Here is a 138,098-nt window from a genome sequence, read left to right on the forward strand (position 1 = left end):
TATTTCGGCTTAACCTATAGCCTTCTTCGGTTGTCAATGGTTTAAACAATGTTAAATATATATAAAGGTGCGATTGTAGAAAACAATATGTTGCATACTACTTATTTAATCTGTTTTATATGCTCATGCTTCATCAAGAGCGAGAAAGGGATATCGCTTGATATCAGCTCGAGTTATCTAATTTCAATATAATAATAAACGAGCAGTCGGTGAGTTACGCTCAGAGCAAAAAAAGGTATTAAGCCAAACAAGTATAAAGATGAAGAGCATTGAGGACCAAATTATTCAAAAAGTTGTGCTATATGCAGCTTCGGTAATTTATGCCTGGGATAAGAAAATACTTATTATGTCGAATAATTCATACTTTTGCAACCAGTTAAATAATAGAAATGACCATATAATTGATATTCATGTTAACACAGAAGTGCTGACTACTGGGCTGGTTAAACATATTTATCTGATGGTCTATTCTCACTAAAAAAAATCCGCTTATCCTTGATCTACTCTTGCACATTCAGTTATGACGACATGAATGTTTCTGATGTAAAAAGTAAAATCACAAAAATACTTAACTACGAGGAGAATTCAAAAAGGAAAGACACCAATCAAATGGCAAAATCAAAAGCTAAAACAAATCAAACGAATAAATAACAACTGTCAAATTCCTGACTTTGGACATGCATTTTCTTGTATAGAACATGTTGGATTAATACGGGGTTTGAAACTGGCTAGACCATCCAGTCGCATCAAATTCCAACTTCTCCTACCATATCAGAATTTGTTGTTTTTATATATAAATCAGAAACAAACAATGTAAAAATACATATTTTAGAAAACAGACCCAAAATGTAATGAGAGGAAATTACTCCAAATTTTGGTTTTATCTCCCAAATATCTCCCAATTGATATGATTTTCCCGGGCTTGTATTTCCTATCATGTTTTCCTTGATAGAGGATTGCTGCTCACAAGGAAGCTATTAATCTAAGAGTTCCAAATGGTCAAGTTGAAATCATCCCTTCATAAATTTTACGGACGCCATCACGAGTTGGTTGACCGTTACGAAATAACCTTTTTACAGGTGATATCGGATATGTTCCCTATGTCGTAACTACATTACCCTTCCTTTTTTATGAATATGACCTACCGAATAAGACAATTTACCGGATTTGTAATAACATAAGCAACACGAATGGTGCCACATGTGGAGCAGAATCTGCTTATCCTTCCAGAGCATCTGATATCACCCCCAGGTTTTGGTGGGGTTCGTGTTGCTTAGTCTTTAGTTTTCTATGTTATGTCTTCTGTACTTTTATTTGTAAGATTGTGTTTTTTATTTTTAGCCATTGGATTGTCAGTTAATTTTCAATCTATAAGTTTGACTGTACCTCTGGTATCTTTTCTATGGTAGGTCCCAAATCTATAGCAGATTCGTAATCTATGGCAAATTTGACGTCATGCCATCTCAAATCTATGACAAGTTTCGTAATTTTCTAATCTATGGCGGATTTGTGTTGTTTCCGAATCTAAAGTGAATGTTGTGCCACTGGAATACAATGTAGACATACGACAAATGAATTGTCTTAAACAAGACTAGTGGACATGTACAACCACTGGAGCATGTCTATAAACATTTGTTAATAAACATTCCATAATGTTCAACCAAAAAAAAATGGTAAATGATCAATTCATATATCTTAATCCACCATTTTCTACATTTGAAAATGCCTGTACCAAGTCAGGAATATGACAGTTCTTGTCCATTCGTTTTTGATGCGTTTTGTTTTTTTGATTTTGCCATGTGATTATGGACTTTCCAAATTGATTTTCCTCTGAGTTCAGTATTTTTGTGATTTTACTTTTTAATACAGACTTTAAGATTGAATTAAAGTGCCCAATGAAAACAAACATTTTCTTATCTGTGCATGATGCCTGTTCAACCCATTCATTACACCAAAGTGCAAGTTAAATGGTTTAACACTAGTAATTTCTTAGATTTAGGCCAATTATAGCTTGCTGTTCGGAATGAACTAACGCTCCATGTTGAAGACCGTAGTGGCTTTTACTTATATGGCGAGTTTACTCATTGGCACTCATACCACATCTTCTTATATCAAGGAAGGTAGGTTTTTTTTATAGAACAAAAATGATAAATTAAAATCAACAATTTGAATTTTCATATAATACGTATTGCATCATCAATAAATCTTTTTTATTTGATGACGATTTTGTATCCGTTAATTTTATCTTTCACTTTATCGCACCGCGGGTAAATTATCACGGTGTGATTGGTTTAATGCCGTCACGTGGTGACCCCCTTTGAGACCGTAAGGGGTTATCAACTTGCATAGGGGGTTGATGACGCGTTAATGGTGACGTGATCTATTTTTGTTGTTGTGTTTCATTGTTTTTCCAACAAAACGCAGAAAAAAAAGTGCTTGCGATAACTTCATTATACGGTTAATAGAGGGTTAATAAAATCCATGGGGTATTTTACTAACCTGCTATGGATCGGTAGGGGGTCAGTTAGCTATTCATATAACTTATAATATACACTTTACCAGTCGTAGACAGTAAAATATTTTAACTATAACTCTTTTCTAAAATACCCGGTACTGAAAATAGTTATCAGTACCAGGATTATAAAATAAAAGTGGTGCCCTTGTTCATCGCGGACTTCGGCCGGTGCAGTATATTTTATCACTTATCCGGATAATAGGTTTCATCTTCAATTAAATTATCCGCAAATTTTTAGCAAGGTAAATTTCTTCGTCTTGAATGGTGTTCAAATATATGGGTTCCGCCATCGTTTGCGGCAGTGAATATGTTATTCTTTCCCCCGCAAATTCAAGATATGCCATAGATTTGGAGAAAACAAAAATCAGTCATAGATTTGATGTGTTTGACGTTTGCAACGTCACATAAGTCGCAAATTAGGAATTTTGAAACCCGCAATAGAATTGAGTCCTACATATATACAGAATATTTTATTTACCTTTGAAATATCAGCCTGCGTTTTTACCTGACTCCAATACCACTTTTATATCATATAACAAATGTTCTGTGAAGCGAAACCTTGACATTCCTAGGTTTTATATTTTTTTCGGCGGAAAAATAAACAAAAACAGGTTAAATCAAAGTTATTTTCTTTGACAAGTCTACCTCCTAATAGTTTTTTATGCGGATTAATGAACAATTTTGTTTTGTTTCTGTATTTATTTTTTGTTATGACATTTTAAAGAATTATACATATTTAATGTAGCAAATATACAATGGTTATGCTTTTTATTAAAATTAAAAATAACGAATAGGTAACAAATAAGGAATAAGGAATAAGTAACGAATACGGAATAAGTAACCAACTTGCCGACCCTGGCGAATTAGTAATTTCTTTCGTGCACTCAATTCCTACTTAAAGTTGAACGGTAATGGGACGTATTGGCTTTTGTTGAATATTGATTTATTTGGCTTTAGTATGAAAAATGCTTTTACATTTTACAATGTTCAAGTTCCAACAAATCAGTGATACAAATAACAACTGATTGGCTTTCGTACTATTCATAATGTCAGAGTGCAACGACAAGATAAAAAGATATCAATGATATCATTAAAAACCAATTCTTCAGAGAACAATTGAAGGTCTTTCCACCTCGATAATTAGAATGAAATTTTGAAAAAAGATGTTAGAAAGGGTCACTCCTTGTTGATGTAATTTGGTACCTCAACTGTTATAAAAAAATAAGATTAATTGGTATATGCAGAAGACTTAATTATTTTATAATGAACAAAAACAAATAAAGCAAAGGTCAAAATCTAGAACGTCAATTTGACCTGTGACCTTGACCGCAATTTCAAGGTCATAGGTCAGTGATCTCAAATCAAAAGACCCCAGGTCAATCACTTGTATGGTTGTAGAGAAATATCGATTTCAAATACAAGAGGGGAGAAAACTCCTAAAAGAATTGACCAAAACACTTCGACTTAAAAGGGTTAAAGTTGCCTCTTGTTGTAAACAGTAATTTGGCAAACACATCGTATCATTAACTGTTACAGTTTCTTTTGAATATAGATTACAAGCAAGTTCCAAAAATTTAGAATATGACCTTGACCTTCAACCTTGACATCAAATTCAAGGTCATGGGTCAGTGAACTTAAATGGAAGGTCTGAGGTCAATCACTTGTATAGTTGTTGAGAAATGATGATTTCAAATACAAAAGGGGAGAAAACTCCTATAAGGGTTAACCAAAACACTTCGACTGAATAAGTTGAAGTTGCGCCTTATTGTAAACAGTGATTTTGCAAACATATCATATCATTAACTGTTACAGTTTCTTTTGAATAACGATAACAAGCAAAATTCAAAATTTATAACATGACCTTGACCTTTGACCTTGACTTGACCTCAATTTCCTTTATATGGACCAAGGACTTCATATCAAAAGACTGTAGGCCTCTACAACTTATATTGTATGAATTAACCCAACATATCGTTTATTTTCAAAGGGAAATAACTCCCATAAGATGTCTTCTGATCACCCCAGGCAAAGTAAAACAAATCATTCTTAAGAGTAGACGAACAATTTGGTGAAAACAGTTTGTAAAAATCTTATACGGTTTTTGAGATATAGCGATAACAAGAAACAGGGGACGCGGGGAGATAACTCCTATAAGAATAAGTGTTCGGTCACACAGGGTGAGTTTTGAAACCTCCATTACTGAACAACATCATTGGCCAAACATCCATTCGATATGTTGTAAAACAAAAAAGCATCTCAGACGGCAGAAGAAAAAAAAAATTAATAATAATCAGAAGAAAAACAAAAGGTCTTTCCACGAAAAGTGGAAAGACCTAATAAACTTAAAAGAGAACAATGAACATGTAAAAAGTGAAATCACGAAAAACTGAACTCCCGAGAAAATTCAAAACTGAAAGTCCCTTATCAAATATCAAAATCAAAATCTCAAACACTTCTAACGAATGGATAACAACTAAGTCTTCTAAGCATATGGCTAATGGGTTGAGACAAAAACACATCGTAGTAGTTAACAAATTCGTAATAGTAACATTTTTTTTTTCAAATTCCTGTCAGATATTTTACTGGGTATACATTTAAACAATCTAAACAAACGAACGTCTCATCATCAATTATTTTAAGAACTCTTTGATCCCCATAAAACCTGCACACGCCCGCACTTATTTTACAGTCTTTACTCAAAAGCAGACAAAACGTGGCTATGTACATGTGCCTATATTTATACATCATAAATGTCGAAAACATGTCATATTTCAAGAACCGTTATTTCTATTTATTAACAACCACAAGTAGGGTAAACAAGAAAAGTGGTGGCATACAATAATCATTCAAGATTTTGAAAACTAAATCAAACTGTGATTGACCACGTTTCGAAATGTTTTATTTTAGATGTGTGATGGACCACTGATGTCGGTATTCAAGCACTCTTATTGTTCAAGCGATTACTGCATGTAGATATTAATAGAGTTGAGACACAAACACATCGTAGTTCATGATAGAATTTTCTTTTTCTGATTCCTATCCTATATATAACTTTTTATTCATTCAAACAGTCCAAATAAACGACCATCTCATCATCAGTTATTTACAGAAATCTTCCAAACCCATAAAACCTTCGCACTTTTGCACTAATCTTACATTTTTACTCAAAATGAGACAAAACGTGACTATGTACATTTATTTATACATTATAATGTATGCATATCAGAAACTTGTATTTTGTCAAGAACCTACGACAACCACAGGTAGAGTACACAAGAATAGTGATGGCATGTTTGAATCTACAATAATAGGCCTAGGCGAGTGACATACTTTTAATGCACGTATCTAACACACAGCTATATTATATATCATTCGAAAGGAAAAAATGTGTAGATTCCATTTTTCCCGGTCGTAAAATTGAAATATGGTGCATTATTTTTTTAAATTGGGTCAAAGGTCATTCATACAGAATTGAAAGAATAACACTTTTGTAGTATTATTGTCTCATTTGAAGCAGCTGGTAATATTGCTAATTCTAATTTTACTTTACACTATACTATGATAACTTCTCTCTGATTCTAAGTCTCATATCCGTTTTCACTCTGCTTTAGGTAAAACGGTACTTTCTACAAAAGCGACGTATAATAACAAATATTTTTGACTATAATTGATGGTATGCCATGCAAAATAAAAAAACCATCATGAATTTTTGGAAGTTGGACGAGTGAAAGGGAGAGAAAACAACGCAATAATTAGAGTAAAAGAAGACGTCTTTGTCACATCACCAGTGACAATAGTCTTCTATTCGTTTACAGCCTACAAACCGTGTCAAGATCGGAAATCACTATCTTACATGTTTAATACAACCGCAAGTAAGGTTAAAGAGGATATTTGAATCACATTTTAAGTCTGTCCGTCCGTCAGTCCTTACTTGTTTGCTTATAACTTATACATGTATACATTTATACAGGTCATACAAAAACCAATGATTTGAAATATAAAATGCATTGCCTTGAACTATAGAACGGATGTTAAACATACTTAGTTCAGAGATGTATTATGGGATGACACGTGGTTCTTCATAAATTAAATCAGTTCATTTTGACATTGGCATTGACATTTGAGCCGTCAAATTTTCAAACATGTTTGATTTGATCTTGTCTGGTTTGTGTCCGGTCCATATGTTTTGAACCGTTGAACCTGTTTTTTTTTCAAACTAAATATGCATATACATCATATAATAGGGGATTGTCATAAACTAAAATCAGGTCACTATGATATGGATCTAATCCTAATGGAATCCTGTCCGCGACATATATAGCTGCAAAACTAAGGTTTACTAAAATTTAAGATACAGAAGTCGGTTTCACAAAAAAAAACTTATGACAAAAGTAATCGTAAGTAAACTTATCTATTCATAACTTACGAATAGCTTTAGTCGTAAGGATTTGTTGTGAAACTGACCCCAGATGCAAAATTTGAATGCAGTGATTTACAAACTAAAGTTAGGTCCCACAGTGACCTTTATTTTGACACTTGGGATTATATACTTTACAAACACTGTAATTTCTTAACGTGTTTTTTTATTACGACTGCATTTATTTTCACTCACGTTTGTGCAGTCAAAAGGTTTGCAGTTAAAAATGCAAGCATTTATTTCTTACCAGTATTCAAAACTTAGATATATATAGACATTTATCAACTAATATGGATTTGCGGGATATAGTTCGGCTAGTAAACCTGTATATAGATTTTTTGTCATTCTTGAGGAGTTTCAATGAATGATCTATTTCTTTAAAAGAAACGAAATAAATCTATAATAATGCAATTTTCTATTTTGTGATTTTTAACAATATAAGACAGTCGAAATTCATATTTTAAAACTGAGCCTGTGAGGCTTTTGCTTTACTGGAACAATTCCTGATGTGTATAGATGCTTACAATGATTTCAGTACATGTACAAGTTCCCTAATGCATATATTTTTCCTTCACAAGAACAAATTTATCAAATCCTGAAGAAAGTATGACGTATTAAGACCACTTTTGTCATCCGTACTCATACTTAGGTAAACCTTCTGCCGTATTTGTTTGTTATGACGCCATGTCTTTGTTTGCCAGTTTGCCAGCTGTCAGAATATTTAGTTTGAATGATGATGCACTTGGTGGTAGGCGTGCCACGATGGCAATATTTTTGGTAGGAAGTCTGATATTATGTAGCTCGCTCAAATCATCTTGATTATACTTATAAAATTGAGAATGGAAATGGGGAATGTGTCAAAGAGACAACAACCCGACCAAATAAAAAACAACAGCAGAAGGTCACCAACAGGTCTTCAATGTAGCGAGAAGTTCCCGCACCCAGAGGCGTCCTTCGGCTGGCCTTATACATACTTATTTTTGGTTTCGAACACTTTAGAGTTTTCTTGCAACGACGACCTGCGTGTCAATATGAATTTTGTTTAATTTGTGATAGACCCGCCATCTATTGATGATATCGAAAGCGTTAAAAGAGAGCTTTCTTAGGAACAAAGATGCATTTAGATGATGAGCTACAGAACCTGTTAGAGCATGGACTGCTGGTAAAGGTACATATATTTAATAAAAGAAACTATACATGCACAATAAACGTGGTGCATCGCCAACCATAATTCCCACTAGTTATAGAACTCGTAAACAGCATACAGGCATGTTCCATGTCTAGAATAAAACGAAGTGTCATGTCTGACATTACTCCTCTTAAATTGTTAATCGGTATTTAGAATAAGAAGCCTGATGATATCACATTATAAGCCCGGTACCTTTGATAAGTATGATTAAAAGTATATTATGATCTCTGTATACCAGAGACTAAATGCTTTGAGTTAAACAACTATAGCTTATCGTATGGCCTAAAACAAGAAGCAAGAGCCAACACTGTATAATAACCTATAAAGGTTCTAAAACAATTTTAACTAGATACCAAAAAGCTGGATTCTTGCTCAAAACTACAAACAAAAGCAAAATTCAGAAAAGCAACTAACGGCAACAATAATGAATTACAAATCAATTTAGGGATATCGGGCATAAGATCGATTGTTTACGTTTGACACGCGTTTCGTCGACATAAGACTCCGAGGCGACGCTCGAACCAAATAAAACTTCGAAGAATATTTAAAAACAAGTCATAATATCAAAAATTCGGCTTAGGTAATAAATACCCCCTGAGGTAGAACATTTTATTGTTTTTCAAATATCTACGAAGAATTCAACATTGTCAACTGAATGAATAGATATTCCCATATATAAAAGTATTTATAGCATGTCAACATACAGACTCATGACGTGGCCCTAGCACATACGCTATGCTTCTTCTAAAATACTGACCAAATTGGCACCATTAATAAGTCTACTGTATGCGATATTTAAAACAGTAGGAAATTTTAAAGGTGGACATATCACACATTCAAGTTCATGGGGGAAAATATTAGATTTGACACATTTTTGCGTACTTTTAGTTGCAAAACTAAAATGTGCGTTGATCCAGTTACGAAAGAAGTATTTTTCAATAGTAATTCATAATCTCTGCTTTTTGTAAGTGCAAATTGACTAAGAACAATTAAATATTGATTTTCTACCAAGATAAAAACGTTGACATCTCAGTTTCTATGGTCCTTTTATTTTTTTTTATACTTTGCGTAATTTTTGTTATATAAAATTCCAAAATTGTTACAAAGATTTTTTTTTCTCGCAAAAATTACTTCTTTTAGTTTTCAAAAGTATTTTTTTATACATTGACATGTTAAACGTACAAGAGTTTTGCATTGTGACAACATAAAATGAAGCTACTTGTTCATTTTCACGCTTCAACACTGTTGGTCATTTTTCAATTTGGAATTATTTCTCGATTTTAATTAAATTTTTACAAAATTGCACTGTGCGATTTTTTTACGACCACCCAAAAAAGGAAGTTCAGATATCATACTATAACATATAAAAAATTCCGCTGTGTGTTAGGTGGGTGCATTAAAGTCACTAACTAAGCGTCTTTTCTGAAAATTTCACTCGCCTATAATGATTCAGGATTTCGAAAATTAAATCAAACTTTGAGTGACTTCGTTTCGAAATGTTATATTTTAGGTGTGCGATTGACCACTGATGTCGGTATTCAAACACTCTTGTTGTTCAAGCGATTACTGCAATGCATACAATCTTGACGATACAACCACATCAAAACAAATAGCAACATCCACTGTTCAAAATATTATAACAAATGGAGAAACAGCACCAAATTCTACCACAGAACATATTTGGACAGAAGTAACAACTATTGGAACAGAAACAACAACTGTTGGGACAGAAATAACAACTTTTGGGACAGAAACGACAACTTTAAGGACAGATGCAACAACTATTAGGACAGAAGCAAACACAAATCTAAACCATATTACTAATTAAACTTCACGTAAGCAGTGATTCCATAATCATTTGTATAGAAATGTATTATATCGACTACTTTTGATCTCTACACGCCATATATCGTGTTTCTATTGCATTGTCGGTCGTTTAGCCCATTAAAGAAACGTTGAATATAACGTTGGCATCACTTTTAGTACATTTCTTTACTGTAAATGTTGAATAATGTTTTTATCAAACTCAATTCTGTTTCTGTCATAGTAAAACTCAGTTTTGTTTTCAAATTACGTATACAGATGTGCATTCGTTGTCAGAATTTTCTTTTAAGCCAATAAAGAAAGTATAATAAAAGTTTCGAACTCAATTGAAAATCCAAAAAATGTGAATGGAACTAACACCTGTTGAATTTCCGGATATGTGATAATAACTATCCCATACCTGACATGGCACTGGCATTTTCGATGAAAATTGTGTTTTAATTTTTTTTTTTTATAGATTTACACATATGAAAACTTTGTCCCACAATGAGCTTAAAATAAATTTGTTGAACCGATATAATAAACGACTTCAAACGCAGAGCACTATATATTTTCATTTCAAAGACGACATATAGATTTTGAATCTAAAGATAGCTTAATAATTGCAATTTATGTATCATATATTATAACCAAAACTATTTTGCAAGCGATTCGTGTCTTCGATTTTTAGCGTAAAAGGGAAAAAAACGAGAAACAAGAATATTTTGTTTCATGGATACATCAACAAATGGTTTAAAGAAAACCAATATTTCAAAAATACAAAGACATTCAGTAATATATGAACAACTAATTAGATGCTTTAATTTAGTAATGTCCTTGAAATTTCTCATCCTTCTTTAGTATTTTCACTACACTTTGTTTGTAATACATTATTGCTGCAATTCATTAATTTATTTGCTTTTTTTTCCAGATGCTTTTAATTGTAGTGGACATTCATTCTACCAGTGGCACGGGCACTGTTATTACATAACGACTCATAGTACACCCTGGGGAGTAAACAGGAATGGTCACCATAAGGTATATTCTATATATGCTCATGTATCTTTATCGTTTAAGTCCTATGATTCAATTCTATTTTGAAACAAAATACTTATTAAATAAATTTACGTGCGGTATGCGTATGAATTTTCGGATCTATTTTAGTCTATTGTTTAACAATAGAATAAACTAGTTATGCAAATTAGTAAGGTATATAATAGATAGAAAACGGGTTTTTAAGTTTATCGAAGGCTGGGCAGTGACCACTCGACTTTTTTTCAAGATGTCCGATTCAGAGCTAGACTTCGACGATAGAGAATTAACCAAGTCTCCTGACAAGTCAATTGAAGCTCTATGTTCTGCTGCTGAACCAACGAAGAGAAAAGGGAATTCAAAGCAAGATAGGGCACCTGAAGTTTCAAACGCAGATTTGTTTTCTTTGATGACAACTTATTTCAATAATAAACTTTCCGGTATAGAGAAGAATTTCTCAGATACTACAGAGACGTTAGTAAAGAGAGCAAAGAAGGCAGACAATACCTTTAAATTTAAAGGGAATCAGTTACAATTTGAGCTTAACTCTGACATTCAAGACAGTATAAGCACGGCAATTGGTTACATTGAGAAGAATCGACCTAAAAAGGCAGTTAGGGTTTTAGAAGATTCGTCTGTCCAGCTCAAGAAGAGAAATACATTAATTATAATCGCGGATAAGTCCGAGGGCGGTTGGAGAACGGTGAATGAATATCTTTCAGATGAAGTGGCCAGTGACTCGGAAGACGAGAAAAGAATACGCGCCGCAGATAACAGGGCAGTTAAAAAGATCAAAGCAGAGAAAACAGATAAACGCAGCAGTAGAAAGCGTCCGGCAGAAGCATCTGGTTCAACAGCTCAATGGCACATAATGGTACAGGTGGTTCTGATGCTACATTTTGCCTACAGCCCTTTCGAGGGGGCTTGGCCGCCAGCGGCCAAAGTTTCGGCAACCAAAATAGCTTCAGGACCTTAGACGTCTGTTACAACTGTGGCATGCAAGGGCACTGGGCAAGAGACTGCAGGAAGAGAAAGGCAAGGACAGGACCTTCCAGAGGATCTTCTCCTTAAAGATCATAACAGTGACATTTTCAAGGTACAAGATTATGATATTGTTGAAACATTTTATGAATATGAAAATTGTAATTCTGATATTTATGTTAAAGGTCGTTTGAAAAAACTTTTGGAAACAAATTAATGCTTCAGATTTCATTTTGAATGTTATTACAGATGGTTACAAAATTCTTTTGCTTAACGAGCCTGAAGAAATATTTTTAAGAAATAACAAATCAGCATTTGATAACAGTGAATTTGTCTCAAAAGCTATTTTAGATTTAATGAAAGGGGGCTTGATACGAGAGGTATCGAGTAGACCGCACGTGGTTAATCCTTTGACCGTCTCGACTGCGAAAAATAAACACAGGTTAATTTTAGATTTACGACACGTAAACAAACAGGTAGTCGATAGCAAGATTAAATTTGAAGATTGGAAAGTAGTTAAACAGTATTTATCTTCTAATTGTTTCGGATTCGTTTTTGATAAGAAATCAGGATATCATCATATTGATATTTTTAACGAACATCAGAAATAATTAGGTTTCTCCTGGAAACTAGGAGGTGTAACAAAGTTTTTTGTTTTTACTGTACTTCCTTTTGGTTTGAAATCTAGTGGATATATCTTTACTAAAGTAGTTAGACCTTTAGTAAAACATTGGCGAAAGAAAGGAATCAAAGTTGTTGTTTATTTAGATGACGGGTTCGGTTTAGCCGATAATGAAAACACATGTAAAATGCATTCTGATATAGTAAAGTCAGATCTTATATCATCGGGGTTCGTACCAAACAGAGATAAATGTCACTGGACACCAACGCAAACATTAGAGTGGTTAGGTTTTATATGGAATTTAGACATATGTAAACTAGATATTCCAGATAGAAAAAAAGAATGATTTAATTGACTTAGTTAATGTTATACTTAACAGTTCCTGCAAAGTGAAAGTAAGATTGTTAGCAAAAGCAGCTGGTAAAATCATTTCTTTTACGCCTGCTTTAGGTCACACTACACAGATCATGTCGAGAGGTTTGTTTGAAGTTATAAATTTAAGGCAAGATTGGAACCAATGTATTAATATAAATCATTGTAACGCTTGTATCAGAGATCGGATATTTTGGAGAGATAGCATTTGTAAGTTAGAACCAGTTTCTTTGTTAGGATTGGATTCTGAATTTTACATATTTACAGATGCAAGCAATACATGTGCTGCTGGATATATTGATAATCTAAAACAGATTATGCATAAATCTTGGTCTGACGATGAGAAATTGAAGAGCTCCACTTGAAGGGAAGTCAAAGCAATAGAGTTGTCTATATTAAGTTTTGCACGTTTGCTTAAACATTGCACGGTATCGTTTTATACAGATAATCAAAACGCTGTAACACTAGTTCACAAGGGTAGTAAAGTACCAGAATTACAGTCTTTAGCTTTATCAATATACGATTGTTGTCGTAAAAATTATATTACTATTTTTGTTAACTGGATTCCAAGGGAACAGAATGAACAAGCAGACATGCAAAGCAGAATTGTCTATATTGACGACTGGCGTATTTCAGATGAATTTTTCACATTCTTGAATGATTTATGGGGTCCATTTTCAGTGGATAGGTTTGCTAGCTTTGAAAATACGAAATTACAAAAGTTTTATTCTTTGTATTTGAACCCAGGTTCTTTATGCGTCGACGCTTTGACGTGCGGCTGGTCCGATGGGAACAACTGGCTAGTACCTCCAGTAACTGAGGTTAGCAGGGTTATAAATCATTTAGTAAAATGCAAAGCTAAAGGAACTTTGATAGTTCCGAATTGGCCTTCATCGCCATTTTGGCCGTTGATTTTTGACACTGGTCTAAAATATAGAAAGTACATAATTGATGTGCTTAAGTTCAACGAACCAGAGAGAATTTTCGAATCTGGAACTAATTTGAACTCTGTTTTTGTGAGAGGAGATTTCAAAGAATCTGTATTAGCCGTTTTGTTAGACGCTTCATATTGTTAATATTAAGTCTTTTTATTTACAGAATTGTTTTTACTATATGAATATATTGATGTTATATGTGTGTGTTGGAAGTCACTGGACGTTATACTCTTTGATCACTGGACTAAATCTTTTAGTAATACTGTATGGTCACTGGACCTGATTGATATGCTTTGATTCAGGTAAATATGTTATGTAATAGAATTTTTATCTTTTTACAAAAAGATTGTAATTACTGTATATCTATTTTTAGAACAGTTTTTTCGACTGGATTCTGGTCACAGTTAAGTTCGGTTAAGCACACAGAACTCAGATTACTTTACTCAAATCTAAATGCAACTGTCTTTGATTCGAGGACCAAGACGACTGTTACAAAATATATTGGAGGTTTCAAACGTTTTCTAAAGTGGACACAAAAATACAAAGAGATAACTTCAGTACTTCCGTGAAATAAACTTTATGTGGGTTTATACTTGCAACATTTGATAGAGTCATCCGAAGGTTTTAGTTCAGTAGATACAGCATTTTATAGCATAAAATGGGCTCATCGTATTGCTGGCGTAACTGATCCATGCGAATCTGAACTAGTCAAGAGTATACTAGAAGGTGCTAAGAGAATACTATCTCGTCCGAAAAAGAAAAAAGAACCAGTTGACTCGAATTCAATGATTAAACCGTTTGATAAATATCAAGATCGTAATTCACTAAAAGAAGTGCGTTTATTGTTAATGTGTTCGTTAACGTATACAGGATTTTTGCGTTTCAATGAGTTATGCAACATCACAGCTAAAGACATAGTTTTTCATACTTCGCATGTCAACATTTTTATTCGTAAGAGCAAAACAGATTGTTATAGACATGGTAATAATGTTGTCATTTCTATATTAGATAGGGTCTACTGTCCTGTAAAGCTTTTACAAAGTTATCTAGTTTTAGCTAAGATTGAGAAGAATTCAGAATTCTTTGTATTTCGTGCATTGTCTTTTTTAAAGAAAACTAATTCTTTTATATTGAGAAGTAAAAATGTAAAAATTTCGTATACTCGAGCAAGAGAGTTAGTCAAAGAGGCCTTATCACAAATTGGTTTAAATGTAAACAAATTTGGTTTACACAGTTTCAGAGCAGGCGGTGCCACAGCGGCCGCTAAATATGATATACCAGATAGACTTTTCAAAATACATGGAAGATGGAAATCTGATTTAGCTAAAGATGGTTACGTATCAGATAGTTTAGAAAAACGATTATCATTTTCTAAGAATTTAGGTTTATAGCATTTTCACTTGCTGCTTTCTTTGTACGTCGAAATGGTCACCGTGCCTGTTAGTATCAGAACTATTCTTGTCCTATTTATATACATATATACAATATGAGTCAGTTTAGACTAGAAATTAGGGGCAGAGTTGTACAAGAAAAATAGAGTTATTTAGCACATAAATATGTAATGTTCGTTTGAACATCGTGAATTAAGAACATAAATAAATTTATGTGCGGTATGCGTATGAATTTTCGGATCTATTTTAGTGTATTGTTAAACAATAGAATAAACTAGTTATGCAAATTAGTAAGGTATATAATAGATAGAAAACGGGTTTTTAAGTTTATCGAAGGCTGGGCGGTGACCACTCGACTTGCAGACACTTTTTTGTGTATTGTTAAATGCGTATATATAGTTTACTGATTTGTAATGTTTATTTTATAGATTTGATATGATGAAGTGTTTACGCAGAGATGTTTAGGACATTATTGTTTGATGAAATGAAATGAAAAGACATTTATAGAAAATTGATTACTAGTTGATTGTGAATTATGATGAATAAATAGAAATGGTCACCGTGCCTGTTAGTATCAGAACTATTCTTGTCCTATTTATATACATATATACAATATGAGTCAGTTTAGACTAGAAATTAGGGGCAGAGTTGTACAAGAAAAATAGAGCTATTTAGCACATACATATGTTATGTTCGTTTGAACATCGTGAATTAAGAACATAATTACATATTTTAGACGGTGAAGCATATTTCATACAGATTATACTAAATGTAATAAACAAAAATATAGAAATATTGGATTCATATTGTAATAATCATAAAAAAATTATAGACACACTTTATGAATTTGAATTTTTGGGGGTGCTCTTCTTGATATACACTCAAAGCCAAATAGGTTCAAGCAAAGCATGTATATACGTATTGAAACACATAAAAAGCTTAATGATATTCAAGAGTAAGTAGTTTTGATTAGTATGACAGCTATAATATTTACCACAACAAAGAAAACAGCCTTCTTGTTTTTGTCGTTGACTGAACATTTTAATTTACGTCTACCAAAGTCTTCTCTAATTCAAATTTATCGTAAAGACAATAGCGAAAGATGAAGTAAGTATATAATACATCTGAGCAGACAAACAAAGATAAAAAAATCAATAAAAGTTACCCATAGGTTGCTTCAATAACATTAATAAGATCAAACTTCTAACATTAAGTTCTTAATTTAGAGATATTATGTAAAGGTGTGTTAAATATCTTTTGAGGTAAGGTCTTTAATCTCTTTTTTTTAAACTACGTAGTTTTTAGATAAATATCAATAGATCCATGTTTTTGAACTACCTTCCTCATAACCTCTTTTATCTATTTTTAGAATTTGTCTATGGACGTTTCTTTGATATAACATATTATGTTTTTATGAAAAATATAGTATCCAGATCAATTTGACTTGTACATAAATAAATTATTACAGATAACTCTGACAGGGTTCAATAGCTATATTTGTTTTGGTTCCTTCTCATTTTTACTTTAAACCAAAAATATTTATAATATTAAACTGTCAATTATTCTTGAACAATTGAGAGGTCTTTCCTTTTTTAATGTAAAATACACGTTCCAACAGACGTAGAATGTATTGAAAAGGTCAGGGTCAACCTTAAAAAGCTCCAAAACACACTAAAAATGCTTTAAATAAGGTTAAAAACACTAAATTCGCTATCTGGGACATGACCTTGACCTTTGACCTTTTGACCTTTGTCAAGGTCATCAGTCCCCAATGCCATTACTGAAGACCCCAAGGGTCTAGGACCTTTGGTTATATAGTAAAAGCTGATTTTGTCTTTTCAGAAACCTAAAACAGGGGTTATGCCCCTCAAAAAAAGGTCAAATCTTTTTGGTCAAAATGTAACAAAGTTGCGCCATAATGACCCAAACATTTTCCACTATTTAAAACTTCTGTAAGTTTTATGGTTTCTGAGATTATCCCATAACAAGATGTTAGGTCAAAGGTCAAGGTCAACATACAAATTTGACCTTGAGGTATTTTTCAAAGATACATGAATTGATGATGATTGGTGAAGATCCTAGGTGTCTACGACTAACTGTTTCTGAGTTTTGGTGGCCAACCGACACCGGTTAATTTTCAAAGGGGCATAACCCTACTAATGAGTCGTTGAATCTTTGCAATCCAAATGTAACGAAGAACCGGTGTCTGGTCCTGAACAAATTTCACCCTTTGTTTTTTTTCTACCTATTACGGTTACGGTGTTGGAACGATAACAAGGTTTTTTGGTTTCGGAGGGATAACTCCGAACCGACAAAATATTTCGACTCACAGGGTGAGTTCTTGATAGGTATTCATGACACCGATACAAATTGTGAATATGAAAGCGACACGTCTTACGGTTAACGCGGCTAAATTTGTCAAAATTTAACGGAAGAATAATAATAATAAACAGAAGAAATACAGTAAGGTCTTTCCCTTTAGTAAAAGGAAAGACCTTAATTACAGGATCCTTGCATTGGACACAATATGCATATGGTAGTCATTGACAGCGACAAGGAGCATAATGCAATAGTTAACTTCGTCCAGCGTAAATTGCATTGTAAGATTATCTATAATAGAAACACAAAGGTTATGGGGTATCTTTCTATGCTACAAAATCAGTACAAGTATTACATTGGGCCAAGTTAAAAAGAACATACTGAAAAGTAGTACATACTTAATTCAAAAAGAAGAATATTTCTGGAAAGTTATGTTTCAAATGAAACTTCGTCCTCAGTCAATATACTTCTTTCATTTCAATATATCCTTGTATCGACCCCATATAAATGCTATATTTGTATAATATGGAAGAGAGTGAAATGGATTTCACGCATGCATATATAATTGACATTTATTTCAATGGTTGGCAATACATACGATTATTTATTTTATAAAAATCAATCCCTAATGTTTCTGTATTTTCGATTTAAATGTAGGTTTGTATATCTAGAAAAGATTTACTGGTTTTGAAAATCGGTATTAACTGAGTATTAAATGACTCTCACATTATAAAGAAAAAAATGCATTCTTTAATGAAATCAAAGTATTAAGATTAAAAACAGAGACATAATGGAAATTTCGTATACAAGTTTACATGGAAGCAGGACAAATCGCCCCACTGGCAAAACGCCCAAAATCAAATCGCCCTACTTTTTCACAAACACGCCCCCTATAAAAAAAAATCGGCTCACTTGTGAAAAGGGTTAAATCCAGTTTATTTTTCCCCTGTCAACTCGCCCCACTTGTTGAAAAAAGGAAAAATCTACATCTATATACAATTTTCAGGTCTACCAACTAGCCGCACTTAAATGAAAACTTATTTTGATTTTTGTAATCTACACATCATACAATAGATGCGTGAATAACATTTATATATAACGTTATTGCAAAAACAGAGTTTTTAACAGGAATTTGATTTTATAGCACTTCACTTAGGTTTTCAAAGGTATGTATTGACGTGGGCAAGGACAAAGATATACAACGCGATTGCATCTTTTTTATGAGTGGTTTATCTTTTTGTCATGAGTGGAGCCATTTTGATAGACCGTATTTCAGCGGGATTTTAACCCTTTTCATAAGGGGGGCATGTTATCATACCTATTTGCAATGGGAGTTTACCCTTTTCATAAGTGGGGCGAGTTGGTAAACAAGAGTGGGGCGTTTCTTAGAAAGTGGGATGAGTTTGTGAAAAAGTTGGGCGATTAGGTGTGGGGTGATTTGCCAGTGGGACGATTTGTCATGGACTCGTTTGCATTATATACAAAAAATTACAAAACGCGACTCCAGTGTACAGAACTAAAAGCCTGGTATCTTCGATCAGTTTTGTGTAAATAGACACCTTGAATTAAAAACAAAACAAACACTTAATTATGCAGTACAATATAATGTCTTCCGAAACCATATATCAGTGTTTTAGTAATTATATATTTTACATATATCGAAATATGAATTAAGACACAAAAACATACGAGACATGAGTATACGATAAGTGTATATATATTAATGTTGTTTTTCATTTAGATACAGGGCAGGTATGGTTAGGAGCGTCATTTAGTTGGGATCACAATAGACGATGGCACTGGACGAATGGTGTAGGGATAAGTGCACATGACAGCCATTGGCAATCCCAGAGTGAAGAACGTCAGCATCAATGCTTGGCTCTGAGTGGTAGCAAATGGGCCAGCACTAGTTGCTCACATCACAAAAAACACTTGTGCGAATATTAATTGGCATCATCAATTTTTTTTTAAATATTTAAAAAAAAAATATTCCTAAATAACCTAAATAAACTGGAATGAGAAAATTAAAAAATAATCAACTACTAATTTGTTGAAAACGACAAAAGATACGTAAAAGATAGCGAAATGCTATTTTTAAAGCAGATTATTCTATTTTTATGATAAAGAATAATATAAACACAGATTGGATTTTACTGATATCTGAAAATTGGTTCTTCTTTTTATCGTTGATCTATTATCTCATATATATGCTCAAGGTTTGAATCTCCAGCAAATCTGATAATAATTGTTTCATCAAAAAGTCCATAGCCAGGAAACCTTTCATATTTTTTAAAATGATAAATTGTGTGGTTAATTTTCAGCTGAAAGATTAACTAATTGTACAAAAATAAGGTTAAAACTTGGACCGGATTGTATTTACGTATGTATCCCGTCATTGTGTTATTGTGCTATGGTTAGTTCTTGTATTCCTGTCTTTTAATTTTACTAATGTGCTTTGTATGCCTTTTTGAGTTTCTTTGTAACCTGTTTCTTTGTTGTTTCTATTTGATTAACATTATAACGCAATGCTGACGGTTGTGTTCAAAATTTTGATATTTTACCAATTTTGTCTGATAGATTTGTTCACACATCGTTTTCAATATAATGGAACTCTATTGCACTGTCATACAGGTGGGAGGTTTTGCTAGCTATAACACCAGGTAAAATATACCGTTTTCTACATAAGAAAATGCCTGTATGTATGTATGCATGTTCCGTATCTACCTCCTTTAGTAGGAGCACCACCATGGGTTATGGTGTAAAAAGGAAGACATTTAACACACTGTATCGGTACAGATTTAATGTGACCATTTGCCTATCCAGTCTCCCAGTCTGGCCGTGACGGGTCTTACTACCAGAAAGTTAACCTTCCTCAAAACAATAAGTACAATGTAATAAAGCATACGAACACACCCACTCACCTGACTCGCTCATCCTCAAAAATATAAAAAATGCATAATTTAAAAAAACATTATATACAAAATATAGGATAAGGTCAGCCCGGATGCCGCACAAATGCCTAGACAACGAACGGGAAACTTGAGAGGACATACTTGGAATCTAAACCGATACCGCTAAATGCCCAGCTGTATTCCTGGTAGAGGAAAGCCGAAAATCCTATGATAAAAGATCTCGGAAAGAAACTACCGATCCATTAGGGAACAGCTAAAACCCTCAGACATCAAATAGATTGGTCTCATAGTTTTCCACATGGAAACTACTAATGGATCCCATCTGACTACATGTCTCAAACAAACCTGAAAATTTCTCAACAAACAATAATTCCAAATCATAAAATATACGATGTAAGGATAATAATATTTGGTAAACGGACAGAAAGTGTCAGGACAAAAAGTCACAGGACATAAAGTCACAAATTTGGTAGGACAAAAAGTCACAAATAATTTGTTAACAATTGTTTGAATATATAAGAGAAATATCTTGAAATAGTTACTTTTTATACATATATTCAAATTAAAGTTTAGGAAATGTGTCATTATACTTGAAAAATCAAGATTTATTTAATTTTAATCATGCAAAAGATATATTTCTTGGCACCATGAAGCCATTTAAGTGCCAAGCCACTTTGACATTTTGTTTTTTTAACAATAATTTGATTATCTTAGCTGTTTTTCTTTAAAGAAAATAATCAGAAAAAATTAATTGTGACTTTTTGTCCTGTGACTTTTTGTCCGTGACTTTTTGTCTGTGACTTTTTGTCCTACATTCTAAGATTTATCCATGAAATCAATTTGAAACCATAAAGTCCCTTTTGGAAGTTGTAAAGTCCTGATACTGTAGATTCATTTTTTTATTCGTGAATACCAATGTCCGTGGTGTCAGGAAACTTGCATACCAGCGATATTTACATGGTTCCCCTTTGTTTCAATATCACTCATCAAATAAAACCTGAATCTCTGAGTTAGTAGATTTTTTTAAAATGCAGACATTGAAAAAAGTCCTCACTCTTATTCAATTTTTCAGTGGACTTTCTTTTCAATTAATAGAACACGCCCGCGGGTCTGTGACTGAATTAAAGTACCTTCGTCTTATTTTTAGTAGGCCATATGCTGATTATATCAAGATACCCTGTTTTCCCTGCTTTCAAAATCTCTGTTACAACCAGTCTATGTATTCTTACTTCAAAATCTACTTCTCAGTTTCCCGTTCGTTGTCATGACATGAATGGACCATATCCCTTATTTAATTGTTTGGCTTTATAGCTTTTTTTTTTATCAGAGCGTCAATGATGAGTCTTATGTAGACGAAACGCGCATCTGGCGTAACGAATCATACCACTTCGATAACTATTTATACCACTAGGTCGATGCCACTGCTGATGGACGTTACATCCCCGAGGGTATCACCAGCTCAGTAGTCAGCACTTTGGTGTTGACATGAATATCAACTTTATGGTTATTTTTTTTAATTTATTGTTTGCATCAGTATAAATTATTCTAAAAACTTTTTTTTTATCCAAACCACAGATAACCTTCGGCGTATTTAGCACCATTTTTGTTTGAATTTTGGGTCCTGAAAGCTTGTACTTTTTACTTGTTAAGCTTTCTAACGGTTGTGATCTAATCATCATTGATTAAGAGTGATGAGTCTTGAAGATGTGGTGTGAGTGCCAATGAGACAACTCTCCATCCAAATAACAATTTAAAAAAGTAAAACATTAAAGGTCAATGTACGGCCTTCGCTATAAAGGGCCCCCAAATTACTAGTGTAAAACCATTCAAACGGTCTTATGAAGGCCGTACTTTAACCTATAATGGTTTAATTTTTAAATTGTTATTTGGATGGAGAGTTGTCTCATTGGCACTCACACCACATCTTCCTATATCTAACCTATATAAAAAATAAGTCTGTTTTTATGCATATATGTATAGGTGTCAGGAGATTAAAACAATTAATACTCAACTATGAAGGGCAATTATTTTAATCCAACTATTTCACAAAAACAACTTGTAAAACATTATGTAAACATCAACAATTAAACCACTCACTACTGTATATTGCACATATGTTACAAAATAAAACAATAAAGGCATAGACTGATGAAGATCAAAAGATCATAAACTTTTAAATATATCTTACATAATATATAACATGTATGTTAAACTAGTTAAACATTCAAATAGAGTTATTCCCCTTTTGCCATGTAACGTAAAGCTTGTCTAATCCAACTCATGTGCAATACTATATGTGAAATATGTACTAAAGTGATCTATTTTAATAGGATGAAAAATGGCTAGTGTGAACAACATCTGCAGTGCTCTTAACGTGTTAGGCTTAGAGAGTTTTCCCTTTAATAACTAAGAACAATATATAAACATAGATTAGTACCAGTAGTTACATAGAATATTGCAAAATATTCCTTGTAACACAACATAAATTGAAGAAGATACTGACATTTTTCTTTATCAATTATGTCTAGTATCAATTATGTCTGTACCAGAATATCTCCTTTTTTCAACATTAAACATATACATGCAGCATTTATCAAATGCAAACAAAGGAGTAAGTTCGGTAAGGGCTATATTTGGCCCCAATTTTAAAGTTCATAGTTACAAGACAATAAATGTCTTAAGTTGCCTTAAAGGCATGCTAGAAAGTTAAACAGAACTGTTTTTGTCAAAGTTTAATTCTAACACGTGGATTATTACATCCAAAAAAGGTCAAGATTAGGGATTTTGGTGAAATCTGACAAAATCAGCTAGATTTCAACTAAATAAAGGACCAGGAAACATAAAGCGCAGGCGTCGACAAGCATAAGATTCAAATAAGACATGTGAAATGTCTTCACAAACATTATTTTAAACTATCTTTGTTGTCGACATATGCGCTCTATGTTTCCTGTCCAATATTCTAGGGAAATTTACCCATTTTCATGGATTTTTTTGTGAAAAATCAATATGAGTTCAACTTGTGACGTCATAATGAAACGCAGAAACGTAAAATTATTAACAAAATGGTTTATATCCTAGCTAGACAATGTATTAGCTACAATTTATCGTGATATTGGGCTATAAATCCGAATTTGAAACTTACGCTAAAAAAGGAGGCCATTTTAGTACCTAATCGAACATACTCCTTTCACTTGTTGCTCATTCCTGAAGGACATTCATTTCTGAAGAAAAACATTACTGTAAATTCAGAACTTATTGCTAAGATTTGCAACAATTTAAACTCACATTTTTATTTTTTATATGAATTAAACAGGATTTTTCTCAATATCACAAAAAATTAAAATCGCATTCTTGTCCAAAATGACAAATTCACAACAATATATGCACACAATTACTTCTGAATTTACAGTTTTTTAAATACCAGAAAAAAAGGATACCTGAAATGATTATTAATGACTTATTATGACAAAAATATCCAAAATAGTCCAGATTGCACATTTTAAGCAATACAAAAAAAATTGTACACTATAAAACTCTAGTAAAATGGATATAAACGGCAGAAGAAAATATCTTGTTATTGAATATGAACACTTGTTTAACAAAAACATAAAAAAAAAGATTTCTGGCTAAAAAAAATCTTTAAATATGGTTTATTTCATTTGAAAAATCTAACATGAGATCTATTTATACTTAGCCATTAGAATCATAAATTATTTTAGTTCAAGCTCCCTATATCTATATATTTATATATTTATCACATATTTGTGACAAAAACATCAGATTTTGCATTCTCAATAAACACAGATTTGCACTATTCATATTTTAGCCTTGAGCAAGTAACATGAGTAACCGGATATTGTGCCTTGTTATGATACATATGCTTTTAAAACAAATGACAGTAGAATAAAACAAATAAAGGACACTAAATATTAAATGAAAATCTGACATTAACATTTTAATATTAAAGGTCTGTACTTGTGAACTGTTGGGAAGCTTTGTAATAATGTACAAAGTTATTTCAGTATTGAACAATACATGTATCCCATGCCAGATTGCCTTCTGCAATCTACAAACATATCTATTTATCATTATGAACACACATGCTAATCCCTTTCAAATGTCATTTATTTTTCACTTAAATTATTTAGTTCAATGCATACTAAAGAGGATGAAAAAAATCTTATTTGATTTATATAATTAGTTATCAAAGGTACAAGGATTATAATTTAATACGACAGACCTGTGTTTCGTCTACTTAACAAGACTCATCACTGACGCTCAAATCAAAACAGTTAACAGCCAAACAAGTACGAAGTTAAAGGGCATTGAGGACCCAAAATTCCTAAAAGTTGTGCCAATTATGGCTAAGGTAATTTACTCCTGGAATGAGAAAATCCTGAGTTTAAAAAAAAAGTCAAAGTTTTGTGAACAGGAAGTTTATAAAAATGATCACATAATTGATATTCATGTCAACACCGAAATGCTGACTACTATGGTGATACCCTCAGGGACAAAACGTCCACCAGCAGTCATACCATTTTCTAATATCAAACTCACAGAAGTTTCTAATCAACTTTTATTTGTATGAATAAGTCTAATATCAAGAGATATGGAGTATTTGTCATTGTCACACAAAATGAAAAGACATATATAGGAAATAACATAGACCAGTGTCTTTGAAACACTGCAAGCTGCAAGTCCCCATGAAAAGAAAAAAATAATTGTGAAAAAGTTTACCGAGATTCTCAAAGATCTTAATTCCACGGCACACTACATTTCCTTCAGACAGACATCAACTGACGAGTTAACTGAATTGACACAACACACCCTTTCCCTGACTTGGCACCACATCCTTGCTTGTGATTTCACAATTATTACAAACATTTTAAAAACTACAAGAAAAAAAATTAGGTCATTCAAAATTCAAATTTAGAAAATACAAATGACATACATTCATAGTTTCAGTGGTGAGACTTATATTAATAAAGGGAGACAAATCAATTTTAAAATATTAAAAGCTTCTGCAGTTGTCTCCCTTTCCTAACAATGTTTTGACAGCAACAAGATGAATATAAATACAAACATTTGGCCCTGAATGTATAATCTATTGCACTTGACCCAATAATCTGACATAATGAATATAAAATAACATACTGTTTCAACATATGATTTACAGCTAATTACAATCTAGTTCATTCTGTTTGTACATGTATATAATATATTATACAAACATCGAATAATTAAAACTTTAATGTTTTTGCAACATCATTTATAAAAAAGAAGATGTGGTATGATTGCCAATGAGACAACTATCCACAAAAGACCAAAATGACACAAACATTAACAACTATAGGTCACCGTACGGCCTTCAACAATGAGCAAAGCCCATACCGTATCATTTAGTAAAGTCATACACATCAATAAGAATTTAACATCTAATCTTCATAAGTTGTCCAAAATTCAATTTGACTGATTGATTGGTGGTTGATTAACGTTCAAATATTCAATTTTAATCAATGGTAGTATATATATCAATTGAGTAAGGGAACAGGAGGGAAAAAAATGCATTTCATGAAGAGATGAGGGAACTTCTAAGTTCTAGGTTACACTGTGTAAATACAGCTCTTTCACAAACCATGCCTCTTTTGCGGAGATATATAATATTCAGATATTTTGTTTTATTAACCAACTAGTTCTGAGATATGATCTTTATGTTTCATCTTATAAAGACACAACTTAGTAGTTTTACCAGGTTATGCACATGAATAGCTGCCAAATAGAAATTGAGGGAGGGGTAGAACAGAATTTTAGTACAAGTTTAATATCTTAGAAGTTCCTTACATAAAGATGTTTAAAATATGTCAAAGTCTTATGTTTCGACCTTTGAAAATACATGAAGTGCATATGAACATTTCATTTTAGGATATGATTTTTTTTGTAAACTCATAATAAAAGTGGCACAGTTTTAGACATATAAGAGTTCCTATGGGAAATTATATTGTCTAGTTTAAAGAAGTTCAACCTATAGATATCAGTCTAAGCTACTGTAACACCAATGTTATTTATTGCTTGTTGATGTCACTAGATAATTTTTTTTTTAATTGAAAGCATTTTGGATGAGTTTCCTTTTATGTAATTTTGAATATTGTTTTTAATTTCTTATTCTTTCTAAAAAAAATATCTTCTATATAAATCAAAAAGTACAATACATGTTTTATTTAATGTTTGTAGGTTAGAATGAAATACAAATCCACCAGTCATCAAAAACAGAAAAACAATTATCTTTACTAGATTTTAATCTTGCAAGGAAAAAGAATCAGATTTGTTGATGCATTAAATTTCATGAAAGAGTTGAATTTAATCCTGAAATTTAATGGAAATCTGCATTACAATTAAATCTTAATACCATCATCAATTTTCTGTTTAATTATAAAGATTTGTTTCTAGAACATTTTCTCTTTTGATTTTCAAAGAACAAAAATATTCAATTTCCATTTCAATTAAGATACAAATTGAATATTGAAATGTATACTGAACCACAAAAGAAATCTTCTGAATATGTATAATTTATAAACCAAATGTTTAAACATGTATCTTCAAAAATTCATTATACAATAGGTAAAATTTTTGACATACTAGTTTTGCCCGCAAGTAATAATATTTTGTAAATTTCAAAGAATTTTTTCTTTTCAACTTTAATTTTTGCTAAAACTGCATTTTATTCTATTGGAGAAAATGTAAGCATACCCCCCCCACCCCCCCGAAAAAAAAAATAAAATCTAAAAATGATTGTTTTCTGTCATCTTACTGTATTTCTGTCCATCACATATTTAAACTTAATTGATCCAAAAGCATCTTCATGTAGTGAATATATTGCATATAATGTTCTGAATTTTCTTTCATTAAGTGGCCTGAAAATTCATCCATAAAACCAGTAGAAGGCATATATTTTGATTTAGCCAAAATGTTTGAATTTTTTTTTTTATGAAAACAGTAGGATTCTAACAGAATGCATATATTACGATTTAGCCTAAAATGGCCTGAAAATTTATTCTTGTTTTGACAAATTTTTTTGTAAACATGGATGGATGATAACAGGATGCACATATTATAATTGTAGCAAAAAATATTCAATAGGTTCCTAAAAAAATAGCTGAATACAACAAAATGACAATGATATTATTTAGCCTAAAATATTCTGAACATCCTTTCAAGAACCTATTGGGATACTTGCAGACAGACTTTGCCTATAATTGTTTGAATCTACACTCAATAAATGGGCAGGATGCATATAAATCTAATTTGCCTAAAATGTTCTAAATCTTCTTTCTGCAAGTGGCGACGATGCATATTCTAGTATTTGCATTTGATCTCTCATGTCTGATGACTGCTGTCTTCTGTATATAGGACGATTGATGTGGGATGTACCGTCAGTTCTAAAAGAATCCTGGAAAATATCAAATAAAATGTTATGCACATATAAAATAAACAGCTGCGCCATGAGCGCATGATACGCCCGACGTCTTGTGTGGAAGTTTCTGCAATAATCATAAGTAGTTTCTGAGAAAGTTTTAAGCAATAACCATATATTGTTTTTGAGACACGGCGGGACATGTAAAACCCCCAACCCTGTTTTTCATTTCCAAAAAACTAAATATCACTAAAATAAAATTTTGAATCAAAACCAAAAAGTATACAGATCTTTAGATTAATATAGCAAAGAAGTGTGTAAAGTTTTAAGCAATAATCATAAATTATTTTTGAGATACGGCGCGACATGTAAAAAAAACCTCCCCTGTTTAACAAAATACTCAATAACTCCAAAATAAATTTTGAATCATCACCAAAAAGTATACAGATCTTTAGAATAATATAAAAAAGAAGTGTGTAAAGTTTTAGGCAATAATCATAAATAGTTTTTGAGATACGGCACAACATGTAAAATCAAAGCGCGAAAGCGCTGTAAAGGCAGTTAATTACAGGTTGTGTGTATTTCTAGTCCAGTTATATCATTATCTTCCATAGAACAGAGGTGGTTTGTAGAATTTAAGATTTAGAGTTCTTTTGTACCTAGTTCACCTATATCTAGTCTACTGTTTACAGTATATTTTCTGTGCCTCCCATGAAATGCATTTTAGTCATGGCCTTGTCAGTTTGCTTTAAATTTATGAGTTTGACTGTCCCTTTGGTGTCTTTCGTCCCTCTTCTTTAGACATAAGAACTTTTCCTTTTCAATATAAATAGACTATTTTTAATTATTGATTGTATACACATATTTTATGACTCCCATAAAAAATAGTTCACAAAGATTGACTAGTCTCTGTACTGTGTGTATAGCAAGGACATCAAGTAACATAATGGTAAATGTACATAGTAACATGTCAACTTTTTTGATGACCATACCTGTCAACTGTCAGTATTTGCAGAGTATTTCCCCCATCGAGCTCAAGGCTCCCAAATGGAAATTTTGTGAGAGCAATTTTGTCGACTATTTTAAGGAAAACAATTAATTCAACAATGGCTATGAGCTTGTTAATGCACGAAGAAGCCAAAAACCACATTAGAATATATTTGAAGGGAATCCATGACAAATCGCCCCACTTTTTCACTAACTCGCCTCACTTTAAAAACAAGAGTGCACACACTGAAATGTCTCGCCTTCTTTACTAATCATTGATATTCTGTTGATAGTCCTAATAATAAAGCGTTATTACAACTGTCACATAATCTTAACATAAACCAAGAAAACTAAACATTGACCTTTGAACCATGAAAATGAGGTCAAGGTCAGATAAACCATGCCAGGTAGGCATGTACAGCTTACAATTCTTCCATACAACAAATAATATTAACTAATTGCTTATAGTTTAAGAAAAACAGACCAAAACACAAAAGCTTAACACTGAGCAATGAACCGTAAAAAATGAGATCAAGGTCAAATAAAACCTGTGCGACTGACATGTAAATCATGAAATATTTCCATACACCAAATATAGTTGACCTATTGCATAAAGTATTAGAAAAAAAGGCCAAAACTCAAGAACTTAACTTAAACCACTGAACCATGAAAATGAGGTCAAGGTCATATGACACCTACCAGGTAGACCTGTACGCCTTACAACCATGCCATACACAAAATATAGGAGACCTATTGCAAACAGTATAAGAAAAACAGACCAAAACACAAAACTTAACTATAACCACTAAACCATGAAAATGAGGTCAAGGTCAGATGACACCTGCCAGTTGGACATGTACACCTTACAGTGCTTCCATACACCGAATATACTAGACCTATTGCTTATAGTATCTCAGATATGGACTTGACCACCAAAACTTAACCTTGTTCGCTGATCCATGAAATGAGGTCGAGGTCAAGTGAAAACTGTCTGACAGGCAAGAGGACCTTGCAAGGTACGCACATACCAAATATAGTTATCCAATTACTTACATGTATAATAAGAGAGAATTTAACATTACAAAAAATTTTAACTTTTTTTTCAAGTAGTCACTGAACCATGAAAATGAGGTCAAGGACATTGGACATGTGACTGACGGAATCTTCATAACATGAGGCAACCATATACAAAGTATGAAGCATCCAGGTCTCCCACCTTCTAAAATATAAAGCTTTTAAGAACTGAGCTAACATCGCCGCAGCCGTATCACTATCCCTGTCGAGCTTTCTGCGACAAAAGACTCGACAAAAAAACTGCCCCAACCTGGATTACCAAATCACCCCACTTGTGAACTGTGTTAAATCCCTTTAATATTACTCCTGCCAACTGGTCCCATCTAATGGAAATGGGTGAAATCTAGATAAATATATTATTAACCAGGATGAATTAAGTAATGCCAACTCGACCCACTTATGGAAAAAGATGTTATTCCATTGAATATAAGTTAAATTCCTTATATTGCATTTTGATACATTTAACTGGTTACTTTTCAATTGTTATGCAAATAACTAAGCTTCAAAACTTAGTTATTCTTCAACAATCAGTTTTTTTTTAGAATTATAATCTCAGTATATATCAATAATAGTAATTAAATTAATTTTCGGTTTTTTTGTATTCTGTGTAGATTAGTTTTCATTAAAGTGGTGCGAGTTTTTATGTTTAATTGTATATATATTAATCTAAATATTACTGTTTTTTTTATAAGTAGGGCGAGTTGGCAGGAGTAATATTAAACATGATTTAACCAATTTCACATGTGGGGCGATTTGATAAATCAGTTTGTGGCGGTTTTTTAAAAAGTGGGGCGATTAGCCAGTGGGGCAACTTGTCCTGCTTCCATTTGAAGGTCCCCTTGAAGGTTTTGTATGACTATATGGACCATCTTTCACGTAAAACCCCCATGTGCATTTTGAAAAGTTGGCAGATATGTTTCTAACTCCAGGCAAAATCTACCGGTATGAATGAAAAAGAAAATTTCAATTAAGGCTATGTGGCCATAACAGCTGTCTCATTAGCATTTTAACCACTTCCCATATTTGCAATTAAAACAATAGAAGAAAATTATTTAACGCAAAAACAAAACTTGCTTGTAAATATGAAATTCTCTTTACGGTATGAGTTTTTCTCATTGTTTGAGATTGTACAGTAGTACCTGTAACTGCTTATACCTATTTCTTATTCACTTTTGCTTGATAAACTCACTAAATATCAAATACATTGTACCACATCTCCTTATTTTTATAAGCATTCCAATAACATGAACAATTGTAATTCAATTCTATATACCAAAGCAAAATGAACTGCACCACTTTCATTCACTAGTATGCATCTTTTGGCAAAATACAAGTTCTTAAATGACACAATATATATTTATTGATAAAAAAATAAAATTTAGTATACAACTCTTTAACAAGTATAAAAAAAGCTCAGCTGTGTCATAACTTGTGAAATCTGTGCTGAAAACATAGACATTGGTTTTTGAGTAATTCCATATGTGAAGCTCAACATTAGCTCGTCAGCTGGTGGTGGACAGTTAAATATATAGTTCCTTTCTGTAGGCTAGGATGAATGACTTTTCAGGAAAACCAATTTCACAAATCAAAACTTTCCTCTAGATTTCTCCTACAATATTCATCCAGTTTAGTTCTTCTGTTTTAATTGGACACCGTCCTGATTTTTAATTTTGCAAACCATTCAGTCTCTTGCTTGCAAATGGTGCATGAAAATAGGATGGGTATGGCAGTAGACAAGTCTCTTTAAAGTGGGTTTGTGCCCTGAAAAAAAAGTTTTATAACCCAGGGGTGTGGAAATGCTATGCCCGACTCGTACATTTGAACAACCGGACAAGTAATTATTTTTGTCTTGGTTGCCCGTGGACAAGTAAAAAAATACACAAGACAAAGTTGAAATCCAACAAAAACATAAAATTAATTTCAAAACGTATAGAGATGTTTAATTTATGTAAGAGAAACAAATGTTCAGCAAGTAAAAACATCAATGTTCATGACGATAAATATTACATAATACCGGAAATAGATCGATTACCAAAATAAATAAAATAAGTATGCGAACCCGAGTCGCGTAACATTGCATTGGCTTTGTCCATTGACCCGGGATCGTCGATTAGGTTTTATCCGTCATTTACCGGAAGTGTCATTTTGGCGGGAAATCATGTACACACACACACACACGTAGATTGGCTGGTACCCGATCGTAATGTTACACATCACATATATCAAATAGCTAATACCCGGAACGTAGTACCGGGAACCAGGATAAAACGTGGACAACATACATAACTAGAACCGAAATTGAAAACGCTTTACGGTTTCTCGTTCATAAACCGAATTCCGCTTTGAATTATAGAAGATGCAATATTAATCATGTTCAGTCGACTTTTCATTGTTATATCAACGTCTGAACTAATTAAAGAAACTTTAGATGTCAGATAACACTCGAAATTGACCCGACCTCTTTCCACACGGAATACACATAATGATAGTTTGTAGTCAGGTTGACTGCTTATAATGCAAAATACACACTAATAACAAGTTCTAAAAAACGAACAATACACACTGATCGTTTCTTTAGTCCCCAATGTAAATGAAAGAAACAAAAACCATATTATACCATAAAAAGAAGAGGAGAAATTCGAACATTTCCGGATCTATTTCTGGCCAAAAGACCCCCTGCAAAGATTGCGTATGAAAAGATGAACCTCATGACTTAAAAGTCAGGCCTTAAAGCACTGCCTTTAAAAAACCTCCCCCTTTTTTACAAAATATTCAATTACTCAAAAATTAAATTTTGAATCATCACCAAAAAGTATACAGATCTTTAGATTAATATAACAAAGACGTGTGTAAAGCTTTAAGCAATAATCATAAATCGTTTTTGAGGTCTGGTGCGACATGTAAAAAAACCCTCCCCTTTTTTACAAAATACTCAATAACTCAAAAACAAAATTTTGAATCATCACCAAAAAGTATACAGATATTAAGATTAATATAACTAAGAAGTGTTTAGAGTTTTAAGCCATAATCATGAATTGTTTTTGAGATACGGTGTGACATGTGAGAAAAACACACCCCTGTTTCAGTTACAAAGTGCCGTAACTCAAAAAGTTTTAATCTTATTTTCACCAAAAATTATACAGATCATTTGACCTTCATAAGAAGCAAAAATTTCATGAAATTTGGATAAGTCGTTCTCAAGTTACGGTGCGGAGATAGACAGATGGATGGACACTGGACATTTATATACCATAATACGTCCCGTCAAAATTTAGACGGGCGTATAAAAAGAAGACAAATCTTTATTATCAAACTTTTTCATTTCAAAGGTACTAAGTAATTTCTATCCTGTATTTAAACTTATATTTGTTTGACCAGAGTAACTGCATGTAAAGGAGATGGGCCAGGGAAACCATAATTCAGCCCTGAAAAATTAAGTATGTCATATACTTTCTGTTAATTGATTTTCAAATGATAATTGATAATTTGAACTTTAATTTCATAAAATTCAGAACTGAAAATTATCCTTGTTGAACCAACTCCTTTTATTTATTCACCAAATTATCTCCCATATCCAACTTTATTGTATATGAGGGTACCCTTTGCATAAATTAAGCATCAAATTTGTGATATTGGTTTACTCATTGTTGAAGGTAATACGGTGTCCTATAGTTGTTAATTTCTGTGTCATTTTGGTCTCTTTTGGAGAGTTGTGTCATTGGCAATCATACCACATCTTCTACTTATATTATTAGGCTTAAAATTAACTTTACCTGAGAAATGTCATCTGGGAAATCTATTGGTGTGGTAGGTGTTGTAGCTGCTAGTGGCCGTGCTGTTGATGAAACTGAGGCAGTAGACAGACGTGAAACACGAGAACTGATAGATAATGTTCTCCTACGGAATGGTCTCTTAACTTCTCCATCTTCTCTGTCATCATCAATATCCTGTCAAAAAACAAAGGAAAATGCTGAACTTTTATCTATGATCATCTATTATCAAATAAAAGATGAAAATATTAAACCTAAAATCAAACAAGTCCCATATTATGTCTGAACCTTTAAAGCTTTTAAAACAAGACAAAAGTCGAACTGAAGCCACTAACCTAGGTGCTAGGGATCAGAAAGCAGTTCATATGTACTCTCTTGCTGAAATATATAATAAAGTGACTATAAAACATGGCAAAATCTGTATCACATGCCGTATCACCCTCCACCAATATTATACCTCAGGACTAAAGGCCCTCTGGCTGATATTGGTATCTCAGGATGATACGGCACATGATAAGAATTTTGCCATATATTATTCTCTATATATATACTGTGAATTTGTTTAAGGAACTAATTTGATAAACTGTGAATTTGTTTATCTTCTTGGGTATTTATTGTTTTTGATAGAGGAATCATTGTAGTTTCATTGATACATGTATTATGACAGAAAACATTTGCAGTGGCGGATCCAGAATTTTTCATAAGTGGGGGCCCACTGACTGACCTAAAAGGGTCTAAAAGAGCTCTAGTCACTCTTCAGTGATTTCCTATATAAGCAACAAATTTTTTTCCCAAAAAGGGGGGCACGGGCCCCCTGGTCCCTCCCCCTAAATCAGCCTCTGATTTGAACTTTGATGGTCATGGCCATCGATACTTACAAAATCCATGAAATATGGTCAACAAAAATAATAATGAGCTCATAGTAATTAATAACCATACAACAGTTCAGTGCGACAGAGCTCCATATTTTTCCTATCCCTTAGCCTCTTTATCATTTTTATTTCAAGTCAATACCCTATCAATATCCTATATATGGTAGACAGTAAGGTCCAAGTCACTTACAGCTTTATCTTGAGGCCATAAAATTTATTGCTGAATTATTGTGTGGGTGTGTCATTGTGCTTGTCATTTGCCATAATATGACACAAAGGCTTTTTACAATTACTTTTGCACTACCTTATTTGCTTCTGACATTTAAAGAATTATTCATGAAAAACAGGACAGAGGTGACAATGAGGTGCTAATTTTCTGAATCTTGCTTTAATCGTAGTTTTTTTCCTACTTCCCACCTATTTTAAACCTAATACATTTCACATCTGCAGTTGTGTAATCAGTATATCTCACATCCCTAAAGCCTGAAACTCCCCTTATTCTTGTAACTGAAATAATTTGAAACTTCTTATTCATTGATTTTGGGAATTTATTTTTGGGGTAGGGATGGAACTTGTGGTATTAACGAATCATAATGCATTCATTTTTCTTTAACTCTTTGCTACCTTTCTTTTTATGAATATTTTAATAAAATAAAAACTATCTATGATTCCTTTGGCAAATCATAAATGTTTCTAAAACTGAACTCATCAAGTATGCTAGACACCAATAGTATAAAAGCCAAAAGAAAAAGAACACCTACAGTATAATCATTTCATGTAGAATTTATAATTAATAATGAAAACTCAAAACAATATCTTTATTTTTGTCTCATTTTGATAGCTGAATTGTTGTCTTTAAACATTGTTAAATCTATAATGAAAATTCCTACCCGTCTTTTTCAATCAGATTTGTCACTATCTGTACCGGTATATACCTAAAGCTTTAATTTTGTTGTATTCTTTCCAAGCTGTAGTTTAAGTAAGCAGGCATTTTTCCAACCACTAAACTAACTTGATAAATGCAAAATTTGATTTGTGCCTTCAAGCCAGGAATGCTGTATTATTTCATTTCTTTTTATAATTTGGAAACAAAATTGTATTTAATGTGCAGACTTTGACTTTTTCTATATATTTTTTTCACAACTGGAATAAAATTCAGAATGATTTAAGAGCTGAAAATATTGTGAAGACAACTGTCTATTGTTGAAGACTGTATTTTGCCCTCTTGCTGTCCTTTGGTAATTTTTGTAACTGGGTTGCTGTCTTATAGACAGATAGCATATTTGTAAGATAGCAAGATATTTTGACCCATTATATAACTAAAGGGAGTTCATTTCTCTGAGTTTCAAAATAATTAACTTTTCAAAACACTAGTTTAAATTGATAGGGGATACATAAGCATTTTTGTAAAGTAATCAAAAGAGCAAAAACAAGAATGTGTCCATAGTACACGGATGCCCCACTCGCACTATAACTTTCCATGTTCAGTGGACCGTGAAATTGGGGTCAAAACTTTGATATGGAATTAAAAGTAGAAAGATCATATCATAGGGAACATGTGTACTAAGTTTCAAGTTGATGTGACTTAAACTTCATCAAAAACTACCTTGACCAAAAACTTTAACCTGAACTTCGCACTATCATTTTCTATGTTCAGTGGACCATGAAATTGTGGTCAAAACTATAATTTGGCATTAAAATTAGAAAGATCATATCATGGGGAACATGTGTAATAAGTTTCAAGTTGATTGGACTTCAACTTCATCAAAAACTACCTTGACCAAAAACTTTAACCTGAACTTTTGCACTATTATTTTCTATGTTCAGTGGACCATGAAATTGGGGTCAAAACTATAATTTGGCATTAAAATTAGAAAGATCATATCATGGGGAACATGTGTAATAAGTTTCAAGTTGATTGGACTTCAACTTCATCAAAAACTACCTTGACCAAAAACTTTAATCTGAAGCAGGACGAATGAACGGACGAACGAACGAACGGAAGAACGGAGGCACAGACCAGAAAACATAATGCCCCTCTACTATCGTAGGTGGGGCATAAAAATATATAGGTCAATGAGCTTGTTTTAAAGATACTATATTAGCCATTGAAATTTTGACGGGAAAATATTCTCTTGACTTTTGATAGCTTTATCATTGACAAGTTTAAGTTCTCAAAAACTATTAAAAAAATAATTTAAATTTTATAAGACTTTCACAGATGGCTTATCATTATACATGTAAAAGATTTTTAAAAAGAAAAATGGGTGTCAATGGGCAAAATTTATTAAGGCATTCAAATGCATAAAACCAAACGATTCTGAAAATCTGACAAATATTCCAAAACATGAAAAGCAAACCTCCTTAAAGGGCACAGAACAAATTTCAGGGAGAAGGTTTTCTATGTTGTTGCTATCTATTTTTTTTTTTCTAATAAGAAATGTTTCCTAAAGTCGAAATGGCTTATAAGTCTAACTTTTCATTTATCCATACACAAAATGACAACAACAAAAAAAGTTGATGTAAAAATAGCTATTTTGAAAGACCTATGAGTATTAGAGAAAATAAAGGAAAAACAAAATGTCTACAAGAATAAATATCTTTGACATTTGAACGTCCTCCTGAGTATTGAAATTAACCTACAAATGTTATTCATGTTGTCACAATAAAAAACAACAGATTTATTTTCAGTAACATTGACCATTCCTTTTTATTCATTCATTAGTGTACAAATCTATCAGTAATTGTTTACAGAACAACTATAGCTAAACATGGAGACATGAGTTTTGGAGGACTTAAATAGGTTGTGTCCAAGAGTTTAATTCAGGAATCACATAAGCTTGCACAAAATACTTTGAATGATGTTGTTCATAGATGTTACTCCTTTCTTGTTTTTATGTCCCTGACCTTTCACAGAAGAAGGGCATATATTTTCTGGTCTGTGCGTCTGTACCTCCCTCTGTCCAGCTTTAGGTTAAAGTTTTTGGTCAAGGTAGTTTTTGATGATCTTGAAGACCAATCAACTTGAAACTATGGACAAATTTTTGTTTTTTTTATAGATTGGACTGTTGATTTCATGTTTGAATTGTTTTATATTCATTATTTGGCCTTAAAATCATAATTAAAAAAGATGTATGATTTCCAAAGAGACAATTCTCCACAAGTGACCAAATGATATGTGCATCTTCTGATTTATTAAAAGAAGGGCAAAACAAATTTCATTATTTTTAGAAAAAAATCATGCATGTGCTTGTGTAACAAACTTCAGTTAATTATTTATATGATTTATTTTACACCTAGGACTATATTTTATGTTATCTCTTATTTTCACTAACACCGGTAATCTAGTCAAGCAGACCTTGTTTATCACGTGATTACGCACCTATTGAAATTTAACAGGTGAGTCTCAAATGAGTCGGCACATGATCATTGAGAGTAGCACACGTTTGTGCAGTTGGGTTTGTGGTTTAGATAGCAATTTGGACATTATAATTGTCAGGACAGGACATGGATGTCCAAAGGCTAATTGAAACAACACTCAGGGGTTTTTAGGCCCGGTTTTAGTGTGCGTTGGCACGTTGCTAATTGTCGACTGGTCGGAGATAATGGTGTCGATGAATTAATGGTGTCGGGGTTAAAAAATGGTAACAACTCGGTGATATATTGGTTGGAGTTACAACGCATGGAGGCGGTGATAAATTTATAGTCCGTTTCTATTTATTTTGGAGCAAAAAGTCCGTAAAATTATATACATTTTTAGTTGAGAAATCGAGAAGTCCGTGCAGTATTTATGCAGTTTAAAGCAGTTATAGTTTGTTATTCAGCATTATATTTATTCATACAAATTTAGTGTTCTCTTCAATCAATTTAGAAGCAACCAAATATATGTGAAAATTAGTTAATTCGTCCGTTTAATTATAAAGAGAAATTTAAAGGGGAACAACCCAGTTCATCATTTACATCTACAGTACGTACAACGAGGAACGTATCCGGGCAGTGTGCGGAAAGTGTGCAGGCCGAAATTTGTTTGATTTATGTTTATTTCATGACATTTTGTTTTGTTCCGTGTGTGTTTATTTAGTTACATTTGTGTTCTCATTTCATATTACATTTTTTGTTGAATTTACTTTATTTTGTTTTGTTAATTAAATTTATATTTTAATTTGGTTTTGTATGACATTGGCCACCTGACAATTCCCAAAGAACTTACTTCGTTACAATGGTGGCAGCGGTGGGATTGTCACTGTGCCAATTGTTATATTAGAAAATATTGTCAGATAGACAACAGGGATTTTTTTTCTGTTATATATTTTGTTTGAACTTTTATGTTTTATTATTTGTTTACATTATCATTTTATTATTATTTGTATTGTACAGTATGGCAGGAAGTGTATTACCCGCTTGGGTTCCGGAGATGTTAGAGAAGGGTGAAACTTTGGAGACATGTTTAGAAATGTTGAAAAACATGCAGTCTACTGAGAGAGAAGCTAGGATGGAAGAGAGAGAGATGAGAAAGATAGAGATGGAAAAAGAGGTACGTTTAAAAGAGTTAGAGCTTAGAGAGAAAGAAATGGCTCAAGGTGTTGCACCACCACAGACACATTCAAGTTTGAAGTCGAAACTTCCTAAATTTAAGGAAGGTGAAGACCCAGATGTATTTTTAAGGTCCTTTGAGAAATTGGTGGTTTTGCATAAAATACCCAAGTCTGAGTGGGCCCTTAGATTAGTACCTTTACTTTGTGGGAAAGCTTTAGAGGCATTTTCTAGATTGTCTGAAGAGGACAGTAAAAATTATGATAAAATTAAATCTGCTATTTTATGTAGATACGAGCTTACTGCCGAGGCATACAGGGAGAAGTTCAGAAGTGAACGCCAGTCTTCGGATGAGTCATTTAAGGAATTTTCAGTCAGACTAGTAGGTTTTCTTAGACATTGGTTGGAGCGTGAGTTGATAGGCACTGATTTTGATAGATTTGTTGATTTAGTTACTAGAGAACAGTTAATGGTAAGTTGTAATAAAGAGCTCAAACTTTGGATCAAGGAACAGAAACCGAAAACAATTGATGAGTTGGTAGACAAAGCTGAGGCTTTTCAGCAAGCACATAAAGATGAACAGGTAAGTTCTAAATCAGTTGGGAGAATTGACACCGACCAATCTAAACAACAAGGTAGATATAACCAATCAAAAGGAAGACAACCTGACACTAGGACTTGTTTTATTTGTAAGAACATTGGTCATATAGCTACGCACTGTCCTACAAGGACGAACCGGTCAAAGGAGGATAATTTTAAGCCAGGTAAGTTTGGTTTGTGCATACAGAGTAGACAGGAGTATAGAGTAGATGATTATATTAGTGGTGTGACTGTTAAGTTGCCTGGTGTTTCATGTAATGGCGACAAGGTACAGGTACATGGACTTGATATAGTAGAAGGTAAGATCGATAGTGATAAAATCTCAGTTTTGAGAGATACAGGTTGTTCTACTGTATTTGTTCATAGTAGGTTTACTAACCCAGATTGTCTTACAGGTCAGACTAGAGACATATGTTTAGCAGATGGTTCAGTGAAGCAGTGTCCAGAAGTATGTATTAATATTTCTACTCCTTATATTTCAGGTGATATTATTGCATTGATCTTAGATACACCGTTTGCAGATCTGATTGTTGGAAACTATGTGAACACATCAGTACCACATAATGTCGATGGTTTATCAGTGACTAGTGGAGAAGATATTTTTGTTTCAGGTGACTCAGTCCCATGTCATGCAGTTGAGACTCGATCTCGAAAGAAGAAGCAGGATGAAGCAGATATTATGATTGATCAGACGAATGTTCAGCGTAGTAGCGATATACCTATATCTCATTCTATAGATTTTTCAGACGTATGCCATGATTTTAAGATTTGTGATAGGAAGCAGTTGATTGAGTTACAGAAGACAGATGAGACTTTGGATAAGGTAAAATCTTATGTAAGTGATGTGCATGATAACCCAGCATCTTATTTTATATATAATTCAGATTTACTATATAGAGTGTATACTAAGCCAAGTGGTGAAGTTATTCAGCAAATTGTATTACCAAGCAAGTTGAGAGGAACAGTTCTTTCGTTGGGACATGATATTCCGTTGGCAGGTCACCTTGGGAATAAGAAAACAAGAGACAGAATCATGCAGCACTTTTTCTGGCCAGGTATATTTAATGATATTGCCGAATACTGTAGGTCTTGTCCAGATTGTCAGATAGGTACATCGAAGGGTAGAGTACCACGTGCTCCATTGATTAGCATACCACCTATGGATGAGCCATTTCAGCGCATTGCTATTGATTTTGTTGGCCCTTTGCCTATGACTGATGACAAAAACCGTTATGTACTTGTTTGCGTCGATTATTCCACTAAATATCCAGAAGCAATTCCTTTAAAAGACCAAGAAGCTTCTACAGTCGCTAATGCTCTTATAAGTTTATTTTCTAGAGTTGGAATACCCAGGGAGCTGTTGACAGACCAAGGCAGTAACTTTATGTCAGAGCTGATGGTTGAGGTATGTAGACTATTAAAGATAAGTAAGTTACGCACTAGTCCTTATCATGCTATGTGTAATGGACTCTGTGAAAAGTTTAACGGTGTACTGAAGAAAATGTTGAAGGCATATGCACGACAGACACCAAAAACATGGGATGCATATATCCCCTACTTATTATTTGCATATCGGGAGGTACCAAATGAGAGTACTGGTTTCTCACCGTTTGAATTGTTATATGGCAGGCACATTAGAGGACCTCTAGCAGTACTTAAAGAAGAGTGGGAAGAGCCTAGTACATGTCAAAACTCTGTGTTGAGTTATTTATTAGACACTAGAGAAAAGTTGAGAACAATGGCTGAGTACGCCATTGAAAATGAAACAAAAGCGAAACAAAGACAGAAGTTTTATTATGATAGAAAAGCTAGAGACAGAAAGATTGAAGTTGGTCAAAAGGTGCTTATATTATTGCCTACACATACATCAAAGCTGTTAGCGAGTTGGAAAGGACCATTTATAGTGACTGATAAAGTTAGTCCTGTTGACTATAAGGTCAAGGTTAGAGGAAAAGACAAAGTATTTCATGTAAATATGTTGAAGTTATGGCATGAGCGGGTAGATAATGATCTTGATAATAATGTCACAACAGATATTGCTGCGTGCTTAAATGTAATTTCAGGTCTTAACACAGATGAAGGCACAGATGATAGTGAGATGACTACAGATATAACTCCAGTGTTGAAAAGCAAAGAAAATGTAGATGACGTTACGATCTCACCAGAATTGACAACTGTCGAAAAACAGCAGCTTAAAGAATTATTATCAGAATATGAAGACATCTTTAGTGACGTACCCAAGGTAACAAATATTATAGAACATAGAGTAGTTACAAAAACAGATGAACCGATTTACCAACGTCCGTACCCACTACCATACGCACTTAGAGATAAGGTCAGAGAAGAGATTGACAATATGTTAGCTGCAGGTATAGTTGAGCCGTCTGACAGTCCGTATGCAGCTCCGATAGTACTGATCAAGAAAAAAGACAACACACTTAGATTTTGTGCCGATTATCGTTCCTTGAACAAACAGACTATATTTGACCCGATTTTTATGCCACGCATGGATGAGGTACTGAATAAAGTCAGCAGAGCACGATATATCAGTAAACTTGATTTAACTAAGGGCTATTGGCAGGTACCACTTGATAAAGATAGCCGACAGAAGAGCGCATTTATAACGCCGTTCGGACATTATCAGTTTACTGTTACTCCATTTGGTATGATGAACTCAGGTGCTACTTTTGTTCGTATGATGGATAAAGTTCTGGCAGGATACGAGGAATTTGCTGACTCGTTCATTGATGATATTGGTATATTTAGCGATACATGGGAGTACCATATTGAGCATTTAAGGGCAGTATTCAATTCACTGAGACAGGCAAACCTCGTTGCAAAACCGAGTAAGTGTTTATTTGGCTACGATGAGCTTGAGTTTTTAGGACATATTGCCGGCGGTGGCAAGATTAAGCCTGTTCAGGACAAGGTATCTGCTATACATGAATTTCCAGTGCCTGTCACGAAGAAACAGGTGAGATCATTTCTCGGTCTGATAGGTTTCTACAGGAAGTTTATACCACAGTTCTCCGACATATCCGTACCTTTGACTGACCTTACAAAGAAAAACGAACCAAATAAAGTTGAATGGTCAGACACAACACAAAAATCTTTTGACAAGCTTAAAGAATGTATTTGTAGTGACTCTGTATTACGGAGTCCAGATTTTTCTAAAAAGTTTATTTTGCAGACTGATGCGTCCGGTAAGGGTCTAGGTGCTGTACTAGAGCAAGAATTTGATGACGGAAGGCGTCCAATTATGTTTATCAGCAAGAAACTCTCTGGAGCGGAATGCAACTACGCAGTGGTAGAAAAGGAGTGCTTTGCCATAGTGTGGGCGGTTAAAACTTTGAGAAACTATCTAGAGGGTAAAGAGTTTGCTATTAATACTGATCATGCTCCTTTACAGTGGTTACAGAGGATGAAAACCAGTAACCAACGGTTACTCCGTTGGAGTTTGATACTTCAGGAATTTAATTATACAGTTTTTTACATTGCAGGCAAGACAAACATTGTTGCAGATGTTTTGTCTAGATGTGGCGATATTTAGATAACCCCTGAGTGTGACGTTATTACAGCGTTATTGTGTTAATTTTGGTTTTATTTTAGTGTTACAGGACTGAATTTTTTATGTTTGATGTGTACATATTTTTTTTTTTTTTACTGATATAGCTTAATTTCAGATTAGATTTTGAAGTTTGTTGTTTCTGGTCGGACTAAATGTTCTTTAGTCTCCTGGAAAGGGACGTTTGTAACAAACTTCAGTTAATTATTTATATGATTTATTTTACACCTAGGACTATATTTTATGTTATCTCTTATTTTCACTAACACCGGTAATCTAGTCAAGCAGACCTTGTTTATCACGTGATTACGCACCTATTGAAATTTAACAGGTGAGTCTCAAATGAGTCGGCACATGATCATTGAGAGTAGCACACGTTTGTGCAGTTGGGTTTGTGGTTTAGATAGCAATTTGGACATTATAATTGTCAGGACAGGACATGGATGTCCAAAGGCTAATTGAAACAACACTCAGGGGTTTTTAGGCCCGGTTTTAGTGTGCGTTGGCACGTTGCTAATTGTCGACTGGTCGGAGATAATGGTGTCGATGAATTAATGGTGTCGGGGTTAAAAATGGTAACAACTCGGTGATATATTGGTTGGAGTTACAACGCATGGAGGCGGTGATAAATTTATAGTCCGTTTCTATTTATTTTGGAGCAAAAAGTCCGTAAAATTATATACATTTTTAGTTGAGAAATCGAGAAGTCCGTGCAGTATTTATGCAGTTTAAAGCAGTTATAGTTTGTTATTCAGCATTATATTTATTCATACAAATTTAGTGTTCTCTTCAATCAATTTAGAAGCAACCAAATATATGTGAAAATTAGTTAATTCGTCCGTTTAATTATAAAGAGAAATTTAAAGGGGAACAACCCAGTTCATCATTTACATCTACAGTACGTACAACGAGGAACGTATCCGGGCAGTGTGCGGAAAGTGTGCAGGCCGAAATTTGTTTGATTTATGTTTATTTCATGACATTTTGTTTTGTTCCGTGTGTGTTTATTTAGTTACATTTGTGTTCTCATTTCATATTACATTTTTTGTTGAATTTACTTTATTTTGTTTTGTTAATTAAATTTATATTTTAATTTGGTTTTGTATGACATTGGCCACCTGACAATTCCCAAAGAACTTACTTCGTTACAGCTTGACCTTTTATGTATGTGCCTGACCTTTTGTTACATCTGTTTAATCAATCCCTGCATAAATGAGCAGATGGAACACAGTTTTTCTTGTCAACACATTTATATAAATGTAATAATAAATGAAGAATTTTACAATGGTACTAACATGACTAACAAGCTTTTCTCACATCATTTAAACAAATAACAAATTCTCGACAAACAGAATCCAAAACATTCTGCATCTCATGAAAAAGAAAATAAAGGTGCAGAAGTACCATTGGGACAATCAATGACGAAAGTAGAAGAGAGAAAACTAGAGGCTCTAAAGAGCCTGTGTCGCTCACCTTGGTACATTTGTATATGTGAATATTCAACAAAGGACAATGATGGATTCGTGACAAAATTGTGTTTTGGTGATGGTGATATGTTTGTAGATCTAACTTTACTGAACATTCTTGCTGCGTACATATATCCCCATCTATAATGATTGGCCCAGTAGTTTCAGTTAAAAGTGTTAGTAAAAATTTACAAATTTTATGAAAATTGTTAAAAATTGACTATCGATTCGTCCGAAATTTTCAGGGCAGATAGATCTTGACCTGATAAACAATTTAACCCATGCCAGTTTTGCTCTTAATGCTTTTGTTTTTGAGTTATAAGCCAAAAACTGCATTTTATCCCATGTTCTATTTTTAGCCATGGCAGCCATCTTGGTAGGTTGACCAGGTCAACGGACACAATTTTTAAACTAGATACCCCAATGATGATTGTGGCCAAGTTTGGTTTAATATGGCGCAGTAGTTTCAGACGAGAAGATTTTTGTAAAAGATAACTAAGATTTACGAAAAATGGTTAAAAATTGACTATAAAGGGCAATAACTCCTAAAGGGGTCATTTGACCATTTCGGTAATGTTGACTTATTTGTAAATCTTATTTTGCTGAACATTATTGCTGTTTACAGTTTATCTCTATCTATAATATTTTTCAAGATAATAACCAAAAACAGCAAAATTTCCTTAAAATTACCAATTTAGGGGTAGCAACCCAATAACAGGTTGTTCGATTCATCTGAAATTTTCAGGGCAGATAGATCTTGACCTGATAAACAATTTTACCCCATATGTCAGAATTGCTCTAAATGCTTTGGTTTTTGAGTTATAAGCCAAAAACTGCATTTTACCCCTATGATCTATTTTTAGCCATGGTGGCCATCTTGGTTGGTTGACCGGGTCACCGGACACAATTTTTAAACTAGATACCCCAATGATGATTGTGGCCAAGTTTGGTTTAATTTGGCCTAGTAGTTTCAGAGGAGAAGATTTTTGTAAAAGTTAACGCCGACGACGACGGACGACGACAGACGCCGGACGCAAAGTGATGAGAAAGCTCACTTGGCCCTTTGGGCCAGGTGAGCTAAAAAGGGATAACATCATAACCAAAAATTAACAAACAAAAATTAGAAATTATTTTCAGTGTGCCATATTTTTGTTTTCATTTTTTCATAGACAAAAAAAAATATAACCGTCAGTCCTTAATTCAATAAACAAATTCTATTATGTGAACAGCCAGATCTTATCTTATATCAAGAATCATGCTACCTTATAAATATTGAAATGTCATGAATGTGTAATGTAAACAAAAAAAGAATGTTTTTATAGAAAAAGACAGAGAGTGTTTTTATTTCAAATATATTGCATTTATCATTTGTGTTTATCATTTTATTCTAAAACCCTTTATTTTTGTCAGTTTAATCCATTGACATTTTAACGTTCTAAAAGACTTGCTTCCTTATTTTATTATTCCACTTCTAGAAAACAACGGAAAAGCAATTTACACTTTTTACAAATATTTGTATAAAAATGACAAAATAATTGTCGGTTGACCTTGTTTGCCCTCAAATTATAGACTTTCTATCACTATTTCACAATTAGACAAATAAAACCCTAGGAACATCCCAGGAGACAAAACAAGTAGAACAGCAATATTTCTAAAGTCACTTGTGATGCATGCTGAACTAAATGATGTTAAGGCAAACTGCTCAATGATAAAACCAATTATTTATTAAGTGCAACTATTGAAATTTTTCAGGATATCCATGCAATCAGTTAATTCAACTAGTGTAGCTACTGAACAGGCGCCTGTCACTATCAATAAATCGTTTAATTCAGTTATGTCAATCAAAAACAGGGATAACAAAAGGTCACAGTATTTGTTTTTATGATGTTTTTTATTCATAGAACTGATGTTATAGAGCAAAACAACAACCTTTAAATACCACAATATAAATTTCAGTAAATTTGATTCAATATACTTATAGACATGATTGAATATAAAATTGAGAATGGAAAAGGGGAATGTGTCAAAGAGACAACAACCTGACCATAGAAAAAACAACAGCAGAAGGGCACCAACAAGTCTTCAATGTAGCGAGAAATTCCCGCATCCGGAGGCGTCCTTCAGCTGGCCCCTAAACAAATATATACTAGTTCAGTGATAATGAACCCCGTACTAATTTCCAACTTGTACACAAGAAACTAAAATTAAAATAATACAAGACTAACAATGGCCAGAGGCTCCTGACTTGGGACAGGTGCAAAAATGTGGCGGGGTTAAACATGTTTATGAGATCTCAACCCATGTTTTTTAACTTCAACTTTTCCTTTTTTGATGGTCATATTAAAGAACATAATTGTGAACAAAAGGAAATTTTGGGTAAACACAATGAAACAGCAGCCCTATATATATATGAGACAAAACAATCAAAAACATCTATAGTCTTTAAAAAAAATATAAAAATGTCAAGGTCTAAAAACACTCTCTAAGTTTAGGAAAGCAGACAACCTTTACCTGAACTCTGGGATTGTCCACTTTTTAAGGTCAGGATTTCAGGAACAAGCAATAATATCATTTTTAAAGTTCTAATCTGTTTATAGCTTAATTACTATACTGCATGAATTACTCAGTGTATAAGTCCATATATAGTAACTTGAAGTTGTTTACCTCCTAATGGCATTCGGTATTAGTATGATTAGGGTTTGATGGATAATTATCTCTGTGGTAATAATACCATGTTCCCTTTTAATATCTTTATACAGACAAATGAATAAATAACCCTATAATCATTCTCTCATCCTGGAAGGCCTTTGCTAGACTTGTTTTTTTTTAATGTTAATTCATTGAATTTATATGTTTTGTAGTCTAGTGTGATGCCCATTTTCACTGAACTAGTACAATTTTTTAATTAGGGGCCAGCTGAGGACAACCTCTGGGTGGTGGATTTTTTTGCAGCTTTGAAGACCCACTGGTGGCCTTTGGCTGTTGTCTGCATAATATTCAAGTTGTTGTCTCTTTGACATTTATATTTCCATTCTCAATTTTTTAAATATAACAAACAGAAATGCTTACATTATCATCTTCAGTAAGAATCATTGCATTTTCACTCTCAGCAGCCTTCCTCTGTCTACATTCAACCAAAAGTTCCCTAAAATGCTCTTTTAAGTTCTCTATTTTCTTGACTATTTTCTGGTCTTTAGAGAAATGCCTCTGACGACTATCAGTATCCAGCTGTCCCTTCAGATCTTGAATTTCTTGTTGTATAACTGCCATCTTCATCTGTAGCTGTAGAAAGATGCATCAAAATATATGTTATATATATCTATAATTTAATTTTGGATGTCACACGTCTTCTGATTCATTGGCTGACGTTATTTGTTATGAACCCATAGACATATATTTTAGTCATGTGACCGTGACGTCATCAACGTTTTTTCATGGTTATCTATGGTTTAAAAATGGAATTTAGAATTAAATTATAAGAAATGACTGTAATATTTTTTCTGTTTATTCGAAATAACATAAAAATGTGTTGCACACTGTTCAATAACCCGCTACATGTGTGCACAAAATTTTTTATGTTATTTCTTCATAGACAGAAAAAATATTACAGTCATTCCTCAAGTAAATATATCATACCCTTGAAAAGCTTGAAAATTTCATCATATGGAATATTAGTGTACTACATGTACTAAGAGAGATTCTATTTTTTTTTATTTTGATCTTGTTGTATTTTCTTTTTGTCTTTTGTAATTTAGTCTCATGCCTATTAATGTGTTCATCTTTCATTAATATGATATTTTGATCTAGGTAGATTTATTATCATATTATCATCAACTTGTGATCTCAAGCATTGAACTGCCTTTTTTGCCAATGGAAATCTAAGCATGAGAACATGCATGACTTATGTCATTTGAGTAGGCTCCTACGCCTTCAAATTAATATATAGGGTCTAAGAGAGAATTGGACTTGAATAACCTAGATTTAGTTTGATTTTGATCAGATTTTTTTCAGTTGCAATATTCATTTTGAGAACACCAAATGGTTCATTAAATCAGCACAGCCATTTCAAAGAAAAGAGGTAATGAGAACCTTAATTAATTACAATAACCATCAACAAGTCTCTGGTCTTTTTGAACTTTTACATAATTTGTACTACTGCTATCTATATGTTTTTCCTTTTACAATCTACAGCCTTCTAATGAAGACAAATAGTTGTGTACCATAAATATTATGGTTGGAGCTTTAAGAATAAATGATCTTTGTAGGAGGCATTCATGTTGTGATGATTAACTTGGAAACAAAAATATCATAATGACATTGTGCTTCTGTCTGCCAAGTAAACATGATGACTTAATTGTTCTACTCAGAGTAAGTGTGTCTGCTGCACATTCAGGGGCAGGGGTCCTAACCCAGGACAAAGAGGGGTTCCAACTATATGTCCCCATTCAAATAAATGCATTGATCGGCCAAAAAAAGGGGGCTCCAACCCCCTGGAACCCCCCCCCCCCTGAATCCGCCAATGACATTTCTCTACATAAGATTCATTTCTATATAACACTGTGCAAATATATATCTCTTTTTTTTAAATTCACTGATATATTGTTGAAAATATGGACCAAACAACTTGAAGTTGTCCTCTGTTGTTGTTCGAGTATCATGTAGTAATTATGATATATTACTTGTAGTCTCAATATTAATAATAATTCCACTTTATTCTAGAAGATTGCAATAACATATGCATAAATTGTAATGCATTTTGTTGTTAAAAACTTGTAGTGTAGTTCTGTCACGAAATAGAAGTTCCTTCATAATCATGATAAGATAGGTTCCAAATGGAATGAATATTCTGGAATAAATATAACAGTTTATATGTTCCTAGCAGAATAAATGGTATGAGCCATGAAAATGAGGAAAAGCGTTCTATCTATGACAGTCAGAAACTTTTGTTTCATAAAACATTTATCTGCAGACAATTAAGGCCTTCAACACTCAGAATTTAAATATAAAGCTTTATAAAAATAGTGTAAATGCCGTCTTAATTTACTGCTATCCTTCATTTTGCATGCAATGATGCAACTTTCATTGCAGGCAGCAAGACAAAAATGTCACCTAAGCAAGCAACCACAAAAACCTGCAAATCTAAAAAAAAAGCAAAAAAAAAAAAAAAACACAACCTTGATATGTTTTAAATCTACAAGCATGACAAGTAAGTGCAAACAAACAAAAAAAATATTTCTCAATAATTTCTCAATGAAATTCTCAACTTCCTATCCATTATTTCCCCTGACACATATCAACATCTGATAACCCGCCTGATGTTATAACAGAGCTTCAGTACATTTTGTAGTTAATTGAATTTTCTCAATGCATAATTCTTATTTCATATTACAACAAGAGCAATAAATCAAATGATTTTGATGAAAGTATAGATATAATATAATCATCAATTTTCTTTTTTAAACTGAAACATTCCTGGCAAGGCTATAAAGTATTATCCCCCCATAATCAAACAATGGAAGCCTATTGAATTATCAGGAGCCATTAATTCTGAAGAATAATATATTTTATTAAGTCACTTCGGATATAATACTGTTATTATATTTCCCGAAAGACTTTGTTTTCCCTGTAAATGATGGTTACGAAAGGTCTTTTGCATCAATAAATTTGAAATTTTGAATACCAAAGCATTAATTAATTTAACATTAACTTATTTATGACTTAATATAAATATTCTAGCATATCCTATAATGTATAATAGAGGAAATGCAAGAAAACTCACACAATGATTTCATAGCGCCCTCATTAAGCAACTAAAAAAACAATTCTGAGAAGAAAAAAAACACCAGGCTAACATATGATTACCATTTATCTGGCAGATTTTAATCAAATTTCATTCAATTCTCATAAAAACAAGGAATAATTTGAAACTCTACCAATAGAACTCTACTTTAGTTTGCTTAGTCTATCAACCTGAAGTTAAACTAATATTTCTATTTTTCAAAATTATTCAGTTTAATCAATTTCTTTTTTGAATGATAACTAACCGGCATAATATGGTATAATATATATATATCCCACTGCCTTTTACCAAAAAGGGCATTTAAAATAAAAAAAATCTCATAATAGTGTACATTAATGATATCATAAATGTAATCATAAGGGTTCTAATGCATGTTCAGAACTTGTTGAATTTGTACTTGCCATCTATTTAAAAATATTTCATGTACATAGAAATTTACTTATAATAGGGTCAACATTGACACTATTAACCAACTCCTTTGCCCAACTTAATAAAATTTAAGCAAAAATAGTGAAAGGGGAGACAACTTCAGGAATCTTATAAGACATAAAAAGACATTAATACTACTTAAGAAAAGTTGGCCAAATGTTAATAGTTTTACATATTTTCTAAAAAGCAATCATTGTTTTAGATGCATTTTTACATTTCTTTGAATGTTGGCAAGAATTCCACCAGTTTCATTGATGAATAAACATGTGTGCGAAACGATTGGCAGCAGATACAAACCATTGTGGTATTTGTTTGATAATTATTTATAAGAATTACCAAACATTGTAATGATCTTTACTCTTCTAGTGTCGATAACTTGAAATAATTTAACACTGATCAACTGCCATTTTCATTACTATGGCGACAAATCAAATAATAACAAAGTAGACTTATGTCAGGTTTTGTAATGACGCCATGCAGACATACTGTAAACCACAATAATTATTTATATCACATTTTCAATAAAAAAAAAAGATCTCCAACTTGTTGTGGCGTGGGTGTTTTATATACATATGATTTCTTATACAAATAAACATTCTATGCTCATTAACAGTCATCACCGTAATAAATCAGACACTTCATGTTATCAAATCTCCTAGGATTACCTCTAAGAAGGATTTGAAAAATACATTAAAAAAAATTATACCATTTCAGACAGAATTAATTTTTCCTGTATTGACAATTTTAAATCCAACAAGAGGCTGTCACAACGACAGCAAACCGGATTTATTAACATTTATTTGTGTCCTGGCAATATCACAAGAACCATTACTGATGAATGGTGAAAGTGAAAATCGTCAATATCAAATTTGACCTCCATTTTGTAGTCAGTATCAACATATTAAAATTGGAAAAGCTTAGATTGAATGGTTCATGAGTAAATGCAACAACATGAATGGAAACGTAAAAATCGTCATTATTGAACTTGATCTCCATTTTGTCATCAGTAACAATATATTAAAATTAAGGAAGCTTTGGTTGAACAGTTCAAGTGTAATGAACGGACACGACTGGAAACTCCATTTTTCAATCTTTCAAGAACCATAACTCCTAAATGGTAAAAGTCAAGATTGTCATTATTGAACTTGACCTCCATTTATTCATCCGTCACAACATATTAAAATTTGGGAAGCTTTGGTAGAACAGTTCATGCATAAATGCACGGACACGACTGGAAACTCAATTTTTCAATCTTTCAAGAACCATAACTCCTGAACAATAAAAGTCAAAATCTTCATTATTGAACTTGACCTTCATTTAGTCATCAGTAACAACATATTAAAATTTTAATAGCTTTGGTTGAACGGTTCATGAGTTAATGCACCGACACGACTGGAAACTCCCATTTTTCAATCTTTGAAGAACCATAACTCCTGAATGGTAAAAGTCAAAATCGCCATTATTGAACTTGACCCTCATTTTGTTGTCAGTAACAACATATTAAAATTTTAAAAGCTTTGGTTGAATGGTTCATGATATATGCACGGACAACATTTAATTGCCGCCTGCCCGACCACCGTACATCCCCAATTCAATAACAGACATTTTTGTCACAAAAATCCAGTTAATAAAATTTAACTTGAACTATTCTTTTATTAATGAATTCACAAAAAAATAAATGAGAATGTAGCTGATGTCCCCCTTGCATATATATATATAATGTTATAAAAGGACATAACTGACGAACAGACCAGACAATATGCTACCCAAGTTTGTTACTGATCTGAGTTTTGCGTTGATTATATTAGTGTTGTGTATAAGTTTTATAATATTTGGTTGAGTCTAACTTAAGTTAGAAAAAACAAAAACTTCAGCATTTTTTTCATTTGTAACTCAAGCCTTAACTTGGCTTAAGGGCATAACTCTAGATACTGTGGATTCATTTATTTTCATGGCTATCAAGTTTTGTGGATTGAGGAAATCTTGCGCTTTCGTTGATAGTTGATTTCGTGGTTTCATCCAGGTCTGTATGCAACCCAATAGCAAATTTGTGATTCGTTGAACATTTGGTTCTCCAGAACCAACAAAAACCACGAAAATTGGCATACCACGAAAAATAATGAATCCACAGTACAGCAGTTAAAGTGACACCACCAAAATTCAAACTTAATCTGTGTTTTGTGGCAAGAAGCATCATGTTGGGTTTCATACCATTTGGTTGATGTAAAATTATAAAAGTTAGAGAACTGAAATGAAAACTTCTGCAGTTTTTCCATTTATAAAGCTTAAAGGGCATTTAACTCTAGAACCACCAAAATTCAAACCTGATCTGTGTTGTGTTTTGTGGTAATAAGCATTGTGAAAAATCTTCATAAGTTTAGGGTGAGGCAAACTTCAGTTATATAGAAAATGGAAACTGACTTTTGAATTACAGACAATTCCAAGGAAGGGATAAAGCTTTATGTTCCCTCCTCTATGGTGGGGGAAGGGGGGGGGGGGGGGCAGGATAAATGAACAGCAGATCATGTCCCAATATATCAATTCTGGAATACAATTATGAGTTTAAAAGTATCAGTAAATATAAATGTATAACCAGTAGATATTACACTAGAACCTAACTGAAAACAATTAGTCTTTAAACTAGATCAAGACTATTGCAGTTAACATTCCTGATGATATACTTTGATACAATATACAATACCCATTACAATAACTTTGAATATAAGTGTACACTATTTTGAGATTGGATCAAAATAAACAGTCTCCCATATAATTGTGTAATATTTTCTGCTACATCTGTATAAAATTGATGTTAGTAATTTCTTCTGTTGCCAAGTGTTTAATACCACAACTATGTACATTGATTAAAATAAGAAAAGGTGTTAATACATTACCATTCTTATGTTTGTAATGATAGATGGTATTAGAACAAAATGGAAAACAAATGCGTTGACTTTTAACAAGTCTTTCTTTAATTCTGCCCAGCATTTATAATTTTTCGTCAGTATTTGAACTACAATTCTGATCAGCATTTACAATTTTTCGTCAGTATATTTCTGCAATTCTGACCAGCATTTACAATTTTTAGCTGTTTTAATAGTTTTCTAATGATGTAACCTCAGATGATCATTAATCTATCTTAGAAAGATTACATTGCTAATACTTTATCATTTTTCAGTAATCAAAATAATTGATAATTGAAGGATTGTGCCAAAGTTGAAGCAATTTCAACTGAGATTTTCCATTAAATTTAAATTATCATCTAATGTTAATAATATACTGTAAAAAATCCAAAAAAATCTACCTTTTTTCCTATTTGTAAGTTTTATTTGGAAATGCCTTCAACATGATATAAGGTCACTTGAACTTATCAATAAACGCCTCAAATAATCAATTATAATCAACAAGTTAAAACAATTATGGTCCTACTTCCTCAGTATATTCATATTTTGGGCTTGAAAATTATTATGCTGTCAGAATTCTTAGGCTTTATATACTGTCTATACAATAAATTGAATGGAGGTATACTGATTGATATTTTAGTCTGGGACAACATGGTTTCTATTTAGTTGAAGCTGGGCTTTGAAGTACCTTTGTCAGTCAATAACTGTAAGTGCTCTTTTATATTTGGTACATCTTCTTCTTTCATCTTTTTGTAAGATTGATTATTGGTTGCTTAATGTCCAGTGGCAAATATTTCATGCATGTTCAGGACACAGGACATGATCTTTTTGTTCTACTGAGTAACACTGATCGGCTGAGTTATTAACTGATATTTAGTTAACCATAAATTGATATTAATGTGTAAAGGGAGGGTGGAACATTCTCAAACATTGTTAATTTTTACACAAATTATGACTTGGATGGAGAGTTCTCTCATACCACATCTTTTTATATCTAATAGCCCAAACACATTCTTTAAGCTCTATAAAATTAGTGGGAACACATTATTGGAGTCATTCACAGAGCTTAATTTTTCACAGATTTAAACATTGTCCAATAAATGGAAGACTTCCAATACACAATTAATCACTAGATGACAGTGAATAACTCTGACTTAATGTTACTACACAAGTGCATTTTGGTAATATACATCCTTAATAGAAATTAACGATTTCATAAATTCCAATTGAGGAAAGATTTAAAGGACGTACTCAGCAAAAACAATGAATGAATTGCATGCTTAGATATATGTTTTCTGATTTGCTGCAATACACATCAGAAATTCTGGTATAATCATGATAAAGAAAACGCATATTTGTTTCTAAAAGTTTGAATAAAAAGCTCTTTTCTGACAATGATAAATTGGATATTGACGATCATGTTCTTGCAATGACTATGCTGACGTTTGTTTGATTATACGGGGAAACCTCTTACCGCTGTGATAAGTAGAATCAATACAATTCTTAATAAGTGAATTATGTATAATAAACAAACTGGTAAGAGACCTGAAAGTTCTGCCAATCCAAATAGAATTAGGCTTCAATTAATGAAAGATGTCTAATATTTAGTTCTGATATCATGACTATAGGATTTGATTGCCAAGCTTTGGTGGGGTTCGTGTTGTTTATTCTTTAGTTTTCTATGTTGTGTCATGTGTACTATTGTTTGTCTTTTTGTCTTTTCATTTTTAGCCATGGCGTTGTCAGTTTGTTTTAGATTTATGAGTTTGACTGTCCCTTTGGTATCTTTCGTCCCTCTTTTTCAACAATTGTATAACTTGTATTGATAGTAGGGGTCAAAGACAAATCTTTCTGTCCTTTCTGTTTGCTTTAAAATTTTCATCTTTTAGTGATGCTAGGTCAATCAAAATGGAAACTATATGAAGAATGTGTCTCCATGAAAATTAATGATGCCCCCCTCGCATACAACTTTATAAAAGGCATGACTCATGAATGATAAAAGTGACGCGACCCAAATTTGTACTTAATCTGAGTTTTGTAGTAATTATTATTGTGTATAGGTTTCATAATGGTTGGTTGGGACGTTACTTAAGTTACAGAACTGAAACTAACCATTTATGCATATTTTTCCATTTTTAAAGGAGCATACATGTATAACTCGTGAATGGTTAAAATGACCCCACCAAAATTCAAACTTGATCTTTATTTTGTAGTAATAAGCATTGTGTATAAGTTTCATAACATTTGGTTGAGGCAAACTTAAGTTAGAGAACAGAAACTAAAAAAATAACAATTTTCTCATCTATAAAGGGGCATAACTCTTTGATGGTTAAAGTTACACCAATAAAATTCAAGATAGAAAAACGGAATCAAATTTTTGGACAGACAGATGTACGTACAGACAGTTAAGGGTAAGAATTTAAAGTTCCAACTTCTAGGGCGGGGGCATAAAAAGCAATTAACGTTTAATAATTCAATCATACTGAAGGTGATGCAAAATACTAACTACTCAGGACAATCAACCACAAAGCCTCCTATAATGTGAAATCTAACTGATGTGATATCTTCACACAACATGTTTCCATTTATACGTTTCTGACTATATATAGATACAGTGTTCCTCAATATAATACTATGTACCTGATGGACTGAAGGCTCTGAATGTATTTCATCATCAAGCTGTTGTAAAGTCTCTATTTTCTTTGTCAGATATTCTCCTGGTATTCTTCTATGAGCAAGTAATTCTGATAATTTATCCATCTGTAAACACATTAATGAGTGAACAAATATTTGAAATGAACATGATAAAATATAAATAAGCCCTGTTTTTTACTTTTTCAAGAAAAAAACATTTCAAATTTCAAGCATACATAAAATAGAAAAAATGATCATCAACAAAAATAAGCTGATGTTTTTTTATAGCTGAAAATAATAAAGCTATGCAGTATTGGTTTTGCTTATTGTTGAAGGTTGTACAGTGAACTCTAGTTGTTAATTTTTGTATTATTTGGTCTTTTGTGAGTTGTCTCATTGGCAATCATACGGTTTACCACATCTTCTTTTTTATATCCAAATCATATGAATTAACATGATTTATATCCATGATAATGAAGACACAAAATAACTGTCAATAATTTTTCCCAAAAAATCTATATGCAAGTTTGTGAGATAATGAAAATGGTAAATATAGATGGTAAACATGGCAATCAGAAATGCTTTATATAATTTAATATATATACCTATAAACTTTACATTGAAAAAAAGATAGCTGTAAAAATGTATAACTTTATTAAAGTCAGATTGGTTGTAATAATATTATTAGTTACATAGTGTGCTAGTGACCTAATACGGTATATATATGTGGTCAGTAAATTCCATATTGGGTGAGAGCAAAGCTCAAATCCCCATATGGAATTCACTGACCACATGTATACCGTATTAGGTCACTACCACACTATGTAACAAATTTATTTACCAACTATCTTATCGTGTAAAATTTAGACTACAAAGTGACCTATCAAAATGAGCAGGTGTTCAATACTGTTACAAATAGCATTAAAAAAATACTTCCATTGATCCTACAAAAAAAGATACCAACATTATAACAACTTTTTAGATTTAAATGTCATGAATGTGTTTTATGATTTTTTCTCAATCTTAATCATCAATTTCTTCGTCTGTTGAAACGATTACAATATTTTCTCAGTACCATTTTGTTTTTATAAAGGGATGTAACACCAGTACTAACAGTGTATGAAATAGGCCCGCCTCCCTACTAGTGGGTACCTTATATGGAATATAAAGGGACGTAATGCCACTACTAACCGTGTATGAGACAAGCCCCGCCTCCCTACTAACCTAATATCAAATATACACGGTCTCCAGGAGGGCACTTTTAACAAATCACATTCTTAGAAATGTATAGGAGGTAAGATAATGTGACAGTGTTATATCAGTATCAAAAAAGTTTATCAACTTGGAGGTCCTGAAAAAATGCGTTTTCATGGTTTTTGCATTGCTCAAATCACTTTCAGACTTAATTGCCTCAGGCCTTCATTAGTCTTTCAGATATCTCTCTTGACTATTTGTTACTGACAAGCACCTGCCAGAATAAACTCAATTTGTTTTCCAATATCTTGAACACTATTTTTACAGGACCAAGGTTGGACTTAAGATTTAGTTTGACGACACATGTGTTTTAGCTTATACACAAACATGAAATTATTAAATAAGATAATTTTATGTCCTCCTGTATGTTTAGCTAAAAAACAGGTTTCACAATATTATACAAGCATTATTTACATGATATTTTATCACAAAACAAGAATGTGTCCGCAGTACACGGATGCCCCATCTGCACTATCATTTTCTATGTTCAGTGGACTGTGAAAAAGGGGGAAAATCTCTAATTTGGCATTAAAATTTTAAAATTAGAAAGTAAATATCACAGGGAACATGTGTACTAAGTTTCAAATTGATCTGACTTCAACTTCATCAAAAACTACCTCGACCAAAAACTTTACCCTAAAACAGGACAGACGGACAAACAAACAGACATACAGATCAGAAAACATAATGCCCATAAATGAGGCATGAAAACTCAAATAACTTAATTTGAATAAATGAATGTAAATAATTTGCATCAATATGAAAAGTTTGGCACTTTCTTCATTGTTTTCATATAGTGGGAATGTGAATAAGAAACAGTTATGGAACTTTTCTTGAGATCTCAACTTTTTATCTCCTGCAAACCTTTTTTCCAGTGGATCAAGGAAAATATAATTTCTTGGATGTTTAATTTCATGGTTTTTACAAATTTTGCATACCAGTCTACAACTTTAAATTATGCTAAAAACCTATAATTTCTGGCTCACCAATATCCATGAATCCTGAAAAGAATAGTACCAGGGGAAAAGAAGTGAAATATTTGATTATGTTACCATCATGACCATGCCTTAATTAAAACAATTCATTATTAAGACTAACCTGCACAATGAAGTCCCTCGTGAGCACCTCAGGATTTGGAAGCACCGATCTTTCTGCAACAACAGCCATCCGAATGGACTGTCCATAACTAAGGAATGAAATCCCGACAGCCATATTATGTAACTGTGGAACCCAATAAATCACAGACTTAATTTGCTTTGATGCAAACGTCAGAGTTCCTTCTGGTCCAGGAATATTTGAAATGACACAAGTAAATTTACCATGAATATGATTCCAAAATTTCTGAAATATACTAACGGAAAAAAGACATGACGTGACCCAAACTGCTCCTCGAGTCACTGAAAATAATGCACTAGAACTTAATTTATCCATTATATGTTTAACTTTCCATAAACGAGGAATAGCTCCCTCGGTATTTGTTGGTATAGGTACACTCATGTGTATATAATTGTTATTCTCAGTTGTGTAATATGAACAACCAGAATTGTAATGAACGGCTATCATACTTTTGATATCATAAGGATTTAAAACACCATTTTGATTAAAATACGTCCGTAAGCAACCTGCTGTAACAGACAACAGAATATCATTCATTGTACTTCTGGTAATTTGTTTGATACGAGTGGCCTGTTCAAGGTCATAGGGTTCAGACCACGTCATCACTTGTTTCCCTGATATATGAACATGATCCCCATGAAACATATTAAAATCTCTCTTCATAAATAAATATTTTTGCATAAAAACTAAAGGTCCTACAAATAGTGACTTCAAACTATTGAGAAATATATTTTGGCGGGAAAATTTAAGTTTGGGAGCAGTCAAGTAACCAGAATCGGATAATGATTTCTGTAATACATACATAAGTGACATGCCATCCATTATACAAGAACTAATTCTGAGGTATAGTATAGTATCACGGTGTTCACCAAATCCTTGTAAAACTTGTACTTCCCATGGAGAGTGACCAGAGGTCAAAGTTCGAGAACTTCTATTTGAAATGTATTCTTGTACATCCTCTAAATTTTCTAACGAGGAAGGCATAGGAAAAACATGATTTTTCATGAGAAAGTTGGTATCTTGGACCCAAGCAAGACCAGAACATGTTTGAACTATTTTTTTGGTTAGTTTTGGATATAACTTTATGCCTTCTTCATCCTCAGCACAAACTATTCTTGCATTGATAAGATCTTGAATTCGATGTATATCCAAACCAGCTTCGACAATGAGTAAAGCTTGGTAGATGTCAGTTTTACCTTGACATTGGCGTAATGCTAGCATTTCCTTTTTAGTCAACAGTTCACCTGCTTGACATTTGTTTCCATAGCAACAACAACATGAACACAACTTTTTTATGAAATATATTATTGGCAATAGAACACTCAAAAGCACACACGTAGGACAAAACACTATCAATGAGCAAAATAAAAAAATAATGCTGTAGAAAAACTTGCATTTCCCTTTTGGCACATCAACCGGAATAATTTGTGTGAATGGTGAACTCGGAAAACTATGACGTAGTCCATGATGAGTATATCCACTTAATGTAGCTATACTTAAATCTTCTTCACTCTTCTGATGTTTTAACCTTTCCATATCAATTGAAAGATACTGTCGACTCTGATCTGGTATGCCTGACATACTCCCATTACTGTATAAATCGTTACTAGTCCCAGATTCATTTGACAGACTTATTGTATGATCGCTATTCAGAAGTTTTTGTCTTCCTCGATCAGAATTCACACCATAAAACATTGGCATACTAAAATCATTTTTATTAAATTGATTGGGAATGGAGCTTTCGATCGTTTTTGACCTTTTGACATCTGATGATGTTTTTGAGTTATGTCTTCCAGAATTGCTATTACTGATTGTATGGGCTGAGGCATTGTCATCAGATTTGCTTTTAACCATTCGTACATGCTGATGGTCAGTAGGAGGGTTATTTGACATATCAGACATAGGATACTCATTAGAGATTTCATATTTTGATGCTGAATCATTATCACTGATTTTTGGCAATTTTTGGAAAGAAATACGACTGCCTCCACTGCTATGTCTACTTTTTTTGTCCTCATCACCTCCTGATGGTTTGGAACTTCTTTTCCTGTCTTCAGACTGTGAATTTCTTCTTCTGTCTTCTGAATGTTGCTTTTTTGTTTTAGTTTGCATGTATTCCTGACCCTGCAGTAGTTTTTCTGTAGACCCATACCTTGATGCAGGTCTACCCTGTGACTGACTGAGTCTACGATTTTCATCTTTTGTTTCATTATTATAATATTCTGAAGTTGAATCAGAGTCCTTATGAGCATGAACTTCTTCAGACCTTCTAGTAGATTTTTTCCGTCTATCGAGAGAGGAACTTCTGTTTCTTGATGTTGATCGGTCACTAGAATCTCGAGTTTTCTCATTAGCAGATTTTGAAATGGACGATTTTCGACTACTATTTCTGTCATTGATTGTTGATGGTCGCTCTTTGTCCATTTATTTCTTTACCTATTTTCCATCAGACTGCCCTGAAAAAGAAATTAAACAACCATTTATTTTAAATGTTTGCATGATATTTAACTATATAATTGTACTATTTCATATGGAGCAAGCTGTTACTATTGACTTTTATGCTGCCAAACATGCATAATGTCTGATTGTAATCAGTAATCCATCCAGTGCTTTATAAAATTCACTCATATATTGGCAGATTTTCTTGCAACTGAGCAATCATTTTTATTCCTGAAGCCATGTTTTTTTCAGGTTAGTGTAAAGATGAGGTGAAAAAGCAGATACAGATGACATTATGTCATTCTAAAGCTTTTATAACTTACAACATACTATGGGTTTTGCTCATTGTTGAAGGTCATGCAGTAAACTATAGTTGATTACAGTAGCCTAGTCTTTTGGTGTAAACTTAGGAGTAGTTGACCATTAGGCTATTACTTGAAATTTTATTGTTTAACTGTCGTCTTTTAAAAAGGCTTCTGTCATAACCAAAATTAGTATGATGCAGCTTGCAAGTAAATATTTATACAAATGAATAACCTTTTAGATTAATAAAATATGAGTAATTTGATAGGTAACTTAAAGCTCTTGTCTGCTATGATGACGTCTGATTGTTTTTAAAAAACAATTTTTAGATGAAATACAACTTTTTATTTATCCATAGTAACATGGATTAAATTTGTTCTGCCAAATCTATATTTATTTCATACATGCACTGCATTATTTCAATGGTCAACAAAATTGCCCTCCCCTTAACTTGTGTATACCCATAGCCCATAAATAATTTAAAAGGTTTGTTCATATTTCATTAACATTTCAGTAAAAATCTAAATCTGAAATATTATCCTGCTATACTAATAATTCTTGATTCCTTAACTGCACAGAAAAGGCAATACCAAAACCAATTTATTCTATATAAGAAATTAGTTTATTTGAGATTATTCAGATCCCTGTCTACAGCGCATTATCTGAAACAAATTAAGGTTTAAGAAATCAGTTTTTCTGACAATGATAAATTTAATGCCATTGACAAGGCCAATACTATTTGGTAACTTGATGCAGTTTTCAGAGTCCATTAGTTCTGAGGTTTTCCGGATACAAATCAAATAATAAAAGATATTGATCATAAAGTGTCATGCAAGCAGCTAAATGTCAAATAAACAAGTAAACAAACGGAAATTGTGTTTTCCGTAAATATTACACCAAGGACCTTATCATCGATACAAAAAAGATGAGAACATCTTCTTCTCATATTTCAATCCTTTAAAAATCTGGTTAAAATATTCAAAACTGCAAATAAGGCAATGAAAAAAATAGTTTGTGTTTCCAAGTTGTAACCTCAACATAAAGTAATTTGGCTATAAAAATTTAAATAACTTTGTAAAAAAATTGGTCAAGATTACTAATGACTTAAACAAAAGGACTCTTAATCATTTGTGCAATAATAACCTTAGAGTATAAAAAGAAAATTGAATTAACACTAATCTAAGAGGGTGGTAAAGGGTTATTTTCATGCAACGTTTTCGGCCTTTTTATTTCCTGTATTTTCGTGTTTTGACGTTTTATTTCTCGTTTTCTCGTGTTTGGCTTGATTTGCATGCTTCGTGTTTCCTCTTATTTATTTTCCGTGTTTCGTGTCTATGCTCTTAATTTCTCGTGCATGTCCCCCATTTGATTAAAAAGTCAGTGTGCTATAATACCTTCTGAAATTTGTCTAATAGTAACTGATGTATGTTGTTACCATTCTACCTTTGCAATATGTATGGTATCAATGAAGTCCATGAAATTAGGCCGTAGTTTTTTTAGTTTTAGTTTTACAAACCCTCCTACCCTAATTTTTGCCAAATAGGAAAAAAAATAAAATTAAAAATGTTGATTTTTAATTTTTTTTCTCCTCCGACCCAGTGTTTTTCATGCAAAAAAAAATAAATTTGTAGTTCATAACTGCATGAAAGAATCTAAATTTATGCTCTTGGTGATTTAGTAAGTTGTTGCACATTGATTTTCAATTCAAACCTTGTCAAGAAAAATAAAATAGTTGTTACACTAGTAGAAAATCTCATGGTGAAATAAAAAAAAAAAAAAAATGATATTGACTGTTGGTATTAAAAAAAAAATCAGCAGCAGCAGTTTTTTTTTTTTTTTTTTTTTTCTTCCTCCTACCCATTGGTTTTGTCAAAAAATTTCGTAAAACTAAAAATATAATAACTATGGCCTTACTATGAATAATATTTTTTTCTTCAAAAAAGTTGCAAGTAGACTAAAAGTTGACCGCAAGGTCTCCATGTCCGTTAATTAAGGATGCATGATATCCAAGAATGAGTGAGTAATAACTTCTTTTTCCTTCATAATTACGATTTTATTTCTCATGCTTCGTTTTTCCAGATTTTTATTTTTTTTGTGAAACGTTTTTGCAATTTTTATTTCATGTGTTTCCATGTTCAGTACCCCCTTTACCACCCTCATCTAAAAGATCCTTGAAAATTATCAGAGTTGAAAGTTTTCTCTGTTCGGGCAGCAAGCTTGCAAGCAGCTAAATGTCAAATAAACAAGTAAACAAACGGAAATTGTGTTTTCTGTAAATATTACACCAAGGACCTTATCGTCGATACAAAAAAGATGAGAATATCTTTTTCTCATATTTCAATCCTTTAAAGATCTGGTTAAAATATTCAAAACTGCAAATAAGGCAATGAAAAAAAATAGTTTGTGTTTCCAAGTTGTAACCTCAACAAAAAGTATATTGGCTATAAAAATTTAAATAACTTTGTAAAAAAATTGGTCAAGATTACTAATGACTTAAACAAAAGGACTCTTAATCATTTGTGCAATAATAACCTTAGAGTATAAAAAGGAAATTGAATTAACACTAATCTAAGAGGGTGGTAAAGGGTTATTTTCATGCAACGTTTTCGGCCTTTTTATTTCCTGTATTTTCTTGTTTTGACGTTTTATGTCTCATTTTCTCGTGTTTGGCTTGATTTGCATGCTTCGTGTTTCCTCTTATTTATTTTCCGTGTTTCGTGTCTATGCTCTTACTTTCTCGTGCATGTCCCCCATTTGATTAAAAAGTCAGTGTGCTATAATACCTTCTGAAATTTGTCTAATAGTAACTGATGTATGTTGTTACCATTCTACCTTTGCAATATGTATGGTATCAATGAAGTCCATGAAATTACTATGAATAATATTTTTTTCTTCAAAAAAGTTGCAAGTAGACTAAAAGTTGACCGCAAGGTCTCCATGTCCGTTAATTAAGGATGCATGATCTGCAAGAATGACTGAGTAATAACTTCTTTTTCCTTCATAATTACGATTTTATTTCTCATGCTTCGTTTTTCTAGATTTTTATTTTTCGTGAAACGTTTTTGCGATTTTTATTTCACGTGTTTCCGTGTTCAGTACCCCCTTTACCACCCTCATCTAAAAGATCCTTGAAAAGTATCAGAGTTGAAAGTTTTCCCTGTTCGTGCAGCCCCTAAACACTATTGTCCTCCAGGCTGTACTTGAATAAATACTCTTCTAAAATTGCTTTGGTTTCAATAAAATACTGTGATTTCCAGTCAAACTTAAACCAATATCTTTCAAGTAAAACAAATAGTTATTTATTATAATATAATTAAATTATTGGGGTAACATCATACAACTTGAATTAAGGTGTTGTCAAAATGCTGTCAAATATACTGGATTCAAAACAAATGTGATGCAAAAGAAACTACAGGCTCTAAAGAGCCTGTGTCGCTCACCTTGGTCTATGTGAATATTAAACAAAGGATGCAGATGGATTCATGACAAAATTGTGTTTTGGTGATAATGATGTGTTTGTACATCTTAATTTACTGAACATTCTAGCTGCTTACAATTATCTCTATCTATAATCAACTTTGCCTAGTAGTTTCAGATGAGAAGAATTTTTTGTAAAAGATAATACTAAGATTAACGAAAAAATGGTTAAAACTTGACTATAAAGGGCAATAACTCCTAAAGGGGTCAACTGACAATTTCCGTCATGTTGACTTATTTATAGATCTTACTTTGCCAACATTTATTGTTTTTTAAAGTTTATCTCTATCTAAAATAATATTCAAGATAATAACAAAAACAGCCTTATAATTACCAGTTCAGGGGCAGCAACACAACTTCAAGGGTTGTCCGATTCATCTGAAAATTTCAGGGCAGATAGATTTTGACCTGATAAACAATTACTTCCATGTCAGATTTGCTATAAATGCTTTGGTTTTTGAGAAAAGCCAAAAACTGAATTTTACCCCTATGTACTATTTTTAGCCGTGGCGGCCATCTTGGTTGGTTGACCAGGTCACGCCACACATTTTTTAAACTAGATACCCAAATGGTGATTGTGGCCATGTTTGGTTTAATTTGGCCTTCTAGTATCAGAGGAGAAGATTTTTGTAAAAGATAACTAAGATTTACGAAAAATTGTTAAAAATTGACTATAAAGGGCAATAACTCCTAAAGGGGTCAACTGACCATTTCAGTCATGTTGACTTATTTGTAAATCTTACTTTGCTGAACATTATTGCTGTTTAAAGTTTATCTCTATCTATAAAAATATTCAAGATGATAACCAAAAACAGCAAAATTTCCTTAAAATTACCAATTCAGGGGCAGCAACCCAACAACAAATTGTCCGATTCATCTGAAAATTTCAGAGCAGATAGATCTTGACCTGAAGAACAATTTAACCCCATGTCAGATTGCTCTAAATGCTTTGGTTTTTGGGTTACAAGCCAAAAACTGCATTTTACCCCTATGTACTATTTTTAGCTGTGGCGGCCATCTTGGTTGGTTGGGCGGGTCACGCCACACATTTTTTAAACTAAATACCCCAATGATAGTTGTGGCCAAGTTTGGTTTAATTTGGCCCAGTTGTTTCAGAGGAGAAGATTTTTGTAAAAGATAACTTAGATTTATAAACCAGATGCTCCGCAGGGCGTAGCTTTATACGACCGCAGAGGTTGAACCCTGAACGGTTGGGGCAAGTATGGACACAACATTCAAGCTGGATTCCGCTCTAAATTTGGATTGTGATTAAATAGTTGACACAGCATAGGTTTCTGACACAGAATGAATGTATTCAAATGAACTTAAAATTTTTGTTTTCTCTTAGAGCAATTCACTATGCTGTTGAATATTAATCCTCTCAAAAAAATGTTTGAAGAAATTTTCTTTTTATTTATGAATTTTCAAATGAGAAAAATTGAACCCAATTTTTTAATCACATCCCCCTTTCCCTTATTCCAAAACTAATTTCAATTAAAATATTCTAATGGAGTTTGCAACAATTACTACTCATTTAAATACATTATAAAATATTAAGATGTAAAAAAACTGCTTGTTATCACTGAATGGTAAAGATTATTTAAATTTATCAGTTGGTAGTAAAAAGTGAATATACATTGTATATTGTATATAACAAAGATTTAAGTTGATTCTGGACAAAGAAAGATAACTCCAATTAAAAAAAATTCTTGCAGATATTTCTTGCTGACTATACTGGACAAAGAAAGATAACTCTTAATTAAAAAAAAATTAGCTATTTCACAATATTGTGAAATAAGATATTTCTTGCCATTGCACAATACTGTGCAATTGAAAAGACTTGCTATTGCACAATACTTAATATAATAATTTTAGATCCTGATTTGGACCAACTTGAAAACTGGGCCCATAATCAAAAATCTAAGTACATGTTTAGATTCAGCATATCAAAGAGGCCCAAGAATTTAATTTTTGTTAAAATCAAACTAAGTTTAATTTTGAACCCTTTGCACTTTAATTTAGACCAATTTTAAAACTGGACCAAAAATTAAGAATCTACATACACAGTTAGATTTGGCATATCAAAGAAACCCAATTATTCAATTTTTGATGAAATCAAACAATGTTTAATTTTGGACCTCGATTTGGACCAACTTGAAAACTGGGCCAATAATCAAAAATCTAAGTACATTTTTAGATTCAGCATATCAAAGAACCCAAAGGTTTCAATTTTTGTTAAAATCAAACTAAGTTTAATTTTGGACCCTTTGGACCTTAATGTAGACCAATTTGAAAACGGGACCAAAAATTAAGAATCTACATACGCAGTTAGATTCGGCATATTACAGAACCCCAATTATTCAATTTTGATGAAATCAAACAAAATTTAATTTTGGACCCTTTGGGCCCCTTTTTCCTTAACTGTTGGGACTAAAACTCCCAAAATCAATACCAACCTTCCTTTAATAGTCATAAACCTTGTGTTTAAATTTCATAGATTTCTATTTACTTATACTAACGCTATGGTGCGAAAACCAAGAAAAATGCTTATTTGGGTCCCTTTTTGGCCCCTAATTCCTAAACTGTTGGGACCGAAACTCCCAAAATCAATACCAACCTTCCTTTTGTGGTCATAAACATTGTGTTTAAATTTCATTGATTTCTATTTACTTTAACTAAAGTTATTGTGCGAAAACCAAGAATAATGCTTATTTGGGCCCTTTTTAGGCCCCTAATTCCTAAACTGTTGAAACCAAAACTCCCAAAATCAATCCCAACCTTTCTTTTGTGGTCATAAACCTTGTGTCAAAATTTCATAGATTTCTATTAACTTAAACTAAAGTTATAGTGCGAAAACCAAGAAAATGCTTATTTGGGCCCTTTTTGGCCCCTAATTCCTAAAATGTTGGGACCAAAACTCCCAAAATCAATACCAGCCTTCCTTTTATGGTCATAAACCTTGTGTTAAAATTTCATAGATTTCTATTCACTTTTACTAAAGTTAGAGTGCGAAAACTAAAAGTATTCGGACGACGACGACGACGACGACGACTGACGACGACGACGACGACGACGACGACGACGCCAACGTGATAGCAATATACGACGAAAATTTTTTCAAAATTTGCGGTCGTATAAAAATGGTTAAAAATTGACTATAAAGGGCAATAACTCCTAAAGGGGTCAACTGACCATTTCGGTCATGTTGACTTATTTGTAAATCTAACTTTGCTGAACATAATTACTGTTTACAGTTTATCTCTATCTATAATAATATTCAAGATAATAACCAAAAACAGCAAAATTTCCTCAAAATTACCAATTCAGGGGCAGCAACCCAACAACAGGTTAACTGATTCATCTGAAAATTTCAGGGCAGATAGATCTTGACCTGATAAACATTTTTACCCCATGTCAGATTTCCTCTAAATGCTTTGGTTTTTGAGTTATAAGCCAAAAACTGCATTTTACCCCATTGTTCTATTTTTAGCTGTGGCGGCCATCTTGGTTGGATGACCGGGTCACGCCACACATTTTTTAAACTAGATACCCCAATGATGATTGTGGCCAAGTTTGGTTTGATTTGGCCCAGTAGTTTCAGAGGAGAAGATTTTTGTAAAAGCTAACGCCGGACGACGCCGGACGCCGGATGCCAAGTGATGAGAAAAGCTCACTTGGCCCTTTGGGCCAGGTGAGCTAATAATATTCAAGATAATAACCAAAAACAGCAAAATTTCCTTAAAATTACCAATTCAGGGGCAGCAACCCAACAACGGAATGTCTGATTCATCTGAAAATTTCAGGTCAGATAGATCTTGACCTGATGAACAATTTTATCCGATGTCAGATTTGCTCTATATGCTTTGGTTTTTGAGTTATAAGCCAAAAACTGCATTTTACCCCTATGTTCTTTTTTTAGCCATGGTGGCCATCTTGGTTGGTTGGGCGGGTCACCGGACACAATTTAGAAACTAGATACCTAATAATGATTTTGGCAATGTTTGGTTAAATTTTGCCCTACGGGCCAGGTGAGCTAAAAAGATATAGTTCTTTGTATCTTTTAAAAAGCCAGTTGATGTCATTTAACTAATACTAATCCAAGAAAAAACAAATATCACATAAACTACATCTTTCAACTGTTCATTCACAGACTATAGATATTAGAATTATTCCCTTTCATGATTAAAAGCCAAAAGAACTCTGATGAAAACTATCCTTAGAAAAAAGAGTGTTGTATAATTTCACTATTATAATCAGCAAATAAGAAGTGGCTTATATGGCAGCTGTAAAAATTGCTTACTCTCTTTATTATTACTCAACATTATCAAAAGCTGCAGACAAAATATAAAATATTTCCTTTTTAGTATAGAGGCCTAGACAAAAGTTTTCTTGTGACGGGCAGACAGACAGACTCACTCACTCAGATGAGCAGTTACTAGACCTGCACAAACTAAAGGTCATAACTGTGAGTCAGATCAATACACTGATGCATAATCTAATTAAAGTATCCATTTTCTTTTACAATTTGGAAATCTCATTCAATCTAAAATTTAACCTTTATATATTTAAGGATATAGACTTTTTAAAACCAACTACAAATGTATTTGAAAATCTGAAAATCTTTATTAGTGATCTATTTTTTTTTTAAATTTGATACATGTACTCCAAATTTACTTAGTACACTCACTGTCTCAGCTACAGTAATTATTTTTAACATTATATGTTTATTTTTAAAAAGCATTGCAATTCTAATGTTGACCACAGTGTCTTTAATTTTGTTCATGCAATTCCCTACAGAAATTTCAGACAAAGACTTACGATCCATAATAATCAGACATAATTCTGAAAAAATCAGAAATACTTGATTCTATCAGCTAATCTTTGGTTCTTAGATATATATTTCTCTAAATTGCCATTTACTAATATATTAGTACAACAACCACAATCAGGATGGTCTTATACTTAAAAGGAAATCTCCATCTGATAAAACCAATCGTAAATGACTGTGAAAATATATATATTCTACTTAAGCCCAGGCTATAGGTATAACGGCTATTGACACAATGAGAAATTACCAACTGATATATAAGCTATTTGCTGTTCAATAGTCAAACCAGAAAACAAAACAGATAAAACAAATCATAAATGAAATTGAAGTTTTTTTATTTCAAATACAATTACAATTTATCTTGATTGTAGTACTATGCATATTTTAGGCCATCTAAGTTTCTCATTTGAATTGTTTTACACTTGTCATTTTGGGGCTGACTTTGTAGTCTTCGTTTTGCTCATTGTTGAAGGTCATATATCATGAACTACAGTTGCTTATTGTGTCATTTGGTCTATCTCTTGTGGTGAATTGTCTCATTTGTAATCATACCACATCTTCATATTTTCTTAGGAGCTTTTAAACATTGTAGATAGTTATGGTTATAAGAATTGTGTTCCATAAAGTTTTCTAAAGGCAAACAAAAGATCATGCAAGAACAGAAACGTCATAACATTTGGTTAAGGCACACTAAAGTTGGAGAACAGAAAACAAATTTTGGGAGGTAGGGACATAAACATGTATGTACAGACAGACAAGGGTAAAACTTTAATGCACCCTTCACTACAGGGAGTACGTGGCATAAAAACGAGATGAAAAAAAGTAACAAATATTTAAAATTGAGTCTATGCTTATATATAATTATTATGGTGCAAAATATGGATAAAGCCCAAAATAATGAGGGGACTAATTAAAACTGTTAAAGGGTTCAAACCATTTCTTTAATTAGCTTTTAAAAGATGTCATCGATACAAGAGAAACACTCAGTAAAATAAACCAATACAAATTAGATATTGTAGACTGGAAGTCCAACCTCCTGTGTGTGCATTGTCCTCACTCAGGACAATCGGTCCTCACTCAGGACAATCGCATAGTAGATTCTTAAAGGTCCAAATTCTTTTTTCTATGGGAGATATAGTTGCCTCATTATAGTTATTATATAAAATTTTCTAATATTTTCATATTGATCTACATCTGTCAACAATCAACAAATTGGGTTTAAGTTTTACAATCAGAAGTCCACTAAGATGACTCATTAAGAAAAGACAGAAGACAAATCACAGATATATATACCTTTGTGATCAAACAAAACCACAATAAACAATATAATAATATTTGATTTCAAAGAGAACCTAAATAGAAATACCAGCAAAGCAAAATTTTTGATGGATACACAATTTTCATGATCAGAAGAAAAGTTGAAAGAGTGCTATAACTTGTATAATTATTGCTTATCAGACTTTATCAAAGCCTTAAGTCTTTGTGCTTTTCCCTGATGACACAATCTCAGTGTTTTCAAGTAAAAAGATGTGGTATGAATGTCAATGTGACAAAACTATTCATCATAGAACAAAAAACAAGGATGTAAATACCTATAGAGGTCTCTGTTGGTCCTGACTATCAAAAACTCGTATTCAGAGTTGTGAGAGTATGAAATGGAGGAAGGGGGTCAATTTTCATTATATATTCTTTGTTTGCCCATTTTTCTCTATTATTTTTTTCATATTTTTTTTTCATTTTTCTGTCTTCTTAATTTTTTTGGTATTTAAATAGCTTTGGTGCATTGTTCTTTTTTGTTGTAAAAACCCATATGGATCCTCAATTACAAATCAACAGCATTTCTGAAGAATGTTTTCAATAAGCAAACTCTATTTTAACAAATAATGAACTAATTAATTTGTTCTTTAAAGAATTCTTGAAAATAGAATTCTATACTTCTTAGAAATTCACATCACAAATATTGGATTACAACATAAAATATTTGTTATGTCTCTTGATCATACATCAAAAGCTCAATCTATAATTCATTTATTTCTCATTTCTTGATTGACAGTCCAATTATTATTAAAGAACTTCAGGGACTTAGAATGAAAAAAGCCCAGCTACATGTGCATCTGATATTTGTTACAATATGAAACACAGCATAAAGTTACAAGGGAAATAACTCTGACTTTACTTTTTCACACTGATGAAAACATTTCATTTGAGTTAGGGAGCAACCATTTAAATTTAAAGGGAAGGGGTAAGGGTTTTTTTTTCTGATTCATATTTTCTAATTTTTGCTGTAAAGGCTGATCAATTTCATTTAGTTTTTTGAAGCTAATATATATCAATCAGATTATTTTTCTTAATTATTTTTTTTGGTCATTTGCTTGCAATTGACAAGAATATTTTTTTTCATCAAAATTTGGGAACAAAATACCCTTTTAGGAAAATACCATACCCCCTTGAAGTTAAATGTTCGGCATGTGTAAAGTACCTATCTTGATAAACAATATTCCTTGTCTATCTAATGCTAACCAGGTGCTCCGCAGGGCGCAGCTTTATACAACCCCAGTGGTTGAACCCTGAATAGTTGGGCAAATTTGGTCACAATATTCAAGCGTGATTCTGTCTGAATTTGGATTGTGATCAAATTTTAGACATAATATAGTTTTTTGTCACAATATTAATTTGGTTAAAGATCTAACAAATCTATTGCACAATACTTTGCAATTGAAGGTTTCTAAAAAGAACCCCCTCAAAAAATGGTAAACAAAAAATCCTCCCCCCACTTTTTGAAACCCCCTTTGAGCTATAACCCTTAAACTCAATCCCATGCAGTATTGAACCTTGTAGTACAATTTCAGACAGATCCATACACTTAAACATAAGTTATTGTCATGATTGTTTGGAAACTAGAAACATGCTTCTTGTTGGCCCTTTTTTGGACCCTAATAATTCCTACATATTTTGGGAAATTAACCCAAAACTTGATCCCAGCCTCCCCTTTGTTATATGGTACATTGTGGTACAATTTCAGAGAGATCCATACAATTACACATAAGTTATTGTCTTGTAACTAGAAAAATGCTTGTTTTGACCCCTTTTTGGCCCTTAATTTCTTAACTTTGACCCATAACCCCTAAAATGAATCCAAACCTTCTACTTGTGGTTCTAATAATTGCAGTATAATTTCAGAGCAATTGAAATACTTCTACACAAGTTATTATCCTGAAACTAGAAAAATGCTTGTTTTGGGCCCCTTTTGGCCCCTAATTCCTAATCAGTTCGGACCATCATCCCCAAAATCAATCCCAACCTTCCTTTTGTGCAGGTATTGAACCTTCTGAAAAAATTTCATGGAGATCTATTTACTTAAACTAAAGTTATTATCCGGAATCCAATATGTCTTCGGACAGCGACGACGCAGACAACGACATCATACCATTATACGATCCCCAAAATTTTTTTGGGGTCGTATAAAAACTAGTTATTCACAGTGACATAGTTTTGTTTGATAATTGAAACTAAAATATTGTACTGAGATTAAATGAGAGAAGCCTGAACAAGAATTCACTCCCCATTATAAACCCCCTCTAGTCCGGCGGGTTTGTAAAAAATTGTGCACATCCTGTTACAAGCATGAAATTTGGCATAGACCTTCCTAAACTATTACTCTTTTATTTCAGATAGGGAGGCATTTGAAAAAAATGTCTCACTTCCGGTAAAATCCAAAATGGCGGACGTTATACTTAAATCAGCCCAATATCGAAGGCTAGCGTGTAAAAATGTCCTATTATCATGCTACTATCATAATATTTGGTACAGACCTTTGTGTTTTACTACTCTTGGATAAATTAAATAGATAAGATGTCTTCAGAAACCCCATTTCCGGTTAAAATCCAATATGGCGGACATTGTACTTAAATAAGCTTATTTTTTAGGGAGGGTAATTGAAATGTGTTTTAACGTTTTGCTACTATAATTACATTGTGTATGAACCTTTCTTTGGTGCTTCTGATGGAGACAATGTATAAGACATATGTCTTAAAAATCCTTACTTCCGGAAGTATCCAAAATGGCGGACAGAGAAATATCAATTTTTTATTCAAATTTTCAACTTTTTTCAAAATGTAAAGAAAATGATTTTATTTTGTGCTGGTCATTAAACTTTTGGCTTTAAGTTATCCCCAAAACCACTTATTCTAGCATGTTGTAAATGCTAAGATATAAAGTTGACACTTCCGGTAAAAATATGACGTAAATTTTAAAGATGAGTCCTCAATCTATTTCTTCGATGTAGAGTTTTGGATAGATTGATTTAAACAAAATAAAATCACTATAGTACTAAAAAAATATTTAAAACTACTTCTATTTGGCCAAGAATACATGCTTATTCACAGTCACCACCACATTCACACAAGGCAGTGCACCGGAGACCCGATTTTACACATTGAAAATAACCGCGGCATCCTTTCTTACATCCATAATGTACAAGCTTCTGAAAAAATTATGAGGTCTCAGAAAGATTTTTTTTTAAAGGGACCCTCTTTGTCCCTTCGCAATCCATTAGTGACAAGACTAGGTAGCATAAGAGTCAATCCAAAGCTCGTCTCACTTAACACCTGCATTAGTATATTACACGTTTTACATGCTTGAAAAGACTAGAACAAGTCGTGGGAATAGCCTCACTTAAAATGAGATTTCCCTTTTGTGCAAAATTTGACTTTTTTGGTTCGTAAATCATGTTAGATCTGATAAGTTTGTACAGTACAACCCCGGTGATTTAGGCTGATCAATCATCATTCGTTATGTTAAAGTCACATCTTCAAATACCATTAATGTCTCCCACGCAGTCTTTTTTTTTCTTTTCAAGCAAAGAGAGAACATTATCACAACGCGTCATAAGGTATTGGTCAGAAATAAAAGTGTGTGATCACTCATTGCCTAGTGCATTTGAAAGGCCATTGATAGATATTAATCCAAAGATTTTTGCCTCCCCAAATACAATCAATAGTTCGTCTGCCCCTTTGTCACGGAATAGCGAAATACTGGTAGTTTGAAAGCTGCTAAAAGAAGCAAGGGCAACATTTAGGGCAAAGGGAATACACAGACGATTAAAAACATCCTCAAAGATGGGAAAGTTTTCTGAGAGATGACGACAGTAAGAAAGAACTTTTAAGTTTTCATTCACAGGAGCTTGCTCAATACAATTTTGAGTACAAGGTAGTTGAAGCAACAAATGTCAGGATGTTTAGTGTTATCCACCACTTGATGATGTTTCAAGTTTAGCACCATGTTTACACGAAGAGACTGACACTAGAATCAAGATAGATGTGTCTGATGCAGTGAAACATAGACTTAACTGAGTCATGACTCAAACAGTCGATTCTGATGTCATTGCTGTTTCGCTATTCCGTGACATAGGGCAGACAAACTTTGGTTTGCATTTAGAAGGGGAAAAGTATAAGATATATATCAATCAATGACCTTTCAAATGCACTAGGCATTAAAAGATAACACGTTCGCTGGAAAAGGAACTGCGTTGGTGACATTAATGGAGTTTGAAGATGTGACTATAGCATTTAGAATGATGATTGACCAGCCAACATCACCATATGGATTTGATGTTTAATGTCATTGAAAACGATACGTGGTTTTGTTGGAAGATAAAAAAAAAAAAAGAAACAGATTAGGTTAACAAGGCAAGAAAATATGTGTTTTTGCAGAATTTATTAAGATGTGAGAAACAATACCACAGTCTTTGTAAATGTTGGAAATCAGCTCTCCGATTGTGAATTGCGGCCTACTGAGTATGCTGATTGGGTATTATGTCCTTACCTAAATAAAATACCTTGAAACTGAAATATGAGTGGATGAAGTCATGGATGCGTATGGTAGTTATAGCAAAAAATGGTCAGGATATTCTATCTTATCCACCACGTAATGTATTTCAAGTTCAGCACCAAGTTCACATTTAGAGGCAGACACTAAAATCATGGTGCATGTGTCTGATGCAGTGAAACACGCACTTAAACGAGTCATGATTCGAACAGTCGTTAATGATGATGTTGTCACTACTGTTTCGCTATTCCATGACATAGGGGTAGACGTTGTGTTTGGGAGGGCAACAGACTTTGGATTTATATCTATCAATGGCCTTTCAAATGCACTAGGCAATGAGTGATCTGAGTGATCTGCAACACTTATTGTTATCCATGTCTTTACCTGTTGTGATATGGTTCTCTCTTTGCTTGAAAGGGGGGAAAAGACTATGTGGGAGACATTGATTGCATTTGAAGATGTGACTTTAACAAAAAGAATGATGATTAATCAGACTAAATCACCGGGGTTTTACTGTAAGATCGCACAAACTTAGCAGATGGGTATAACATGGTTAACGAAGTAAGAAAATAACTATTTGCGCAACAGGGACGGCTTTTCGAGGCTATTCCCTCAACTTGGTCTAGTCTTTTCCAGCATGTAAATAATGCAATATACTTAGGCAGGTGTTTAGGGAGACGAGCTTGGGATTGGCTCTTATGCTACCCATTCGAGGCAGGGTCAAAGAGGATAACTTTTGAAAAACTCTTTTTGAGGCCTCATCATTTTGTCAAAAGCTTATACATTGTGGATGTAAGTAAGGATTCCGCGGTCAGTGGAAAATCGGCGATGTGTGCATGTCATGGTGACTGTGAATAAACTGTATTCTTGGCCAAATAGTAGTAATTTTAAATATTTTTTAGTACTATAGTGATTTTATTTTGTTTTAATCAATCTATCCAAAACTCTAAATCGAAGAAATAGATTGAGGACTCATCTTTAAAATTTACGTCATATTTTTAACCGGAAGTGTCAACTTTTTATCTAAATATTTACAACATGCTAGAATAAGTGGTTTTGAGGATAACTTTAAGCCAAAAGTTTAATGACCAGCACAAAATAAAATCATTTCTTTACATATTGAAAAAAATCAAAATTTGAATAAAAAATTGATATTTCTCTGTCCGCCATTTTGGATATAACCGGAAGAAAGGGTTTTTAAGACATATGTCTTATGCATTGTATCCATCAGAATCACCAAAGAAAGGTTCATACACAATGTAATGATAGTAGCAATACGTTAAAACACATTTCAGTTACCCTCCCTAAAAAATAAGCTTATTTAAGTACAATGTCAGCCATATTGGATTTTAACCGGAAGTGGGGTTTCTGGAGACATCTAATCTATTTAAATTATCCAAGAGTAGTAAAACACAAAGGTCTGTACCAAATATTATGATAGTAGCATGAAAATAACACATTTTTACACGCTAGCCTTCGATATTGGCCTGATTTAAGTATGACGTCTGCCATTTTGAATTTTACCGGAAGTGAGACATTTTTTTCAAATGCCTCCCTATCTGAAATAAAAGAGAAATAGTTGAGGAAGGTCTATGCCAAATTTCATGCTTGTAACAGGATGTGCACAATTCGTCTGAAATATGCTTGTAGCCGCCGGACTACTCATGCATTCATGCATTATAAAAGTGAATCCCTAAAATTTTCAAATTATTAAAACAGGACTGTTTGCAGCAAATTAAACAATATTTGTCAAGTTTCTGTGAAGGTATAGTTTCAGAAGTGACAAATGTTGTAAAAGTTATTGAATGCCAGAAGCAAAGTTATGGCAATAGCTCAGACTAAGCCCCTTCAATTAGGTGAGCTGAAAGAGGACAATTATTAAAATTCTAAAAAGATATTGTTTGATTACCAGTATTAAACTGTTCCCACTCATTAATTTCTATGCTGAAATGTTTTCCTTAGCTTTTCTATACTTATGTAATTGAGTTAACTTAGAAAATGGTTTTGCAGTTAATTGGATTTCTTTACAATTTATAGAACACAGAAAATTTGTAAAAGACTTGTATCTAGTTTGAAGTCATTTTATGTTAGTTAGTGTTTATGTTACTGTAAGTACAGAGAAAAACAGTTTTAAAACACATCATGCAGTCAAAATTAATATTTAGTTACACAGAATACACATTTCTAGCAGAATAAAACAAATTTGGATGGAGAGTTGAATCATTGGAACTCATACCACATCTTCCTATATCCATAGTACAGGATGCTCCACTCACACTTTTATTTTCTATGTTCAGTGGACCAAGATATTTGGGTCAAAACTCTAATTTGGCATTAGTATTAATAGAAAGATCAAAGGTAACATGATCACTATTTAGTTTGAAGTTGGTTGGACTTCAACTTCATGAAAAACTATCTTGATAAAAAACTTCAACTAAAAACTTTAACCTGAAACAGGGCAGACAGACAGACAAACAGACGGATAAACAGATGAACAGACACACAGATCCAAAAAACGAAATCTATACAAAAATCCCACCATCCCCCTTCAAAAAAAAATATAGGAAGAATGTTCATGCAAAAGATGCCATTGCTTGTAAATTGTTTATAAAGGGTGAACAATGAACTGACACCACCCAAGCTTGAACTTGATCTGTGTTTGGTGGTTATATTATGTATGAGAATTGTAAATTAGTTGCATAAAGTAAAGTTAGAACTAAGGGGGAACAACACACTTGACAATCTTTTTCTTTATAAAGAGACATGGCTCAAGAACCATAAAAGTGATGCAATCCAAAAAAAAAAAAGATGAACTCAAATACAGACAAGGATAAACCTTTTAATGCACCCTTGGCCTAGTGGCAGAGCATAATGAAAATTATAACAAGAATACGACAGGTTGCAAGTTTTTTTTTATATATAGCTGCAAAATTAATGTCTATGACAAAGAAAAATACACCAAACAACAACAGAATTACTGTCAGAATAATAATTAATTTTGATCGAACAGTATAACTTACTTTGAGAACACTGTGTAAGACATACAGTACAGTAATTGCCTATGTACATCACAGAATCAAGTTGAGATAGATAGTACCGGTACCATATGTTCTTACTTCTTTAATCAAGAGATGCAACTCATAAAAACAGATAATGTATTTTATTTATACAGGAAATCAATTTTGATGAATTTGTTGTTTTTATCTTTAAGGAGAATTTAGACTGATCTATCAGCTTTTAGCTATGCTCAAGTTATTATATGAAGAATAATTAACTTATTTTTGTTCTCTTTGAAGCAAGTTTTTTCATAATTTGTATTCAATTGCTAGAAAAACAGGCTTGTGCTAATTGTTTATAGTACTGTTTTAAGGTTCTGGGTTATATAATATCATTGCTGTTTAATTTCCGCATATCTCACTTGTTTCATCATGTAACAAATAATGTGAAACCTGAAACAGCAGTAAAGATTCATACTCTACTGGGAAGAGTAAAACTTTTTGTACTATATAGTTTTTCAATCAAAAAGGTAATTGATTTAATATGCTATGAACATCTTAGTGAGGTAATAGTTGGAATACACTAAATATGACACAGCATCCTATCATGATAAAAGTGATAAATAATCAACATCTCTTTTTACAAATCTCTCTGCAAATAAATCTATTAACGTACATTAGAACTAAATTTCAAGTTGATTGTTTTTTTTAAAACTACTTGACCTAAAACTTTAATCTGTAGCGGGCCAAGAGGGACTAACAGACGGATGAATGGACAAACAGACAAACAAACAGATGCACAGACCAAAAAACATAATGGCCTTAAATGGGGCATATATATTAGCACAATAATGGACATTGCTACACACCATTGAATCAAGCCAGTCCTGCAACCAGCCTTAAACTATAATAAACATGCAACCCTTTTACTTCTTGTGTTTGATTTCTCTGAATATATTTTGACAATGAACGCAAATTTACAGAAATATTTACTTTACTGACAAAATATCAAAAGTCTAACATAATGGCAGCAAATATTTCTTAATTGTGGAGAAAAAAAAATAAACAGTATATCTGAGGTGCTAAAAAACTCCTAGGTCTATACATACTTTTATAATTATTTAGTAATATTGTTAACATGCCATGCAACATAGAAGATTTTAATTGGTGATGGTGCTAAAATATAGTCAGTGCATTGTTATTTTTATGTATGTAAAAAGTAAAGAAAGAGTGGATTCTTTTTTATTATCATTTAGAAAGGGGTAGTCATAGGGTCGTACTACAGAGACTGGCCTACGGGCTACCGGTTCAAATTGCATCTTATTCCTTCAATAATAAGATGAGTTTATTTATATTAACATTATATATTGCAACTACACTAAACCCAAACAATTTTAATGCAAACAAAAATAGTTCAATTTGATTTATTGTATTGCCACAATTTCAAGCTATCAAAACATTTGTTATAAAGTTGGATACTTATATTCCACCTCAGAAATTTCTGTTGAATTTAAACAATTCTATGAATTTTGGTTACAGTTCTTCTAATTAAAGCATGCAAAGTAAATCATTCATCAAGTTGAACTTGCTTGCTATGTTTGGTTGGATGTTTGGATGCAAAAATAGCAAGCAAGTCAATCAAAGTTTTGTTTTACATGCTTTTATAGAAGAGCTCTAAAACATAATTCTGTACTGGGGTATATCAAAGTAGTCATTTATTTAATCCAATTAACATGAGATTTCAAAAAACCCAAATAATCGAATTCAGAATAGTGTCATAATGTTTCTTAAGTTGGTCATCTTAAATATGTCTTTTGTTCCTTTGAAATTAATCATAATACGAAGAAGTTACACATGTATATTAATGTCACAAGACAACATTTTTGTGGAAATAGGAATTCCTATCCCCCCCCCCCCCTTTTCCTCTTTTTTTCTGTTGGATATAACAGTAGCTTGCTAATACCAAAATTTCAGAAAATCTCAAAGCAAAGTATTGGATTTATATAACATGACATCACATGACCAGAAGATAAATAAGAACATGTTGCAATATTTTCCAGCATGTACTAATTCTGACTATTTAAGTAGGTGTTAACACAAGCCAGCTGAAGATATATAGATATTATACTGTCATTAATTTTGATAAGTATAGATAGTTAGAGCTCATCACTGGTAAATTATATATATATTTTTACTTTAACTGATAATTCTCAGCTCTATTTATCTATGGTTTCAATGATTTCCAAATAACATAATTTCAATTGATATATTTTAAAGTGTGTCTTTATACACTACACTGTTTCAGGTAAGGGTGAAGGTTGGCGTCACTGCCTTTGTATGCATCTGTCCTAAGTCACGAGCATGTTGTTCATTGGTTGTCTGAGCTCTCTTATACATAGCTATATATAAAACTTTCACTAAAAGAGGGACGAAAGATACATGAGGGAGAGTCACATGACCATATGTATATCAGATAACAAAACCTTCTTCAAACATGTAGACCTCCAACTTTTGAATTGATAATAATTAATATCACAGAATATTAATTTGAACTTAGTACAAGAATTTTAAAGACAACGTTCAATAAGTTTAAAGGTAAAACAGCAATACAACACATGATCTAGTAATTAAAAGCTTACGTACTGACGTTACAGCAACAGGCCCAAAAAAAAACCTGTTTTCCGATTGCAAACAAAATGTTAGTTGCAGTTTCTGATACAATTGCATAAGCTTTTCGTGTAATACCATTTAGCTTTGAAACATTTACCACATGCTGAAAACAGTAAACATAAAAACAATAGCAGCATTCCGTGATGTAATACTCAATGATATACATGTGGGGAATGATTATTCTAACAGTTAAATTACACCAAAGTATTCATAAATATTATACCAAAGCATTGCTAATTATTCTCAATGGATTAAAGTACTTTAAATTCAAGATTTGAAGCCAATAAGATAGCAAATACATGTATATGTAAATTTTGATAACTGTTTCAATTTTATACGTGTTTTATAAAATGGGAAAAAGTCAAATTTCAACATTTTGGTCTTACTATTATTATCATTTGGAAAGGTCAGAGTGAGTGACGGGAATACTCATTTTCTGTCTCAGTCTAACTTTATTTTATTTCACATATTTAAAAGGTCAATAAAAATTTACTGCTATGATTAAAAAAAAAAGCCCATCTCTTCATTTCATAGATTAGATAACTAGTTTTGTATAATAAGGTTACTCATTATGACTGAAAAAAATCACCAAAAAAAAAATTATAAAGTTTTTAAAGCAGACACTAATGAACTATGAAAATGAGTATATAAATCAGGCCGTTCTTTTTCGTTTTAATAATAAATGTTTTTTCATTGACTTTTTTAGCAGACTTTATAGTATGGGTTTTACTCATTGATGAAAGCTGTACATTGTGACCTATTCTTGTTATTTCTGTGTCATTTGGTCTCTAATGTGGATAGGCGTCAAGTTACTGGTAATCTTACCACATTTTCTTATCTTTATATTCACACTGGGAGACAAAATAATGGCAGCCTGACCAGACCAAAAGGCATATATATATATGATATGATATAAAGCTTTAAACAATATTAAACTCATGACATGAGCTGTTTTCTAAATTGTAATTGCACTCTGCCACATTTGAAAAATTGCTGACAAGACAAAAATTCGCCTGAGAAATAAATCCAATTGTTTTTACCAAAGAAAATTACAATGAAACGGAGTTATAACTGCTTTATTCAAAACTTAACTCGATAAAAAATCTATTTAAGTTGTGTTCATAAACCTGATAAATATTGAATTTCAGTCTACTTTAAACGATTTTCATATCTGAATGAACTCATTAATTCCTGATCTTACAGTAAGTTTGACAAGACCATGAATTACAAGACAGATTTAAGTTACTAATGATGTAAACAACTAAAGGTCAAAGTAGAGTATAGAGTCTAAAACAATGAGCAAATTCCATACAATTTGTAAGGTAAAAAACAACATGTTAAGTTTCAGGTTCATCTCCATATTAAAACATATAAACATACTATGGATTAATTTATTTTTCGTGGGTACCAATTTTTGAGGATTAAGAAAAACTTGCATATTCTTGGATATTTAATTTCGTGGTTTTGCTGAAGTCTGCATACAAATCCCTATAGAAAAATTATCATTCGTTGAATATTTAATTTTGTGGTTTGACTGCATGTGCCCATGAAGTCCACAAAAATTGGTATCCAACGAATAATAATGAATCCACAGTATACAAAATGCCAATTGGAATTGCAAGGGGATGGGGTTCTCATGCTGCCTTTGATTGTACAGTCAAACCTCCATATCAATTAAGGTTACCCTTGGGCCAGAGAAAACTGACCTTATTAGAGAGGTGACCTCACAAGACAGGTTTTTGCTTAAAAGAGGTGACCTCACAGTGTTTGCATAAGAGATGGTCCGGTCCAAAGGTTTTTGAGTCTTTTGACCATTAAGATTGTGCAAAGGACAACACAATTTGTGTGTTTTGCAATAAAAATAGTGAAGACCAGCAGAATTTCATCATTGAAACACAACATGAAAACAGATTTGTTTCAAAAGGTGGTAATTACTGTAAATTCCCTCCCCTTTTCCCCTAATATGACCTACCGATTTTGACTTATTTCAGGGTTTGAACTAACATTAGCGACACAACGGTGCCACATGTGCCAGCAATCATCTCCAGTTTGTGTTGCTCAGTCTTTAGTTTTCTGTTGTGTTTTGTATTCTATTGTTTGTCTGTTATGTTTTTTTGTTTGTTTTTTTGCTACATGGCATTTTCTGACAGTTTATTTTTGACTTGCGAGTTGGAATTTCCTTTTGGTATATTTTGCCTCTCTTTTATAGCAGGATTGACTGTAATAGCCAAGGTAAAACCAATATTAAAATGGACACTGGTGTAGAATTAAGTATATAAATATTAGTTGCAAATACATCTGTTGATGCTCTAACACTTTTCTGTTACCATCATAATGAGAGATGTACATTAATGTTAATCCATACTATCATAAGCCTTGATTGATAAGTACGGTAGACGACTGGGTTCCTACAAGTGTATATCCATCTTTGCCATACACTATCATTACCAATAGCTACTTAAGTCCCATTATCAGATCTAATATCTAGAGAATAATGCATAACAAACAACTCATTTGTCTCGTACTAACTACTACCAGGGACAAATTGTCCATTAGCATCCAAAATTATACACCCTTATTATAGTGACAATGTTCAAATATTGGTTCTCGGCACTTTGCCGATCCTATGTAATCTCTGTGGTCCCAATTAAGCAATTTTTTTCCATCTGATTGCTATCTGATAATATTAATTGGCTAATTATTGTAAATAATAAGACCAGAGATTCCATTACTGCCTGTAAATACCAGTATAATCTCTAAATGTTATTGATGTTAGAGGCTATTTCTATATCCCATTAAATACATCAAAATAATTGCTTTTGGATATTGAAATTTACCCTAAATATGTTCAATTCTTCTGCTAACTAATCATGTGAGGGTTTCTCTTATTCAATAAATTGTTTTGTAGGTAACCTATCAAAATTTATATCATTTCAAATATTTCGGTACTTAACACTATAACCACAAAAATGTGCTTAGCACCAATAAGGTCATTGTGACCTGTGATGGTACCCTGGTAAAGCTGCCCTAATCCCCAGTAACCTAGATTTATATATTTGTTAAATCAGCTACATTGTACTTCTAAATGTTTCTGTCTCAACTACTTATAACACATAATCTATTTATTTTGCCATCTATTCTTTGAATGTGTTTTATGTGTGATAGCCAAATGTTATTAAACATACAATACATCATATACCAATCGATACACTAATAATATTGATTTTTGTAAATTTGACTTATTCAAATATGATATACAGCAACAAATGACAACCGCTGAAAGTGAAATACAGGATCCTGACTTGGGACATGTACATGTACATGTATAATGTGGCAGGGTTAAACATGTTTGCAATATAAACAGAGGCGGATTTTAAGAAAAAAATTTGGTTGCTCATATAGTGAATCACTGGAGCCTGACGAAATCAGGCCCCCTCTTAGGCAGTCAGTGGGCCACTTATGAAAAATTCTGGATCTGCCAATGATAAATTTATGCTGCTTTTAATTTCTCCATTGTGATAACATGTAAAAGGTTTTGTTATCTGTTTATAACAAATTCCAATTAAATCAATTTAACTTTTAATGCTCTATAGAAAAGAATTTCAGTGCAATGTAATTAACTCTACAGATATACTTACAGTAAGAATGTTTATTAATTGAAATTATTATAAGTTTTCAAAACCAAGAGAAAAGACACCACCTTGTAAAGTACTGTAAATTCAGAAATTATCTTGCAGCTTTTATTATTGGGAATTATGCAAGGGGTGAGAATTGCAATAATAAGAACTTGCATTCTAAATTTGATACATACAGGTATATATCTGTATGCAGATATATCTAATATCTGAATACATGTAATAACTTATCTTGCAGTTTTGACAATTTTTCAAAAATTGCAACAATAAATGCTGCAATTATTTCTGAGTTAATAGTAGTTGGTTAATTCTAGACTCTGGTTATGTTTGTGAAAGAAAATAAAAAATCTAATTTCTAATTTCTAAAAATAATTCTTATTTCTAAAAATAAATCTAATTTCTAATGATAAATCTAATTTCTATAGATAGATTTATTTCTGAAAGTGTTTCAAAGGGTGTAAAGATATACATCTGAACAGAACACCATCCTTTGTTATTCCACTTCAACAATCTGATGATTATTGATCAAATGTCAATTTCAGACGAGGATTTGAAATTATACATATTATATGCCAAAGTTATCTACTATAAGGTAATATGACTGCTCAAGCTAAGTTCACCATCTAGCGACTAAATTCTCTTCTTCATAATGTTCTCCTCTAAACAAATACTTTTTACCATTGAATCTTTGTTCTGAGGCCCCCCCCTTTTTTACCCTCAATTAAAGAAATAATCACTATCACTATATAAACACTAAGCAACACATTGGTAAGTGAATATGTGCTCACTAAAAAACAAAATATTTTTTTTCAAATTGTCCATATCCATGATATCTAAACGGCTGCAATAATATAGAGGACATTATAAATGCACTATCAAATATATATTACAAGAAGAAGGAGAAACAATGCTATTGTATGATCATCAATGATACAATTTTCCACCAGAGAAGAAACTGTCTCTTTAAAAGGGCACTGTATATATTTCACTTTTGCCTAAATATTGTGACATTCATAACAATTGAAGGAAGAAATTAACACTTCCTTGCCCTACCTTAACAGTATTGAATAAATTCTAGATCTGCAATGGAGGTGACAAACACTAAGAAGTCAAAGTAATTATAAAATATATAATTATGTGATATTGATTACAATTCTGATCCCATGACAATTAAAATCATTTTCTGTGAATTAAATACCAGGCTTGCAATCAATTTTTACTATGAGACTTAGCATTCAAAAAATAACTTTTGCATCAGGTTGTATTATATAATGTCAAAAAATTCTCTTAAAACTATCAATCAATAACACTTATTACTGTTATTTAAAATCTATATAATGCATCTGTTTTTTACACAGCATGTGTTTTTTATATCTTTTCTTAATCAACTTGCAAAAATAAAGCTATGTCAGTATCTGTTTTATCTGAAATATATCTCGTTACTTCGTTGATTGACTTTAATTATTTTATTAGTTCAAGAGTTAAAAACATTTTTAAAAACTTTTATATTGATGTTCAGAAAACATCTTCCGAAAATATCTTGTGTATTTTTATCACACCCAAGGCATATTTCCAACATTAATATTCATTAATAGTTGCATTATGTTGCCAATTACTCTCTTGTACTGTACCTTCAGTAATTAATTCCAGCATGAAAAGTTGTCAATTACATTTTAATGACTAAACATGCACAGGAAATTGATCACCAATACATAAACTATCAATTACAAGATCAAGTGATTATCCAATTAGATTTGTAAAGATAATGTAACCACAGGTGTTTCAATACACAAGATAATATTGGAATTTTCCTACCTTGCTTTCATCAGTAACATCTTCTAGTTTATGTCATTGATGATGCTCTATCCATAAGGCAAGTTGCTGTAACAAATGGACTGTTCCATTATGGCATCAGAGGGGTGGTCAGGTCAATACATTGATTATCTGATCATTATTTTAATCACACTGTTCAAGCATTGTGTCAGTTGTTCTGTTTATATCTGGATAATAGTTTTTAGATCAATTTCTGTAAAATATGAATTATTAGTATTAATAATTGATGCTTATACTGAATTATATATAATTTATCTGTAATTATCTGGTAATTCACAGAAAAACGTCACACCAAAATTACTGATTACTTTTTTTAATTACATTTAATGAAAAATGTCACAAAGTCTGAACCAATTATCAGATAATTTCGTATTTTTAAACTTTAATCATTGCAATGAATGACAAATATTATATGACATTATAATCAAAATGAATGCATTTGAAAAAAGAAATAAAACATTAGGGTCCGTTTTTAGTAATTCTGCAAATAACAAGCTATTATTTGAACTTGGAATTATTCTTAATTATGGAATTTGTTTGATTTCTTATGATTGATTTTTTTTGATAAATTCCATGTTTATTCTGTACTGAAATGTTCTGTGCTGTGCACAACACTTTCTATTACAAAGAAAATAGTATATTTTCAATAGAATGTACTGTGCCGCGCACATCACTATCTAACCAAAATACATTGTATGGAAAGTGTTATTAACCACTCAAAAGATTATAATACCAAATAAACATGAAATTTATTATAAATTTTAAACACAAGAAATCAAGCAAATTCCATAATTAAAAATAATTCCAAGTTCAAATAATAGCCTGTTAAATGTAAATTGCTCATTCATGATGTAAGTTGAAAATAACTACAGAGACACTTTTAACATGCATTTAGTTAGTTTTTTATTGAACTAAATGATGTCGTCATTGTTATCATCATCTGAACAGATTTTGGTGGGCTCGATCCATATAACCTCCATCTCATTCAAAAGGACCTGTGACCTTTCAAAATAATCAAAACATAGACTCAAGTCAGTGTACATACATGTACATTTACTGTACATAAAAAATCTTGCTTTGAAATTTCCTGGTGACCTGAGATTTTGTTTTAAATGTAATCTTTGCCCTGTGGTGTAAAAAGGGGGAAGACTGGTGTTACTGGCGCCACATTTATAACCTGTATTGTGATTGAACAAATGAGAGACATACAATTTCCAAATATCTTCTAATATCAAATAAGATATTCCATAATTTAAGTTCTCTCTTGTGTAGAATCTAACTACTCTGAATTAAATTAATATTATGTCATCTCACAGTAGTTTGCAATGATTGCATATTTTTACCATGTTTACAGGTTGGTTTAAATCTTAAAATTATAGCATCTGATGCATTAAGATTTTCATCTGTCTACATTATATACTGTAAATTCAGAAATTACTGTGATTTTGTCATTTTAAAAATCCTATTTAATTCATGCAAAAACAAGAATGTGTCCAAAGTACACGGATGCCCCACTAGCACTATAATTTTCCATGTTCAATGGACCGTGAAATTGGGTTAAAAATATAATTAGGCATTAAAATTAGAAAGATAATATCACAGGGAACATGTGGACTAAGTTTCAAGTTGATTGGACTTCAACTTCATCAAAAACTACCTTGACCAAAAACTTTAACCTGAAGCGGGACAGATGGACGAACGAATGGACGGAAGAACGAACAAATGGACGGACGAATGAACGGACAGACGAACAAACAGACGGACAGGTGGGGCATAAAAAATATTAAAATGCGAGTTTAAATTATAGCTATTATAACCTGGTCACATTTTTTGCACTGATAAAAACATCGCAATAATTTCTGAATTTACAGTACATGCACAGATTAAAACATTTGACATTGACAATCACAGCCACTCATTTTAAATATATAAAACAATATTCAATATGATAATTTGTTCATGGCATCTAGGTGTTTATTCAATAGTTTATATGCTATGAAAAAAATTAAAAATGTCAGATTTACTTACAACTAGTTACTTTTTTTTATTGGAATCTACAATTTACTCACATATTTTTTTTTATGAATTTCTAGTAAGTTGTGTTGTATGTTCGCAATGAATTAGAATGCACACAGTTTTGACTGTTTGATTTACATGATTTATATTATTGTTACATCAACCTATTATGTCTGTTTGTGTTGGTCACCCAATATTTTCACTACAACTTTCATACAAGTAGAAGGTTTGCTTGTAAGATATTAATTCATTAATCCAGGTTTTACCCACCATTTTCATTGGAAACAACTGTTACACCTGTGCTGAGTCAGGAATATGAAAGTTGCTTTTCACTCTTTCCCTTGGTTGTTGGTTGATATCATTCAATTTAGTCTGTTTTTAAGGACTTTCCCTTCTTGATTTTACCTTCATTACCTTGGGAGTTGTAAAATTATTTTCATCTCATTAACAATTTCAGAATCTGAATGAAATTGTCAAATTTATAATTTGGTGATCTTGTCTTTTGTGATTAAATGCTGACCAACTTTTGTAACTACTCCCTTTTTTCATAGATTTTCTTTTTTTTTATGGGATCACTGTATGTGAAATGGTTTGTAGTTTTGTGCCTGGTGGAAATATATTGAAAATATGTACACTGAAAATGCAATGAATTTTCTCATTTAATCTCAAAATACATGCATTGATTTTTATTTTTTTTACAGATCATTTTCAATGCAAATTGCTCCGAAATTTAAAAAAAAACATGATAAAGGGGGATAATCCAAATATTTTTTAATAATTTTGTTTTATATTTGAATGACATCCCTTGCATCAAGCAATACCATCAGGTGGCAGAAACCAGTAATTTTACAATAAATCTTTAGAACTGTATGAATTATGATTCCATTTTCTTGAAAAATCTTGCAAGCTTATATATACAAATAAAATGTTTAGTTTCTAGTCATTAGGATAATTGCATGGGTGCTTGTGGGAATACAGAAAATCTTAAAATTTGGGTGTCTGTCCAGCATAAACGATTTTAAAATTTATAAATGCAATACAAATATTTAGGCAAATGCTATGCTCTTATAAAAATCTAGTCCTTTCAAATCCTGCTAATTGCAGACAAGAATTTTAGGCAAAATTCAAGAGATAAATGATTTCAATGAATTGGAGTCTTGTCAGCACCCATTATCACCATCAAAATCTCAACAACATATTTTGTTTACATAAATCTACTGAATTCCCCCCATCCCCCCCTTCCACTTTGCACTTTGATACGATGCTGTCAAATGAGGAGATCCCAATTTAGACTTCTGATTGAACCCATTTATGAAGGAAATCCACAACCTGTGCAAGTAACTACTTACTAAGTAGTATTATATAGCATAGAAATTATATTCATTTACTTTTTCAGTTCACATGATGCAATTATGTATGTAATTGTTTACTTTTTAATGTGATTAGAGAATTGTCTCAATTTGCCACTCATACCACATCTTCTAATATCTATTAAGGGTACATTGTAATATAATATTTACTAGTTTTGTTTCTTGACACTGTTCAATACAATGCAGCTAATGAAACAAAATAATAAAAAGGTTAAATAGACCGTTGTCCAGCAGGTACAATAGGTGGATGAAAGTATAATGCATTAATGGTTCTACAGACGCAGATTCAAGCAAATAGCAACCAGAAAGTAGAGAAAAATTTATTTGAATGAAGGCTTTGTAACTTTTTTTTTGTATCAGCTGTGGCTCACAGCACTTATTTTTTTTATTTTTTTTCCATTCCATCAAAATTATCAAATTATTAAAAAAAAATGTATCTGAACAATACCTTAGCTAGTAGAATCTTTTAAGTATTCATATGTAAGGAAATTCAATCCTTTTTTAGCCCATCTGAATTCATACTTGTTCTTAAACTAAACTGATAACAATCCTACAATTTATGGGTCACTTTTGGTTGAGGAATAATTTAAATTCTAATTAAATAGTTAATATTTAAAGAAGTCCAAATTCATCACTAGAACTTTAATTACTTATTTAATTTCTTACTAATGCCAATCCACTCATCAAAAATTTGTAATACAAAAAATTGTTTAATATGCATCAAGGATTTGGATAGTAAATTTACTATTCAAATCCCTAGACAAATCTCACCCCCCCTCAAAAAAATAAAAATAAAATAAAATAAGACCCTGCTTTAAAAGTGGGTGGTAAAGGGTTATTTTCGTGCAACGTTTTTGGCCTTTTTATTTCACATGTTTTCGTGTTTTGACGTTTTATTTCTCGTTTTTTCGTGTTTGTTTGACATGCGGGCCTCATGTTTTTGTGTTTATGCGACGTGCAGGCCTCATGTTTTCCTTTATTTTTTTTTCGTGTTTCATGTCAGTACTCTTAATTTCTGGTGCTTTTCACGCATTTGATTAAAAAGTAAACCAGGACTAAATTCAAAGTCAGTTCGTAGATTGTTTTAAATTATGAGTTCCCAGAATATTTAAAATGGCTACCAAATTAATTATTATGAATAATATTTTCTCTCAAATCAGTTGCAACTATAGCGAACCTAATAGGTGACTGCAGGGTCATAATATCCATTATATAATGACTAGATGATCTCCAAGAACAGCTGTTTAATAGATTACTTAACTTTTTACATTAAAATTTACCATCTAATTTCTCGTGCTTCGTTTTGTCAGATTTTTATTTTCCGTGCAACGTGTTCACAATTTTTATTTCAAGTGTTTCCTTGTTCAATGCCACGTCAAAGAAAAAAAATATAATAGCCTTTCAAGACATCATAATTATTTGGACTAGCTTTTTAAAAGCGTCAAAGAAAAAAAATATAATAGCCTTTCAAGACGTCATAATTATTTGGACTAGTCACCAGCTGGTCACATTCATGTTATCTTCAAGATTGCACTTTACCTAGCAAGAAAAATATTTTATTTTTAGTCCGACAAGATATGTACAAATTAACATAGACATCTACATCTATCTACATCTACATAATACTTCTTAACTTCAATATGTTGAAGATTACAAGAAGGCACATACTAGGGAAACAAATTAAAACTAAACATATTTACAATAATTTCAAGAAAAAAACTTTTTTTTTTAAATTTTTGTATATAGATAAAAACATGGTTTGATTTAGCAATACATATGTGGTTTTGCACCAGACTTAAAAGCTTCTAAGTCTGGGCTACAGGCTACTTGGTATGTTAGGGAATTCCACAACCTTATTGTTCTAGGAAAAAATGAATATAAATGATAGTTTGTGGGAGAGAATGGCTGTATAAATTTATGTTCTTTGGATGGTATTAGGTATGTATTTACTGGGATGGAGACTAATTGGTGTTGAATTTTATATAGCATGGTGACCGATGCAAGATTTCTTCTTTGTTGTAATGTTGGCCATCTTAGATGTTCAAGCATGGCTGTTACACTGCTTTGATAGCTGTATTGGTTGAGTGTATACCTGGCAGCTCTTCTCTGTACCATTTCAATTTTATGTATTTGTTGTTTCTGCCAGGGGTCCCAGACGACACTATAGTATTCAATTTTTGGTCTTACGTATGTTTTGTAAGCCAGTTCTTTTGTTTTTATGTTGTTAGTTTTGACGTTTCTTTTAATAAATCTCAGTGATGCATTTGCTTTGTTCGTGATGTCATTTATATGAGAATTCCATGTCAGATCGTTTGTGATGGAAACACCAAGATAGTTTGCTTTGTTTGTTGATTTTAAAATATGATTATGTAGTGTGTATTTATAGATGATTGGTTTATGTTTTCTTGTTATGTGGATGATTTCACATTTGTCTGGGTTAAAGGACATAAGCCATAGACTTGTATTTTAGTAAACACAAGGATTTGTATTTAAATTTTAAGTGAACTTGGACTTGGTTCAACATTCAGTGAATGTAAAGGTAGAACTCTAGACTGGTATCCTCCCCCCTTTTTTCCTTTAAAGTTTGCACTTTATCTTTTAATTTTCAAACCATACTTAAGTAATGTATTCTCTTATGGGTGATCAGGAAGTAATAAAAGTCCTTTCAGTTTCACAACCTGCAGGCTGCTGATGTTGTTTTCTTCCAGTTGCCTCCCCTTTCCCGCTATTCTATTTTTGTCGAAATATATAGAAAGGAAAATTTGATTGGTCTACCTTTTTGAACTTCCAATGAAACTCTTCGAGATATCGAAAGGAAGTTATTGACAGGACGTGACAGATATTGTTTACAAATGGACGTCTGTTAGCAAAATCAAAGTCAAAGAAGCTCCAATTAACTTTCTCTAATTTAGTTTGTAGCGTACATTTTGATTATAAAACTGAAAATAGATTAGACGCTTTAGGCTTACTTAAAGTGCTTGACAACTCTTATTTATCCAGGCCACGGCTCTGGTATGTTTAATGAAATGTTAAAATTTATACAATAGACGAGTAGTGATCCTTAGTAAATATCTGCGAGGTTTGAGCTGCTTCTTTTCACTAAAGAAAAACTAGTTGAAACTAAATAAAAAATATGTCACATCTGTTTTATGTTCCCTCCGGGGTTTAGTGACATTAAGTTTTACCCTTGTCTTGACCCTTGTCCGTCCGTCCCAGTTGGTTTCTGGTCTTTAACCTTAAGTTTGTATCTACATTTTATATTTAAATGTTATGAAGCTTATATGGGGACGAAGTTCGCTATTACAGTAGAAAAATGAATGAATAAAAATAATAGGGGGAAAAATTCCCAGAAAATTTCATTGTACTAACATGTCTAATGAACTCAAAATCGTTAACTTTTTTTGTTGCTTTTTCTAATTCCCGTATTTTGAGTTCATTAGAAGATTTTTTATTTTTTTAAATGATTTTTCTCCTTCTTCCCCATATTGATTTACCAAAGCACATCAAGTTTGAATTGTAGTAGCCTCACTTTAATCTTTTAGAGTTATGCCCATTCCAAATGGAAACACTGCTGAATTTCCCCATCCGCTCTCTAACTTAAGTCTGCCTCAACTAAATATTATGAAACTTATACACAATATAAAAAAGAAGATGTGGTATGATTGTCAATGAGACAACTATCCACAAAAGACCAAAATGACACAAACATTAACAATTATAGGTCACTGTACGGCCTTCAACAATGAGCAAAGCCCATACTGCATATATAGTCAGCTATAAAAGGCCCCTATAAGACAATACTTATTACCACAAAACTTAGTCACTATTACCATGATTTCTGTTCTTCAGTTACATGTATGTCACATGTACATGTATGTCCTTTTATAACTTTACATGATATATATGCAAGTGAGGCGTCTTATTCCGCATTTATTTTCTATATACATAATGCCATTCTGCAACGACAGCAAAATAAAATAACTGCATGATATAGACTTTTAAGATGTAATAGTATTATTTGGACGATATCACCTAAAAATGATAATTTGCCCCACTGCCAACTCACCACACTTTTTACCAATTTAACCCCACTTTCTACTAACTTGCCCTATTCACGCCATTCTTGTTTTTCTAATTTGCCTCACTAAAAGACATTAGGCATATTAGGCCAAATAAAATTGCATAGTATTGCTGTATACATGTTTTTTGTAATCTTAAAATATTTGTGTCCTACTTGGGACAAATATATGATTATCACAATATATATGGACCATAATTTGCTATTGGGCTCCGTTTCCTATAACTATAGAAAAGTGATAAAATGTGATTTACTGTAAGAAAAGTTGCAACTACATCTAAAGATGCCAGTATTTTTATCAACATACAAGTGTATGCTACTCTTCATTAGAAAAAAAATCAAAATATACAAATTTCAAAGATTCTACAACCGTATTTTTGTGTCGTTTCTCGCGTTACTTTTTGCTTCCGAAGAGCATAACGCTGACTGATTTATAGATAATCGTCACCGGCAAATTCGTAACTTTTGCTTTCAAATAACAAAGAACATTGACCAATAAGAATAGTGAGAAGAAAATGCCGAGAACTATAAGTATTTATGTAGCAGATGTAAGAACAGTGGCGTGATTTTTGTGTCCGATTTCGTAACGCAATTTTTAGATGATGTAATCTGCTTTGTTGTAATAGAATTCTTTAAAACAATATGCAAATATGAACTCTCGCAAGATGTTCAAACAAGTAAATCCGAGATGATTTACATTCTTGTTTTGATCTTCGTAATAATTAAGTAAGAAAATTACGTTGTCGTTATGCGTTACATTTCACACGAAACAGAAGTCCAGTTATTTATTAAAATTGTTTTTGTCCTTAAGTTCTAACCATTTCCGGTCATACGTGAAACATGTGACTAACATGTGATCACGCCATTACGGCTGGATGTACGAAATACTACAATGTAGGTCTAAACATTGTTTTTGTTTCCAACGGGATGTTAGCAAACATAATCTGTAGACTTGTTTCGTCTTGTTTAAAAGAGGAAAATACAATTGTCAAAGAGATTGCGCCGGTGGTCTGTTATTTTTCCTATGTGCATAATGTTACATACGATCCTGTGTGAAAATAAATGCCCAATGACTTGACAAAATCGATTTCATATTTGACAGTCGTTAGAACACACTTCGTTTCCCGATAATGACGTGAAGAGTCCTTGGAAAAATCAATCAAAATTACGTCTCTTATCATTGTACCAATGCTGGTTGGATTGTTATAACTTCAGCAGTAAATATAACTGGATATTTTAGGTGAATAAATATAATTTAATAACAAATACATGTTAATATACCGTTACACTTAGAATGTACAAAGTTGGAATCTTTGTCACAGTTTTTAATTAATATTTTTTATTCATGTTCTGCAAACACTTATCAGAAACGCAATAAACTTGTCAAAGGAGAAGTAAACTTTTACCATGCATGACTTGAAAGGAAGTACTTTATTGATTTTAGCCCACTAAAGTAGGTTAAAATGTGGAAACCATGTAGATTGTGTACAGGTCACAAGTATCACATTGTGCCTATTTTAAAGATTTTAATTCCAAGTTAAAAGTTTTTTTCTTTACTGGAGTTAAAGAATGTTACATTGCCAATGATTTGGAATAAATTGTATATAACTGGAATATCAAAACCAAATATAAATACATTTTTTTTGCTTAAACATCAAGATACAACGATTATGGTATCCTGTATCAATGAAGAAAATATGGAAAATTCTGAATAAATTGTACTAATTGATTTCAAAACAAGCACATATTAAGAAGTTTTATAATACTGTTACATTTAAGATGGATTTTAAGAAAAAGTATACTGTTCAGATTATTTTAAGCAGATTTTGCAATAAAATAAAACTAAAAAAATGCTTTCGGTTTCTTAATGGTTTCCTGTCAGGTTTAAAAAAACTTTAATATAACATTGAAAATAGATTTTAAATATTAACATGAAGCAAGTAACACTAGTAATGGTGTTTATTTATGCCTTTTGAATTATATTGTGCAAAGTAAAGAAAATAAAGATTGGTTTCCTGTTTGGTTTCATGTCACGTAAACGGTGAATCAAAATGTATTATTTTTTTCTCGAAAAACTCATTGTTCCATTCATACTATTCTAACACCAACACAACCCACAAACTAAAAGTTAAAATTTTAGAACTTATAAAAAAGGATACAAAAAGAAACCAAAGGCTGAATACCAAATTATGGTCCATATATGCCTCATGTTTAATTGTTTACCATATATATTGCTTTGCCAGTACATTAACATAGTTAGTCACACTTACATGATAGGAAGTTATTCCAAAGATTGCTGGACATTTTGCAAAGGCCAGTAAAAAATGGTTTTGTCCAGATAATTGTGATATACATTGCTGGCTGGATCAAATACATGAAATAACTCATTCTTTTTCAGTTGCACCATGATCAACTGTAACTATATGCAGACATTTGATAAAAATCCTTGAAATGATAATTAGAAGTGTTTAAACCATTGAAATTTTATTTTAAAATCTTTCTTTAAATTCATGATGGGTCTAATTATTCTTTTGGGAAATGCTTTAAAATATACAATTACCTTTAATTAGCAATGTTTTGACTATAATTAAGATAATAAAAGAATTCCATTTTTTCTCTCCATTGTACAACACAATTAAACTGAATTTTACTGAATACAAATTTATTTGGAAACTTCAACAGTTAGATTGTTAAAATGACAAATATCAAAGAGATCGACATCTGTTTACTGAGATACATGTAAATTATGAAATTTGATTTGAATGGCTGAACAGCTAAGTGAGAAGACTTTTAGAAACTCAGTATGTTGGAGATAAAGGCCCTCATGCTTAACTGGACAAGTCTGAATTACCTGGGACCCACTGGCACTGTGAATATTTTAATATTCGTAGGATACTAATTATTCATGTATAATGTGGGTGAAGTTGAAGCATGAATAATTTTCAAAAACATGCAAGTTTTCAATAGGAAAGGTTGTAAGCAGAATTTGTCAGAACTCATGATATACTGTATATATATGTAAACAAGTCTTCAATTTTTTCTTTCTTTCTCAATACACAAAAATGATATAGAAAATAAATGAACTCAGTAGCTGTAAGAAGACATTCTTCTGACATTTTGCTAAATTTTTGCATTAATTCAGAAGTATAAGCATCATTTCAAGTGATATTTTATTGGTCTGTCTATGATAAAATGGAGCAAAAAAATGGATGACAGCTTTTTACTAAATGCTCAGTAGTGTACATAAAAGGTAAAATCACAAAAATACTGAACTTGGAGGAAAATCAATTTGGAAAGTCCATAATCACATGGCAAAATCAAATAACAAAATGCATCAAAAACAAATGGGCAAGAACCGTCATAATCCTGACTTGGTACAGGCATTTACAAATGTAGAAAAGGTGGATTGAACCTGGTTTTATAGCGCTAAACCTCTCACTTGCATGAAATTTGATAATGATAATGATGCGTAAATTATACAAGGAAAAGCATTGACATTTACAAATGATCAACAGGTGGAGATGAAAATGAGGCCAAGTATGAAACACCTGCATAATGACATTAATGTTATTAAACGGATAGTATATTATATATGTAAACTTCGTAAAATCTAAATGTGTTTGTTTTCAAATGAATATATATTTGAAGTAATCTTTTTATTTTTATCCAGGATTTAATTTATTGACTTAAGTATATTGGAATGTAAACAAGAAATTGTCATTTAGATTATAGAATAAACTTTGCCAATTCAGACACAGAACAAATTTGGAATTTAATGAAAAGGGACATACATTTAAAGATAAAATTATTGTTTTCAATATAAAAGTTTGAAGCCCAAACAAATCCTTAGTATATTATATTTATTTATTTGTTGATAAAAAGTTGAAGTCTGGTGATTATTAAGATTTTCATATCTTTGAGTATGTGCGTAACACCTTTGTAAATTAACTAGAAGAAAATCATTAGAGGTCATGACAGAATCGTGTATGGCGTCAATATCGTTGTAATGGATTAATCCTCTGATCATTTATAATAGATAAACGATCTGATTGTTCACAATTTATGAGCGGAGTTAACCACATATAGCATTTTTCTTCCTTTATTAGAAGTATTTAAAATACAGTTAAACTTCAAACATTGTCCAAATCCATTAAATTGATGTGATTTAATTGTGTACAAATATTTAAGAAATATTGCAAAACAGGAATAGTATTTGAGAATTTTTTACCATTTTTATAACAATGAGAAATTATAATGAGTACAATAATTACAATAAAGGACGAAGACCTAAAACGGCACCTTTAAAAGCAGTGAGTAAAACATTATTTTTATTTTGTATTTTTTCTTAAGAAAACTCATGCATCTATTTTTTTTATTATCATGATTATAGTTCCAAATTGGTAAAATCATCTCATTTTTCGTATTTATAATACTGTATATAGCTACTATGTAGTAATTGAATTGAAATGCATAACTTTCAAAATCATTTTGACTTATGGTTTATTTGACTTGAGATAAAGAAATTCAGTTAATGTGGCCTTCAGACTTGACATAACTTTTATCGCTTTTAAAAACACTTATTGATAATAAAATTGGAAAGAATTTTGGTTGGGTCAGAGTTGATGTTATTCTTACTCTAGGTATGTTTAATGGATGATTATTTCGAGTAACACTATTTTCAAGTCTGCCAGTACAAAAAATTTGATTTCTTGAACTAAAGTCAGAATTTTAAGAAATTCAGTGAACAGTCGATGGCAAGATTGGGAAGTAATGCAGATAATACTGAAATTCAGGTTTGAACTATGCAGACATGTAGACTAGTTAACAGGTTAAATACTTGCCAACTGTGTTGTAAAAATGCATTTTTTTATTAGCAATATGGTCTTCAACATTATAGTAGGGATTTTGTCAAAATTTCAGTGCAAGATAAATTTCTCATTTAATTTTTCAATGACAATGTGCAAAGAAAAATATACTTTCATGTTGCATGTATTAACATTTTAGATACTTTTTGTGTTTAGTTCTATTTTTTGTATAAATATTTGAAAAATAAATCATGAAATTAAATGTCAATATTTTTTGAGAAAACAAAATAACTTTTAAATAAAAAGGAAAATATTTTATCTCTTTTACTTGAAATGTGTTAGAAATGTCAATGCATTTAACTTATTATTTTATGGCACATGTTAAAGATTAAATGCAATGCATTTGTCTTGAAATCATATAATGTAAAAAAAAATGTTAAAGGTAGCTAATACTATATGAAGTTGTTTTCACATTTAACTTGAAATATAGTGTACATGTCTTCATTCTAAAGGGAACGTTTTCAAAATGTATACCAAATAAGGGTTTAAGCATGATTTTGCAGTAAACAGATCTAGACCATAGAAATGTGAAATTGCAGTGTATTGTATGTCAAGGTGTCCAATGTGAAATTGCAATGTATGGCAAGGTGTCCAATGTGAAATTGCAATGTATGTCAAGGTGTCCAATGTGAAACTGCAATGTATGGCAAGGTGTCCAATGTGAAGTTTTGGTATTCATACTCAGCGCTCAGCAAATGTAGTTAACTTTTTTGTTCGAAACCTGCTCTTGCAAGGTGCTCTCATATCAATCTGAAGGCTAGTGGTTCTTTCTTGACACTGTGGCTCCCTCCACCAATAAAACTGTCCACCACCGAATAATGAAAGGTTTAAAAGTGGCATTGAAAAGCAAGAAATCAAGAAATTAAAAACCTCTTGCTCACAAATACTTTATTTTTCTAATAATACAAAGCTGATATATCCTCTAACAAATTGACCCAATGACCTATGTTTTGTTTTAACATAAAATCTTCTGTTTTTGAATTTCTATTGTTTGAAAATTTAATAGAATTCAATTAACAATTGCAATAGATTTGGCGTACATCTTAGGTTTATGTAGTTGTGCATAATAGTCTTAAGATAATTTACCTGGTACTTTCAACAGTATTTTAGGAGGTGGCATATATATGCATAAAAACTTAACTTTATAAGTTATTCAGCAGTCTGCACCGTTAGCCGCGCACTAGACCGATGCCCCAGACTAGTAAAATTTTATTCCAACTTGTAAGTTTTTGAAGAAATTTGTTAAGACCTATAAGAAAAATATTGGAATATTGGTCTTCGGACTAGAAGTTGAAAAAGTTTTTGGTGCAGACTGTTATTGAAACATGCAATATATATATCATTTTGGTAGAAATAATTACATACGTGCCATGCAGTGTATCATTTCAAAAAATAAAAGCAGTATTATACCACAAGTATTATCTAGTAACTCATATTTTGCATAGATAAACCAATTTATTGTATTTTAAAATAATTACTACCAACACTTAAGAACAATAAATCATAGAGTGATAGAACATTGTCACTTTGAGGGGAAAAACACATGGGAATTCCAATAAATCTATTAAAATTTTAATAATTAAATAGATAAAAAAAAGTTCTCACCCTTCAGCAGGGGGTTACAAAATCAGACTAAAGGTATCGTGACAATTGGCCTAATTTGTTTTGTCTTTTATTATTGATATTAATAATTTTTATAATTAGGTGACTTGGCAAATTGTCAGCTCAAATCTTTATCATGTTTATGGCAACATCTAGCTTCTGGCTGTTAACAAGTGGTATATATACACAAAATCATCCATGCTTTGCTATTGTTTGTCCCCCTTTCATAATGATGTTAATTGAATTTAAATTGCTTTGCAAGCAATAGAAATTTTATATAAATATCAAATAATATATATATCATCATAGTTTTCAATATACCTTTCCCAAATTATTTACACTATTAAACATAGTTTCGAGTTTCATTTCACAAATTGAATATAATTTTATTCAGGTATACCTTGTATACACAATTTCAAATTGCAGCATATAGATAGAGATATATTTTTACAGTGTAGAGATTAGTCTTTAGAAATAAGAAAATATATGCTTTTCTAGTTTATATCCGTTTTTGAATTAATTTTACAGTGTGGAATGTATAGTTCTTTAGTCAAAGTGTTGGATTTATAAGTGGTCCTTTAACAAATTATCTAAATAAAATTCAGCATGACTTTTGAAAGTGTAAGTATTTTCCTCAAACTATTGTTTAGATTACAGTCTGTGCCAAACTGTATAAGGGTTTGTCTGACCGAAAAAGGAATTTGAATTTTTCTACTATATATTTAACCAAATATTCCCAAAAATCCTGTCTGACCAAATGACTTTTTGTCTGACATTTTGTTGGTCAGACAGAGTTTGGGATACATTGAGATTATACATTTACATTTACAATTTCAGTCAGTGTTGCCTTCAAATTGGAATCAAAAGAGATTTATTTTTAAAGAGTCAGTATTCATTCATCCTAAGGCGTCCTCTATGATTGTTCCGATTTTTTTGAACAGTCAAACTTTTTGTTATGATATATTCTAGGTCTTTTCTGACTTATTTTGAATCCTGTGCTTACTGAACATGTTATATTTTCATTATCATAAGATTGCCAATATGAGAGTGTTACATTAGGGTCATGACTGCACATGTGTCTGTTAAGGTAATTTCTGGAATCATGTCTTTCACCGGAAAAGATCATCAATTTTGCACTCCTTTATGACATCATTTACCAGATAGCAGGCGCGTCTGTATCCCTGCTCTATTAAAAGTTTTCAGCACTCTCAAAATTGTCATTCTGTAGGGTAGTGCTATTGAAATAATTAACGTTCCGTAAGTACATAATCATGATTGCCGTATGACTGATATTTCCCTAATATTTTGTGCAGTATAAAATAAGACTTTTTCACCCTTAATGCTTGATCAACATGTGTTGGAAATTTCTATTCATATATTTTTGTCACGTGGTGATGGAAGTCACATGACAGATTTGTCTGAAAAATGAATCCTGGATCTGCCTATTGCAATATATAATCTTTTTACTCATCTTTATATGTACAAACCAGTATTTTGTTTTACCCTTAATGACAACACTATGAGACCCTCATGGGCTGTCAAGACAGTAAATACCCCCTTTAGCATGAAGCACCCTATAAAATAAATGAAACTGAATCTTAGGATATGTATATTTATTTATTTATTTTTAGCCAATCTTTAATTCATTTCACATATCAAAATGTACATTGTAGTATTTTACTTATCATGAATTAAGTTTGATAAAACTTTACCACCGTTATTACGGGCCTTAAATACCTCTGGCTCACAAATATTTTATTTTTCTAATAATACAAAGCTGATAATAATGATTCCTCTAAACAAATTGACCCAATGACCTCTGTTTTGTTTTAACACAAAATCTTCTGTTTTGAATTTCTATTGTTTGAAAATTTAATAGAATTCAATAAACAATTGCAATAGATTTGGTGTAGGTTGATGTAGGTGTGTATAATCTTAATATTTGTTTATTTAATTACCACAAATCCTAATTAGGATAAATGCTTAAATGATTCAGCATTTTAAATGTTTTTGTGTACATTTTTTTAAATGCTTGAATCTTAACAATCTTGTATTTGTTTGATTAAAGATAGAAATCAAAGATCGTTAACTTAATATTCAAATTGCATTTTTGTTCAGGTTTTGAATAATTTGAATTCTGATGGATTTTTAGTGCAAAATGATACAAGTAAGATGATATTTTATATTCAATATTAAGTTTTGTAATTAGATCATTCTTTTTAAGTCAGAAAACCAGATCCCATCTAGAAATTATATGCACAACAGATCTTTTTAATGAGGAATTTTTCAGAAATTATATCTGTGAACAAACTTGAGTTGAGCACTCAAAAGCTTGTTTAACCCCACCACATACATGTAATCTTTGGGGACCTTTTATAACTGACTATAAGTTACTGGTGTTTTTCATTATTGAAGGCTGTGCAGTGACCTATTGTTGTCTTAATGGTAATTGTACCACATTTTATTTTAATAAAGTCACATATAATTGAAAAAAAAAAAAGAATATGGCAATTTTGCACCTGTCCCAAGTCAGGAGCCTCTAGCCTGTGTTAGTCTTTTATTATTTTTAATTTTAGTTTCTTGTGTACAATTTGGAGTTAAGTATGGCGTTCATTATCACTGAACTAGTATATATATTTGTTTAGGGGACAGCTGAAGGACTCCTCTGAGTGCAGGAATTTCTCGCTGCATTGAAGACCTGTTGGTGACCTTCTGGTGTTGTCTGCTCTATGGTCGGGTTGTTGTCTCTTTGACACATTCGCCATTTCCATTCTCAAATTTATTAGATTTTTTTTACATGACTTCATAAAAAAATGCACACATGAACACAATTTGAAAAAACGAAAGAGCATGCTAATATTGCTGTTTATCATTTCACAGGCCTTCAACACTAATCAAATGCTCTTTCACCTCTTTGAAAGTACTTAGGACTGCCATCGGAAGTGACTATTAAATATAATTTGGTATTGAAAAAGATAAATATGTGATTTAAAACTAACTGGAAGTTTTTTTTTAGGAAAATATGCAGCTTAAAGAACTTGCAGCAAAAACACCTGTGGATTTTTTAAACACATTTCCGAATTTTGTACAGACAATTCTTTCTTACCATTTATAAAAAATATTTTGTGACATCCTTGTATTTTCTTTTTAATGCAGGGTAATTATGATGTAATTGATTCGCCGATGACCAAGGTGATTGAGCGTGACTGTGGGTTAATCCCTATGATGAATGGACACGGTAAAGAAGCAGGGCTTGTCCCCCTAAGTAAGGAGGAAAGTCAGAAGGAAGATGAGATGACCAAAAGATTACACGTTCTTCAGGAAGAAAGTTTAGAGCCGTTAAAAGAAGACTTGTCAGAATGGCTTGCAAAAACATTAAGTAAGTTAAGCATATATATATATGAAGTACAAATGGTGACAGCAGTGTTTAACATGCAATGGTCATTTCCTTTGATTTGATTTTACCTCAAACTTGTGTCCTTGTTTGAATTGTTTCAGTATTTGTCTTGTTAAGTTCTATTATTAAGCTTACAGGTACTAAGCTTACAACAGCTATCTTTATATAGATGTATGTTGTAAAGTTTTTTATCTATTGTTTTCAGAATTATTCATTGGGTGTCTATTTTAAGTAATGTTGGAATGTGAGGTATAGTTTGTCCTTGATCCTATCTTTTCTTGTTCAGAAATTTGTAATTAAGGTTGATTTTTTTTAAAATATTTTAATTAAGCTTAATTAATTAATTTGGCACCAGTTTTATTGAATAAGCAAATTGATTGATTATTTGTGAATAGAAGATTTTGATGAGATTACAAGCAGAGTATAGGAAAAGAAATAATAAACTTGACCTATTATTACATGTTTATACTAGGTTACTACAGGTTCAGAAATATTCAGAAGAGTTTTAAAAATTGGCAATGAAATTCTCTTTCACTCACATTGCAAAGCCTACAAAGGAATCTCATTTCCTAATCTCCTGTCTTACCTAAGTACATTTGTACATGTATTTACAAAATTGTAATTGTAAATTGGAACAACCCCCCCTTTTTTTTTGATAATCAATGCATATGAATGGGGACATATATTGGAACCCCCCATTTAACATGGGTTGGGAAACCCCTTAAAAAATGGATGAATCCGCCCTTGATACTGTGAATTCATTTATTTTCCTGGGTACCAATTTTGGTGGATTGCAGAAAACTTGCCTTTCCATGGATATGTAATTTCATGGTTTTTCCAAAGTCTGCCTACAACCTGATAGAAAATTTGTAATTCATTGAACATTTAAATTCGCGGTTCACGTGTACCCATGAAAAACATGAAAATTGGTATCCAACAAATAATAATAAATCTACAGCAGTACTTTAACATCAAACACTGTGATTTGTTAAAAACTTCAACAAAGGACCTCTTGATACATGGAATAGCTATAAGAAGAAGATACCAAAATGTATTTTCAAAAAAATATTTTTTTTTATAAATAAATAGATATCTGTTATAACAGTGAAATTTACAAGAAAGTTAATAATATCTTGTTTGTCAACAAGACCTGAAGTAGGAGTTCACTTAAAATATATTTTCAAATAAATAAATATTTTTATACAAATGTAATTACATAGAAATCTGTTATAACAGTGAAATTTACAAGAAAGTTAATAATATCTTGTTTGTCAACAAGACCTAAAGTAGGAGTTTCACTTACATATATACATTTATTTTGTATTCAAATTGAACATTTTGTATTGATTGATAATTACATGCTTATGAAGACAGGTAATCTCTTTAACACATCAAAATTATTGTCAAACCTCTTTCAAAATGCACTACAATGCACTATGTAGACCTCCAAGTTTTTTCTGGCTGTTGGTATAAGCGTGTCCAGCAGAAGTCCAATAATGAATACCCAATGTCGTGACATTTGGTGACGAGTGTTTAGAGTTTGGTGACATTTTATGATAAGCATCTGACACCTGTTTATTGATGATCTGATACCAAGTTATATTAATTGTAAACAATATGGACTGTCCGTGTTATCAGACTGAGTGGGGGGTTGCCGCCTGCCAGAGTTGTATCATTTTACCGCTAATAGTATCTATTTTCGGAAGATTTTATATATCATCTTTTTAAAAAAGCTCTTAAACCTGAAGTAGTTTTTGTTCATGTTGTTTAACATATCAGTGTTGTTTTATTGTTTTCTTTCTCACAGAAAACCTCAAGTTGAAAGATTTTTAGTAAGATAAATAACCATTATAAAATACATGAAGTAAGAAGATGTGGTTTGTCTAGATTGCCAACCCCCGACCAGAAACTAAAAATTCAAACAAGAAAACAAACGGTCTCATTTATTAACATTACAGTGAATTAAAAAATAAATATGAAATATAGCAACAATGATAACTGCTGAATTACAGGCTCTTGGATTGGGATAGGCACAACCAAAAAGTTGTTGATGTATACATATTTGTAGGCACCCAACCCTATCCTTCATCTTAGACATGGGTGTAACAGCACAACATAAGAACAAACTATAAAAGTTGGGGGAAAAGGGCTTAACTCATCAGATCATTACAAAGCACAAAAAAACAACTAACAAAAACATCACTCAGTCTTAGTATTTAATTGATTGATTGATTGTTTGTTGCTTTACGCCGCATTAGCACAAAAAGGCTATATCAAGTGAGAGCTAATTCATCATAGTATTTAATAGATGTTCAGATATATTTTTGTGTATAATTTTAGATATAGACATAACAGCAGATATATTTTTGTGATATAATTTTAGATATAGACATAACAGCAGATATATTTTTGTATATAATTTTAGATATAGATATAACAGCAGAGACATTTATGGATGTATTAGACAATGGTGTATGCTTATGTAAGCTAGCTCAAGTTATACAGCAGAAAGCCCAGGAATGTGTGGCCAACGGTACATGTACAGAGGTAAAAAGAATTATAATCATAAATGGTCAATGCAAATTATGTATACAGGACACATTTTTATAACCCTACAAAATTGTCATCAAAGTTTCCTCAGTGCCAGACCTTCAAGTGTAGTTAAGATTGTTAAAAACCTACCCAAAGGTTGAAACAAAGGGTAGGTAGGTAGGCATTATCTTTTTTTCTCGACAAAGAGAAATTAAACTTTCAAATGCTTTTTAGAACCCTTGCCTATCTGATAAAAAAACAAACTTTTTCACATCAGGGCAATAGAAGATTTTGAGAAGGCAGCTATTTTTGGGGTATTTAGGGTTAATGCAAATAATCTATTCTATGGCCTCAGCATTTATTGCATTGCAAGTTTATGGAACTCTTGAAAATTAAAGCAAAATTCACTTTAAATTACTTATATTTGTGGAATACTTATTTTGATGGATTCTATGGGTATATGTTAATTACAAATTTAAATGTCCATCCAAGTACACATTTTCTAGAGTTCTGAATGACAAATTTTGCTTTATTAGATATAAGAAGATGTGGTATGAGTGCCAATGAGACAACTTTTCATCCTAGTCACAATTAGAAAAATGTAAACTATTATAGGTCAAAGTATAGTCCTTAACTTGGAGCGCATGCACTGGCTCACAACGAACAGCAAGCTGAAAAATGAAAATGACTAGTGTAAAACCATTCATACAGGAACACCAACGCTTTTATCTATATAAAAAAATGAGAATCGAGAAACACTTATATGAACCACACAACCAGACTACAACCACTTAACCATGAATGTAATTTTCACAAAAATACTATATTTTCTGAATCCACAAATTAGTTCCAATAAAAGAATATGATGAATCAATATATTAAACTATAACAATGAACTAGCACTTGGAGAAGACATTACTAAGTTGAAAAACTTGTGTCTAATTCATTTGTCATTTTTTAACAATAAATATGTACCCTTTCCTCCATAGTGACACCTTTTGACGCCACCCTCTTTACTCCATAATGACGCCTTTTGACCCTTGTGTAGTGCCTCAGTTGAAATGTCTTGCCTACAAAAAATCTGACTTAATAAAATTTGTATCTAATATTAAAAAGGATATTCATGAGAATATCTGACTGGAATTTCATTGATAAAATATTCGTTTTCACAATGCATTAATACTTTAAACCTGACGAATTTAAAAAAAAAATCATATGTGAATCAAGTGTGTATAAAAATAATTTCATGTAAGAAAGGGTTAAACTAATGAAACAGCAAATACAACATTTTATATCATTTATTTTATTATTAAAACATGTAGAGGTAGCTTTACATTTTAAATATGAGCCTTTGAGGTATACAAAAATAATATAAATAAGATATTGGTTACAAAATTTTGCTAATGTGAACAATAATGTTTAAATAGAAAGTTTTTGTTATTTTCTTTGTAGTCTATTCCCCTCAAAGGTCCCAGATGTAAAAACAATGCTCCTTCAGGGAGTTGGTTTGCCAGAGATAATGCAGCTAATTTCTTGACATGGTGTAATTCTCATGGAATGAAACAGGAATCTATGTTTGAAACAGAATATCTAGGTAAAATAAAAGACACATAGCATATTCTGCTATATTATAGAAATCTCTTACATACATAAAGCTATTCCTTATGTTTTGAACATGTAACCATTGGAATTGGCTGTTTCTAATAATAGCAATATAAAACTCATGGAAACAATCTGAATTAAAAATTGAAAGACTGAATTAATTTAGCAACTAAACATTTTAAACTTATTTTTTCACAGAAATATTGCTCTATTTTCTATTGTTTACTCTATTTTCATTAACTTATTATTTAGTTTTCAAAAATAAAATTGATAATAACTTGACATTTTATATTTACTTAAACACTTATGTTTTGTCATTTTGTTTTATCACCTTCTAAGCTTTACAGAAATATATTTTGTAGCTGACTTTTACGACAAGAAAGAAATAGTTTTCTTATGTCAATAAAAATTATAATATGGATTATTTCTTTTATACCATTAAAAATACAATTAATAATGAAAAACTTTTCAGCCTTTCCTCAAAAGTGGTAAGATATTTATAATGATGAAAGAGTGTACAGAATTATTAGGTTTACACATATTTGTATCTATTTATATGTTATACACCATGTACGGTAGAATTTTGTTGGAATGCACAAGGTACATTGGTTTATGTACTTGATATTTATTTCTAATGCTTTGTGCTGCTATTAGTTTGAGAAACAAAGATTGGAGATGACAATTTTTAACTCGAAAGAGGTTATTTTTTACACAATTGCTATCAATTTTTTATCAAATGAAGATATCAGTACTAAAACATCAGGTGTAAATTGATTATTTAGACATCTGTGGTAAATTATTAACTAATTATTTTTATGTGTACATGTGTGTGTGTACAGAATGGTATTGTTGCATTAAGGTAGCACATTATTATAGGTTATTATAGCTGGGTTGAAGATGTGGCATGCATATAATGTTCAAGTTAATTTTGACTGAATTAGACATGCATGGAATTTTTTGAAACAACACATAGAATATAGGGAGAAAATTTCAGAGCTTAATTATAAATAACACATTTTGTATATGGGTTATACATTTGGTAGGTATTCACTGTGTGAATAGAGAGAAAACTAAAAGATTAAATTTGGATTAAAATTTGACAAAATATTTTAAAAAAAATCCATTTAAAAAACTAATTTATAGCAAAAAAAGAGATCATTTAAAAAAACAGAAAAAAAGAATTATTGTGTATTCCTTTAAAAGAATCTTCAATTATCTCCCTTATACAACAAAGTTTCAAATTGAATCATTTATTTTAAAGAGAAATCTGTTTTTGTAGATAAATACATGTATCACATAATGATCTTTTAAATGAAAGTCAGTTGCTTTGCTGCATAAATTTTACTTATTTCATAAATAATTATGAAAGAGTATTTGCTGGTATTTGCAATTCAAGAAATACCACCATAAAATTGAGAATGGAAATGGGGAATGTGTCAAAGTGACAACAACCCGACCAAATAAAAAAAACAACAGCATTCAAATGTTTATTGTTACAAGTTTATCGTAAATACAAACTGATCATACAACACAAATATAAAAAGTTAAAGTTGATATCAAGTAATATTGTATGTTATTTACATTTCAGTATCACAAACAGACCAGAAATCAGTTATCAACTGTTTATTGGAAGTAGCCAGACTTGGTTATAAGTTTGGACTGGAACCTCCTAATATTATCAAGATGGAAACAGAGATAGAAGAGGAAGAGGAAGAGATACCAGTCAGTAAACCGGTAGAGATTGTCCGACCTTTGTCTAATAAGGGGCCTAACCTGGATGCTGAGGTATTGCTACTTAACAAGGGAAATAATGCTATTGTAAAATTCAGAAATTATTGTGTGTATTTATTGTTGCGATTTTTGTCATTTTAACTTCAATGACATTTTAATTTTTACTATTTTGAGAAAAAACGCTGTTCAATTCATAAAAAAATATTTCAAAATGCGATTTTGAATTATTGCGCTTTTCGCAATAATAAACACCTCCCAATAATTTCTGAATTTACTGTATACTGATTTTGAGCTATTTAATCAGGGGAAGTAATTTTAATCAAGGGAGTTAATTCTCTGTTATTTTGTGTGCTATGGTTCACCTTTTGTTGTATGTTTATTAGAACACTGTCTTTCAGATTAACAGAAATGAGCAGATATTTGAGAATCATAAAAGCATGGGATGATTTGTTTTGTGTTGTGATTTTAACTCCAATCTAATTTCAGCTTGAAAATATGAATTTGATTGATGTTCTGACATAATTTTCTTGAATATTTCATTAATTATTCTTTAAATGTGTTGTCCTGACTGCATGGAAATTAGCCACCTCTATTTTAAACAAATAACAATCTATCAATCTTTACATATCAGTATATCTTTTAGCCTTCAGGATTGTGTTTAATCATTCAAGTTAATGATATATAAATAAGTCTAAAAATTAAATATAAACTCATTGATTATTGTTTACAAATCAACAACTTCTTATAAATTATCTGCTGCCTGCAGAAAAACACGTTCTAGGCAATTTTCTTTTGGCTTTATAGGATTTTGATCAGATTTTCATTATTTTACAAATGCTTATTTTGAACAGGTTGATTTACTAAGGAACACTAAGCCTTCATCTAGATAAAGAAGTTCATGAAGTTTGGCCATAAAACTTTACTCACTACTCAGGAGTACAAAATAAGTGCTCAAAGCAAAGCATCCCAAATTTTGATTGGTTGAATTCACAGTCTAAAAGCAATTATCATACTCCAAAATTTTATCACCTCAAGACCTGTTTCATTTTTTTTTGAATAGATGTTAAAGTTTCTTTATGATTACTCTACAATTAGTTCATATGCAAGTGTTAATTAATCAAAGATGTATGGTGACCTTATACTGTGTAAGGATGAAGAAGAAATAAAAAAAAACATACATATAAAACAGTTAACATAATATCATTGTTAATTTTGCAGATTCAGCGCATTGCATTTAACTGTAAATGTCATCAGTATATAAAGAAGTTAGGAGATGGAAAATATGCTATCTTTGGCAAAGTTGTACATATCAGGGTAAGTAAACCAAGAAGATTAGACAAAATGACCAACAAGAACAACATGTAACTGTTCAACATCCCCAATTCTTTCTTCAATATATTTCTTTATATGAATAACATTTTAAGAAGGATCACTTCCCAATCTTAACTAAAAGGTTTGTGACTTTTTTAATATGAAGCACCTGTCTAATAAACAATGGACAGTCTACTTGGTTCTATTGATTATTGAAATTGAAATTTCAAATTCTGTGAAAAAGAGACATACAGATTATGAAACATTGAAGGACTGTTTTAAAATTTATCATAGTTGTTGGAATCGGAGGTACTGATATTATGCTGTTGTGTGTGATTTTTTGTTTTTTTTAGAATTTTGTAAGAATTGCAAGCAAAATTAAAACTTTATGTCATGCATAGTTGGGATGTGATCAAAATTGCCTCTCACCTTATTTTTACTCTTTTTCCCTGTCTTTCTATTCATGGTATGCAGTAAAGACTTACAGACTTACAACACAAAAACTAATGATTGACTTACAAGCAAATTCCCTTCTCTATAATAATCAATCAGAAACTGATATGCATATCAAAATTATAGTATTATTCCACATGTTCAAAACGTGAACTCTTAATATTTCAGTTTTTACAGAATCGACATATTATGGTACGGGTAGGTGGTGGATGGGATACATTAGAGAACTACCTGGAGCATCACATTCCAAAACAAGTGTTTGAGCACCGTCGGGACATCCACGGAGAACCGAAAAATGATGTAAATAAATATTTGTATTTCAAGTCACAGTACAGATCAACATCGTCAGTTTCATGATATTTTTTATTGTTAAATTTGTTTATATGATGTTAATGTTGTTTATTTACTATGCAATACATTTGTTTACTTGTTAATTAGACATTTGTGAATGTTAACGAGTTGTTAATTCAGAAATGAAGTTTATAATGTGATCTTAATATTCCTGTTATTAATTTGAGGAACTCTAGGCCATACCAAAATGATTTTTTATTGTTTTATGAGGATTGTTTTTTTCACAACTGTTATTTATAAATGTGATAAACAAATACAACTTTTCAGTTAAAATTAATGGAATTTTTTTTTCCAAAATAAAAAAAATTATAGAAGACTTAAGCTTCTTAAGGGCCTTTTAGTGAAAGTTAATAATTTAGTATCTAAAAAAAATCAGATTTTATTTTTAAATGTGAGTACAGTTTTTACAGTTGACTCAAAAGAATTTTCAAAAAAAACAAATCAGAAATTTGCCTAAATACACAGCCTCAAATTACAAAGAACAAAATAATTTTGGTGTGGCTTTTGTGAAATTTTCATTGGTGATTTAGGGTTGTGATTTTGCCTTCCGTCCTTTTGATTCAGCGCTTTTTTCCATCATATCATTTATTTGCAAAAAATCATCCTAATTTAGGTCTAAGTTTTTTTTCTGAAAATAAAACTTTTTCTAAATTAATATCAAACTATTGCATGTTTTAGATCTAAAACCCCACTGATTTTAGCAAGCCATTAATTTTTGTATAAATTGCGAGAGGACAAATAACTTGAATGTAAATTGGTGTGAAAATTCTATACATGGATCTTTCCTTGTCTACTTGCATCAAATAGATTTGAAAAGCAACGACTCTTGCTAGAAAGGGCTAAACTAAAAATTTACTCTCAGTGAATGAAAATAAGTTGCTGGACAGCATATTAATTCTAAAAAGGAACCAATTGTTGAAATATTGATCTTTACAAGATGTTCTCAGGGTGGTTTTTTTTCTTAACTACTATGATGTACTTGTTCATTTACACTAATTTACACAATTTTGTAGACACAAGAAAAATTAAAAGATTTTTAGTATTTTCTGATTTAACTATGCTCTGCTGCAATTGAGGAAGGAAATAATGATTGTTTTCTGATTTTAAAGATGTATAAAAGTTTTTTTTTATGATTTGTATATTTCATTGATTTCATCATTTTCATACAATTCTGACTTTCAAACTGATCATCAGTATTATTTAATTGTGCCGTCCACATTGTTTACATCTTAAATTCTGTTGATTTTATTTTTGGTTTATATATAATCCTGCTGAAAATATGTTTTTTTTTTTTTTTTACTTGTTTATGTCTCATGAAGATTTTACATATAGTATTTGTGAGTTGACATAAAATTATATAATTTAGTCTCAGTGCCTGTAATTTTCAATTGAAAGAAATCTTGATGTGTGTTTTTCTCTCAGGTAGAAGTTTCATTAATATGTGCACTTTATCTTGTTTCATGCATATTATAACATATTATTCAATGAACATTCTTCCTAGAATGTCAGATATTTTTTATCAGGGTAAACCTATATCTTGCCTGAGTAAATGACATTATACTGTGGATTCATTATTATCTGTTGGATACAATTTTCGTGGATTATACAGATGAACCATGACATTACTGTTCCAAGATAATGCTCATGCTTGAGATGAAATGAATCAGTTAAAACAAGGGTACCTTGCCATTTATGCAAATAACTGAAGCAAGCCTTAATTTATGGGTTTTTTTCATAGACATACCTGTTTGAAGCATAGCTAGTGTGTAGTTCCTTTAGATGTGTTGTAATACTTACTTGAAAAGGGATTATAGGCAAGATAATAAATAAATTGCTCAAGTTTATTTTTGTTGATATCAATAGTGTTAAAAGGCATTGACAATTATAGTATAACAATTGTTTGTGTACAAACTTTGAAGTTGTTAAAGTTATCTTGTACATTTAAGATTGAATTCATTTAGAAAGAAATTTTACTCATTAGTAATTAGACATCAAAAGCACTATGAAATATCATTAGAAAAATCAAAAAGTTTCTGTAGAAAATTTATATTAAAAGTGTTTTTTATCTAGCTGGAATAATATTTTTTAAATGACACTTATGTTATAATGTCACATCAAATACATATCATTATTTAATTGTTAGAATCTGGTTTTGAACTAAAACTAAGATTCATATTTAAAACTGCAGGTTGTTTTTCTTGTGTATTGTTTTGTTATGATCTATGAAATTTTGGTTGTGTACAAATTCTTGTTAAAGGGAAATAACTGCCTTCTTGTTGAAATGCCACTGCCCTAGAGAAAATAATGTTGATCTCATTTATTTGACAGTAAATATCAGATGCATAATGGGTTTCATTATTGCTCAAATTATTTTTTTTAACCATTATTTTGGTTACCAAAATGTAAGTTTATATAACAAAATCCAATTTGATTAAGTCCTCCTTTTGATATAGAATATAATATTCTCCTTTTACAAATGTCTAAAATGTGGTAGCTGTTAAAAAAATTATTATCGGCCTAATGTGCATATACTGTTGTTTTGTTAATCTTTTAGATTATTTAAAAAGAGACGTCTTGACTTTCAAAATAAGTCTTACTTTTCAGAACACATGATACCTATCAAGCATTGAAAGATGTTTGAACATGATTCACTTTGAATTATCTCCCATAGAACAGAAAAATCCCAATTGAAAAATATTTCAACCATTACACATCGTTAATTATTGATTCTGATAGCTCTGATATGCATGTCAAGAATAATAATTTGTTGTCAGTCTTCACCTCTCTAATATATAAAGGATTGCATAATTTACACTCAAATATGTGCTTATATATATATATATTCCACCCTAAGTTTATTTATAAGCTTTATTATAATTACTATTTTAAAGGAAATATAAAAAAAAATTGCTACTATTAACATGGACATATAAGTAAACCACAACTATTTATGTTTAAATATGGACTTCATTAAAAGTCATAGAAGATATTAGATTTTTTCAGAATAAGAACATATACTAACAAATTACACAAAAGGTGCTTGTTTAAAATCGTTTTTTTTATTTAGATGATAGTGCTAGGCTTATCAATGGTTATTGAAAAAGGAGAAGAACTTAATCAGTGACCCTATTTCATTTCTATTCATTTCTAAAACTGCATTATGTTTACAAACATTTTCATCATCTGTCATTATCAACATGTTTTATTAAGGCAAGTTATTTATGAAATTAAAAAAATAATTTATTTTTCATACTAGCTTGATATCACTTGATAGTTTCTTTACCATTGCTTTTTTGTGTCTTGCATATATCTTATATTAACTGATGATCTATTATTTTTGAGACTCAAAATCTCTTAATGCAAATACTTGTATATATTTTAATTCTGCATTCCTATATTTGAATTTGTTCCTGTTAAACATTTGTCATTTGAAGAGTAAAATATATTTTGAATTAAAAATGTTTAAATTTGCTGATTTTCTTTTCATGTTGTACAGTTCATAATGGACTTTAACAATTTAGTACTTGTTGTTTCATTACAAGTCACATGACATAAAGAGCAAAGGTTGGTTCTCTTACAGTGAAGTGCTGAATTATGATTTCATTTTGTTTATGACTTTTCACATTGACACTAGCTCAACATTGAATGCAGCAAAGGAAATTTCAATTAAAATTAAATTTGAAAAAAATATATAGGTATTCATACCCTGAGCTATAAAAATGTAGCTTTTGCAATTAGTTTTGAATTCTGATTTGAAGTCAAAGATTAGCTAGGAGTTATCCAAAAGTTTTTACAATCTCAATAATAGGTTGAAAATGTGATAAACTTTGCCATGCCTACAGCGAAAGTCTCAGTGTGGGAGACATAGGTATTACTATGCCACTGTGGCTGGCTGTATACTTCAGAAGATAGAAAACCTGGATGCTTTATATATTGAATTACTTATCATTTTCATAGTTCAGAGACAGCTAAGAAAAATAGTTTTGTTATAAGATGTGAATTTCTTACTTATTTAATTATGGGTAATAGTATTGCTAACTTGGTATATATGACTTCCTTGTAATGTCTGCATGTTTGTCAGACAGGGTTCAACTGACCTCTACTTCATTCCATGGTTCGATGATTAAGAGTCAAAGTGACATGATTACCCTTTCTTAAATACCATAAGCAGTAGATGAATCATATGTGGTGTATGGATTCATGGTAATGGACACATGTCAGTATCTGTTTACTGTTACAAACCCTCATTCAAACGAATACAAACTTGCAGCTATAAGTTCGGATATTGCAAGTCGCAGACTTTTCAAGCCAGTCCACATTGAAAAAGATGAAAAAGAGAAAATCTTTCCCTTATCTTTCCTTTGCCAACAAAGGTCTCGATGACGTCAACTTAGGCAATATCCTTCATCATGAATTAGTTCAATCGAAAATACCTCCTTATTTCCAAAACCAGTCTGTATCAATCATTTCTTATACCTATACCAAACCTATTGCAACTAAGATTTTCAATTACAAACACGTTTTGCAGGATCTCAATATTGATGTTTTCAAGTCTAAACTCCTGGTTGCACTTGTGCTAGTTCCCAATTCACATATTATCCGACTGGTCAAGTTATTACCGGTGACCTCAACATTGTTAATAACACTTCCCTACAAAATGTGTTATCGAAAGGTCCAACATATCGTGAGCCAAAATCTATCAATGGGAAATACTAATTTGTACTTTAAAATTTAGATGGATTCAGTCGAGGATCATGCCAGGCAATGGACTAAGCGTGAGAAGGAAGACGTAGACCCTCTTTCCAAATGGATTAAGGCAGTGAGGTCGTTGATACAAATCAGAATTAAATAACTGAATGGGTCTATCAATGCTCATGCTACGTCAATCTTTAAAGACCCTTATGTTGCAAAACACTTATCCTACTTTCATGACAAATATGTTGTCCCCGCAGATAAAGCTCCAAACAACATCGTGTTTGTGTGTAAAACTCATTACATTAACTGCTTGATAAACGAATTAGGTATTGACAATTCACTTGGAAACCCAACATATACCCTGACGACACTTACCAATGAGGAAATCCTGGATAATCATACATCTACATCTACATCTAAATCTACGTTGATCTGTCAAACTTGACCAATACTCAACGGTTCCGTTGGGCGCAAGAAAAAGAGTAATTTTGTAATATAACCAAAGAATATACAAGCGAGTATAAAGTATAAAAATAATAAAAAAAATAATAAAGCAATGTATAAAAAAGTGAGGTTCCAATTTGCTTTGCGTTCATCTGGCCTGAACCAATCCGGCTTCCGTGGCGGTACCAGGGAAATTTATCACCGCTGGCACAGCTCCAGTCCATCATTTGACTTACTTGGCAAATGGGGGACTGCATATATCAGATAGAAAGTCTTGAAAGATACCAAGGAGGGAGCCTCAGCTATAGTTGCTGGTAGTGAGTTCCAAACTGTCACTGTTCTTGGGAAAAAAACTGTATTTGTAGCAGTTAGTCTTGGTTGAATATTGCCAGAACTTCTTGGTATGTGATGATCTTGTTCTCGATGACATTGGTGTTAAGTACGTGTCGCATGGTATGTCCATAAGATCATTACCCACCTTGTAGAGTAATGTAAGCTGTAATTTAAACGAAACGCATGTCTGGCGTATATACAAAATTTAGTCCTGGTATCTATAATGAGTTTATTAACTCTTCTGTTTTCCAATGATTCCCAGTCTAGTACTTCTAACATGCTGCCCACACTACTGGTGTTCCTATAGCGGTTGGTGGCAGGGCTGCTCGACTCTGGACCATTTCAACCGTTTTAACTTGCTCTTTATGGTGTCGATTCCATACTGTTGATCAGTAGTCTAAGTTGGATCTGACTATTGCAACATATGCATTTGTCTTGGTTTCGCTGTTGGATGTTCTTAAGGATTATGTACCCTTCTGTTGCTTCAATGCTAAACATATGGAAATTTTATAGAAAATCCACAGCCTTTATCCTTGTTCTATCATATTTGGCAATTTAATAACCGATAGATATAGGATTATTGCATGCAGTGCTAGCATTTATTTCCTTAAACCAAGTTTATTAATGTAGTTATTGGTTAGAACAAATAAAAATATGGACCAAATCAAGTACACCTTTTAGGGTGCGCTCGACTTTAGTTACTCTGCACCAGGTATTTTGGAATTTACAGGTTGGTTAGAACTTTTTGTAAAAAAAAACCACTAGCACATCATAGAAAAGCAAGTGAGTAATCTATGTTTCAAATTTTATAACACAAATCTCTTTATTAAAGGCTGTGGATTTTCTATAATAATCTTGGTTTATTTGCCACAAAGTACTATTTTCTATTAAATGCAATGCAACAGTAAATATTAATGCTTTGCATCAGGTTCCCCCCTAGTATATGTTCAAAATGGCCTGTCTCTATTATTCATTATATCTGTAGTTTTGATACAATTCATGTTAAAAAAAATCGTACAAAAATGGCTACAGAAGGGTACATAAACCTTAAGTTGCGTTTTAGGAATCCTAGCATGCTGTTCGCTGTTTTTGTTACTCTATTGATGTGTTGTTTCCAGGAGAGGTCTGATTCAATGTCGACTCCAAGGTTTTTCGTACTTTTTTTTATATCTTTCTAGCACTTGTCCTTTAAGCGTGTATGAGTGTATTATTGGTGAACGTGATCTAATTGTAGATTGAACACTACACTTCTGTCGGTGGAAGTCCATGCCTAGGTTTTTTCCCATTCTGCAAGTTTGTAAAGATCTTCTTGTAGTACATTAGTATCAGCAGTAGATGTTATCGTTCTGTATACTATACAATCGTCTGCAAATAGTCGTGTGTTGGATGTTATGTTGTCAGGTAAGTCGTTGATGAATAGGAGGAATAGTAACGGTCCAAGTACAGTCCCTTGGGGGACTGCGCTGACCACATGAACTTTCTCTGAAGATTCTCCCTCAACGATGACTTGTTGGGTACGTTTGGCTAGGAACGATTGAATCCACTTGTTGTCCTGTTACGCCATAGTGATGTAGTTTGTTTAGCAACTGTTTATGTGGGACACGATCAAATATCTTGGAAAAATCAAGGATAACCATATCAATCTGCTCTGCTTTGTCTAGAGCTGATGCAAGACCATGACAAAGCATGATGAGTTGGATTTCACAGCTTAATCTTGCTCTAAAACCATGCTGTAAGTATTTTGTGATTGTCTAGATGTCCAAAGGTGTTACTGACAATGATGTAATCCAGGAATTAACAACATAGACAGGTGAGTGAGACGGGTCTATAGTTACTAGCATCATATCTGCTTCCTTTCTTAAATACTGCTGTTACGTTAGCTTGTTTCCAATCTTCTGGCACTGTACCGATTCGAATACTGGCATTACGTACAATGCATAAAAGGGTTGCTAGGTTGCTTTGGTATGTCGTCGCTATTTTCCTTAGTAAAGACTGATTGGTATTGTCTGTTCAAGATGTTAGCTTTGTCTTTTTGCGGTTTTAAATAATCGTTCATTTGTCTTTTAGAGGAGCGATCCCTCTGTTTTCCTTTTTCAGTGATTTAATATCACTCCAAAAGCGTTTCTGTTTGCTGGGTTGGTCCTGGTGTTCATCTCCCACTTCTATGATGTTATTTATATAGTTCCAGTAGGAATGTATACGCTGTTTCTTTTGTACCATTTTTTTTGCTCTCCTTGTACTTCCTTATATCAGATGCTTGTTTCGTTTTCTTCATTCATTTAAATAGTTTGTTTCTCCGTCTTAATCCGGCTTTAACTTTATCATCTATTCATGGTTTATTTTTTGGTCTTGTTACTACGGGGCGCCGAATGGGACTCTTGTGGTTTTGTACAAAATTCAATTCTGTCTTAACAAAATCATTTTTGTCTTACAAAACTATGTGCTACAGACTTGTTTTGTGAGAACTTCAATTTTGTGATGACAAAATTCATTTGTGTAGACAAAATTCATTTTTGTCATGAAAAATTCATTTTTGTAGACAAAATTCATATTTGTCATGACAAAAGTCAATTTTGTCTTAAAGGTATGCAAATATAAACATATTTGCATACAAAATTGACTTTTGTTACCAGATATGGAAATTAAATCACAAAAGTCAATTGTGTACGGTAAGATTCAATTTTGTGAGACAAAATTGACTTTTGTCAAACAAAATTAACTTTTGTGAGACAAAATTGACTTTTGTGAGACAAAATTGACTTTTGTGAGACAAAATTGACTTTTGTGAGACAAAATTGACTTTTGTGAGACAAAATTGACTTTTGTCATTTTTGTTGAGACAAAATTCAATTTTTTCATTTTTGTTGAGACAAAAGTCAATTTTGTTAATTTTGTTGAGACAAAAGTCAATTTTGTAAATTTTGTTGAGACAAAAGTCAATTTTGTTAATTTTGTTGAGACAAAAGTCAATTTTGTCAATTTTGTTGAGACAAGAGTCAATTTTGTCAATTTTGTTGAGACAAAAGTCAATTTTGTGACGACAAAATTCAGTTTTGTGATGACAAAATTCAATTTTGTAACAACAAAATTGACTTTTATGAGACAAAATTGACTTTTGTGAGACAAAATTGACTTTCGTGAGACAAAAATCAATTTTGTTGAGACAAAATTCAATTTTGTTAATTTTGTTGAGACAAAATTCAATTTTGTTAATTTTGTTGAGACAAAATTCAATTTTGTCAATTTTGTTGAGACAAAATTCAATTTTGTCAATTTTGTTGAGACAAAAGTCGATTTTGTCAATTTTGTTGAGACAAAAGTCAATTTTGTCAATTTTGTTGAGACAAAAGTCAATTTTGTGTAACAAAAGTCAATTTTGTGTAACAAAAGTAAATTTTGTGTAACAAAAGTCATTTTTGTGTAACAAAAGTCATTTTTGTGTAACAAAAGTCAATTTTGTGTAACAAAAGTCAATTTTGTGTAACAAAAGTCGATTTTGTATGCAAATTAGTTCACAGAAACCAAACTAAACTAATTTAAATACAAAATTGACTTTTGTCGCTCAATTTTCAAAGTAGGTAACAAAAGTCAAGTCTGTGTAACAAAAATGAATTTTGTCATGACAAAAGTGACTTTTGTCCGCTGATAGATAACTTTGTATGACAAAATTTCAAATTTGTAGTATGATACAAATTTTGTTAAACTGAACTCATTTTTGTTGAACAAAAGTCACTTTTGTCCGTACAAAATTGAATTTTGAGTACAAAACCACAAGAGTCCCATTCGGCGCCCCGTAGTTACCTCTGATTGTCTTTTTTGGTATATGCTTCTTCATTATATTTATAAGTTTTGATTTGAATTTTGTCCAGATTATTTCCACTGGTTGGTTAGTAGCTTCCAGTTCTAAAAATTCCTTCTCCATATCTTTAAGTGCAGTTTTTATTGCATCAAAGTCTCCTTTTTTATATGTGTATACTTCTCTGGGTGGGAGTTTGGTTTTGATCGGTCTCAGGCTAGACTCAATGTACACTGTTTCATGATCTGATATCCCAGGTATAACATGTACTTTATTTACTAATGAAGTGTTATTGGTGAAAAATAAATCAAACTAGTTCTTGCATGTATCTGTAATTCTTGTGGGTTCTACAACGACCTGGTTCAGGAAGTGATCTTTACTGATGTTAAGCAATTGATGTGATGGACCTGATTTTGCTGCATATTGTTTTACGCTTTCATCTTCCCAGTTAATTTCACCTAGATTAAAGTCGCCCCCAAGCCATACATGTGCTCCTTCTGGTATTCTCGACAGGCTGGCTGGTGTGAAGATGAGCAAAATATTCAGTATCATCTGCATCTGAAGGTCGGGAGAATGATCCTACATAAAGGTCGTTAGTGTCTGTTATTTTTATCTGTATCCATAGGAGTTCGCTGTTATCATTTATTTTTAATTCTTCTGGTTCTGTGCATTCAAGATGGTTTGATGTTAGTATGAATACACCTCTTCCATGACGGGTTAGTCTGTCATTACGGAAAACTTTGTAATCCTTTGGAAAAATGGCTGTTGATAGGTGGTGTGCCTTCAACCATGATTCAGTGCCTATAATGATGTCCGCACCTGTCGACTCCAACATATTTTCTAGTAGAGGTCTTTATCTACTACTGACTGACAGTTTATTACTATAATATTCAGAGGTAGATCATCTCTCTGGTTAATGCTCTTTTGAATTATTTGTTGTTCTGAGTTGGTGAAACTTGGATGGTATATTACGTTTTCGTCTGATGAGATATCGGATATTGTGCTAGTTGAAGATATTCTCTGTGGTTTGGTGTTCTTGTTATAGTTAGTTCTATTCGGTGACGAAGTTGCTTGAGGTGAACCAAAACTGATGTCTAAGTCTCTGTGCTCTGCTCTCGATTGATCATAGGTCTGTTCTATGTTCCTTTGAAACTTCAACCAAAGATGATGAACTGGATCTTCCATCACTGCATTGGATAATTAATGAAAATTAAAAAAAAAAAAATTCAATCAGAAAAAGCTTCAAGTTTTTAGAAATATTTATTATAAATAAAGGTGACTCGACTGCTAGTGTTTCCTTTCTCTCATTATTGGCTCAAACTTTTGACCAAATTGCTTCATCAAACCCAGACTGTCTTATTGATCCAAAACGTCACATAACTGCTTATATCAGTCTACAGCAGAATTGTAGGTTTGAATCAGAACAGTTTCAAGACCAAATCAAGTTGAACATGTTGAATACACATTTTCTAAAACATTGTGTGACTTAAAGACTTATTATACATGTAATAGAAAATAATTTAAAATCTATTAACAGTATCATTTTACTAATTGAACATATCAATGATATATTCAGTATTTCACCACAAACAAGTTAACTACTGGACTGGTGAATCCCTTGGAGACTAAACTTCTTAACTTTCTATGGCAGATAAATACTGTATCTTACATTATACTTAATATTGGTCAATTTTATTTTGTACATGGAACGATTATTAAGTTTTCGTGTTTTTGTTCTGTATTTCAAGACCATAAGGTTTTTTATATCCGTCTAGTAGGGGTCACATGACCTTCTTTTACCTGGATCATTGAGCTATTAAGTTTGTGATAAGTGTTTACAACATAAAATTCAACCATGTCCCGGCAGGAAAGCTGGTGGGTCAGTAAGTCTTTCGTTATTGATTAGTTAAATTCAAAAATACATTGCGGCAAGCTGTCGTGTTCTCTTGGTTCGACTATCCCAAATGAATGACTATAAGGAACGAGCCTGAAGAATACAGCATTTTAATCAATTTTAAATAATTTGATAAAGAAACAATTTAAACTTTTGTTTCTAAATCTAGCTTTTGCAATGTGTAAATTCTTTTAAATACTCGTTGTTACATTTCGCGAATGATTACTTCTATAAAATTCTAACGATTCTGTAATACATGCTTCAAAATATTTTATATTTTTTATCCTTGCAAACTAGCCTAAATGAAAAGAGGTTATATGTTAGTGCAATGATATTATCACACTTGTTATTCATCAACGTGATTTAGCTAGTAGGTTTTCGGCAGTGCTGGATAAGACAGTGCCACAAAAGCTTAAAAAAGTAAATTAATTTTGGAAAATAAACAAATCAAATCATCTTTTTTTATTGTTTTGTATCCAATGTAACTCTCTAAGTAACGTTTATTCTGAATATCTGCGCTTTAGAAAATGACTTTGAATCATTGCGTTTTATTGCCTCCAATGTAGTGTTACTTTTTAAGTGTATCGCCGGAAAGTCTACACAATTCTAATCTTAATCCAGCCATTGTAAAAATTTAATGCAACTAGTTTAAAAGGTGTTTTACCCATACATGTAATTGATTAAAACTGACAGAGTAATATGTTTACTTGTATACTAGGTTAGCTTTTTAATAAAGCTTCATCGCCTTGTAACGGTTTAAAAAACATTTAAAGATATGTCCTTGTTTGTATACTAAGGTTATTTACTTATTTATTATCATATATTTAACTATGGTTACAGATTGATATCCAAAAACTAGTGCATTATTTAACAGATAACACAATTTCACATGTATCTTTACAATATTTACAAACAAAATTTATTACAGATTAAAACAACATGATGATGCTTGGAAGTGTTTTATTTTTTTCGTTTATTTCACTTGTACGGGGATTTCTTTTGAACAGCAACATCAATCCAACTATTGGACAACAAGGTGGTGGTAATAACCACGTTCTTACATTAACCGAGTTTTATGACGCTAAAACAAAACTGCAAAATAAAATTGACGAGGGCCGCCATGAGACAGAAGATTTACGACATGATATGGACAGTAAACTAGCATTAATGACGTCCCAATTGCAGCAGATGCTTTCTGGTTTCCAACAACAATTGACAAAAGATCTCGGCCAATATGAAACAAACAAATCACAAGATTTCGAATGAAAGTATACTGAATTGGTTAGAAATCATACTCAACTACAGCAGAATTTCGACGTAATTAAATACAATTTTGGTCAATTACAACAAAATTTTAACGAATTGAAAGACAAATACCAAAACCAGACGATCGAATTATTAACTATGAAAAACAATGCAGCACACCTTTCCAATAGAGTAGATGACTTATCACAGTTCAAAAACAAGACCATAGAACTTGAAACGGCTGTAGGTCAATTGAAGGTGTTGAAAAGTATCCAACCGTTGAGTGACTTCAGTGTTTTGCAGCAGCAGGTACAAACAGTTGCTTCCCAGACGCATGTTTTAAGCATCAACGACCGCGCTAGAAGTGAAGATTTCCGAGCATTATATAATTTGACAGTCAATTCGATGAGTCAAATTTCAAAGAGATTGAACGAGCAAAATATGTCAACCGATGCTCGTTTTCTAAACACTGATTACAGGCATAACACAACCTTGGTTACATTGATAAGGCAAGTCCATGACTCTGAATTAAGACAAAACGCTACCATCAATGCAAAAGTCAAATCGTTAGAAAACAATTTAACGTCAACCTTTAGTAATGTTCAACAGGCTGTCAGCAAAATCAACAATCGAGGTAAGTTAGTAAAATGCACAAATTGTATTTACTTTGTTGATATAAATAATAGTAAAGATACAAGCTTAATATTTTGTTAACGGTTAACATTTGAAACTAAAAGTAATGGCGGTATGGGTGTCTTCCGCGAATCAGTTCGCACCCTGCACGTTCACGCCCATTTTTTTCATTGGTTTTGTATTTAATAATTTGCAAACGAGTTTTGGTAAGTGTATCGCTTTAAATATATTTGTTTTTCATTTTTTCTTAAAAAAGTTAGATTCTGACAAGGTTTTTATGTGTCATGGTAAGTGTATTGCTATAGACATTTTTATTTTCTTCATTGTTTTTATACAGTGAGATTCTGAAAATCAGTATTTCATTTTTGTGTTGAATAAATTTTAATCATGTTTTGGTCAGTGTATTGTTATAAGTATTTTTTTCGTTGGTTCTAGCAAATAAAGTGCGAATCTGACAACTTAGTAAAGCTCTTCAACAATGAGTTAAGGCCATACCGCAAAGCCCATACCGCATATGTCTTTGACATTTTCTGTGCTTAACAACTGTATAAGCTTAAATGACGATGGACGCTTATAATAATGACGTTAAGCACGATATTGCGTCTCAAATGGTAACGTCAAAATTTTATGTTTTACGGCGATTACCGATCATTTCGGATAAGTTTTGTATTTCGCTTGCAATTTTTGTTTTGCACATCAATATGGATACTTCTTATAATGTTTTGTTGTACTGAATATGCATTGAATATTTCCCAATGAAAGTAACGTAAACAATAAACAACAAAATATATCGTATTTGGGTAATGCATATACTTTGTGAAATGAGAAGATATATACGGTATGATGAGTGCCAATGAGACAACTCTTTACCAGAGATCAATTGACATAAACGTATTATAGTACAATGTTTTCCAATTTAGATCCGAAAAGGAGGAGGATATATATTTTGTTTTAATATAAAAAGTTTGTCGAGAATTACAAGTTAAACGGGTCTCCCTTATAAAAGTCACTATACTTTCTTTAATAGCGGTACAGTTAGATTATGAAATGAAACGATAGTCAGAAAAAAAGGTTAATTACAATTCATCTCATATGTTTACAAGCTTTGTATGATGTGGAGAGGTATATAACCACGCTTTAGGCCCAATTTTATTTTCACTTCCAATTCTATACACATGAATCTTATTGCAGAGAAATAAAAAAAAATCGCAGTCAGTTTACGCTTCCCAAATTTGAAAATTTGATAAAGATGATTTGCTATCCTCTTGTGATACAAAACTTTTTCACAACTTAAGAACCTCATCTAAACGAACAAACCCAGTCATCGGATTTTTTTTATGATACTTTGTGGTCTTGTTGATAGTATCTGAAAATCAAGAAAATTCTATCTGAGGAACTATATACAGATGATCCACCATAAATAGCGTACCCCGAATCGGCAACGTTGAAAACGTACGAAAATCGTCCAGTGGACAAACTTTCAAGACATTTCATTTCTTTGAAAACGAAGTCGTTTTGACTACGCAAGTAATCAAAAAGTATGTAGCTGTTTTGTAAAGTTAAAGCACAATTACGGAAATGGACTATTTAGCATGCAACTAATCTAAATTTTTAATAAATAACGTCGCAAATGACAATTTATTTGTAAAAAACGGCGAAATCCGACATTGGACATCTTGCAAGACATTTGCCAGAAGCCGTTGCATTTTTATATGTAGTGTGAGTGCTCCAAAAATTCGATTTTGATATGGTATATGTATGCACATATGTGAGCCGAATTTACACAAACGAAATATTATATAATCTTATATTTTAAAACCTATAAATTTTGATAACTTAATATCTTCCAAAACCTGACCAATATGAACACTATTTGTTTTTGCCAAAAAAAAGCGTCGGTCGTATCAAAAACACATATCCCGTAATATTTTTATGCTTTATATATGAAGAATATCATTCATTCGAATTTTCGTGGATATAACACTACTTTGAAGAACAAAAACACCCTTGCTAAAGTGATTATGCGTATAGTTTGTTACGTCTGACACGCATATTTTTGACGTTTTGTCAATATGTTGTCCTTATTTTAGATTAAAGTTAAATCGAATAAAACAATTTGTACTTCTTTTCGGAATAGTATTCACCTGTCTAGTCTATGGATATAAGTTTTATATAACTTAACTGTATGATTTTCATAGAAAAGCTGTTTATTAGTGTGGACTGGTTTGTTACACGGTATTAACGCAATAACGTGCGGAACGTCTTTATGGCCTAGTATACTGTCTCCTTATTGCATTATGAAAATCGCGCTGTAAAATGAAATAAAACTCGTCCTCTATTGTATTTAAAGAACAGAGAGTGCATTTCATTTCTGGTCTATTAACACTGAAATTGGTCTATGTATAAAGAAGTCTACATGAAATGTTTCTATTTATGTTAAAGTAGGAAAACAAAAATGTGTAGTGACCCCTTCTTTTAATATTCTGAAGACATATTTTACAAGATCTTCTCATATATTTAAGTTTAAGATTGTAACATTTAGGTATTTATCTTAAATCGGGTTTCGTTGATTGCCAGGGGCAGATTTTTGTTATGTAATGTTTGTATTTTGATATTGTTTTTTGTGTTTTGTCATGTATTTGCCAATTTTAATCCGACCCATAAGTTTTAATTTTGTATAGACGTTTTTTCTCACTTCATAACACAACGCATTCTACAATTATTCAATCACGAGATTGGTGCTGAGACCAGGATTTCATATGGATTCCACGACAAGCAAGTCTATTCGAGCTGGAAATAGAGCCGCCGTCACGAAATGATTCAAGAAACTAGCAGGGTTGAACACTGATTCGGAGATGGAGATTGACATTGCAGGTCCAATCATTGAAGCTATAGTGAAAAAAAAACAAAGTGCAATTCCTAAATTGGATGAACAGATTAAGGAAAATACAAGAAAATATAGGAATATATAGAAATTGAAATTACAGATGCAGATGAGTGTAATTTAGATCTTGAAACACATTTACGCCGTTATAAGAAATCAACACAAACAGTTACACGTGCATCTACAGATATATCTCACGGAAGCATCCCAAACACACGCCCCGTCATGAACATGCATGAAGTTAATCCCGAAACCCGTTCTGAAATGAACACAGAATTCATCCCAAGAATTTCGTCGCAAACTAGTTCACCGTTTAGTCATAACCACCACTTGCCAAAACTTACCCTTTCTTTGTTTTTTTTGGGCCGGGATAACCTTGCGTGGCAATACTTTTGGAAGTCGTTTGAAACCCCCCATTCACAATAATCATACTCTTACTGATGTACAGACATTCACCTACCTACAGTCACTTCTTGATGTAGACGCTATGAATGTTATAAATGATTTGATCTTGTCAAGCGCAAATTACCACAAAACCGAAGAATTATTAGTAAGTCGCAATGGGAAAACACATAAAATTGTGAATGCATATATGAGAGCACGTTTAGATCTCCCAGCAACCTCATACACATAAGATATTCTCCGTATATTTTTTTAAGAAGTCTTAGGGTTTATCCGTGAATTAGAATCTTTAAGACAGTGTCAAGATACGTATGGTTCCCTACTGATCCCAGTTATCCTTGGTAATCTCCCTACTAGTACTACCGTAAAAAGTAATGTAACAAGAGAAAACGGAAACGAAGACTGAACCCTTGGAAAGTTAGAAAGGCAATAGAACGGGAAATATCGATCAAAGAAACTAGCACTAATGGGAGTGAGGCTAATGTTATCCCTACCGCAAGTCTCAATGAATATGCCGGAACTGGTAAGAAAATTTTGGAATAACGTAAAAAAATAAAAAACTAGAGACTATTCTCATTAAAAAATGTGCATATATTGCAATGATCAACATTTCCCTGCAGAATGTAAAAAGAACACCGACAGTAAATCAAGAATGGAGATTGTAAAGAAGAGAAATCTATGTTTCAATTGTTTAGGTAACCATACAATATCCGAATGTAAGTCGAACATGTAAACGTAAGCACCACACAAGTTTGTGCAATGAATCTTCAGAGTCAGAAAATTACAAGTTATACAGAAAATGGCACGCGATCATGCTAAACAGGAACGTTCGACCGTCTTTTTAAATATCGCAATAGCTCCCATATGGTCACATAAACAGTGCGACACTTTCATTCTTTTCGACGAAAGAGCGCATCGATAATTTATGACACAAGAAATAGCCGACAAGTTGAACGTCAATCCAGACGGAAAGGAAACCCTCAATCTACCGCCTTTGAAAATTCGGACAAGAATGTTCGCCACATGAATAAGCCACAGTGCATTAAGAAGCAGACTCAGAAGAGAAAATACCTTTCCAGGTATAGATTGTATCTACCATAGCAGTGCCGATCCAGAATAATAGCAGGTACATTACACAGCAACTACATTATTTGAAGGGACAAGACTCGCCCACCCCTTACCAGAGGATAACAGCTTTACTTATTGGAGCAGACCATTACTGGGATGTAATCGAGGATGAGATCGTTCGAGTCGACGGACTGACAGCGATGAGCTCAAGAATATTATATTTGTTGTCTGGACCACCTACATGTTTTAGAGAACAGCGCATTTTAAACATGCTGAATATATTAACTAGTCACACAAAAGAGGACAATGATATTCATATATTTTGAAAATTGGAGTTCCTTAAGCTTGGTATACAAGAAAATGACAACCTTAATTCGGAGAAATAGAACTTCAAACAGTTTTCATCAACATCGATAAAATATTGAAAACAACACGTTATTAATTTCTTGCGTCCGAAGCGCTTTTCTGGATTTACCTTCATCAGTAACGCTCAAAGCCAAACATTTGAAATCCGAAGATGAATAAGTATCGAAACCGTTGAAGAGCTGTATGTCGAAAAATACCTAAAATAAATAGCCAAATTCATCTAAATTCAACTTTGCCTGAGGGATTTGAAACCTTAGTTTCTTAATAATTTATAAATTTATAAACGGACAATTTTAGTAAAGTTTGTTGAATCATGTCAGTACCGGAATACTGACTACCGAGCTGATGATACCCTCGGGGACTGATAGTCCACCAGTAGAGGTATCGACCCAGGGATGTAAAATATTGAAAACAACACGTTATTAAATTCTTGCGTTCGAAGCGCTTTTCTGGATTTACCTTCATCAGGAACGCTCAAAGCCAAGCATTTGAAATCCGAAGATGTATAAGTACCGAAACCGTTGAAGAGCTGTATGTAAAAAAATACCTAAAATAAATAGCCAAATTCATCTAAAGCCAACTTTGCCTGGGGGATATGAAACCTTAGTTTCTTAATAATTTATAAATTTATAAACGGACAATTTTAGTAAAGTTTGTTAAATCATGTCAGTACCGAAATACTGACTACCGAGCTGATGATACCCTCGGGGACTGATAGTCCACCAGCTGAGGTATCGACCCAGTGATAAATAATATCGAAAACAACACGTTATTAATTTCTTGCGTCCGAAGCGCTTTTCTGGATTTACCTTCATCAGGAACGCTCAAAGCCAAACATTTGAAATCCGAAGATGTATAAGTACCGAAACCGTTGAATAGCTGTATGTCAAAAAATACCTAAAATAAATAGCCAAATTCATCTAAAGCCAACTTTGACTGAGGGATTTGAAACCTTAGTTTCTTAATAATTTATAAATTTATAAACGGACAATTTTAGTAAAGTTTGTTAAATCATGTCAGTACCGAAATACTGACTACCGAGCTGATGATACCCTCGGGAACTGATAGTCCACCAGCAGAGGTATCGATAACAGTTTTGGATGGAATGTACATTGAAAATTCAATGGATTGAAATGTTACAGATAAACGAGATAATTGCAAGGACCTAGATTCAGGTAAAGAGGTCAACATACTTGGAATGCGCTGGAATGTAGCGGACGACACACTTTGGAGAAGTAGACATAAATTCAACCATGGTAGATGTATCAAAAAGAGAAACATCACGACAGTCGTCTAAAATCTTTGATCCGCTTGGCATACTGAGTCCCATGAGAGTGAAAGCTAAGATACAAATGCAGTCACTACGGAAACGTACTTTTGGCTGGGAAGAACACTTACTAGTACATGAAGATGTAATAACGCAATGGACTACTGTATCTACAGATCTTAAAGTTACAAAATCAGTTGAACTTTCCAGACTACTAAACAACGATGGATTATCACCGCAAACAGCTAAATTACAAGCTTATGCGGAATGCGCCTACATTATACTAGGAAAGCATTCGAAATTAGTTATGACTAAACAGAGTTGCACCGTTTGACGTTATTAATTTGCCACTACTGGAATTGATGTGCACCATGGTTGGAGCAATATTAGGTAAACATGTGTTAAATATTTAAGGAATTACATAAATCACATTTCGGTGTGATAGCCAAATCGGTCTGAGTTGGTTGTAATCGTCAAAATACAAAAACATATTTTATTGATTATATATGCACATGAAGAACAATGGTTGTATTGGGATAGAAATTCTGTTGCTATGCAAACAATCACAGACGACAAAGTAAAGAAATAAACTGGCAAATTCAACAAAATGATGACAGAATCGTACGATGTCTTACGTATTGCGCTTTATAATATTATAGTGTTATTAACTGGCGGTTTCTGTATTGGCACTGGTATAGATTCAAGGTTTGCTGTATTGGCCTCGAGACCCGTAGGGTCGAGGGCCAATACAGCTGACCGAGAATCTATACCAGTTCCAATACAGAAACAGCCAGTTCATAACACTTTTATTAAATGATTATAAGAGAATTAAAAACCGGAAGTGAATGTCCCGTATTAGCCCATGGGCCAATACAGCTTTTTTCCCGCTTTTTTCTGTATTGGCCCTGTTTTTTCCGTTTCAAAACTTTAAGACGTTACAAAACATTGCACATCATTTAACCTGTTTATTTTATGACTTTAATTTAAGAAATATTATACAAATGTTTTTTATGCATAACGATACTTCCAAAGTTAAGAAATGGCGTCAGAAAATTGAAAACCGGAAGTGAACGTCCTGTATTAGCCCTAGGGCTAATACGGCTTTTTTCCCGTTTTTTTCTGTATTGGCCCTGTTTTTTTCCGTATTGGCCCTGTTCGAAGAGCAATATTAAATCTTGATTTATATCGACAGTGGAACGTTTTTAGTATTGCACATGCTGATTTATCCGTATTAGGGCTTATTTGCTCATATCATTTAATAATGTTTCATAGGATACTAATCGACTACCTATTGTACGTCAGTTAAGATTATATATCGACGAAAAAGTACTCTTACGTTCCGGAGGAAGAATTGACAAATTGAATGCACTCGTTAGCGAAACAGTGAAATATCCTTATTTACTTCCGACAAAACACCCATTTAAAACATCGATTATTTTGGACGCACACAAACTACAATAAAACAGTGGAAAAAATGGGACACTTACGTTATTTATGGATACCGAAAATCCGACAAAGAGTGAAAACCACATTACGGATTGTATTCCCTTGAAGAAGACCCGCCATTTAGGATCACAGGAGCATTACATGTACGACAAAATGGTAACAAGGAAACGAAAGCATACATATGTCTTTTTACGTGCGCCTCAACCATATCTGTTCACATTGAGGTCAGGATTTAACGATTTAACGACACATTCGTTTTTGTTAGTATTTTGCAGATTTGTTAACCGTCGATCTTTACTGAACATAATGATATATCACAATGCTTCTGCATACAAATCTGCAGAGTCAGATTTTTCTTAAATTTTCAAATCTGAAATTGTTCACGGAAAATTTAATGAGCTTCAAACAGTGTGGAAGTTTATACTTATCAGGGCTCCTTTGTACAGTGGATGGTGGGAGCGACTTATTGAAATCACAAAAATTTCACTGAAGTAAACATAAGAATGTACCTGTATCGACTTAGATATGCTGCACACTGCTGTTTCAGAAATCGAGTGCCCACTGAATGACCGACCTTTCACGTTCATCTCTACTGATGAAAAGGATTCAGAAACACTTACGCTTTCTCTTCTTTTATTTGGTCGAAGATGAAAGACACCTTCGTATCCTTCAAATGAGCACGGAGACCTTTTAGACAATAGAAAAACACCAACTTGTGCGTATGCACTAAAGCGAAACAAACAACAATTAAAAACCAATTGTTCAGAGAACAATTGAAGGTCGTTCCATCAAAACAATGTATTTTGATATGAAAAGTTGTGAAACTAAGTTTAAAATGTCATTTCAATCGTCAAATGATAGCTCCTAGTAAGCTGATTCCAAAAATATATTGTTTTTATACATTTTTTTTTAAATAAGGGATATAATTTGTTACTTCCGGTTTGAAAAATGTTACTTACGATTATATTTGAATATTTACTTGACACTGATTCCAAAAATATCTGGTTCTATATACTTTTATATTAATAAAGTACAAGAAATAGCTACTTCCGGTTTACAAAAGGTCACTTCCGGTTTTTTTTTTCAAGGTTTAATGGTTTGATACCTTTTTCTAAAAGTTTTAAAGCTTTATCATGTATACATATAGAATAAAATCAAAGGTCAAAATCTAGAACGTCAAATTAAGCTATGACCTTGAGATCAATTTCAAGGTCATAAACCAAGGACCTCAAATCAAAAGACCATAGGTCTTAATTATATTTAGTTAATGAGTTATATCACCAAACGCGTATTTTTAAATACAAGAGGGGATAAAACTCCCTTTTACGTTCAACGTACCCTTGCAATCAAAATTTACGTGTAACGACATGTCGCAACAAACAATTTAGGTAAAATAATTTGTCGTTATCTTATACAGTTTCTGGAAATAAGAGAGAATAAGCCAAATTCAAAAATTAGAATATGACCTTGACCTTTGACCTTGACCTAATTTTAATTTTTTTGGACCAAGGACCTCAAATCAAAAGATCCTAGGTCTCTAGCACTTATGGTTTACAAGATAGAAATGCATATCACTTATAACAAATGCATAAGGGGAAATAACTCTCATATGGAGCGTTCATATCGCTTCGTTCAAAATAGGACAAACCATGCTGAGGATATAACGAGCAATTTTGTAAAATAAATTTGTCATAATATTTTACGGTTGCGAAGGAGTTGCGATAACAAGGAAAACAGTGTTTGGGGAGATAACTCCTACAAAGAAAAGTATTCGTTTACGCAGGGTAAATTTCAAAAGCGCATAAACTGTTCGATATCATATACCAAATATCTGTGCGACATATTGCGAAACAAATGTTTATCGCAAGAACAAAATTAGGCGGAAGAAAAAAAAAAATAATCAGAAGAAAAACAATAGGTCTTTCCACAGAAAAGTGGAAAGACCTAATTACTACAACACTTTCGGACGAGATGGAAGAAAAAGTACCTAACATCACTACGAGAATTCCACAGAGCCAGTGGAAATAATCTACAGAGGGGAAGACCGGGGACGTAGTACAGATTCATGATTACTTGCCTAGAACTGTATGGAACATTGGTATCATCGAGGGCCTTGTGCGTGGTGGAGATGATTTGGTGAGAATAGCAATATAGTCCGTACACAATTTGGACTTACCAATAGATTAATCGTCAAACTGTACCCACTAGAGATAAATTCTAATGACAATGATGAATCGCAAATACTTAGAAGAAGTGTTCGTTTACAAACTTTAATCAGAGACTGTAATTAACGTAGAGACATTTTCAATCGCAACTTGATTCAACAATTGTTTTATATGTGATTCAAAGACTTTACAGTTTCAAATATTTCCTTTCTTATCATTTTAAATAAGTTTCTTAACTTCTAAACATTGCTCATTGAGACTTTAATTGCACTTTAATTGCACAAACTCGCAGCCCCGAGTATGTCGAGGATAAATAGAGACTATCACAGTACCGCGGTTATCATACATGTAAGTATACGCGTTAGCGCTGTCTACATGTAACGTTCTGATTTCTATGTGTTATTGTATTCTATCATTAAATTATCCATTTGTATAGACGCCTTTTCATAACACAACGTATTCTACAGTTATATGACAACGACTCTCTTTTTGCACTTTTTAAAATATTCTAAGAAATAGAATACTGTTGATTCTTCGATATTTTTGATTATTTATACGTTTGCCGAAATAAATTACACCATTTTTTAGGATCGTTTGATATAATGCTTTGTATAAGAGGAACTTGAGACCGGTCTCATTATGACTTGTTTTTTTTCTCTTTCAAAATAAACTCATGACTTTGTTTTAGAAATGAATAAACCAAATAATTGCATGAACTTGTACATGTAAAACGTTAAAATATTTCCATTTTGTTTATATATGTTTTAAATTTGACATGTCTACATATCATGCATATGGTACATGGGTTAATATAATTTTTGTGTTACCAGTGAAATGAATATGCGCAAATGTTAAACATATTTACGAGCAATTGTAAATAATATTTCATTCCATAATGCGTGCTTATAAAACTGCGCTCATTATTAAAGGATTGACAAAATTTCATTGTATTCTGTGATTCGAAATTATTTTATTTCACAAATTGGAAAAGTTGAAATCGAATACATATCAAAAATTATTATCATAAAATATTTTACATATAATCATCTCTTCAAACTTATAGTTGAGTTATTGTAAAAACTAGTATATAATAAGTGATTTGTTTTACTCAACATACATATTTACCAAGCGAATACCTTCAAAAAGGAATTCTACTACCGAAATTGACTCCGAGAAAATCATTTATCTCTTATGGATAAGATTTATTGCCAAAGTTTATCTTAATAATTTGAATTATGTTCTTTTATTGCACCGTTTGTTAAAGTATTTGGTTTCTCTATTTTAAGACCCGTATAGGTTATTTATTTTATCAACAACGATAGGTTCTAACGACCTTGCTAATAAATAAGATATGAACTTCAAATCATTCCAGAATATGATTTATTCATAGTTCTTAATTTATGTTTATTTTAGTGGCAATGGTAGCCTGTGTGTCAACATTTACTGCTGGTACAAAACAAAGTGGGTCTATCATAAAATTCGATGATGTAAGAGCTATTGTCGGTGTAAAGAACCTAGCCTCATTTCGCACAAGTGGACAGTTTACCGTTGAAGTCGAAGGGGTTTATCTCGTATCAGCATGGATCAATACTTCTTCTAATTATGGACATCTTAATATTTACAGAAATCAAAAGATTATAGGCAGTATTGTTTATAATTATATTTCCACAAGTGCTTCAATTCAAACCACAGGTACTGCTGTTGTAGCTGTGGAATTAAACATTGGTGATACCGTGAGGATTCAGACTGGTATATCCATGTACATTGCACATAGCAAAGAATCTTGTTTCACCATTGCTAAATTGAACTAGACATTTCATTTTCAGTAATAAAATTTGTATTTGCGATTTAGACTACTGCTTGGCAAATTATATAGCATTTGAATTGTGGTTATTCTTTTTGTTTAAATTAAGTCCGCATGCTGACCTCTATTACATTATTCTTTCATAGGGTTGATGTCTGATTATCATTCCTATATTGACTAACGAGAATGTGTCGCCAGGCGGTTAATGTTTGTGTTTTCAGCCATATTCTACCCAAAAGATCTTGACTAAAGGCATATATAAAGCCCGTTTATTGTCTACGAGCATTTGAATAAAAGTGTGTCCATTGACTAATAGTGGATGCATACGTATTTAATGGACGTGAACGAGTCTGCTTACCCTTCTGGAGAACCTGAGATCACTCCAAGTTTTTGGTGGAGTTCGTGTTGATTTAGTTTTCTATGTTATGTACTATTATTTGGATGCTTGTCTTTTTATTTTTAGTCATGGCGTTGCCAGTTATTTTTTTTTATATCTATGAGTTTAACTCTCCCTTTGGTATCTTTCGTCCCTCTTTTTTAACCAGCTATATATTTGACTTTTAGTCAAACCCCTATGCTTCTACCCCTATAACTTTACTGATCATAAAGCATAATTAGGTAAATGACTAAAATGCTTTTTGTAAAATATCATATGCAATATAAAATTAATTTTACAGTGTTTCTTAAACTGCTTTTCTAGACAGTTAAGGGGCAACTTTCATCTAAGAAGTTGTTAATGCACTGTCTGGCTCCTTCACCTTTAGGGTTGTAATTGATAAAAGATTTTTAAAAATGAAATAGAAATTACTTTACATTTTCCTAGTTGTTGCTTGAATACCTGTTTTGTCTCGTGTCGTAACTAATAATTTTCTAAAGAAATATATGGCATTTAATTGAAGTTTGATAATTTTCTTTATTTCAAAAAGGTCTATTTCCGTTTATTATGCTTCAAAGTTTAAACATTTGAAAATTGTTCCTGGATCTTACACGCACTTAACAATCAACCATTTAAATAGGTTAAGCAATCTTTTCCCAGTTCTTGGCGTTGAAAGAATTGTCCTTGGAAACTACATGTCTTTTTTTAGGATTGAGGGGCAAATATACATCGAATAATTTTTGGCATCTGGAAATCAAAAATAGTATCACGCCACTATTTGATTGACGTTTTCAAAAGTGCAGTTAATTTTTTAATTGGTCAGGATTGAACCTTTGACATTTTGCATAGTCCATTAATGTTACAAATCGTATATAGCCACGTCTTACTCTTTAAGATATTCAATCCACTCAAAGCTACGATTGATAGAATGTTTTCTTAATTCTAAATAATCGTTACGGTAAACATTAAGGGGACACATGAAGTCATCGTTGCATCGCTTTCAATCACATGGGTGCAGCCAATAACCAAAGTCAAATTAAACAGTCAACACGATATAAAAATT

General features: G+C 32.1%; 2 protein-coding genes across 4 annotated transcripts; one reads left to right on the forward strand and one right to left on the reverse strand.

Moving 5' to 3' along the window:
- Positions 1–23,016: 23,016 nt before the first annotated feature.
- LOC134687319 (uncharacterized) lies at positions 23,017–93,018 on the reverse strand. 2 transcript variants are annotated; one of them, XM_063547521.1, is made up of 7 exons: positions 92,912–93,018; positions 86,892–87,102; positions 58,885–61,358; positions 56,539–56,658; positions 47,836–48,048; positions 33,734–33,907; positions 23,017–27,935 (listed from the first exon to the last, which is right to left on the reverse strand). In XM_063547521.1, exons 3-7 carry the CDS (start codon positions 61,324–61,326, stop codon positions 27,795–27,797), a joined length of 3,090 nt encoding a protein of 1,029 aa, XP_063403591.1. In that variant the 5' UTR covers positions 61,327–61,358; positions 86,892–87,102; positions 92,912–93,018; the 3' UTR covers positions 23,017–27,794. The 2 variants fall into 2 exon arrangements, with proteins under 2 accessions (XP_063403591.1, XP_063403590.1); XM_063547520.1 differs by lacking the exon at positions 92,912–93,018 and adding an exon at positions 89,223–89,329.
- Positions 93,019–93,110: 92 nt separating this feature from the next.
- Positions 93,111–113,199, forward strand: LOC134687320 (growth arrest-specific protein 2-like). 2 transcript variants are annotated; one of them, XM_063547523.1, is made up of 7 exons: positions 93,111–93,307; positions 103,997–104,219; positions 106,663–106,784; positions 108,222–108,363; positions 109,960–110,156; positions 111,321–111,416; positions 112,035–113,199. In XM_063547523.1, the coding sequence occupies exons 2-7, from the start codon at positions 104,024–104,026 to the stop codon at positions 112,221–112,223; spliced, it is 942 nt and encodes a 313-aa protein (XP_063403593.1). In that variant the 5' UTR covers positions 93,111–93,307; positions 103,997–104,023; the 3' UTR covers positions 112,224–113,199. The 2 variants fall into 2 exon arrangements, with proteins under 2 accessions (XP_063403593.1, XP_063403592.1); XM_063547522.1 differs by lacking the exon at positions 93,111–93,307 and adding an exon at positions 98,468–98,683.
- Positions 113,200–138,098: the final 24,899 nt, after the last annotated feature.

This window comes from Mytilus trossulus, chromosome 10 (assembly GCF_036588685.1).
Source record: "Mytilus trossulus isolate FHL-02 chromosome 10, PNRI_Mtr1.1.1.hap1, whole genome shotgun sequence".
NCBI lineage: Eukaryota > Metazoa > Mollusca > Bivalvia > Mytilida > Mytilidae > Mytilus > Mytilus trossulus.

What these genes read in the sequence shown, in the direction of transcription:
- LOC134687319 (XM_063547521.1), bottom strand. Translation starts at nt 61,326, where the DNA reads ATGGACAAAGAGCGACCATCAACAATCAATGACAGAAATAGTAGTCGA. An exon ending in TTCTTACTGAAGATGATAAT is followed by an intron (nt 33,908 to 47,835) that starts GTAAGCATTTCT and finishes GTTTTTTGACAG; the next exon opens with GATATTGATGATGACAGAGA. An exon ending in TCCCAGATGACATTTCTCAG is followed by an intron (nt 27,936 to 33,733) that starts GTAAAGTTAATT and finishes GATATTTTCCAG; the next exon opens with GATTCTTTTAGAACTGACGG.
- LOC134687320 (XM_063547522.1), top strand. Translation starts at nt 98,615, where the DNA reads ATGAGAAATTATAATGAGTACAATAATTACAATAAAGGACGAAGACCT. An exon ending in AAACGGCACCTTTAAAAGCA is followed by an intron (nt 98,684 to 103,996) that starts GTGAGTAAAACA and finishes TTTTTAATGCAG; the next exon opens with GGTAATTATGATGTAATTGA. An exon ending in GTTTGAAACAGAATATCTAG is followed by an intron (nt 108,364 to 109,959) that starts GTAAAATAAAAG and finishes TTTACATTTCAG; the next exon opens with TATCACAAACAGACCAGAAA.